The sequence below is a fragment of the Sphaerodactylus townsendi genome, linkage group LG10 (assembly GCF_021028975.2).
Source record: "Sphaerodactylus townsendi isolate TG3544 linkage group LG10, MPM_Stown_v2.3, whole genome shotgun sequence".
In the NCBI taxonomy this organism is placed as follows: Eukaryota; Metazoa; Chordata; class Lepidosauria; order Squamata; family Sphaerodactylidae; genus Sphaerodactylus; species Sphaerodactylus townsendi.
In genome coordinates, this window is record NC_059434.1 from 83,744,134 (window position 1) to 83,880,185 (window position 136,052).

The 136,052-nt window shown below is 47.8% G+C and overlaps 1 protein-coding gene across 2 annotated transcripts; it reads left to right on the top strand.

The window, feature by feature from the left end:
- Nucleotides 1-26,713: 26,713 nt before the first annotated feature.
- ADRA1D (adrenoceptor alpha 1D) lies at nt 26,714-110,683 on the top strand. 2 transcript variants are annotated; one of them, XM_048509821.1, is made up of 3 exons: nt 26,714-27,622; nt 28,023-28,950; nt 109,100-110,683. In XM_048509821.1, exons 1-3 carry the CDS (start codon nt 27,614-27,616, stop codon nt 109,672-109,674), a joined length of 1,512 nt encoding a protein of 503 aa, XP_048365778.1. In that variant the 5' UTR covers nt 26,714-27,613; the 3' UTR covers nt 109,675-110,683. The 2 variants fall into 2 exon arrangements, with proteins under 2 accessions (XP_048365778.1, XP_048365776.1); XM_048509819.1 differs by having other exon boundaries at nt 26,714-28,950.
- The last annotated feature ends 25,369 nt before the right edge of the window (nt 110,684-136,052 follow it).

A 136,052-nucleotide genomic window follows, 5' to 3' on the forward strand; every position in this document is an offset into this window, starting at 1 on the left:
TCTCTGTGCAGTTCTCTATGCCTCATATACTCAACGCTTCAAAGTTTACCCCCCCAAAAAAAAACCAAAAACAAACAGAAATTGTGGAAGTAAACAGGCAAGAGGGAGTGAGCTCAGAAAATGGCGCCAACGAGGAGGTTCAGGGACGGTACAGAGACATGGGAAATACCACAAACAGACCGCACAGCAAGGAAAGCCATTTTGAAAATGTTCCAACCCACAAAATCATTTTAAAAGGGGATTCACCGAGAACGTTTTGAGGCTGGGAATAAAACATTTCCAGAGCCAAGGGTGGTGGTGGGGAGAAAACAATGCAGAATTGCATGAAGGAAATGTTTTATTTCCTGCCTCAAAACATTTTAAAAGGTTTGTGGGGAAAGGGCCTGTGGCATCACATCTATGCCAAGCCCTTTCCCCTCCCCAAATCCTATCCTCCACAGACCAGGTGCTCAGGAGCAGCAGCTGCAGAAGGCCATTGCTTTCACCTCCTGCACGTGAGCTCCCAAAGGCACCTGGTGGGCCACTGCGGGTAGCAGAGTGCTGGACTAGATGGACTCTGGTCTGATCCAGCAGGCTAGTTCTTATGTTCTTATGTTCTTATGACTCTGCCCCTTAGAGTCAGTCTGGTGTAGAGAGCAGGTAGATTCTAACCTGGAGAACCAGGTTTGATTCCCCACTCCTCCACCTGAGTGGCGGAGGCTTATCTGGTGAACCAGATGTGTTTCTGCACTCCTACATTCCTGCTCGGTGACCTTGAGCTAAATTCTTTGGAACTCTCCCAGCCCCACCTACCTCACAAGGTGTCTTTTGTGGAGAGAGGAAAGGAAAGGAGCTTGTCAGCCACCTTGAGTCTCCTTACAGGAGAGTAAAGGTGGGATATAAATCCAAACTCTACTTCTTCAAATCTCCAGGAATGTCCCAGCTTGACGTTGCCAGCCCTGGCCCCTTGTTTCTCTGCAGCAATTTGTATCCGATGCATGTTAAGTCACTCCAGTAATCAAAGGATTATTTGCTGGGGATGGTTCCTTTCCAGAGGCTATGCAAGACCGAAACATTCAAATGTCACTTAGCAGCGACACGGCAAGAAACATCTGCGGTGGGAAAAGAACGCAAGGCCCCAAATCCACGGTCTTTGCTGAGGGCTCGTGAGATGGTTGGCTTTTCCATTTATGTAGCAACAACGGAAAGATTATCCTTCTCGGCAGCGATAAATAGCTCAGTCCGTGGAACAGCTCTAAAAGGTTTATTCCGATGGCGAGCCACAAGAACGAAGTAGTGTCATTTTATCCATTTGAGGGGCGCCACTCACCATACGGCTAGCAGTACAGTTGCCGGAGATTTGGGGATGGAGGTGGAGAGAGGGTAGACGCCCCAACAGGGCCTGTATTTAGAATCACCACTTGCAAACTATCATAAGAACATAAGAACATAAGAACTGGCCTGTTGGATCAGACCAGAGTCCATCTAGTCCAGCTCTCTGCTACTCGCAGTGGCCCACCAGGTGCCTTTGGGAGCTCACGTGCAGGATGTGAAAGCAATGGCCTTCTGCGGCTGTTGCTCCTGAGCACCTGGTCTGCTAAGGCATTTGCAATCTGAGATCGAGGAGGAACAAGATTGGTAGCCATAGATCGACTTCTCCTCCATCAATCTGTCCAAGCCCCTTTTAAAGCTATCCAGGTTAGTGGCCATCACCACCTCCTGTGGCAGCATATTCCAAACACCAATCACACGTTGCGTGAAGAAGTGTTTCCTTTTATTAGTCCTAATTCTTCCCCCCAGCATTTTCAATGGATGCCCCCTGGTTCTAGTATTGTGAGAAAGAGAGAAAAATGTCTCTCTGTCAACATTTTCTACCCCATGCATAATTTTATAGACTTCAGTCATATCCCCCCTCAGACGTCTCCTCTCCAAACTAAAGAGTCCCAAACGCTGCAGCCTCTCCTCATAAGGAAGGTGCTCCAGTGCCGCAATCATCCTCCTTGCCCTTCTCTGCACTTTTTCTATCTCTTCGATATCCTTTTTGAGATGTGGCGACCAGTGTCACGGTGAAATGGCTAAATCACTCCTTTTGTAACCTGCCTCAAAGGGTAAAATCTCCTCCCCCAGTTTGTCACTCTGTAGAGAGCCAGCCTGGTGTAGTGGTTATGAGCAGGTGTACTCTAATCTGGAGAACCGGGTTTGATTCCCCACTCTGGCACTTGAGCTGTGGAGGCTTATCTGGGGAACCAGATTAGCTTGTGCACTCCAACACATGACAGCTCGGTGACCTTGGACTAGTCACAGTTCTTTGGAGCTCTCTCAGCCCCACTCACCTCATAGGGTGTTTGTTGTGGGGGATGGGAGGGAAAGGAGATTGTAAACCCCTTTAAGTCTCCTTACAGGAGGGAAAGGGCGGATATAAATCCAACTCTTCTTCTTCTTCTAGGTACAAAAATGACATTTTTAAAAAGCAGAGGAACAGGGCCACGGCAGTCATCGGACTGATGACAAACACACACGTCAGCAGACTCCCTCGTGCGAAAGCTTGCGGCCGGGATTCACTGTGGCAGGGCCTGTCTGGGTTGTTTACTATTTGTCACCTGAGCTGACATGTTAAGTCATTAACAAGATCCACAAAAACCATTATTGGAATCAATCTTTCTAATCTCTGCCGATACAGATCCTGAAATCTAATGAGTCAATCCCATGCCGTCTTACTCTACAAATGAGTCACAGGAACGGGTACCCAGAAGGTGATTAACTACACAAAGTGCTGGCAAGAAAGAAAGAAATGGGGCGGGGGGGGGGGGGGGAGAGAAGGACAGAGGGGAGAAGGAGGAGAAGAAGAGGAAGAAGAAGAAGAGTTTGGATTTATACCTCACTTTTCTTGATCATAAGGAGTCTCAAAGCAGCATACAAACTCCTTCCCGTCCTCTCCCCACAACAGGCACCTTGTGAAACAGGTGAGAGAGAGTTCTGAGAGAACTGTGACCAGCCCAAGGTCGCCCAGCAGGAATGCAGAAGTGGGGAAACAAATCCGGTTCACCAGATAAGAGTCTGGCCCTCATGTGGAGGAGAAGGGAATCAAACCCAGTTCTCTCCATTAGAGTTCACTTCTGTTAACCACTACACCATGCTGGCTCTCCTTTGTCCTACAGCAGTGGTGGCGAACCTTTGGCACTCCAGATGTTATGGACTACAATTCCCATCAGCCCCTTCCAGCATGGCCAATTGGAATTGTAGTCCATAACATCTGGAGTGCCAAAGGTTCGCCACCACGGTCCTACAGTATATTGTCCATCCAGTTGAACATCTTTCTTGGAGCATCATTGCTAAAAGCATCTACTCCTCAGACATGGCAAGAGTACACTGTCAATGTTCTGGTGGGTTTTCCGGGCTGTGTGGCTGTGGGCTGGTGGATCTTTAGCTGGCCTCTTCAGACATCCCGGGAAACCCACCAGAACCAGTTGAATCCGGCCGTGAAAGCCTTCGACAATACTGTCAATGTTGTTTACCTGGATTTCAGCAAAACGTTTGAATGTAAAAAAGCAGGGTTACAACTGCAAAGCACATGATGCAGCGCAACTCTGGGAGGGTTTTATTGATAGTTTTAATGCTGGATGCCAAGTGGTTTATGTGGAATGCTGTAATTTTATGTTTTAATGATGTTCTGGCTCAATGAGCCTATATTATCTATTTATTGCTATTGTTGTTTATGTAGCACTATTTTGTTGTTCATCGCCCAGAGCCCTCAGGGGATGGGGCGGTATATAATTATGATAATTAGTAGATGGATAGATGGATAGATGGATATAGATGAATGAATGGATGATAGATGGATGGATGAGATGGAGAAATGAATGAATGAATGAATAGATGAATGAATGGGCAAGATATAGATAGATAGATAGACTAGATAGATAGATAGATAGATGAATGAATGGGTAGATGGTAGATAGATAGATAGGATAGATAGATGAATATAAGATAAGATGGATATGAATGAATAGATAGATAGATAGATAGATAGATAGATAGATAGATGGATGGATAAGATGAATGGATGGATATGGATAGATAAGATGAATGGATGAATGGATGAATGGATGGATAAGATGGATGAATGGATAGATGAATGGATGAATGGAATGGATGAGATGGACAGATGAATGAATGGATGGGTGGTAAGATAGATAGATAGATAGAATGAATAGATAGATAAGATAGATAGATAAGAATGAATAGATAGATAGAATAGATAGGCAAGATAGATAAGACTGACAAACTAAGATAGATAGTCGAACGTTTCGGGCAAGATAGATAGATGATAGATAGATAGATAAACAAACTCTGAGCTCATTGCACATGAGAGATAGCATCTAGGAATTGTATGCCCAGCAGCTATTGCCGGCTGGTGGCCTACAATTTTATGTGGTGCCTGAAGATTTCTGCCCAACGACTGAGCAAATTTCAGGGACCCCTGCTTAATTGAAAACCTCCTGTTATACATTGAGGGCAGACCAAACCATTTTTATTTTTGTTTCCAAAACCGTAGTTAATGTTCATGCCTAGCTAACTTTATTCACTTCTTGTTATTTGTTTGGATTTTGTTTTCTTTGGATTTAATGGGAGGCATATTTCTACTCAAGCTGCGACTTTTTCATGTTCCATTGATTTAGGATGGTAATGTACAGGGAACAGACCGTTGGATTCCACTTGGCAAGGTTCACTGAAGAAGAATGGGCCATCAAGGCATAACTGATTCATGGCTGGAGATCACCCAGGAAGATTGCCTCCCTTATCATAGCCAGAGGTTCAATTTTTCCTATAAATAGACCCCCAAAATCAATGGCAACTCATACTTCAGTGTCCACCTTGTGCCTGCGAGCAGGGCTAGAGCCATCTCTCACTCCCTCAAACCTTTTCTGGATCTGTAAATATCACCCTCCTTCAACAACCTCTTCTATTCCCTCTGTCGATCACCTCTCTATATACCTTAAGCTCTTCGAAACTCTCTCTCCCTCTCTGCGTTTGTAACTTGAGTGTGTATTTTTATTATTTCAAATCTTTAATAAAATTGTAAACCTTGGGAGCCAGCGTGGTGTAGCAGTCAAGAGGAGATGCACTCTAATCCGGAGAACTGGATTGGATTCCCCGCTCTGCCACTTGAGCTGTGGGGGCTTATCTGGTGAACCGTTAGCTTGTGCACTCCAACACATGCCAGCTGGCTGACCTTGGGCTGGTCACGGTTCTTCAGAGCTCTCTCGGCCCCACCTACTCCCAGGGTGTTTGTTGGGGGGGGGGAGATTGTAAGCCACTTTGAGTGTACTTACAGGAAAGAAAGGGGGGATATAAATCCAAACTCTTCTTCTCCTCAATTCTGGTTTTTGTGCAGATTTCTAAGGGGGCAACCTCTATAAATAGGGGCAGATATTCCCCCGTTACCAGTGGTGGGATTTAAAAATTTTAGTAACAGGTTCCAATGGTGGTGGGATTCAAACAGTGACGTAGCGCCAATGGGGCTGGGCGGGGCATTCCGGGGGCGTGGCCGGGCATTCTGGGGGTGGGGTATTCCTGGGCGGGGCTGTGGCAAGGATGCAGGGAGCATGCGCCCCAGGTGCAGTTCCCCTTTGCCCCGCCTCTAGATTCAAATAATGACTGTTTAAAGTATTTTAAAAGCAATATACCGTATGGTGGTGTATTATTTCTTTTTTATATAATCATATTGATTGATTTTAAATAATAACATAAGTAAGGAGAGAAACCAAAAACTGTTTACAATTGTTAACATATTTCAAACATATCTAATTGTGTATCTCTCTCAACCCCCACCCCAACTAAAACATCCTATATTGCCTCCCTCCTTCCAATATTTCCCTCCCTCCCTACTTTCTACTTCCCCTTCAGATTCCTATAACTACTTTATCTATTCCACTTGAAAGAAAACTAACAGAGGGAGAGATCCAAAATGCTTAATCTAAAAGAGTAGTTTAAACTCCTCTCTTTCCAATATAAATTTCAAGGGAAAAAAAGAAAATGAAAAATCTGTACCTATAATACTTTCCCAACCTTTATACCAATGAACAAAAAAAAATAGAATTACTATATATTGTATTATTTCATACAGTTCATACACACATGGGGGGGTGCCATGGGGGCCACAGGGGGGCTGCAGGAGGCCCTGGGGGGGCGATTTTCATCCCCCACTTGAGATTACCCCCTTGTCCCTAGTGGAGTTAATCATTAATAACTGGTTCTCCGAACTGAGAAAATTAATAACTGGTTCTCTGAACTGAGAAAATTTTAGTAACTGGTTCTACCGAATAGGTGCGAATAGGCTGCATCCCAAACAGGCCGCTGCGTTCTGCGGTGGCAGAGCTACTGGAGATCCCTGGCCCTGCGATGGTGCGGCTGGCCTCGACCCTGGCCAGGGCCTTTACGGCCCTGGCCCCTGCCTGGTGGAATGCTCTACCTCCAGCTGTCCGGGCCCTGCTTGAGGACCTTTGGTGAGGATTCCCAAGCAGGGCCTGCAAGACTGAGCTATTCCACCGGGCCTTTGGCGGGGCTGGCCGCGGTTTTATCACCCCCCACTGAAGCTGCCGTTTTCCATCTGGCCGGGCCCTGGTTTCCATCTTGGGCCAACCTATCCCCTCCCTCCGTTGGCCTGTAGATCGGGCGCTTGATATCTTAACCGGTATGTAATTGAAACTGCTATTAAGTTTTATAGTTTTAAGTTTTAATGAATTAAGCTGCACTCCTGTATTTGATATGTTTTGTTGATTGTTGTTGAATGTGCAGCTATTCTGTGAGCCGCCTCGAGCCCTTCGGGGGTGAGGCGGCTTATAAATCCCATAATAAATAAATAAAATAAATAAATCCCACCTCTGCCCGTTACCCCCTCTCTTATCACAGATCTGTTCTCAGCTTATTCCCCACCCAAGAAGAGAACAGACCAGACTCATGTGGGGAACAGTGTTGAGTCATCTGTTGAATAAAGATCCAAATGCGCTTCGCCAGAGTTCCTGTCGCTTCATGTGGAGCACGGCCAAAGCCCCCATGAGCTATGCAGGGCCATTTGCTGAGACCCATAATCCACTGAGGAATCGGAGCCAAAGCAGAATTAAGGAGGCCTGGTTGCGCTTGCCAGCCCACCAGGTACCCCGACTCAAATGACTGCAAGCCGTAGATGTTTCTGCAGTCATGGAAACCCAGCGTTGGAAAGGGCCACACAGGCCATCTAGTCCAACCCTTTATTCAGGATCAGCCTCCAGCATGGTGCAGTTTGGCATCAAATCACATGACCTGGATGCCTCTGGAATTCCTGGAAAGAAAATCTAATTTCCCTTGCCCCTGGCTTAAAACGAGAGACGACAGAGTTGGTGCCTCCCTCACCATCCTGATAAAAATCTGGGTTTTCTGCGGACCCCATTCCAAACCAGAGAGCCTCAGGTTGCTTTCTGCACCTGCTCGGCATCGATTAAAATTGTGGCAACGCACTGAAACCCCCAAGAACGCCTACACGAGCTCCTATGTCTGCCTAACACTGAATTTGTTTAGAATGTTTACCTTGTTTAGAATGTTTGTTTAGAATGTTTAGAATGTTTGTTTAGAATGTTTGTTACCTTGTTTAGAATGTTTACCTTGCTTCCTTACAAGGTGGTTTGGGGTATAAATAAAATGCACAAAATGGAGTACTTAAAAATACGTAACATCAGCAGTTAAAATCACAACTGAGGACCACTTTAACCAGAAGCGGTCTTCAGTTACCTCCTACAGATGGAAAGTGAGGGAACTCGCTGGACCTCCCTGGGGGAATCGTTCCTGAATGGTGGGGCCACCCAAAAGGCCCTGTCTGGCACCCACCAAATTAGTTTCTTTGATTGATGGGACAATCAGGAGTGTCGCTACCTGTGATCTTAATTCCTAGGCAAGAATAATAGGGAAAAGACAGTCCATCAGATACTTTGGTTCCAAGCCATGCAGGCCTTTATTTTTGAAAAATGAATTGACCTCGGCAGTGGATTGGTAGTCACTGTAATTGCTGTAGTACCAGGGTCACCACTCACGATAGCTGGCCCTAACTAGTGGTCTAGATCAGGGGTCTGCAACCTGCGGCTCCAGAGCCACATGTGGCTCTTTTGTCCTTGTACTGTGGCTCTGCGTGGCTTGGGTCCTCTCAGCCTCCTTCAGAGAGTCGCCCTAAGGGTTAATGGGAAAGAGTCTCCATTCCTAGAGAGGCACAGCCGGATATGGCTTCCCTGTCCCAGCTGCCTGGTTGGTTGATGACAGCGCGGGGCAGGGGCAGAGCACCGCTGGTGGATCCTCTTGAACAGGTGAGTGGCGAAGGGAGGGAAATGGGAGGGAGTTGCAGGAGCGCAGATTTTCAGCGCTATCCTAACATCAGTCCACCCCCCCCCTTGAATTGGGAGTCACGGGTTGACCCTGCTTTGGGTGGCATCATTTCCCCCTCCCCCAGGTCCTTGGAGGTCTGTTATTATTTTTTAAGAGTTCAAAATGTTCAAAATGTGTTCTTTACATAAATAAAATATAATTTTCTCTGTAGCACTTCATGGATTTCATAAGCAACACACTATAATTGTTTATACAAAGCGTAAAGGTAAAAAAACAGTATATACAGTGTTATCTTCATTTTAAATGTCAAAAAGTATTTGCAGCTCCCAGTGTTTTCTTTTCCGTGGAAAACGGGTCCAAATGGCTCTTTCGGTGTTAAAGGTTCCCTACCCCTGGTCTAGATGCAGCTTCTCAGCACTCTTAAGGGTAGCTCCAAGTGAAGAAGAAGGAAAAAAAGAGTTTGGATTTATATTCCCCCCTTTCTCTCCTGTAAGGAGACTTAAAAGGGCTAGCCCAAAGTCACCCAGCTGACATGTGTTGGAGTGTACAAGCTAATCTGATTCACCAGATAAGCCTCCACAGCTCAAGTGGCAGGGTGGGGAATCAAACCCGGTTCTCCAGATTAACGTGCACCTGCTCTTAACCACTATAGCATGCTGGTGTAAACGTGAAGTGCATTTTATTAGTCCAGACTATATGTCACTAAGGCATGAACCACACAGCCCAGAAGTCCTACAACAGCCAGCTGATACCAGCTGTGAAACCCATCAACAACAAAATGTGAGGGGGTTTCATTTGTCAGCATGCCAACCGGGCTTCGGAGCACTCCTTCCCAAGTGGGCATGCCCTTGAGATTTAACAAAGCTCCTTCCCTGGCTAAATGCAGCCACTGCTGTTATAGCCACAAAAGAGGGCAGCCTCACTATGCTTTGAAATGGACAAAGTCGCCTGCAGCTGCGGGAAAGATTGTGTTCCCACTGATGTATCAGACTGCTGGGCCAAGAAGGAGGGGGTGGGGTGTGGGGGGAGAGAAGTATTTTGCTTCGCGATCCAGCCATTTACCATCAGTTCTCCCCAGGAATTCCCTTCAGGCGGCTAATCGTTCTCATCAGCGGCACAGATTTCCCCCCGTTCTGTTCCGTCAATACGGCACTTCTGGAAGTAATCAGAGAAGTCATCAAAGATGGCCCGGGAGTCGTGGGACACGTTCACTCTGTGTAGTTTCCCTTCCTCGCGGTCTTGCTGAATTATCTAAGGCACCACTTTGTTAGCAGAGGTCAACTTTATTCTGCCGGCAGAATCGAGGACTGTAGTTTTCACCAAACTTTATGGGATCGTGCGCTTGAGAGTGTGTGTGTGTGCTATTTATTTGTTTCATTGGTTGAGTATGCCACCCTTCCCCCTCTGGTGGCTGTTAGGTCTCTGACCTTGGATCAATAAACGGCCTCTGTGTTGTTGATTAGCCTCTGTGTTGTATCTCCTTTATCCAGCCCCCCTCCCCTGTTCCCAAAGAATGTGAGAAAGAGTTATTTTGGAGCTTAGGCATCCCAAGGTCAGTGACAGATAGAGATAGTCACCTGGCCTCCTGCCCCAACAGAGCAACAGGAACATCCCATTTCCCATGGGACCAGACAGTGTCAGGGGTAAGCCTAGTTATTTACTCAGCCTGTGAAGCCATAAAATAAAGATCAAGGCAACAATGTCCCAGAACAGCAGTGGTAACATATCGCAAGCTGGTTACATATATCTTGCAGTGATTACATTGAAGCAGGAATGCATCTCAATTAACTAGATACACAGTCACTGCACATATATTTTGTAACAACTACATTGAGTTAGGAGTGCATCTCAATCAACTAGGTGCAAACCCCGGCAGGGGCTTCCAATGCTTTAGATAAAACAGCAAAATCAAATTTAAAACCACCATTTGCACCACATTTAAAATGTACTTCTAGCCCACAGGTGTCAAACTTGCACCCCTACAGATGTTATGGACTACAGTTCCCATCATCCCCTGCCAGCAGGGGATGATGGGAACTGCCGTCCATAACATCTGGAGGGGTGCGAGTTTGACACCTATGTTCTAGCCTGATGGCGGTCACTGTTCAAAACGTGGAACTAAATCACTGAGTAGACAAGAGTGGAAGAAGACGGAAGAAGCAAGAGGGGGAGACTGAGGCGGAAAAACCGTCACTGCCTCAACGGCCCACCTGGCGGAAAAGCTGTGCCTTCCAGGCCCTGCAGAACTGCATCAAGTCTTGTGCGCTTGGGTCTCACTAGACAGAATGTCCCCCCAGGTTAGGGCCAAGGCTGAAAATGTTCTGGTCGTGGTTGAGACTAGCTGAGACTATCTTTTGGGCCAGGGACCACCAGCAGATTCTCATTCACTGAGTGCAATGATCTTCGAAGGGCATACTGGGTGTGCTGCCGGAAGGCAGGGTTAGGGTGGTCAGGTCCAGTCTTACAGGGCCAAAAAGGCGGCAAGCAACAGCATAGTCAGAGGACAGTCCAATAAGACAGGGTAGGCAGCAGGGAGAAGGAGAAGGAGAAGGAGAAGGAGAAGGAGAAGGAGAAGGAGAAGGAGAAGGAGAAGGAGAAGGAGAAGGAGAAGAGGAGGAGGAGGAGGAAGAAGAAGAAGAAGAAGAAGAAGAAGAAGAAGAAGAAGAAGAAGAAGAAGAAGAAGAAGAAGAAGAAGAAGAAGAAGAAGAAGAAGAAGAAGAAGAAGAAGAAGAAGAAGAAGAAGAAGAAGAAGAAGAAGAAGAGGGAGAGGAGCAGCAGGAGGAGGAGGAGGAGGAGGAGGAGTTTAGATTTATACCCCAACTTTCTGTCCTGTAAGGAGACTCAAGGTGGCTTACAAGCCTCTTTCCCTTCCTCTTCCCTCCACAGAAACCTTGTGAGGTAGGTGGGGCTGAGAGAGTTCCAAAGAATTTAGCCCAAGGTCACCTAGCAGGAATGTAGGAGTACGGAAACACATCTGGTTCCCCAGATAAGCCTCCGCCACACAGGTGGAGGAGTGGGGAATCAAACCCGGTTCTCCAGATTAGAATCCACCTGCTCTTAACCACTACCCCACGCTAACTTTGGAATCAGCAAGGAATTCTGACTGGCCATGGAGGAGTGGGGGGGGGCAAGGGAAGGAAGAACCAAAGTTGGAGCAGGTGTGTCCAGACCCCGTTCCCACCCATTCCTACCTTGCTTGCTGCTATGGCAGACATGTATTAGCCCCTCTCTGGAACCAGCTCTGACCAGTTTTCCCTTATCAACTAGTTTTAGAGAGGGAGACAGTCTTTGTTTTGCTTGACTCAGGGCCCCATTCAAACGTTGGCATCCGCACCTGCCAGCCGAGCTTGGCGATGAATGCCCAACAAACAGCCTATCTCAGTGATGGCGAACCTATGGCACGGGTGCCAGAGGTGGCACTCAGAGCCCTCTCTGTGGGCACACACAGAGTTCATCATGTGTGGGGGGGAAATCCCCCCCACACACACACACACACACATCTAGGCTGGCCTGGGCCACTTGGCTCGATTATTAGCATTAAACCTAAGACCTAGTTTTGGGGAGCAGTGTAGGTAACCCTGTTAAGCGCTGTTAAACCCCACTGATTTTCACACAACTAAAGCACCATCCTTTACCTGGGAGTAAGCTCGGTTGCTTGCTTCTGAGTAAATCCTCCTAGGGTCGTGATTCATCTGTTCGAAGAGTTGCACAGTTGCTTCAAAGCAAAGCCAACAACTACCACCAAGCTTACTCCCGAGTAACGCACGCCTCAGAGCCAACCATTTTTTTCTAAACAAAAACCTCAGTATTCAGGTTAAATAGCCCTGTTGGCACTTTGCAATAAATAAGTGGGTTTTGGGTTGCAGTTTGGGCACTCGGTCTCAAAAAGGTTCGCCATCACTGGCCTATCTGCTTGTGTTCATTACCTCTCATATGAAGCGGTTTGTTCCCCCGCTGGAAACAAACTGCGGTTTGCTCAGCTGACAGATTGGCCCATACCAAACAGCTGTGACCAAACTCACTACAAACAGCAAAACTCAGTGCCGACGCAGCTGATTCCTCAGTCAGGGTTTCAAGATGACAGCCCACAACTCGGATCAATTGGAAGATGCTGCAACCGAAGCCCCTTTGTTTTCACTTGCGGCGTTTGTTTTCAAGGTTTGGGTGCCAGTATTCTTTCCTTCTCTCGCTGACATCATGTTTGATGGCATTTAATGGCCATGTCTGTCTGGTATGAAATCATAATTCGTGTCGGCATCGTGCAATTTCATTACAAGAACATATGGCATTTTCAGATGGCAGAGATTTAATTGGAGGCATATTAGATGCAAACACATGGAATCCTATGGGCCAGGAAAGGGGCCGCAGATTGAGTTGAAATTCACCACCAGTCTCAATACGCTTAGCAAACAATCCTACCGTGTTTCCCCGAAAATAAGACAGTGTCTTATATTAATGTTTGCTCCCAAAGATGCGCTATGTCTGCGCTATGTCAGGGGATGTCTTATTTTTCCTGTGTTCTGTTCGTCGGGCATGCTTCCAAACAAAAACTTTGCTACGTCTTACTTTCGGGGGATGTCTTATATTTCGCACTTCAGCAAAATCTCTACTACGTCTTATTTTCAGGGGATGTCTTATATTCGGGGAAACATGGTAAGCAGGTCTGCTCAGGGGTAAGTCCCATTTTATTCAATGGGACTTACTCCCAGGAAAGACGTTAGGATCGAGAGCCAGCGTGGTGTAGTGGTTAAAAGCAGGCGGATTCTAATCTGGAGAACCGGGTTTGATGCCCCACTCCTCCACCTGAGTGGCGGAGGCTTACCTGGTGAACCAGATGTGTTTCCACTCCTTCATTCCTGCTGGGTGACCTTGAGCTAGTCCCTGTTCTCTCAGAACTCTCCCAGCCCCACCAACCCCACAAGTTGTCCTGTTGTGGGGAGAGGAAGGGAAAGGGGTTTGTAATCCACTTTAAGTCTCCTTACAGGACAGAAAGGCAAAGTATAAATCCAAACTCTCCTTCCTCTTATTATAGCTTATAATGACCCTGCAGGGTTTTCAAGGAAAGAGACGTTCAGAGATCGTTTGCCATTGCCTGCCTCTGTGTTGGGACCCTGGACTTCCTTGCTGGTCTCCCGTCAAAATATTAGCCAGGACCAACCCTGCTTCGCTTCTGAGTCCTGACAAGGTTGGGCTAGCCTGGGCCAATAGCTGTTTATAAATTGTGTCTGGGGGTCGCACAAGGGCTTGCCTTTGGCCATGATCCGGAAATTAAAACTCATTCAGAATGCAGCAGCCAGGCTGCTTACTGGCAGTTCAAGCAGGGATCGAATCACACCGATCCTTTACCATCTGCCCTGGTTGCCGATTGAGTTCCGGATTATGTTTAAAGTGTTGGTTTTGACCTTTGAAGCCGTTCGCGGTCTCGGACCGGCATACCTGAGGGACTGCCTCTCCCCATATTGCCCCGGTAGGCCCCTCCGCTCCTCGGAGGAGGACCTACTCATGATCCCTGGCCCAAAAATGATCAGGCTGGCCTTGACGAGGGGCAGGGCCTTTTCAGCCCTGGCCCCTACCTGGTGGAACAGGCTCCCTCGGGAGATCAGGGCCCTGCGGGACTTGCAGAGTTTCCACAGGGCCTGCAAGACGGACCTGTTCCGCCAGGCGTTTGGCCAGCCTGGTTAAAAATACATCTACCGTGTCATCTGGCCTCCCGTGGGCACAAGGGGGGGAGGGGGGTAGCCAGATGCCATCCACATTTTTAAATGGGTTCTGTTTTTATGTAATTGGTATTTAAATTATGTTTTCATGTATGTTTTAACCTGCTGTGTACCGCCCTGAGCCCTCAGGGGGAGGGCGGTATATAAAACTAATAATAAATACAATAAAATAAATAAAGGAACACTCTTTCTCCAGCTGTTCGGGCCCTGCGGGATCTTGGTGAGTTCCGCAGGGCCTGCAAGACGGAGTTGTTCCACCGGGCCTTTGGAGTGTCTAGCCGCTGATATAAGTGCCCCCGCCTCCTCCTACATTTTGGGCCCATTACCATCTATGGGCCCACTCTTTTTCTCCCCTTCTGGGAGAGTTTAACAGGGATTGTTGCGGGCATTGCTGTTATTAGTCGTTCTTAATTGCTGCATTTTAACTTAAATTATTTACAGTCTATTATGTAACGGTTATTTTATGTTGTTCACCGCCCAGAGCCCTTCGGGGGTTGGGCGGTCTATAAGACTGAGAAATAAATAAAAATAAATAAATAAATAAAGAGGATTAAGTTTTTCAGAAAATGAAGGAAGGAGAGACTGTATTGAGAAGCAATTTTCAAGCAGTGTTCTTTGCCACCCCCAGAGTATTGGAGCAGAAAACTCATAGCAGGGAATCATCTATCCAAAAGATAGCTTATGTGTCATTGTTGATCATACACTGGAATGCGGGGGGGGGGAGAGTTTCAATTAGAGGTCACCCCGGGCTCCTGTGACGTGACAACTAACCACAGCTCACCCCGCGGATGCCATGACTCAGTCACCACTACTACGTGGCTTACAACCTCCTTTCCCTTCCTGTCCTCACAACAGAGGCCTTGTGAAGTAGATAGGGTGAGAGAGTTTGGAGAGAACTGTGACAGGCCCAAGATCACCCAGCAGGCCTCATGTGGAGGAGCAGGGATATAAGCCTGGTTCATCAGATAAAAGTCTGCCTGCTCTAACCACTACACAAAGCTCCCTGGACTTCCCAAACTCTTCTGATTGTATTAGCTGCTCCAACTTCTCAGCAGAGAAGTGGGGGAAGGGGTAGTTGTGGTTGTGGGGATAAAAGTGTAGGTAACCCAAAGGCAACAGAGCTAAGACTGAGGTGGCAGCAATGGAAGAATCGGCCTCGACTTTCCCCTCTAAAAATCCTGTACGCAAGTTAACCACCTCACTTTGCTTTGCCTCATTATAGAGCACCGTCTGGTCCACCAAGTTCAGTTCTGACCTTTGCTCTTTCTAGGAGCTCTCCTTGGTCCTGAAGAAGAAGGAGGAGGAGCAGGAGCAGGAGCAGGAGCAGGAGGAGAAGGAGGAGCAGGAGGAGGAGAAGGAGCAGGAGCAGGAGCAGGAGGAGCAGGAGCAGGAGGAGCAGGAGCAGGAGGAGCAGGAGCAGGAGCAGGAGCAGGAACAGGAGCAGGAGCAGGAGCAGGAGGAGCAGGAGGAGCAGGAGGAGCAGGAGGAGGAGGAGCAGGGGGAGCAGGAGGAGAGGCATGTGGATTTATACCCCACTCACAAACTCCTTTCCCTCCCTTTCCCCACAACAGACACCTTGTAAGCTAGGTGGGGTTGAGAGAGTTCAAAGAGAACTGTGATTGGCCCCAGGTCACCTAGAAGAAATGTAGGAGTGGGGAAACAAATCTAATTCACCAGATAAGGGTCTGCCTCTCATGTGGAGGAGTGGAGAATCAAACCCGCTTCTCCAGATTAGAGTCTACCTGCTCTTAGCAACTGTGCCACGCTGGCTCTCGTAGAGCTGGGACTTTCCTATTGCATGCACTCCTGTTTCAGTGATTGGATAGCCACCAATTGCAACTGGCTACCGTTTTTCCGTTATCTGCTTGCAATCACCCCCATGCCAGGTTTGTTCTTCCTCAGAGCTCATTTGGCACTCCATGGGCACATTTGTCTGGAGTGGGACTAATGTGCATTGTTAAAAAAATAATGCATAATACTACACTGTGTTATGAATAGATGGTCATGCCCAGAACTATCCCTGGGTGAACAAAACAGGGTTTGCTCCAAATATTCATTGGGAAAGTATCACTGCACCATATCATGCCTTTAGCGACACAAATTAAAAGGTTCAATAAAATCAGACAGACAGATAGAAAACCTTTATTGGCATATAAAACATACCAGGCAAGCCATAAGCAAAACCAAGAACAGGCCATAACCATGAATTACAGAAAGAAAAAGTAAACAATTTATTTCCCGGTCTTATCTTAACGCAGCCTTATAGCATCTTGCAAAAATGTTGCTACTTTCTCATTTATTCCAAGATTGCAATTGTTCAAGGGAAGGAACAGCTTAGCAGAATCAGAAAGTCCTGTTTGCTAAAATAGGGCTTACATGCTTTGTTCAAATTTCCAAATAGAAAGGACAATACATTAGAGCGTGCTGGATAGTTTCAGTACAGCCCGCCTTACGGGGACAGTGCCTGTCTAAATATACTACTTTTTGGCTGATTCCGCAAGGGCCAAAAACAGCAGTGTGAAAACGGTGTGAAAACAGTGGGGTGCTGTGTGGTTTCTGGGCTGTATGGTCGTGTTCTAGCAGCATTCTCTCCTGACGTTTCGCCTGCATCTGTGGCTGGCATCTTCAGAGGATCTGATAGTAGGAATGGAAAGCAAGTGGAGTATATATACTGTGAGGTCAAAAAGTGAGGCCATCTGAATAGAGTAACCTGGCATGTGAATCACAGAGAAGTCTGTAGCATGGGAGTAACAATGAAGATAGCAAGGTCAATAGGTGGATGGATCTGAATAGAAGTATCCAGGTCTTTGTTCCCTTTGATTGCTATAGTCTATAGTTGTCCTGTGTTTGTGTGGAGCTGGTCAGTCACTGTCTTGATTCTAGAGTTTTCACTGGCAGCCAAATTCTGTTCATTTTCATGGTTTCTTCCTTCCTGTTGAAATTATCCATGTGCTTGTGAATTTTAGTATAAACCGTATAAACAGGTGTGAAAACAGTATAAACCCTTTGACACCATTTTCACACCGTTTTCACACTGTTGTTTTTGGCCCATGCGGAATCGATTTCTTCCATAGAGAATTGCAGATGGCATAACACTGAATCTGGCCAAAGAGACAGCTCTACGTTGGTTTGAATTTTGGAGATGTTAAAAACATGCTGCAGCACGGCCTGTATTAAGTGTATCTCCAAACTCAGAGGCAGCAAGCCTTTCATACAGGGGTGAGGAAAACTGGATTGTCTGAAATCCCCTTCTATACGCCTCTTCCGTCTCTGTGTATAACCATGTTATTTTCATAGACAGCAATTGATAATTTTGCTTGTCTTGTCTGATTAAAGAAACACATAAAACACTTTCTGGGATCATAGGTCCCGGTTCACACTTTTTTGAGCCATTTACATTATGAAGTGTCCTTTGGTACCCCATATGTCCCAGTTCGGCCTCTACGTTCAGCAGAGGCCAATCTACTGGAGGTCCCCGGCCCCTCAATGATACGGCTGGCCTCCCACACTCGGGCTCAGAGGCCTTCTACCCACGCTCCTGGCCCCGGCCTGGTGGAACACTCTTCCTCCAGCTGTCTGGGCCCTGCGGATCTCAGCAATTTCCGCAGGGCCTGTAAGACTGAGTTGTTCCACCGGGCCTTTGGAGAGACCAGCCGCTGAGTGTGCCCCCTTAACATCACTGGGATCCACCATTTCCCCCCCCCCTTCTCTGGGGGGGTTTAGGTTTTAAGTAAGGGTTTCGTGGGATGCCTGTATTAAGAAATAACTGCTGTTTTAAATGGGATTTTATTGTGATGGAGCGTAGATGTTAATTGTAATTTTGATTCGCTCCTCTAGCTAATATACTATGATGTTTTATGTATGATGTTTTTATGTTGTACACCGCCCAGAGCCCCTTTGGGATGGGGCGGTATATTAAGTTAAATAAATAAATAAATAAATAAATAAATAAATAAATTATTGGCTACGCTGTTTACATTTTGCAATAAAACCATATGTTGGCCTATGTCAACTAGCTGCTCCCAATAGCCCCTGAAACTCTGAGATTTAGAATTCAGTGAAATCTGCTACCCCCCCCCCCCACTTTTTGGGGCAAAACTCTGGGTAAAAAGCTTAGGAATTTAATCTCCTTAAAACTGAAAAGATGCCCCAAAATCTTTTGCAATGTGCAGCTTTTTCTCTATGCGAGAATAGGGGTCTGCCCATGCAGAGAAGTGGTTCACACAGTGGGGACTTGAATGTTACAAAAATCAGCAATTTTCAATTGTTTATCTGTTGGGGGAGTATTTTCCTCAGTGTCTCTCTGGTGCTTCCTTTGCCCTATATGCAGTACTTAACAGCAACACTCGAAATTTAAGGAATTGAATTGTTTAAAAAACCTTTTAAATATATATATTTTTTAAAAAATTATCTGGCTTCCTAGAATCTGCCCAGCAAAATCCACTTGCAAACAGTTGTGAAAGTGGTTTGAAAACGCATTATTTTGCGTGTGCGGAAGGGGCCTGAGAGTCAGAGAACTGCCTTCTCCCCATTTGCGGGGTGGGAAAATCCAGGATGCTCAGTCGTCCGCCCTGTTCTCATGCACTTTAGACCTCCCAATAGCCACATCCTCATTAGCATGGTTATGTAAGGTTCGTTGCAAACCCACGAGACCTCTGCTCACAAGGGGCATTGCTGGGAAACAAAACAGCTTCTCTTTGACCTAACCTGTCAGCGGGATTTTTTATGTCTGTGTGTGACTACGGGAGACTGCAGTTGTTCTGGCTTTCAACGAACAGTATTAGCGAAGGGCCGTATCAGCAGCGCCTTGGCCATTAGGATGAGAATTAAAGAGCTGTTTCCTCCAGTAAAGTCATGCCTGCCTTTGACTGTGCCAATAAATTATGAGGCATTATGAAATGCTGCTTTCTGTTTTTGGCACGGCGGGCTTTGTCTCAGAGGAACGATGATCCCGCCAGTTGGACAGAGAAACATTTTGTAGGAATCTGGGGTGGCCAACGGAGCGGGGGGGTGGGGAATTGAGAGACAGTGTTGTGTAATGGCTAATCCTGGGCTTGGACAACGGAAAATGAGGTTCACATCCCCACTCAGCTATGGGTACACTTTGGTTAGGTACACCAGTGTGGTGTTGAGGTTTTGAGCATCAGACTAATATCTGGGAGACGCTGGCTCGAAATCCCACTGGGATTTCACTGGGTGACCCTGGGCCAGTCTTTGGGAGCAGCAGTGACCTTGACTTTGGTGACCTTGGGAGCAGCAGTGGCGTAGGAGGTTAAGAGCTGTGTATCTAATCTGGAGGAACCGGGTTTGATTCCCAGCTCTGTCGCCTGAGCTGTGGAGGCTTATCTGGGGAATTCAGATTAGCCTGTGCACTCCCACACAAGCCAGCTGGGTGACCTTGGGCTAGTCACAGCTTCTCGGAGCTCTCTCAGCCCCACCTACCTCACAGGGTGTTTGTTGTGAGGGGGGAAGGGCAAGGAGATTGTCAGCCCCTTTGAGTCTCCTGCAGGAGAAAAAGGGGGGATATAAATCCAAACTCCTCCTCCTCCTCCTCCTCCTCCTCCTCCTCCTCCTCCTCTTCTTCTTCTTCTTCTTCTTCTTCTTCTTCTTCTTCTTCTTCTTCTTCTTCTTCTTCTTCTTCTTCTTCTTCTTCTTCTTCTTCTTCTTCTTCTTCATGCTCTCAGCCTAGCCTACCTTTCAGGGTTATTGTGTGGATAAAATAGAGGAAATGAGAACGATGTAATACCCTTTGGGAAGAAAAGCAGGGAATAAATGGATCAGGTAAATAATAGCCCCATTCAAAGGGGCAGAGGCCGAATCTGCCTGTGGGAACGGTTCGCGGCCACCCTGCTGAGATTCTCCTTGGCAGCAGGGAGGGTTTTTTTTGCTTTGAAAGCCTCCCCATGCCACTGGGAAGCCCCGTGGTTTGTTCGTGTAAGCCTCACACCCAAGTCGTGTGTGCACGGCAACTGGCTGGAAATAAGTCCTGCGTGGTGATTGGCTGGAAGTGAGTCGTCACCACCGTTACTAGCCTTTCATATAATAGGATATCCATGCGAATTCATGGTGCTAAACCAGTGGTGGCGAACCTTTGGCACTCCAGATGTTATGGACTACAATTCCCATCAGCCCCTGCCAGCATGGCCAATTGGCCATGCCGGCAGGGGCTGATGGGAATTGTAGTCCATAACATCTGGAGTGCCAAAGGTTCGCCACCACAGCCCCATACCTTATCCCCCATACACACACTTGTCAGGTGGACAAAACATACACCCCATCACTCCACTTTGTCTCATAGAGAGAAACATATCTTACCATGGCATGCCTTGGAAGATATTAAACTTAGGCCCTTTCCACACTGGCCAATAAATGTGGGTGAAGGGCAGGATAAAACCTGGGTTGGGAAGGAACTTTGCACTGTCCCCGCCCCTAATACGGGTCTAACCCACCCCTCGCCCATGCTATTGGCCACAGGGTGGGTTTTTTGAGAATTGTGTTTTCAGCTATTCTTTTATTTTAACATGCCTCACAGCCACAGCCGAGCAAATGGCCATGGCTATGAGGCGCGTTGGGGGGCTGCCATCAACTGGATAATCACAGCCCGCAGCTCCCACCTGTGCAGCCATGCAGGAGGAATGGGCCATAACTTGGCCCTGGGGGAGGCAGGGACCCAAAATAGCACACGCCCCCGTGCAATGGTGCGCACCCCATGGGACAGCCAGCCATGCGAACGGCCCGGGGTGAAGACAGGTTCGTGTAACCCACCTCTCATCCGGGTTTATTGGCCTGTGCAGAAAGGGCCATAGATGCAGGTGTAACCCCCATGCTCAGAATGGGTTGACCCAGAAAGGGGTGGAGACTCAAAGCAGCAGAAGGCTGCAGAGCTCGTGTAGTTTGGAGGAGACAAGGCTACCAGACTCGGACCTTGGTTTATATAAGCCCTTAACACCTTGTTAAGGTAACTGCAATGTTGTTGGGAACTATTGGGAAGGTAGTTGTTTATTTTTGCTATGTTGTAAATGTTGGAGTTTATTGTTTCAGGGTGTTTTTTTTAATGGGTGAGAGTTCTCCTGGAAACCTTCACCATGTTGAATCCTGTTCATCAAGCCCTTGGGGTCTTCAGGAGCCAACCCACTTGCAAAGAAGAATTGGACTTGGCAGTATCAGTAGACTGTAAATATAAGGACTTGAAAATGCAACCTGAACAGGACCTTGAAGTGTGATGTTGAATGTTGATGTTTGATGTTATATGTTCAGAAAGTAAACCATTTTGGTTTTTAAAATTTGTTGTTGCAAACTCATTCCAAGTTCTGCCCCACAGAACCCACAATTAGAGGTTACACAGGCAAAATGTTAGGAGCAAAAACTACCCGATCACGGCCACGCAGCCTGGAAAACCTACAACACCTAGTTGATTCCAGCTGTGAAAGGTTTGACAATTCATCACAAAGCATTGTTCTTCAGGTCTGCAGAAACATTCTAAGCATCGCTCTGAGCTTTCCATACAAACCCGTGAAGTTGTCTTTGAGCGACACTAGTCCGAAGTTATTGACCCTGCTGAGCCGTCCATAAGAACATAAGAACATAAGAAGTAGCCTACTGGATCAGACCAGAGTCCATCTAGTCCTGCACTCTGCTACTCGCAGTGGCCCACCAGGTGCCTTTGGGAGCTCACAGGCAGGATGGGAAAGCAATGGCCTTCTGCTGCTGCTGCTCCTGAGCACCTGGTCTGCTAAGGCATTTGCAATCTGAGATCAAGGAGGATCAAGATTGGTAGCCATAGATCGACTTCTCCTCCATAAATCTGTCCAAGCCCTTTTTAAAGCTATCCAGGTTAGTGGCCACCACCGCCTCCTGTGGCAGCATATTCCAAACACCAATCACACGTTGTGTGAAGAAGTGTTTCCTTTTATTAGTCCTAATTCTTCCCCCCAGCATTTTCAATGGATGCCCCCTGGTTCTAGTATTGTGAGAAAGAGAGAAAAAGTTCTCTCTGTCAACATTTTCTACCCTGTGCATAATTTTATAGACTTCAATCATATCCCCCCTCAGACGTCTCCTCTCCAAACTGAAGAGTCCCAAACGCTGCAGCCTCTCCTCATAAGGAAGGTGCTCCAGTCCCTCAATCATCCTCGTTGCCCTTCTCTGCACTTTTTCTATCTCTTCGATATCCTTTTTGAGATGCGGCCTTTCTAGCCCCACGAGCAGAGAACTTTTCAGTGGAAGATCCCAGGAACTTACCCCATGCCTGTTGGCAAAGCACTGTGCCATCTGAGTCACGCCCTTGTCGTGAGGCCAAAACCACACCAAAGCCAATGCCCAATAGGGGAAAACGAGCCCCATCGCAAAACAGTATCAAATGTGCTTTTAATATCGGGAAGGCATGTTGACAAAAGAATGTCGACATTTTGAGTCACTGGGTTTCTTTGCCGGGGCTTAAAGTGACTGGAACGGGCTCAAGAATTTTACAGCATTTGTCCTTCTTTTGGAGAAAAGATACACAGATCATTAATCTACTTTGAAAGGGTTTACAAGCCATGCAGCAAATTCAGACTGGGCAAATCTGGCCGGTTTTTCCCAAGAAAGGCTGGATTCTCCCTGTTCTAAAAACTGCTTTTTTAAAAAAATTGGGACTCAGCACAGGGGAGCACCTGGCAGGCACTGAAGAAACCTGAGATCCAGCATAGTGTAGTGGTTAGAATGCCAGACTAGGATCTGGGAGGCACAGGTTTGAATCCCTGTTCTGCCATATCTGGGCCAAACTATGCTCAACCTAGCCCACCTCATAGGTTTGTTGTGAGGATATGATGGAGGAGAAGGGGAATTATGTAAGCCACCCTGGGGCCCTGTTGAGAAGAAAGGCAGGGTATAAATTAAGTGAACAAATTGAAAGGCTGAGGAACTGGGGAATGTTCAGTCAGGAAAAGAGGACACTGAGGAGGGAGACGATTCCTCCAGCATGGCATAGCGTTAAAAGCAGTGGACTCTAATCTGGAGAACTGCGTATGATTCCCCACTCCTCCACATGACTCTGCTTTGGAGAACTGGATTTGATTCCCTGCTCCTTTGCATGAGGCCTGCTGGGTGACCTTGGGCCAATCACAGTTCTCTCTGAGCTCTCCCAGCCCCACCGACCCCACAAGGTGTCTGGTGTGGGGAGAGAAAGGGAAGATGTTTGAAAGCCATTTTGAGACTCCTTGTGGTTGAGAAAAGGGGTATAAATCCAAACTCTGGCCGTTTCCGCACGGCCACGCTGAGCGGGGTGTCAGCGTATACAACACCGAAGCACACACCCCTGGGACCGTTCGCACAAACGTTTCCGGTAGGGGCAGGGAAGACGGCGCAGTGCTGCGCCGTTGCTCGAACAACGTACCTTCCCTGCGATCTTCCAGCGCGTCGCCCAGGCCAGGGGACATGCCCCCCTGCCCTGCGTGACCGCTCTGGAGTTGCAGGGCAGGGGGGCGTGTCCCCAGGCCTGGGTGACGCGCCGGAAGGTCGCAGGGAAGGTATGTCGTTCGGGAAAGGGGGGTGGCGCCTTCCAGCCGCTGCTGTTCGCACGGCAGCAGCTGGAAGCCGCTGTTTCCAGAAAACCTCGCTCAGGGAGCGAGGTTGGGAAACAGCGGCTTCGCACTGCTGGGGGGGCAAGGGCAGCGCTGCTGCGATGCAGCTGCACCCCCCCCCATGCGAACAGCTCCCTAGGGACAGCGTTTTTGCCATCCCTAGGGCGCTGTAATTGGCCCGTGCGGAAAGGGCCTCTGGTTCTTTATTTTTGTTCACTTTTACTTTACTTTGGGCTTCTATCCCACCTACCCCAGCCAACGGCTAGGCTCAGAGGAGCTCACATACAGGCAATAGACAGTACAATAAAACCCAAATCTTAATGTAGAATTTTAAAAAAACTTTGGCACCAATAATTTTCCAACCGGGAGATAACAAAGAGGACTTTAGTAAGGAACCTACCAAGCTAAAAAACTAAGCCTTCCAGCCCCCCAAACCTGATCTGTTCAGTAAGAGGGAGGGCGGAGGGGAAAAAAGGGGAGGGAGGGGAAGGGAAGGCCAGTCAAGATGATATTTGAAGTATTTGAAGGGGTGTCTCTTAGAGTATGGTGAGGAGCTGTTCTTGTTGGGAGCAGATGATAGGACTCACAAGGTGTTTAAATTATGAGTGAAAAGGTACCAGCCAAACATTAAGAATTTATATTTTATCCCACACTGGCAGTCTTTAAGCAACAGCTGGACAAACACTTCCCTGGGATGCTGTTGGCTGATCTTGCATGGAGCAGGGGGTTGGACTATATGGTCTCTAGGAACCCTTCCAACTCTATGATTCTGTGAAATAAACAAATGTTCTGCCATCTCTGCTGAATTTGCCTAGATTCAGATCTTCACAGCTATGAAACTGACCTTGGGCTGACATTTTCTTGCAGTATACCTCAAAGTGCTGTTGTAAGGATAAAATGTGGGTGGGGGGGAATAATGTTGCGTGGTCCATGGGGCGATGTTTTAAGATGACTGTTGTTTTAAACTATATGTATGTTTTTAGTTGATGTTTTATTGTACACCGCCCTGAGCCCTCCGGAAATAGGGCGGTATATTAAATTCAATTAACAACAACAACAACAACAACAACAACAACAACAACAACAACAACAACAACAACAACAACAACAACAACAATAATAATAATAATAATAATAATAATAATAATAATAATAATAATAATAATAATAATAATAATAATAATGGTGCCCTGAATCTCCTCTGAGGAAGGGCAGGAGAAATTTAAAATGTGCTATTTATGAAGGTGCACAATTACTTTATTTATAAACCACTGTGAATTGCAAAATAGTCGGTTTAAACGCGGTCACTCAGCGTGAGGCATCCAATAAACAATGTAAGAGGCAGAAATTGCCCAGCTGGAAAACAGTGCAGAAAACTGATCTGTCTAAAGGACAATATACAATAACAAAAAATTGTAGTGGCTGGAGCTGTGGAGGCTTATCTGGGGAACCAGATTAGCTTGTGCACTCCAACACATGCCAGCTGGGTGACCTTGGGCTAGTCACAGTTCTTTGGAGCTCTCTCAGCCCCACCTACCCCACAGGGTGTTTGTTGTGGGGGGGGGCGGGGAAGGAGCTTGTAAGCCCTTAATTAATACAAACCACTTTCTGGTGACCTCTACATGGCCCCTGCAACATGCTTCAATTGCAACCACAAGCGGAAACCAACAGAAAGAGCAAAACTGTCCATCCTGCTCCAACCTGGGCCGTCTTGACGCCCAAACTCTTCCGGAATAACAGGGCACGTTCACATTTTGCTCAGCCCTCCCAAGGTGCAAACTTGTCCAAAGGAAAAACTTGCACGTTACAAGTCTTGGGATCTATCCAGTCTGAACTGCAAAATGGACTCTGGCTTGCACCCCAGGGAGTGACCCCATTCAAAAAGTCCAGAGAGGTCTCTGTCCTGGGATAATTGTTCTGGTAATATGCAAGACAAGGAGCCCCGTTGCCCACAGCTGTCAGCTGCAGGACTGAGTTCGATCCTGACAGAAGTCAGTTCCAGGTAGCTGGCTCAGCCCGCCCCAGTCATCTTTCTGAAGTTGGAAAAACAATCATCCAGCTTACTGGGAGTAAGGTGTAGGTGACTGGGGAAGGCAGTGGTAAACCACCCCATAAACATAGTCTGCCTAGTAAACAGGGTAAATGTTGTGATGTGACATCATCCCATGGGTCACTACACAGCAAGGTGTAGTGGTTAAGAGCAGGTGGATTCTAATCTGGAGACCTGGGTTTGATTCCCAGCTCCTCCACCTGAGTGGCAGAGGCTTATCTGGTGAACCACGTGTGTTCCCGCACTCCTACATTCTTGCTGGGAGACCTTGGGCTAGTCACGGTTCTCTCAGAACTCTCTCAGTCCCACCTGCCTCACAAGGTGTCTGTTCTGGGGAGAGGAAGCAAAAGGAGCTTGTAAGCCACCTTGAGTCTCCTTATAAGAGAGTAAAGTGGGGTATAAATCCAAACTCCTCCTCCTCCTCCTCTTCTTCTTCTTCTTTGATTCTCCTGCAGGAGAGAAAGGGGGGATATAAATCCAAACTCCTCTTCCTCCTCCTCCTCCTCCTCCTCCTCCTCCTCCTCTTCTTCTTCTTCTTCTTCTTCTTCTTCTTCTTCTTCTTCTTCTTCTTCTTCTTCTTCCCACTGAATCCCCAACTTGCTGGAGTCAAAGTCCAGATGCCCAGGGACGGCAGGCAATGGCAAACCATCCCAGAATGATAGTCTGCTAGTAAATATAGTAACGTGACGTCTCCCTGTGGGTCAGCAATGACCGGGCGCTTGCATAGGGGATCAACTTTACCTTCAATATATACAAGAGATTGAAATGAATCCGAAAACGGCAAGAGGAACTCTGCCGCAGCGACCCTTCGGGAAGCATCCCGGCCATCTGCCGCCCTCTAGCGTCGCTCCCCGGCATCGCCCCGCCGTTCGGAAATCCTTCAATGAAATCTATTTTCGGTCATTTTCCCGTTTTAAAAAAGATCCTGCCTCCCCAACGACCCGGAGCGTATCTGCTGTGCTCTGGCCGGCTCCGGATTGTTGCCCCCCCCCCCATCCCTCCCCCCGCCCTCCTCTCCAAAGCCAGAGGATCTCCTTTTGGCTAAACCTCCTCCTGCCAACCTCTCCTGCGCGCCAGACTGCAGCGCTGTGGTCCCCCCCCCCCTTCTGCCAAATTTGCCTTGACCCCTCCCTCCCTCCCTCCCTCCCCTCCGGCGAGAGGATGCCACAGACCCCCCCAGGAGGGATTGGGGAAGGGCGCAGCTAGAGCCGTCCGGAAAGGAAACCGCGAAGCAAGCCAGCCTCGCCGCCCGCGCTGCGCAGCATCCCCCGCGTGCAAAGTTTTGCACACCTGAACGCTTCTTTTCTTTGCCTGCCTGCCTTTCTCTATCTTTCTTTCTTTCTCTCTTTCTTTTTTTTGGACTTGGATGGAGCCGCCGAGGCGGAGGGATCGCGGGCGCTGACCCCCAAGCCCGCTCCAAGAAACTCTTCCAAGGCGTCCCCGGACTGGCCAAGGGGACCAGGATGGCTTTGAAACTGACCAGCCCGCTGTGGACACTGACCAAGCGCCTTCCTCGCGCGCCGCAGTGGCTGACCGCCTGAAGCAAGGTGGAGGAAGGACCCGGGATTATTTACTGCCGCCCTCCTCTTCCTCCCGTCTGCCGTGGACTTTTTGAATGGTTTTGGGGGGAGGGCAGGGGGTTTCCTTCCAGCTGGGTGACCTTGGGCTAGTCACAGCTTCTCGGAGCTCTCTCAGCCCCATCCGCCTCCCAGGGTGTTTGTTGTGAGGGGGGAAGGGCGAGGAGATTGTCAGCCCCTTGGAGTCTCCTGCAGGAGAGAAAGGGGGGAGATAAATCCAAACTCTTCTTCTTCTTCCTTCCCCCCCCCACCCCCCCACCCCGATTAAGCGATTGAGAGGGGGTGCAGGAAAGAAGGGGGGATTTGCTTTCAAAGTGCTTTTTTTTTTTTTAATTAGGGGTGTGTGGTTGAAGAGGGGCCTCCTGGACAGGTGACCGGATGGGCCAGGTGAGCAGATAAGAGGGCATCTTCCGCGGAGCTTTTTTGTGGGATGGGTTGAGGGGGAAAGGGGGGGACCGTCCAAAGGGGTTCTGCCCTGGCTCTGAGCACCCTGGATGGTATAAGGGGAGGTGTGGGGAGAAAGCCCCACTTTCCCCAGACATCTGTGGAGTAGATCTGTTGTGGAGGGAAGGGGAGAAGGCAGGTGAGTCCCCAACTCTTCTCATGAAGGGAAACCAGAGAAGCAAAGGATGAGATTCCTGCTAAGAGCCTAGGGCGCCAGGGCGGTTGGGTGGGGGGGCGGGGGGGAAGCATGCCCGCTGCTCCCTCCCCAGGCATCCGTTTCACGCCTAACCCACCCCCCATGGAGACTGGGCCCTTTTGAAAAAGAATGACTTTCCCTGGGCAGGTCAATGCCAGCTTGAATGGGAACGACACGGGAGAGGCCGAGGGCGCCAACGGGTCGTGGGCAGGAGGGGACGCGGGCGCCAACGACACCTCCTTGGCGCTTGGCCTGGACCTGCAGACAGTGGGCGTCGGGGTCTTCCTGGCCCTCTTCATCCTCTCGGCCATCGTGGGCAACATCTTGGTGATCCTCTCGGTGGCTTGCAACCGCCACCTGCAGACGGTGACCAACTACTTCATCATCAACTTGGCCATCGCCGACCTGCTCCTCAGCACCACCGTGCTGCCCTTCTCGGCCACCTTGGACATCTTGGGTTTCTGGGCCTTTGGCCGCATCTTCTGCGACATCTGGGCAGCTGTGGATGTCCTCTGTTGCACCGCGTCCATCATGAGCCTCTGCATCATCTCAGTGGATCGGTACATCGGGGTCAAGCATTCTCTCAAGTACCCGACAATCATGACCGAGAAGAAGGCCGGGATCATCCTGGTGGTGGTCTGGCTCTTGTCCATGGTCATCTCCATCGGACCCCTCTTGGGCTGGAAGGAGCCGAGATCCCAAGAAGCCAACGTCTGCACCATCACCGAAGAGCCCGGCTACGCCATCTTCTCCTCCCTCTTCTCCTTCTACCTGCCCCTCACGGTCATCCTGGTGATGTACTTCAACATCTACGTGGTGGCCAGGAGGACCACCAAGAGCTTGGAGGCTGGCGTCAAGAAGGAGAGGAGCAAGTCCATGGAGGTGGTCCTCCGGATCCACTGCCGCAGCGTGCTGGAGGATTCCCTCGCCAAGGGCAAAGGGCACACGTTCCGCAGCTCCCTTTCCGTGCGCCTCCTGAAGTTCTCCAGGGAGAAGAAAGCTGCTAAGACTCTTGCCATTGTCGTCGGAGTTTTCGTTCTCTGCTGGCTGCCTTTCTTTTTCGTACTACCTTTCGGTAAGAGGGAATCGGGGCCTCGCTGCATGGTCTCCCTGGTTGGCAGGGGCGTACCACCTAGGGCAGGGGTAGGGAACCTGTGGCTCGAGAGCCGCATGCAGCTCTTCTGCCCTTGCACTGCGGCTCCACGAGCCGAGCCGCTGGCCCCATCCTTGCCCGCCCTGCAGGCAGCAGGGCGGGTGCACCAACTGCCCGCAGCCGGCTGGGCCGTGCCGTGGGCTTCCCCTCTCGCCTGCCCCGTTTGAGCGGGGCGGGCGCTTTCCCGGCGGCCGGTGAGGCTGAGCCGCTGGCCCCATCCTTGCCCAATATATACAGTGTTATCTTTATTTTAAATGTCAAAAATTATTTGCGGCTCCAAGTGTTTTCTTTTCCCATGGAAAACGGGTCCAAATGGCTCTTTGAGTGTTAAAAGTTCCCTACCCCTGACCTAGGGGGACATATGGGGTCAAATGTCACCGGGGTGCAGCCAATTAGCCACATGGGGGAAGGAAAATTGCCTCCCACTCCCTTCCTCCTTCCCTTAGAGTCCATACTCTGACCAAGATCCGGTGCAAAAAAAGTTGCTTGGTCGTGGTGGGGGCTGCCCATAGCGGGGGTGGGGGATCTCCGATTTTGCTCCAAGCTCCATTTCCCCAAATACGCCTCTGACAGTTGGGGAGGAGGGATTTTTTTTTCTCTGACAATTTTTTTAAAAAAAAAACCACTTGCATGCTTGTTGTCAGTTTTTGGTTTCCACTTGGCACAGTTAGTTTGATAGATCTGTTTATTATTATTGTCTGTGCCTCCCATATGGATTTTCCTGTGCAATTTCTTCTGCATTTGGACACCCGGAGTGCTTCATGGATACCAGCCGCATGAATCTAAAGTCCGTGAATCTGACGGATGGTTTATGCATGTATAATGTTGGGGCGGGGGGGGAGGCATATGTTTTATGGGGGAAATCTCACGCAAGGGAAACAGAAAGTTGCACATGGAGGATCACATGTTCAGTTCACACAGGTGGAGTTGAGCTGATGATCTGGGGGTCACAGATGCCTTTAAAATATTTTTTATTTGATCGGGGGGTTGAAACGGCCAGGCAAGAAATTCAAAATCATCCCTGGTGCACATTGTGATTCATAAACTCCAGCTTTTCATCAAGGTGATTACCGAGGATAAGGCTTTGACTACTTTTTCTTGGGGTTGTTAGAAGTCAAATTTGCACAGATTTCAACTTGTTGTTTGTGGAATCGTTTTTAGCCAAGATGTGTGTTTTTTCGTGGACCCAAAAGATCTGTCTTTGAATCTAGCCAAACAGGTCGGTCTTTGAATCTGAATTAGACCGTGACTTGACCGTATCGCTTCCCGCCGGCTGGCCTGCCTCGCCTGTCACGTGGGAATGGCTGTGACCTACCTTAAAGGGCTGTTGTGGCTGCACATTGCAACATGGTTCTGAGGTTGAGTGAGATTAAAAAAAAGATCTTGCAAACGGAGCTGAGAAAAGGATCGAGCAGGATCCAGCTCACTTTCCGTTCTCCCTGGAAAGGCACCGAATGTATGGTGGGATCATAGAGTAGAAAGGAGAGAGAGGCTCAGCAGCCGCAGTTCTAAGAGGCAATTGCTGCTTATCTTGTATTGGTCACAACTCAAACGATCACGTTCCATTGGGGAAAGTATGTCTCCATCTTCCGGCAGATGCAAACATGCCTATCAAATGTCCTAGGGCCGTGGTGGCGAACCTTTGGCACTCCAGATGTTATGGACTGCAATTCCCATCAGCCCCTGCCAGCATGGCCAATGCTGGCAGGGGCTGATGGGAATTGTAGTCCATAACATCTGGAGTGCCACCACTGTCCTAGGGCTGCAGGGAAGATTGGAACAGCTGCAGGATTTTGCCGGATGCCCTCTGGGGCTCAGAGGCGGAGCGTCTGCTTGAATTGCAGAAGGTTCCAGGTTTGGTCCCCAAGAAGGACATGTAGAAGGTGCCATAAAAGACACTCAACTGAAACCCTGCCAGTCTGAATAGACAATACTGGCTTTGATGGACCTGTGTGTATGTAGAGTGCTCTCGAGTCACTGGGAGACCCCAGCAAGGGGCTGTCAAGGCAAGTGAGAAGCAAGGTTTGCCATGGCCGTCCTCTGCAGAGCCTTCCTTGGTGGTCTCCCATTCAAGTAGTGACCCTGCTGAGCTTCCAACATCTGGCAACCCCAGCAAGGGGCTTTCAAGGTGAGGGAGAAGCAGAGGTGGTTTGCCATTGCTTTCCTTTGCAGAGCCTTCCTTGGTGGTCTCTCTTCCAGGTGCTGACCCTGCTAAGCTTCTGGGATTTTATTTCTTCATTCATTCATTCATTCATTCATTCATTCATTCATTCATTCATTCATTCATTTGCTTATTTATTTATCTATTTATGGTCATTTTAGTGTGCTGTTTGTGCAAGCACTCAAGGAAGATTACACACAGTGAGACAACATCATCACAAAAATGGGACAGTCAATAACTCACGCATGAGGATTGCACAAGTCTGGAACTACCAGAAAGAACTGGAACATAGCAAAAGTATTCAGATGACTATTAAGTGGTACAGAAATCACATAGGATTATAGAGTTGGAAGAGACCTCAAGGGCCATCCAGTCCAACCCCCTGCAATGCAGGAACAATCAAAGCACTCCTGTCAGATATCCATCCAGCCTCTCTTTCAAAAACCCCATAGAACCGGGAGACTCCACCACACTCTGAGGCAGTGAATTCCACTGTCCAACAGCCCTTATTGTCAGGAAGTTTTCCCCTAATGTTTAGGTGGAATCTCTTTTCCTTCACCTTGAACCCATCACTCCTGGTCCTAGTCTCTGGAGCAGCAGAAAACAAGCTTGCTCCCTCACCCACATGACATCCCTTCAAAGATCTCAACATGGCTATCATGTCACCTCTTAGCCTTCTCTTCACCAAACTAAACATCCCCAGCTCCCTGAGTCTCTCCTCGTAGGGCATGGATTCCAGACCTTTGACCATTTTGGTTGCCCTCCTCTGGTCCCATTCCAGCTTGTCAATATCATTCTTGAATTTCAGTGCCCAGAACTGTACACAATATTCCAGATGAGGTCTAACCAATGCAGAATAGAGAGGTACAATTACATCCCTCGATCTAGACACTAGACTCCTATTGATAATAGGATCCTACTTAGAAGACCAGCAGTGGTGTAGGAGGTTAAGAGCTCGTGTATCTAATCTGGAGGAACCGGGTTTGATTCCCCGCCCTGCCGCCTGAGCTGTGGAGGCTTATCTGGGGAATTCAGATTAGACTGTACGCTCCCACACATGCCAGCTGGGTGACCTGGGGCTAGTCACAGCTTCTCGGAGCTCTCTTAGCCCCACCTACCTCACAGGGTGTTTGTTGTGAGGGGGGAAGGGCAAGGAGATTGTCAGCCCCTTTGAGTCTCCTACAGGAGAGAAAGGGGGGATATAAATCCAAACTCTTCTTCTTCTTCTTCTTCTTCTTCTTCTTCTTCTTCTTCTTCTTCTTCTTCTTCTTCTTCTTCTTCTTCTTCTTCTTCTAGAACAGGCCGTATACAGCAATATAGGCCATGTCCTTAGACATTTATCTGAGTAAGTTTGTGAGCCAAGATCAGGCTATATTGTGCCATCTTCTTCCCTCCCTGCAGCCAGAGTTGTGTAGTGGTTAAGGGCAGAGGACACCGATATAAAGAACCGGGTTTGATTCCCCACTTTTCCACATGAGAGGCAGAATCTACTTTGGCAAGCCAGGTTTGTGTCCCTGCTCCTCCACATGAAGCTTACTGGGTCACCTTGGGCTAGTCACAGTCCTCTCCGAACGCTCTCAGCCCCACCAACCTCACAAAGTGTCTGTTGTGGGTCAGGAACAGGAAGGAGTGTGTAAGCTGCTTTGAGACTCCTTATGGTCGAGAAAAGCAGGGTGTAAATCCAAACTTGTTTTCTTCCTCCACATGAAGTCTGCTGGGTGACCTTGGGCTAGTCACAGTTCTCTCTGCACTCTCTCAGCCCCACCCAGCTCACAAAGTGTCTGTTGTGGGGAAGGGAAGGGAAAGTGATTGTAAGATGCTTTGACATTCCTTATGTTTGAGGAAAGCAGGGTATAAAAACCAACTCTTCAATAAGTTTAAGACAGGGGTGTGTGGGGGTGTGTGGGGGTGTGTGTGTGTGTGTGTGTGTGTGTGTGTGTGTGTGTGTGTGTGTGTGTGTGTGTGTGTGTGTGAGTGAGTGAGTGAGTGAGAGAGAGAGAGGGGGGGAGAGAGAGAGGGGGGGGATGGTATCTGCCTTCTCCTGATAGCAAATGAGGAAGTGGAAGATAGTATTAAGAATGGCATCTGGGGCAAGGAATATTACTTCTGCTGGGGATAATACTTTATTTTTATCCTTTAATATATTTGAATCTATGATATATTAATAGACTTCCTTTCTGATAATAAATGAGTGTAGAAGCCAACTCTCACGGAACTGACTTCCTGACTTTAAATACCTATTACCTACTCAATAAAGACTACTAATCCTACATCTAGAATCCACTTATTAATTATTAATCCAGAACCTTACAGTGCGTAAGAAGCTGCAGGTCAACAGCGTTCTCAAGATCCCTTTGCCATAGAATCATAGAGCTGGAAGAGACCCCAAGGGCCATCCAGTCCAACCCCCTGCAATGCAGGAACACACAATTGAAGCACTCCTGACAGATGGTCATCCAGCCTCTCTTTAAAAACCTCGAAAGAAGGAGACTCCACCACACTCCGAGGCAGCGCATTCCACTGTCCAACAGCCCTGACAGTCAGGAAGTTTTCCCTGATGTTTAGGTGGAATCTCTTTTCCTGCACCTTGAACCCATCACTCCTGGTCCTAGTCTCTGGAGCAGCAGAAAACAAGCTTGCTCCCTCACCAACACGACATCCCTGCAGATATCTAAACAGGGCTATCAAATCACCTCTTAACCTTCTCTTCACCAAACTAAACATCCCCAGCTCCCTAACGCTCTCTTCATAGGGCGTGGATTCCAGACCATTGATCATTTTGGTTGCCCTCCTCTGGACCCGTTCCAGCTGGTCCATATCCTTCTTGAATTGCGGTGCCCAGAACTGTAGAGAATATTCCAGGTGAGATGGCTCAAGGCATTCCGGGATATGAGATTTCCTGCTCATCCAGCTCTCCACCCACCCCACCCCCACCCCCAGCATCTCCTGCAGCCTTGCTTGGGGCCCTGAGGTCACTCTCGTTGGAAGCCGTCTCCAGGCAACCCAAAATAACTTCCTTCCCACTGCCCAAAGAATCTGCAGGCCGCTCGCACAGGTGAGATCAGGCCCATGTGGGAGGCAACGAAACAGGTGTTCTCTCATTCTCCCTCTCTTTGTGTTTAGAAAGCTGACAGACTTTTCACACTGATGAAAATGTTATATTTTTTTTGTAGTTAACGGGTGGAGAGGCGACCGCCACCTCATTGATCAAGTCCGCGCCGATCCACCCTGCAGATTTGAACCCATGTTAAATGCTAGATTCCCGTCCAGTAGCGCCACAGAGACCCACAAGATTTTCGGGTTTCAAGTTGAGAGTCGACGCTCCCTCCGTTGGGTATGCTGGGTATTTGACAACGGGAGTTTGGAATTTCGGAAGCTCATACCCCGAAAATCTTATTGGTTTCTAAGGCGCGACTGGATTCGAATCTCGATTACCTATTACAGACCAACCTTCCGGAACAATTTGAAATGGATGTCCACTGTCGTGCCAGGGAGGGGGCGATTCCTTGAAAAGGGGGCTGATGTGAACCAAGCCCTGCTGCCAAAAACACCCCTGTCACACCACCCCTTAGAGTCCCCCTACCCAAAGTTGTTCTTGTCTGTCACAGTAGTTAGCTGTTGAGATTGATTGCCTGTCGTTTCAGTTTTTCCATGTGGCTGCTAGACCAAAAGCCCCGGGAGATGTCTTTTTATTAAGCTACAAGTCTGCAAAGCAAGGTTTTGGCTGGGGGTGTGTGGGGTGTGTGTGTGTGTGTGTGTGTGTGTGTGAGAGAGAGAGAGAGAGAGAGAGAGGGGGGGGGGTGGGGAAGTACATTTTCCATCAGAATAAGTTGGTGTGATTTTATCTGATTCGGACGGCTCCGCAGCTGTTAAGAAACACTGAGTGGCACCGGGCATGCAGAGACATCATTGAGGAAAACAGAAATGCCACCGGGTCGCGATTGATTCATGGTAGCGCCAGGACTGTGGGATTTTTCAAGGCAAGAGGGATTCGGGAGGGTTTGCCATTGCCTGCCTCAGTAGATCAGCCCTGCTCTTCCTTGGGAATCTGCCCTCCAAGTCCTAACGAGGCCACCCTTGTTAGCGTCCCAGATCTGGCCAGATTGAACTAGCTGGGTCAGGGCATAACAATTGTGTGTGTCAGTGAGTCACAGCTCACTTATTGCACACCCAGTAGAAGGAAGCAGAGATGGTTTACTGTTGCCCTCTACTGCATAGCTATCCTGGTCTTCCTTCGGGATCTCATCTAAGTACTAACCGGGGCCAACCATGCTTAGTTTCCAATCTCTGATAAGCCTGAGCTGAGATGGGTTATTCAGGCTGCGAGACACCACCACATCAGTAAGGAAATCTCTTTTATTTCCTTCCTTCCTTAAGAACATAAGAACATAAGAATTAGCCTGCTGGATCAGACCAGACTCCATCTAGTCCAGCTCTCTGCTACTCGCAGTGGCCCACCAGGTGCCTTTGGGAGCTCATGTGCAGGATGTGAAAGCAATGGCCTTCTGCTGCTGCTGCTGCTCCTGAGCACCTGGTCTGCTAAGGCATTTGCAATCTGAGATCAAGGAGGATCAAGATGGGTAGCAAGAGATTGACTTCTCCTCCACAAATCTGTCCAAGCCCTTTTAAAGCTATCCAGGTGAGTGGCCATCATCACCTCCTGTGGCAGCATATTCCAAACACCAACCACATGTTGCGTGAAGAAGTGTTTCCTTTTATTAGTCCTAATTCTTCCCCCCAGCATTTTCCTTCTTTCTTTCTTTCTTTCTTTCTTTCTTTCTTTCTTTCTTTCTTTCTTTCTTTCTTTCTTTCTTTCTTTCTTTCTTTCTTTCTTTCTTTCTTTCTTTCTTTCTTTCTTTCTTTCTTTCTTCCTTCCTTCCTTCCTTCCTTCCTTCCTTCTCTCTAGATCAGTGGCTCTCAACTTGGGGGTCGGGAACCCTTTGGGGGTCGAACGACCCTTTCTCAGGGGTCGCCTAAGACTCTCTGCATCAGTGTTCTCCATCTGTAAAATGGATAAATGTTAGGGTTGGGGGTCACCACAACATGAGGAACTGTATTAAAGGGACGCGGCATTAGGACAGTTGAGAACCGTGCTCAGGTGCTCAGGAGCAGCAGCAGCAGAAGGCCGTCGCTTTCACATCCTGCACGTGAGCTCCCAAAGGCACCTGGTGGGCCACTGCGAGTAGCAGAGTGCTGGACTAGATGGACTCTGGTCTGATCCAGCAGGCTAGTTCTTATGTTCTTATGTTCTTAACCACTGCTCTAGATCTCCCTTCCTTTCTTACTAGATTGCTTTCCTGCTGTTTCTCTCACTCATGTTCTTTCTTTCTTTCTTTCTTTCTTTCTTTCTTTCTTTCTTTCCCTCCCTCCCTCCCTCCCTCCCTCCCTCCCTCCCTCCCCCCTCCATGATGGTCAAAGCTCCGTTAAGATGCTGTATATTGTGTTCTGCATTCTAGCTCCTGTGCCCCATTTCTAGGGAAGGAATTGCAATAGCAGCATCCTGATATTCAAAACAGTTGAAGTGGTGGTTGTGATAGCTTCCAGCCATGGTGGTATAAGGGTCAAATGAGAGACCCACACTCAGATCCTTACTCAGAGCCTTGAAGGTGGTCTCTGGGCAATTGCTCAGATGTCCCCTTCACAGGGTTGTTGTTAGGATAAAGTAGGAAGGGAAACCGTGCATGCAGTCCTGAGTTCATTGTTATGACCAAATCGCCAATTCTCGCCCCCCACCCCACCCCCCAAGTTTTTCTGAGAGAATTGCAAATAAGGTTGCTAACTTTGACTTAAGTTCTGGTCGCCGCATCTCAAAAAGGATATTGAGGAGATAGAAAAAGTGCAGAGAAGGGCAACGAGGATGATTGAGGGACTGGAGCACCTTCCCTATGAGGAGAGGCTGCAGCGTTTGGGACTCTTTAGCTTGGAGAGGAGGCGGCTGAGGGGGGATAGGATTGAAGTCTATAAAATTAGGCATGGGGTAGAAAATGTGGACAGAGAGAAATTTCTCTCTCTTTCTCACAATACTAGACCCAGGGGGCATTCATTGAAAATGCTGGGGGGAAGAATTAGGACTAATAAAAGGAAACACTTCTTCACGCAACGTGTGATGGGTGTTTGGAATATGCTGCCACAGGAGGTGGTGATGGCCACTCACCTGGATAGCTTTAAAAGGGGCTTGGACAGATTGATGGAGGAGAAGTCGATCTATGGCTACCAATCTTGATCCTCCTTGATCTCAGATTGCAAATGCCTTAGCAGACCAGGTGCTCGGGAGCAGCAGCAGCAGCAGAAGGCCATTGCTTTCACCTCCTGCCTGTGAGCTCCCAAAGGCACCTGGTGGGCCACTGCGAGTAGCAGAGAGCTGGACTAGATGGACTCTGGTCTGATCCAGCTGGCTTGTTCTTATGTTCTTATGACTTGGATTATTCCTGGAAATTTGGGAGAGAGGATGCCTGTGGGCAGGGCCGGGGCAAGGGGGGACTGTGCCCGGGGCCCACGTGCGTCTACCATTGCCACTGCGAGCTCACGCCTGGCACAGTTGTTTAGTGTAATCCGGACACTTGCGACCTTGAATACAGGTCCCAAATCTCAGGGATCGGCAATTGGCTGTGAGGCTTTTGCGAGCTTTTTCGCAGGTAAAATCTCGCCTCTTTGCCGCAACCTCTTCCTGCCACATTTAATACAGTCAATGAACTAGAGGCCCTTTGCCCCCCTTCTGGTCCTTGTTTAGACCAATTCGGACTGCTTGACCACACTGATGTCGACAGGATTCTGGCTGATACTCGATCTAGGTGTCAAACTCTGTGCATGCATCTGTGCATGTATTTTTATCTGTAATTTCTGGAATTGCTGCTATAATGTATTTTAATGAATTTTAATGTTTTATCGTTATACTGTATTTATGAGACCTTATATTATATTTGTTTTATGTCTCATTGTACACCGCCCAGAGCCCTTTGGGGGTTGGGCAGTCTATTAAGTCGAATGAATGAATGAATGAATGAATGAATGAATGAATGAATGAATGAATGAATGAATGAATGAATGAATGAATGACAACAACAACAACAACAACAACAACAACAACAACAAATCACGCCCCTCCAGATGTTATGGACTACAGTTCCCATCATCCCCTGCCAGCATCATGATACCAGCATCAAGGTACGCTGCTGGTATTATTAGATCTTAGATCTTACCACAGCATTTGACATAAGTAGACCATGAACTTCTGGTCCACCGCCTCACTGACGCTGGAGTCAGAGGAACAGCTTTACACTGGATGACCTCTTTCCTCCAGGGCCAGGGGGTAGGGCAAGGTATAGCAGTGGCGGAGCACCAAGGGGAAAGGGGGTGCGTCGTGCACCGGGCACACGCCTGGGGGTGGAAAATCGCCCCCGGGCCCTCCTCCTTTTCCCTGCACCCCCTGCAGCTCCCCCGTGGCACCCCCCCCCCCCGCGGCACACACACACACTGCCCCCCTTCCCACACTTACCTATGTTCCTTTTCTTTTTTTAATACTTTTCGAGGCTGAAAAAAGCGGCCTATTTACAGTTCAGGCTAAAAACTGCCTGAGGAACTACAGTTCCCAGGAGAACTTGGGGCTTACAAGGTCTCCTGGGAAGTATAGTTCGTCAGGCAGTTTTTTCCCTGAACTGTGAAGAGGCCGCTTTTTTCAGCCTCAAAAAGTACTAGAAATAGAAAAGGAGTGTAGGTAAGTGTGGGAAGGGGGCGGGGGAGTGCCGCGGGGGGGGTGCTGCGAGGGGCCATGGGGTGGGGCGGAAAAAACACACTGCGTACCGGGCACAGTTTGGCCCAGCTACGCCTCTGGGGGGACAGACAGACAGACAGACAGACAGACAGACAGACAGACAGACAGACAGACAGACAGACAGACAGACAGACTTTCAGAAACAATATAATGTTACGAAGGGAATGGAATGAAACCTTCTCGTAAATTTCCAAACAATCCTTTTCAAAAAAGGCTACAAAAAAAATCTTAAGGTTCTTTTATGCACCGCTGTATATAAACCGCTCTGCTATAAACCAAAAATACATCAAGATTTTGTCACTAGAGGAGTTTGCTATTGTGACAACAGTCCTAAAAGAAAAAGATAAAGACAAGAGGAATTATCAGGGTAGAGATTCTGACCTGATGTTCTGCTCTGGTCTCCATATTTTCTATGAGAGATAACAGGTATGACCGGACCATTAGCCATACAGGTGCGTGCTTGGATTGCTAACCTTTGAGCAACCTACCCCGCTTTCATGATGGCTGATTCCCATCTGCAGGTTGGCGTCCCTACTTGAAACAGACCCTCAGGGGGCAATTCCAACCTACGGAGCATCCCGTTTTCAATTAAGGGACGAGGTGCTCCCCAGCCGGGCTCTTTATAGCTCTCCATATCCCCCAGTTCATGAGCACCGTGACTCAGTCATTGAGAATTATCACGGCAATTAATCAGGACATGTTTGCATGGCTAATGAGGCAATTTGCAAAAAGCTGTTTGTTCAACAAGGGAGGAAATTCTGATGTGTGAAAGCACCTTTTTCTGCCTTCTCTCTGTCTCCACACCCCGCAAGGAACTCCCCAGAGCAATAAGGAAGGTGCTCAGAGCAACTGTGCAAAGAGAAATATTAGAAACTTTCTTTGGGCTCTCTGACCCATATCTTGTAAACTGGATTTCTGCTCTCCTACACATGAGACCATGGGCCAGCCTGTCAAGAGATTGCATCTAAGTTGTTGAAGGTTTTCACAGCCGGAATCACTGGGGTGTTGTGTGGTTTCCAGGCTATATGGCCATGTTCTAGCAGCATTTTCTCCTGATGTTTCGCCTGCATCTGTGGCTGGCATCGTCAGAGAGATCCTTTGAAGATGCCAGCCACAGATGCAGGTGAAACCTCAGGAGAAAAATGTATCTAAGTTGATGAAGATGCATTCCTAGCTCAATGTAATTGCTGCAAGATAGATAGATGCACAGAGGTGTGTCGCTGTGTGTGTAGCACACTTCCCTCTGTGATACACCTCTGAAGATGCCAGCCACAGATGCAGGCGAAACGTTAGGAACAAGATCTACCAGACCACGGCCACGCAGCCCAGAAAGCCCACCACAACCAGTTGAGTCCAGCCGTGAAAGCCTTCGACAATACAGTATGGAAGGACATGTAGCAATGTCACATGAATATCTGGACACTTTTGAAATTAGGCCATGCCTGATATTAAAACAAATTTATTGATCTTTAGACTTCATTATCCTTGGGAATCACTTAACAGTGATTCCAGAGTATAAATACCTCATCAAAGTTTGCTAGCACACCAGTTTGCAGAGTTGCCAACTCAACACTGGAAAATATCTGAGAATTTTGGGAATGGAGTTTGAAAAGGGGAAGGTTTGTAGAAAAGAGAGCCCAGGTTTTAATGCCATAGAATTCACTCTCCATAGCAACCATTTTCTCTAGGGGAACTGTTCTCCATAGTCTGGAGATCAATAGTAATTCCTGGAAGTTGGCAACCATGTTTACACAGCAGTTACATGCCTACAGATAATGAATGAACCGCTGGCTAAACCGGTCTAGTCTGAAGAGAAACAGTTCCATTTTCCCCCCCTCTCCTGCTGCAAGCACCGAGTTTCATTAAACTCTTGCAAATCTCCAAGGAAGCAGAGAGATCTGTGCTCCTTCCTCCAAACCGTGCCCAGAATATCTTATGCAGGCATTACGGGAGCAAACACGGGAGGCCGAACATCTGGTGACTTCAAGCTACGTAAGCCTTAATTCAAAAAACCGGGAGGGGAAGGACGCGCCGAATCTGATTGCTTCATTTAGAGTGCCGTGGGATTTATGCAGTGCAGACCATTTATCTGATGATGGGAAGATAGATGTGACTCGGCTATTTTTGTACCGACCGACTCAGAGCGCATGAGTCAGCGTTTACCTATCTCAGATGAAGACTGAGGGACCCGGGTTGAAAAAAGGGGGCTTCTACAAGTAAGCTAAAGAAGAAAGTCAAACAGAGAACAGGAAGAGCTTGATTCTTAGAGACCAATAAGATGTGTTTGGGGTATGTGCTTTGTCAAACACCAGAAGATCCCATCACTAGAAGACTCAAGTGGTGGGATCCAACAATTTTAGTAACAGGTTCCCCTGGTGGTGGGATTCAAACTGTGGCGTAGTGCCAATGGGGCTGGGCGGGGCACGACAGGGGCGTGGCCGGGCATTCCGGGGGTGGGGCATTCCTGGGCGGGGCTGTGGCAAGGACGCAGCCACTGCACTGGTCCTTGGGCAGGAAACGAATGCACGCAGGCGCAGGCTGCCACGCACGCCGGTGCACCTCCTGCTAGACTGCTTCAAGTTCTGCACGCTACTGCTGAGAGGAGGGGCCTAACTTAGGCAAAAATCACATGGCAAAATCACCAATTAGTAACCCCCTCTCGGCACACACAAATAATTAGTAACCTACTCTCGGGAACCTGTGAAAACCTGCTGGATCTCACCTCTGGAAGACTCCATTAGATAATGGAAGTGTTGACTGTTTAGCTTAATATATTTAGCAGAGCAGCATAAAAGAGACCAATACGCAGTTGCTGGTTTTATATAAATGAGTTTATATATAACTATTAGGGAGGGTTACATGGAAGAAAACAATGAACAACTTTCTATTCTAGCACTAACTTGGTTACTAACTTTCTATTCTAGCACTAACTTGGTTACAGAGCCCTTCGGGGGTTGGGCGGTCTATTAAGTCTAATAAAATAATAAAATAATAATAATAATAAATAATAATACATAGTTCTGCACCCTGTGGTCCCACATAGTGCCTATCTAGCAAAGCAATGGTTTCTATCTCGCGTTCTGTGCATAACTTTCTTTCTATGTGACTAGTCCCATATACGCAATGCTGGGGCTAGCAGACCAATAGCCTAATCAATGGACTGGCCATAAAACTCTGACCTCAGTAGCTAATTAGCATGCACACAGTTAACCCCTTCATGTCTGAATTGTGACAGACACTTGCAAATACCAACAGGAAGATTCCATTAGTACCTTCACAGCTACAGGGCCCTGTAAGGCTGGAGTTGATGGGAAACACCTGGAGATTTTGAGGGTGGAACCTGAGTAAGGTGGGTTTTGAGAGAGGAAGGACTTCAGTGGGGTATAATGTAAGGTGACCAGATTGTCCCCTTTTTAAACCGGGACCAGGGTGGGCGGCCGCGCGTGCATGACTACAGGAGCACACTGCCTTTTGGGGCGCTCCCCAGTTTCCCGCCCTGTGACAGGGCAGGAAACGTGAGCACCCCAGAAGGCAGTGCGGCAGTGCAGGAGGCTGCCGCACTGCCTTCTGGGGCGCTCCCCTGTTTCCCGCCCTGTGACAGGGTGGGGAAAGGGGAGTACCCCAGAAGGCAGTGTTGCAGCCTTCCAAAAATCGGGACAGTAAAAAAAAACCCGCGGGACGTGGGACAAATTGGTTTAAGGCAGGACTGTCCCGCCCAAAGCGGGACATCTGGTCACCTTGGTATAATGCCATAGAGTCCACCTTCCAAAGCAGCCATTTTCTCCCGGAAAATTGATCTCTGTTATCTGGAGATCAGTTGTAACCCAACGACATCTCCAGCTACTACTTACCCTAGTAGGGCATCCAGGGACAGCTTGGTGTAGTAGTGAAGAGCAGCAGACTCTAATCTGGAGAACCGTGTTTGATTCCCCACTCCTCCACATGAGGTACATACTCTTATCTGAAAGAGTTTGGATTTATACCTCACCTTTCTTTCCTGAAATGAGGTTTAAAGCAGCTTACAAATTCCTTCCCTTCCCCTCTCCACAACAGAAAGGTGGGGCTGAGAGAGTTCCAAGAGAACTGTGACTAGCCGAAGGTCACCCAGTCGGTGTCATGTGCAGGAGTGGGGAAACAAATCTAGTTCATGGAGTAAGAGTCCATTGCTCACATAGAAAAGTGGGGAATCAAACCAGATTAAAGTCTGCCTGCTCTTAACCACTACGCCACCCTGGTACTTTAGATAAGAATAAAAATACCCTTTTAAAATGCAATAGTGTAGGCAAAAGGCGTTCTGCTAGTATGGTACATTTATTGTGTTTATTTCTGTATAAAAGAACACTCACACTCTGCTTCTCCCCTGTTATCTGTGTGATGTAGTTTGATCCTACTGGGTGGAGCATTTGGTTTCAGTTTCTAGTTCTTGTGGCTAATGCTGCTGGTTGTAGGAGGTGCCTTTCTTCAAATAAACACTGTTGTTACGGGCCGGCTTGTCTGTGCTGAACATACCTGAGAACTGAATGAATACTCCAGCCCAATCTCTTGTGAAAACAGAGAAACCTGGGAAAATCCCACCGGCTGGGACAGTCATATCCTTGGGAACCTCATCTCCCCATACTGCCTACTGATGGGGATGGATGGATTTCTAGGCTGCTTCAGGGTCTGTCATCGACATCTGACCAGAGGCGTAGCTCCAAGGGGACTGGGGGTGTGCAACATACCGGGCGTGTGCCCCTGTGGGGGTGTGGCGGGGGCATGGCGGGGGCATTCTAGGATGGGGCAGGGGTGTTCTGGGGTGGGGGCATTCCGGGGCAGGGCGAGGCAGGGGCATTCTAGGATGGGGCAGGGGTGTTCTGGGGTGGGGGCGTCCCAGGACAGGCCGGGGGCAAAGGATGCACCAGCACTTTTCCTTCTTGCTATGCCTCTTCATCTGACTGGTCACCATAGAAATGAAGCTGAGCATTGCTGTTATTTAAATTGATTTTAAATTATATGGTTTTATGCAGAGGTGGGATCCAGCGGGTTCTCACCAGTTCCCGAGAGTGGGTTACTAATTATTTGTGCGTGCCGAGAGGGGGTTACTAATTGGGTCTGCTTTTCCGTTAGAAATTCCATTAGGTCAAAAAATCACAAAGTCCTGTTGTTTCCTATGTGGCTGGTTAGCGAAGGTAGAAAACGGGATAATTCTCCCTGTTGGACTGTTTTAAAAACATGTTTTAGAAATATGGTAAAGTTCCTTGTTTAAGGAAAGTATCCTTCTTTTGATTTCTAGAAACAAAATTAAGTATTTGAAAGTATTAGGTATTTGACAGGCAGTCAATTAGAGGAGAAGTAGTTGTTTCTGTTGGCAGTAGATGATAGGACTTGCTATAATGAGTTTAAATTATGGACAGAAAGATACCAGCTGGAAATTAGGAATTTTTTTTTACAGTAAGAGTTTTTTACAGTAACAGAGAAATTATTAATGCCCCACCCACGGAATGCCTGGCCACGCCCCCGTCGTGCCCCACCCAGTCCCATTGGCGCTACGCCACTGTTTGAATCCCACTGCCATGGGAACCTGTTGCTAAAATTTTTGGATCCCACCACTGCGTATAGTATTATTTAATATCAACATACCTCACAGGGTGCTTGTTGTGAGGGGGGAAGAGCAAGGAGATTGTAAGCCCCTTTGAGTCTCCTGCAGGAGAGAAAGGGGGGATATAAATCCAAACTCTTCTTCTTCTTCTTCTTCTTCTTCTTCTTCTTCTTCTTCTTCTTCTTCTTCTTCTTCTTCTTCTTCTTCATCTTTTAATGCCATAAATATACAAAATGTCTTTGTTAAAGTTGAAATAAAAGGAAAAGAAAAAAATTCAGACTTATTCTCTGGTACAAAGGGAGGGCCGAAAAACGTTAGGCGGATTTCCAGGTCGTTGGGGGCACCGCACACCTGACCCCAGCAATGTAGAAAGTATAACTGTAGAATTTCTAAAACGCTGCTATACTCCCTCCCCTTCCTGCCTGCAAAGAATAAAGCTTCCAAGATCACAAAAGAATGGGGCCTATAGAGTTTTAATTGTGTTGCCATTCTCCACTGTGAACATTTTCTCCCTCCTACGCCAGCGTTGTTACCAAAATAGATGGACTCGAGGTGGCAAAGGAGCCTGAATTTATAACCTGCCAGCCAAGCAGGGTTTTACTGGCAAGGTATATTGTGTTCCGCAGAATAGGGCCTGTCGTCAGAAGACATTTACCGGCCTGAAACAGACTGTCCCCCTTTAAAATGGTCTAGCGTGGAGCCATCCACTCTCAGAGAGAGCGAGTCCATTAAATGGTAGGACATTGCGTGACACGTTAATAATAAATTCAAATAATGGTGACATCAAGTGGCAACCAACTCATGGCCACTCCAGGTCCATGGGGTTCTCGGGGCAAGAGGTGAACATAGAAATATGGAGCTGGAAGGGGCGTCAAGGGTCATCTAGTCCAGCCTTTGAACAACGCAAGGAATTCACAACTAGAAGAAGAAGAAGAGGAGGAGGAGTTTGGATTTATATCCCCCCTTTCTTTCCTGCAGGAGACTCAAAGGGGCTTACAATCTCCTTGCCCTTCCTCCCTCACAACAAACACCCTGTGAGGTAGGTGGGGCTGAGAGAGCTCTGAAGAACTGTGACTAGCCCAAGGTCACCCAGCTGGCGTGTGTGGGAGTGTACAGGCTAATCTGAATTCCCCAGATAAGCCTTCGCAGCTCAGGCGGCAGAGCGGGGAATCAAACCCGGTTCCTCCAGATTAGATGCACGAGCTCTTAACCTCCTACGCCACTACACTCCCCCCATTCTGCCAGTGTCCCTCGCTCTGTGCCCAGAGGAAAGGCAAAAAGATTCCAGGATCCCTGCCCAATCTGGCTTGGAGGAAAATTCTTTCCTGACCCCAAAGTGGTGATCGGTGTTACCCACGCATGTGAGAAAGGGCCACGGGAACTGAGAACTGACTCATCCCTTCCTGCCCTCTCTCTCTCTCATGGTCATGAGCAGAGGTAGTTTGTTCCAAGTCTTTGTTACTAGTAGCACACAAACCAGATGGTAGTCTGCTGTGTGTATTTATGTATTTACTAGCAGTAAAGCCCATTGTATGAGCAAATGCTCTAGAAAATTGTTGGTGTATTAACTGTGCCCCCCACCCCAAGGGGGCCAACCTCTCATGCCTTTCCCTCCCCTTAGCCCCATGTCACCAGCTCCTTCCTCATCCTCATCCTCTTCTGGATGCTTATTTCTGCACACAAAGGTTAATGGCTGCCACCGAGGGGGGCAATATCCCCTGCCTTTCCTCTCCCCCTTGACCCTGTGACACCAGCTCCTTCCTCCTTCTCCTCCTCCTCTTCCCGGATGCCTGTAACACCATACAACAGTTAGCAGAGCAGTTGTAGCTGCCAGCAGTTGCAACCCACCCACGGGGAGCAGCCAATGAATGCACCTTCTCCTCAGGCAGCTGTAGACGGTACAGTGAGAGTAGTTAGTAAGCAATGGGGAAGAAGGGCGAGCGCACGAAAGAGTGAGTAACCACCATACTCTGCTGTTTTGTTTGCGTTATTTTTACCCAATGCGTTTAAGCCCCGCCCCCAAGCCGCATGTGCTCGGTAGTTGGCTGGAAGTGAATCGTGTGTGGCAATCGACTGGAAATGAACTGTCATTACCATGGCTAGCCTTTTATATAATAGGATTAATTTTGTATGCCACCCTTCCCTGACGATTCAGAGCGGTTTCCAGCCGTCTAATAGATACATAAAATGACAACCGTGCACGATAAATACATTTAAAACCCCATTTAAAGCTGACGGCAACAGCATAACTACAATAAATAAGTTATAACAAGAGGGAAAGAAAGCGGGGGGGGGGGGCAGACTGATAGAAAAACCGGAGCTGCCTCCAACGTACGTCTGGTGGAACTTTCATAGGGTCTTACAGGCCCCATGAAACTGCAACAGGACTCACAAGGCCCAGATATATGTGCCCCTGAGCACTTTAATCCAGAGGTGGGATCCAGCAGGTTCTCACAGGTTCCCGAGAGTAGGTTACTAATTATTTGTGTGTGCCGAGAGGGGGTTACTAATTGGTGATTTTGCCACATGATTTTTGCCCTAGTTACGCCCCTCCTCTCAGCAGTAGTGCACAGAAGTTGAAGCAGTCTAGCAGGAGGTGCACCGGCGTGCGTGGCAGCCTGCGCCTGCGTGCATTCGTTTCCTGCCCAAGGACCGGCGCAGCGGGTGCGTTCTTGACACAGCCCCGCCCAGGAATGCTCCGCCCCGGAATGCCCGGCCACGCCCCCGTCGTGCCCCGCCCAGCCCCATTGGTGCTACGCCACAGTTTGAATCCCACCACCATGGGAACCTGTTACTAAAATTTTTGGATCCCACCACTGCTTTAATCTAATAATCTCAGCGACATCTCCCACTATTACACTGATCTCCAGGCAACAGAGATCAGTCCATCTGGACAAAATGGCCGCTTAAGAAGGTGGACCCAATGGCATTACATCCTGTTGATGCCCCTCCCTTCCCCAAACCATACTCTACCCAGTCTCCACCCACCCTCCAAAATCTCCAGGTATTTCTCAACCCGGAGCTGGCAACCCTAGATAATAGTGACAATGACCCTGCAAGGTTGGCCCAGACTATTATTTCTACATTTCAATGGGGAGGGAGGGAGGAAGCAAGCTCGGCTTTAGTAGCTTCCATAAGGGAGCACAAGTTGCACGGTGTACCCAAGAAACTCGAAGAGCAGATGTGATGTAGTGATTGATAGAACTGAAACTACCCAGTTCTTTTGCAGAGAAATGTGCCGTGAAATTTGTTGGATGATCTCAGGTTTGTCACTCTCTTTCAGCTTGTCGTAACTCACAGGGTTGTTGTAAAGTAGAGGAGAGGAGACCCGCATGCACCAATTCAACCTCCTTAGAGGGAAGGCTTAAAATCTACTGCAGAATACGTTCGAAAATCAGCTTCATCTTGCTCGCAACGTCCATTTCCTCTCCCGTCAATCCCCCCAACACTTGTGCGGATGATTCATTTGTAAAAGAAAATGGGCATCGTTTGCATATATCTGCATTTAACATCCTATGGGCAGACGACCAGTCATATTCTTGGCAAACGCTTGGATTTTACTGGATTTGCAGGGCTGAAGGCAGCTGTAGATTTATCAGGATTGTCATTAAGTTTGGGAGGCCGTATTAATGACGTTACCAGGCAGCCTTGAAAACAGAGCCATAGCGAGAGGGAACCGCACCTGAGGCACACCCTCCCCTGCTCCCCACACCCCGGAACGCCCCCGTCATGCCCCCCCACACTGGGGCACACCTAGTGCGTCACGCCTTCCCCCCGTCCCCTTGGCGCTACGCCACTGCCTGGAAATGTCATGTGGAGGAATACTTTGAAGAGTGTTCGATAAGAGAGTTAAGGCCCAGCCAAAGCTGAAGCACTGTATACTCCTCCCCAAGGGGTCAGGTTGCCTACCTCCAGGTGGGGCCTGGAGATCTCCCAGAATACAACTTACCTCCAAACAAAGGCTCATTCCGCACATGCAGAATAATGCACTTTCAAACTGCTTTCAATGCTCTTTGAAGTTGTGCGGAATGGCAAAATCCACTTGCAGACAGTTGCGAAAGTGGTTTGAAAACGCATTATTTTGCATGCGCGGAAGGGGCCTTAGTTTCTCAAGCTGCCTCTTTGACATTTGTTTGGCCAGACATAAGTTCATTTCATTTCAGTCCAGGACAGGTCTGCAAGGTGGTGTCTTTTTTTGATAAGCTACTTGGTGAACGTGAACTCTGCAGGGTTCACAGGATAAAACTTTGATATTTAAGGAAAAAAACATTGAATGTTTGACCTATATTTAACACGCTGGACCGTCAATAAGACTTTGTGTGTTAGTCCTATGTGTGTGCAAGTTGTTTACTAACCTCTGAAGAAGATTCAGCAGGACCAAAACGTGTGAGATCTTTTGTAGTATTTTTGGGACATTTTGTGTATGGTCTAGCAATTGAAGCCTTGTGGTTATTGGTGGTATATTTTTGTGATCCTTTAAGTGTGCTTTTAAATATGAATGTATATTTTCTGTTGAGATATTTATATACAGGGGTTTTTTATGGATAAGGGTTTAGCACCGTGGTGGCGAACCTTTGGCACTCCAGATGTTATGGACTACAATTCCCATCAGCCCCTGCCAGCATGGCCAATTGATGGGGCTGATGGGAATTGTAGTCCATAACATCTGGAGTGCCAAAGATTCGCCATCACTGGTTTAGCACCATGAATTCGCATGGATATCCTATTATATGAAAGGCTAGTAACGGTGGTGACGACTCACTTCCAGCCAATCACCACGCAGGACTTATTTCCAGCCAGTTGCCGTGCACACACGACTTGGGTGTGAGGCTTACACGAACAAACCACGGGGCTTCCCAGTGGCATGGGGAGGCTTTCAAAGCAAAAAAAACCCTCCCTGCTGCCAAGGAGAATCTCAGCAGGGTGGCCGCGAACCGTTCCCACAGGCAGATTCGGCCTCTGCCCCTTTGAATGGGGCTATTATTTACCTGATCCATTTATTCCCTGCTTTTCTTCCCAAAGGGTATTACATCGTTCTCATTTCCTCTATTTTATCCACACAATAACCCTGAAAGGTAGGCTAGGCTGAGAGCATGAAGAAGAAGAAGAAGAAGAAGAAGAAGAAGAAGAAGAAGAAGAAGAAGAAGAAGAAGAAGAAGAAGAAGAAGAAGAAGAAGAAGAAGAAGAAGAAGAAGAAGAAGAAGAAGAAGAAGAAGAAGAAGAAGAAGAGGAGGAGGAGGAGGAGGAGGAGGAGGAGGAGGAGGAGGAGGAGGAGGAGTTTGGATTTATATCCCCCCTTTTTCTCCTGCAGGAGACTCAAAGGGGCTGACAATCTCCTTGCCCTTCCCCCCTCACAACAAACACCCTGTGAGGTAGGTGGGGCTGAGAGAGCTCCGAGAAGCTGTGACTAGCCCAAGGTCACCCAGCTGGCTTGTGTGGGAGTGCACAGGCTAATCTGAATTCCCCAGATAAGCCTCCACAGCTCAGGCGACAGAGCTGGGAATCAAACCCGGTTCCTCCAGATTAGATACACAAGCTCTTAACCTCCTACGCCACTGCTGCTCCCAAGGTCACCAAAGTCAAGGTCACTGCTGCTCCCAAAGACTGGCCCAGGGTCACCCAGTGAAATCCCAGTGGGATTTCGAGCCAGCGTCTCCCAGATATTAGTCTGATGCTCAAAACCTCAACACCACACTGGTGTACCTAACCAAAGTGTACCCATAGCTGAGTGGGGATGTGAACCTCATTTTCCGTTGTCCAAGCCCAGGATTAGCCATTACACAACACTGTCTCTCAATTCCCCACCCCCCCGCTCCGTTGGCCACCCCAGATTCCTACAAAATGTTTCTCTGTCCAACTGGCGGGATCATCGTTCCTCTGAGACAAAGCCCGCCGTGCCAAAAACAGAAAGCAGCATTTCATAATGCCTCATAATTTATTGGCACAGTCAAAGGCAGGCATGACTTTACTGGAGGAAACAGCTCTTTAATTCTCATCCTAATGGCCAAGGCGCTGCTGATACGGCCCTTCGCTAATACTGTTCGTTGAAAGCCAGAACAACTGCAGTCTCCCGTAGTCACACACAGACATAAAAAATCCCGCTGACAGGTTAGGTCAAAGAGAAGCTGTTTTGTTTCCCAGCAATGCCCCTTGTGAGCAGAGGTCTCGTGGGTTTGCAACGAACCTTACATAACCATGCTAATGAGGATGTGGCTATTGGGAGGTCTAAAGTGCATGAGAACAGGGCGGACGACTGAGCATCCTGGATTTTCCCACCCCGCAAATGGGGAGAAGGCAGTTCTCTGACTCTCAGGCCCCTTCCGCACACGCAAAATAATGCGTTTTCAAACCACTTTCACAACTGTTTGCAAGTGGATTTTGCCATTCCGCACAGCTTCAAAGAGCATTGAAAGCAGTTTGAAAGTGCATTATTCTGCATGTGCGGAATGAGCCTCAGTTTTCTTCCTCTGTAAAATGGCCTGAATGACATGCGTTTTCTCAGCAAGGCAGTTAAAATTAAGACTGAGATATTTTCATCTGGGGATCACGGCTGCATCTGCACCATCCTCGAATATTGTGTACAGTTCTGGGCACCCCAATTCAGGAAGGATATCGACAAGTTGGAACAGGTCCAGAGGAGGGCAACCAAAATGGTGAAAGGTCTGGAATCCATGCCCTGCAAGGAGAGACTTAGGGAGCTAGGGATGTTTAGTTTGGTGAAGAGAAGATTAATGGAGGACATGATCACCATGTTTAGATATTTGAAGGGATGTCGTGTTGGTGAGGGAGCAAGCTTGTTTTCTGCTGCTCCAGAGACTAGGACCAGGAGTAACGGGTTCAAGGTGAAGGCTTGGACAGATTTATGGAGGAGAAGTCGATCTATGGCTACCAATCTTGATCCTCCTTGATCTGAGATTGCAAATGCCTTAGCAGACCAGGTGCTCAGGAGCAGCAGCAGCAGCAGCAGTAGGCCATTGCTTTCACATCCTGCATGTGAGCTCCCAAAGGCACCTGGGGGGCCACTGCGAGTAGCAGAGTGCTGGACTAGATGGACTCTGGTCTGATCCAGCAGGCTAGTTCTTATGTTCTTATGAAGGAAAAGAGATTCCACCTAAACATTAGGAAAAACTTCCTGACCGTCAGAGCTGTTCAACAGTGGGATTCACTTCCTTGGAGAGTGATGGAGTCTCTTTCTTTGGAGGTTTAGAAAGAGAGGCTGGATGGCCATCTATCAGGAGTACTTTTGTGTTCCTGCATTGCATGGGGTTGGTCTTGATGACCCTTGGGGTCTCTTCCAACTCTGTGATTCTATGATCCCACAACTGACAGCATTCACAGAGGTGGGCATAGATATGACAGTGTGCTGTAATGTTAGGGGTAGATCTTTGGGCTTAGGATAAGGTGACCAGATGGTCACCTTGTGAACCCGGGACGGGGGTAGGCAGCTGCGCGCGGGGGGGAGTCTGCCGCACTGCCTTTCACCCCAGAAGGCAGTGCGGCAGCCTCCCAAAAATCGGGACAATGGAAATAACCCGCGGGACGCGGGACAAATTGTGTGAAGGCAGGACTGTCCCGCCCAAAGCGGGACGGCTGGTCAGCCTAGCTTAGGAGACCTGAGTTCGTATCTTTATTCTTCCACCAAGCATCCTGTTTGATTGTGGTCAAGACATAATTAACCAACCTGCCTCACAAGGGTATTGAGAGATTAAAACGATTTCTAGAATAAAATGAGATAACCCCATTTATACTACTCTGGCAGGAAAGAGAGAGCTCCCAAAGGTTTAACTAGCTGAACAGTAATAAGAAACCAAATGGCAACATGCATTAATGGATTAATGGCACCGGGGCGTCAGGGGACTCTGGGCAGTTAATAGAATTGCTTACATAGGACTGAGAAAAATCAGTTTAGCAAGAACGCATCAGACATTTGCAAGAATGGACCCTGGAAACCACTCTTGAAAAGAATGTGGCTGCTATTTCTAAAAATACTGTGGAGCAATTTATAGAATTAGCTTACAATGTAGATCAGTTTGAAATGTTTATGCTTGTGAGCCTTGCGTACAATTAAAGAGTTCAGACGTGGATCAAGTAGATTCATATCCTAGCCCTAATCCTGTTGATTTTTAAATTCTAGATTTAGAAGAAGATTTATACCCCCCCCCCTTCTCTTCTGTAAGGAGACTCAAAGGGGCTTACAATCTCCTTTCCCTTCCCCCACAACAAACACCTTGTGAGGTGGGTGGGGCTGAGAGAGCTCCAAAGAAACTATAACTAACCCAAGGTCACCCAGCTGGCATGGGTTGGGGTGCAAAGCTAATCTGGTTTACCAGATAAGCCTCCACAGCTCAAGTGGCAGAGCGGGGAATCAAACCCAGTTCCCCAGATTAGAGTGCACCTGCTCTGAACCACTACGCCGCTGCTGCTCCTTAGCCGGTCACTCTCTTATTTAAATGTTTTATGTCTGTACCAACTTCATGCCAACATTGGCTCATTGACGTTTTTCATGCCATTTTCCTATGCCTTCACTTTTATCCCTCTCTGCACTTTAATACTATTTTTTTATGTCTCAGTTGAGCTTTAATATGATCAGGTTTTATTGCATTTTATTTATTTTTTTATTGGAAATTGCCTTGGGCACTTATGGGGACTTTGGCTTATAAAGGTGTATGCGGGGTCATCGCCAGCAGAGTTCAACCCTTCTACACACATTAACTTCAACAGATTTATAAGGGTAAATTTTTGCTTGAAACTGTAATGTGCACAGCCAAAAATAAAGCAAGCTGTGGAGGGCAACTGCTTTTGGAAGGAAGGAAGGAAGGAAGGAAGGAAGGAAGGAAGGAAGGAAGGAAGGAAGGAAGGAAGGAAGGAAGGAAGGAAGGAAGGAAGGAAGGAAGGAAGGAAGGAAGGAAGGAAGGAAGGAAGGAAGGAAGGAAGGAAGGAAGGAAGGAAGGAATCTCCAAGCTGCTAAAGCCATTTGTTCAGGATTTGTTTGCAAACTAGGTGACCATTGGGAAAGGCTATCCCCTGCATTCCTCCACCTTTAGTAATCGATGACAGGGCCTCGTTGGTGGTGGCATCGAGCTTACAGAATTCCCTCTGCTCTAGGAGCTCCACCTGCTTCTGTCTCACTCAGTGCTTCAGAGACTGGTTAAGGCAGTCCTCTTAAGGCGAGATTGTGGTCAGACTTAAGTGACCGTCTCCTGTTTTGCTATCTCCACAGAACTGAGCTATTACTCTATAATTCTGATAATAATTTTAATAATTGCTTATTTATTAGCTTTGTGCTGTCTTTTTTTATCCCGCTAGTTTTAATTTTACGGGGCAGATTGTGTTTCTGAACAAGGAAGGATTTGAAACTGGACTTGATTATTGTAAGAGGCTTGGAGGATCTTTAGGAATATAGGTTTTTTTTTAAATAAATGCAAAGAATTAATAAAATGATGGTCGACTTGATTAATGGTAGCCCTGACATGGATGGACCAGGCTAGTCCAATCTCTTCAGATCTTGGATGCTAAGTAGGGTCATCCCTGGTTAGTACTTGGATAGGAGGCACCAAAGAAATCCAAAGTTGCTACGCGAAGGCCCTTTCTGCCTCTCTCTTGCCTTGAAAACCCTGCAGGGTTCCCGTAAATTGCACAGACAGACTCAATTAGCATGTAGCTGCGAGTGTCCACGTAGATCGGAGAGGGGAAAGATACCTCTTGTTTCTGTTTTGTTATTCATCTATTTTCTGAATTAATGACAGCATGTTGATTTGTAATTAATTTAGCTATCAGTCTGGAGTCCGAATTCATTTCAAACAGGCTAATAGTGTTGTAATGACAGCATAAATTACTTGCGGAGCGGCCCAAGGCTTTCCTATGCTAGCCACATCACTCCTTGGTGCATTCCAGCAACCATGCTGGTTATAGAGACTGATTTCTGCCAACTGGAAGCCAGCTGTAATTCCAGGAGATCTCCAGGCGCCACCTGAAGACAAACACCAGCACGGGGGTGTCCAACTCTGGCGCTTCAGATGGTCAGGGACTACGATTCCCATCAGCCCCTTCTGGGCCATGCCAGCAGGGGCTGATGGGAATTGTAGTACCTGAACATCTGAAGCGCCAGAGTTGGACAACCCTGCACTAGCAAAAGAAGAAAAAGAAGAGTTTGGATTTATAGCCCCCCTTTCTCTCCTGCAGGAGACTCAAAGGGGCTTACAATCTCCTTGCCCTTCCCCCTTCACAACAAACACCCTGTGAGGTGGGTGGGGCTGAGAGAGCTCCGAGAAGCTGTGACTAGCCCAAGGTCACCCAGCTGGCGTGTGTGGGAGTGTACAGGCTAATCTGAATTCCCCAGATAAGCCTCCACAGCTCAGGCGGCAGAGCTGGGAATCAAACCCGGTTCCTCCAGATTAGATGCACGAGCTCTTAACCTCCTACGCCACTGCTGTGAGTTGCTAGTTATAATGAACTGTTGTCAGGTGAGAGCTGGCATTGGGGAAGCATAGCTGCCGTCTGGTACGGGGGGGGGGGGATGGAGTATTCGGGGAGTATTGTACTTTCACTTTGCCTAGGGAGCCAAGCAGGGGCGCCCAGGACCAGGTGGCCTTATCTCTTCCTTGGCCTTGAGTCTTTCACACATTCCTTTCTTTCTCTGTGGTTTTGTAGTTTGGGTAGAACGCGGGACAAGGGAAGGGGGAAGTAATGGGGGGGGGGTTGATATAGAGTGCTCAGGAAAGCCATATCCAGAATTGGCTTTCGACCTCTTGCTAACCGTTGTCTGCCAATAAAGATTTTAGAACTGAATGTCGCAGAGTCTGGTTTGAGTACAGATCCAGGGCTTGACATCTGAATGTTCATCTTGATGTATGTGTTTTCCTTCTTGATAATTTTCATATAACTAAATCCCAGGATGTACGCAAAACCTCTAATCAATACCCCCACAGGCATACAGATATATCTTAAAATAAGGTGTGCAGATATATCTTAAGATAAGGTTGGCTTTCAATTCCTTGAGTCATCTTGGTGTAGCCCTCCCGGATCCTTTTTAGATGCAAGCCGGCTGCTTTGGCATTTCGCCCAAAGATTTATTCAAGGGACCATCTGACAGATAGACTTAATATTCTGCCTTGATGTCTTGTATTTCAGGATGTTAAAAACTTTATCAATTGGTTCCAATAAAGAAAGAGATACTCTTCTTGTGGATATAATTTCTCTCTCATCTGGGAACGAACAAGTTTGAGACACAATTCTTCAATTGCCAAAATTCTTCCTCCTTTTCTTTATAAGGTTTGCTTTCAATTTCTTGAGTCATCTTGATGTAGCGCTCCTGGGTCCCTTTTATCTTAAGATACATCTGTATGCCTGTAGAGTATTGATTAGAGATGTTGTGTACGTACTAGGATTTAGTTATATGAAATTATCAAGAAGCAAAACTCACAGGCATGAAGGGGATTTAGGAAAGGTGGTTTCCACAGCCGCTTCGAGGCTGGCAATCCAGGGGGCATTCATTGAAAATGCTGGGGGAAGAATTAGGACTAATAAAAGGAAATACTTCTTCACACAACGTGTGATTGGTGTTTGGAATATGCTGCCACAGGAGGTGGTGATGGCCACTAACCTGGTTAGCTTTAAAGGGGCTTGGACAGATTTATGGAGGAGAAGTCGATTTATGGCTACCAATCTTGATCCTCCTTGTTCTCAGATTGCAAATGCCTTAATAGTCCAGGTGCTCGGGAGCAACAGCCGCAGAAGGCCGTTGCTTTCACCTCCTGCATGTGAGCTCCCAAAGGCACCTGGTGGGCCACTGCGAGTAGCAGAGAGCTGGACTAGATGGACTCTGGTCTGATCCAGCTGGCTTGTTCTTATGTTCTTATGTAATCCAACCTGTGCTGCAGAATCATTGTGAGCAGGGGAGGCATAATTTCACATCAGGTACGCTTCGAGCAGGCTATGCTTTGAGCCCTCCTGCAGTCCACAGCATTCATCATGCTTGGAGTGTGCTCAGTGCTAAGAAGAACTACAAATCCCAGGAGGCAGTGTGAAAATGCACCAAGTACCTCTGATCCAATTTACAACACTCAATTAACCTGAAGGCTTAGTGAGTTAGACAGGCAAAATGAGAAGGACTGGAGGAACAGAAGTACTTTTGCCTTTGGAAGGCTTTGGGAAGGTAGGAAAACTCCTTTTTGTAGGTCAGTGTTGGCGAACCTATGGCACGGGTGCCAGAGGTGGCACTCAGAGCCCTCTCTGTGGGCACTCGTGCACAGAGTTCATCATGTGGGAGGGGGTGGAATATCCCCCCCACACACACATACATCTAGGCTGGCCTGGACATGATCCTTTACCTGGGAGTAAACTCGGTTGCTGGTATGGGGCTTGCTTCTGAGTAAACCCTCCTAGGATCGTGATTCACCCATTTGAAGCGTTGCACAGTTGCTTCACCAAGCTTACTCCTGAGTAACGCGTGCCTTGGAGCCAACCGTTTTTTCTAAACTAAAACCTCAGTATTCAGGTTAAATTGCCGTGTTTGCACTTTGTGATAAATAAGTGGGTTGTGGGTTGCAATTTGGGCACTCGGTCTCAAAAAGGTTTGGCATCAGTGTTGTAGGTGAACATTATTTCGCTTTCAAGCAGGTTGAGCAGACAAGGGAAGCTGCAGAATACAGCTTCATTTTTTATCCAGAAGATGTATTAGCTGTTTCTCTTCTTTGAGAGCCAGTGCAGTGTAGTGGTTAAGAGCAGGTGCACTCTAATCTGGAGAACCGGGTTTGATTCCCCGCTCTGCCACTTGAGCTGTGGTGGCTTACTTGGTGAACCAGATTAGCTTGTGCACTCCAGCATATGCCAGCTAGGTGACCTTGGGCTAGGCACAGTTCCTCAGAGCTCTCTCAGCCCCACCCAACCCACAGGGTGTTTGTTGTGGGGGGGGAAGGGAGATTGTAAGCCCTTTGAATCTCTTTACAGGAGAGAAAGGGGGGCTATAAATCCCAACTACTACTACTACTACTACTCCTCTTCTTCTTCTTCTTCTTCTTCTTCTTCTTCTTCAAGGAGCTCAGGGTGGCTCACAACACAAATAAAATATTTAAAACAAATTATATTAAAAATAAATCACAGCAAAATTGTATACTCAAAATTTTGGACTGCTATAATCAAATACAGTCCTACATAAAGCTGTCTTCATCTGCCCCCTGATGAATGAAAGTGAGGAGGCTAGATGAACAGTCATGGGAAGGTTGCTTTGTAACTGGGGGGCCGCCACTGAAAAGTCTCTGTCTTGTGTACCCATCAAACAAGCTTCTTTGATTGATGGGACAGTCTGGAGGGCCACTCCCTGTGATCTTAATTCCTGGGCATGAACAGTAAAGGAGTAATGGATTCAAAATGCAGAAAAAGAGAGGGCGATTCCACACACGAGTAAAATAGGTTCGACCCAGTTCCCTGAGAAGGGTACTGACCTAGGTCTAAGCCATTGTTGTTCCCCACTGCAACCAGCTTGATCCCAGCTCGGAGGGCGGAATCATCCTGTGCCTCTTCGCCGCTCCGTTCCGATTGGCTACTGTTGTACGACCATGTTCCGTCTATCCCCACACACGTTATAAAAAACTGCCACAGGAATGGAGGGACAAAGGTGGCGTTTTTTGATTGGCCAGCTGTACGCATGCCCAAAACACTCAGCTGTGATTGGCTGAATGGGGGACTCCTGGCACCAGAGATTCCGCACTTTACTGGAATCCAGCTGAGTTCGAGCGTGGTTCCCTGAAAAAGTAGTAGTTCCCAACTGGAGTCGGAAATTTGACCGTTACACAGGGCGAAGCTGGTACAAAACCACGTCGATCCCAGTGGTTGTGCGGAGCACTTAGGTCGAACGCAGCTCGAACTTAGGTTGATAACGCAAGTGCGGAATCGACCAGATTCCACCTAAACATTCGGAAGAACTTCCTGACGGTCAGGGCCGTTCAACAGTGGAATATGCTGCTTCGGCGAGTGGTGGAGTCTCCTTCTTTGGGGTGTTTTCAACAGAAACTGAATGGCCACCTGTCAGAAGTGCTTTGGTTGGGGCTTCCTGCAGGGCTGGGGGTTGGACTGGATGGCTGCTGCGGTCTCTTCCAAATCTGTGATTCTATGATTCTAAGAAAGGGCAAGAAGCGAATGCTGCAATAATTAGCACTTCACTTTGGAGAGGGTGCGGAAAAGAAAACTTTTTTTTTAATGTTTTGAGCACTTGAGCGTTCTCCTTGCAACCCTGCATGAAGGTTCAGCTAAAGCACAGGAGCCTTCACACATCACCGGTGACAGATGCTTCCACGGAGCCGTGCCAGCGGGGAAGCCAACCGCCAGGGTGGGAATTAATAACTGGATTCGAAGTCTAATGATCCATGTCTTCAGCCAGCCTTCTGTTGTTAGCAAATGAGAAAGAGAACTGAACAGATCAAGGAAAGTGTTGGGTTTTGTCCCCCCAGGGTTTTCCCAGCATACTCAAAAAGAATCTTTGTTCACAATCTATAAATAATGATTCCCTTGGTGTCCTTCTCCTCTTATCTGGATGGCCCAGGCTGGCCTGATCTCATCAGATCTTGGAAGGTGAGCAGGCTTGACCCAGGTTTGCCAACCTCCAGGTAGGGTCTGGTGATGTCCTTGGATTACAGGTGTACTCCAGGGGACAGAGATCAGAGCCAGAGGTAGGATCCAGCAGGTTCTCACAGGTTCCCGAGAGTAGGTTACGAATTATTTGTGTGTGCCGAGAGGGGGTTACTAATGGGTGATTTTGCCACGTGATTTTTGCCTTAGTTACGCCCCTCGTCCGCTTCTCAGCAGTAGCGCGCAGAACTTGAAGCAGTCTAGCAGGAGGTGCACCGGCGTGCGTGGCAACCTGCGCCTGCGTCCATTTGTTTCCCGCCCAAGGACTGGCACAGTGGCTGCGTCCTTGCCACAGCCCCGCTCAGGAATGCCCTGCCCCCGGAATGCCCGGCCACGCCCCCGTCATGCCCCGCCCAGCCCCATTGGCGCTACGCCACAGTTTGAATCCCACCACCATGGGAACCTGTTACTAAAATTTTTGGATCCCACCACTGATCAGAGCCTGTAAGGAGACTCAAGATGGCTTACAAGCGCCTTTCCCTTCCTCTCCCCACAACAGACACCTTGTGAGGTAGGTGGGGCTGAGAAAGTTCCAAAAAACTGTGACTAGCCCAAGGACACCCACCAGGAACGCAAGAGTGCTGAAACACATGTGGTTCACCAGATAAGCCTCTGCCACTCAGGTAGAGGAGTGGGGAATCAAACCCAGTTCTCCAGGTTAGAATCCACCTGCTCTTAACCACTACAACATGCTGCCTATATGGCATTATGCCCTGGCAAATTCCCTCCCCTCCCTAAACTCAGCCCTACCCGGATTCCACACCCAAACCTCCTGGGATTTCCAAACCCAGAGCTAGGAACCTTAGGCTCATTCCGCACATGCAGAATAATGCACTTTCAAACTGCTTTCAGTTCTCTTTGAAGCTGTGCGGAATAGCAAAATCCACTTGCAAATAGTTGTGAAAGTGGTTTGAAAACGCATTATTTTGCATGTGCGGAAGGGGCCTTAGTCAACCCTGGTTAGTAGTTGGAGGAGGGGCTACCAAGGAAGTCCTGGGTTGTCCTGCAGAGGCAAGCAATGGCAAACCACCTCCGTTCACCTCTTGCGTTGACAACTTTATGGGGTTGGCAAGCTGGCGACGGCTTGAGGGCATTTCCCACCATCGATGGCTTTCTCTACTTGGCGCATGCTATTGGCTGCCTTAAAAGACACACACACAGCCGCAGTCGCTGACTGCAGACGAAGCAGGCTCCAAAAACAGGACAGCGATATTCAATATTTGATAATCCTGTGAAAAGCAAATCGGGACAGATGCTGACATTTGAAGATTACACGCGCGCAAAACGGTTTTGGAACTTGCCCTAATCCTCATCTGGGCGCAGCTGTTTCCCCGCTCCGATGTGTTTGTTTCCCAGCATTCCGTTGTCGCGAGCAAAGATCAAGGACGAGACCCCAGCTTGGGATGTAGAAACTGCTCCGGAGTCTCTTTCACACTTGGCAGTTTTTCAGGATCCAAAGGGAAGAAAGGTTTTGCGGAAAGGGGCTGCTACCTCCAGATAACTGATTGGCACCAAGTGGACGCAGTTGTAGCGTGGAGCTCTGTGCCAGCTCAGCAGCAGCAGCAGCAGCTGCAGGAGGAGGAAGAGGAGGAGGAGGAGGAGGAGTTTGGATTTATATCCCCCCTTTCTCTCCTGCAGGAGACTCAAAGGGGCTTACAATCTCCTTGCCCTTCCCCCCTCACAACAAACACCCTGTGAGGTGGGTGGGGCTGAGAGAGCTCCGAGAAGCTGTGACTCGCCCAAGGTCACCCAGCTGCCGTGTGTGGGAGTGCACAGGCTAATCTGAATTCCCCAGAGAAGCCTCCACAATTCAAGTGGCAGAGCTGGGAATCAAACCCGGTTCCTCCAGATCAGAGTGCACCTGCTCTTAGCCACTGCGCCACTGCTGCTCCTGCTGAGAGAATTTCATTCACGCCACCACACAGTCTACTGTGGCCAAGCTCAAGGTGGCCAACTTCAAGGTACGGCCTAGAGATGCCCCTAAATTAAATGTACTTCCCAGATGACGGATATTAGCTCCCCTGTAGGAAATGTCTGATTTGGAGGATGGACTTTATGGCATTATTCCCCACGGAAGTCCCTTTCTCCCCAAACTTTGCCCTTCACAGACTCTACGTTCAAAACTCCACGAATTTCCCAACCTGGAGATGGGAACTCTAGCCATACTGGATATAGAATCATAGAGTTGGAAGAGACCCCAAAGGCCATCAAGTCCAACCCCCTGCAATGCAGGAACACACAATCAAAGCACTCCTGACAGGTGGCCATCCAGCCTCTCTTTAAAGATCTCAAAAGAAGGAAGCTCCACCACACTCCTAAATTGTGCCTGGTAACTGATGGGCTGTCAATAGAACATAAGAACATAAGAACAAGCCAGCTGGATCAGACCAGAGTCCATCTAGTCCAGCACTCTGCTACTCGCAGTGGCCCACCAGGTGCCTTTGGGAGCTCACGTGCAGAGTAACACATCTGTTTTTATAGAGTAACACATCTGTTTTTATTCTGAGTTTCTTTAACCTGGTGTTTTTCCCCACATTTTGTGTGTGCGTGTGTGTGTGTGTGAGAGAGAGAGAGAGAGAGAGAGAGAGAGAATTGTACTTGATTTTGGATTTGTGCGTGTGCCCTGCCTTTAAATGTTTTATCGTGTTTTATTCCTCTGTTCTGATTCCCTTCTCTCCTCAATTGGTTTTCAGACTCTTTTGTTGCTATTAATTTATTTCTCGCATTGTGAGCCCATTAACTTTTATTAGGATTTACGGGGATTTGATTGGATAGGGTTGCATTTTTATTGCTTTAATTTTTCATTGTTCGAAGCCTCCTCTGGAGGCAGAAGCGGGGGGGAAATGTTTTTCATAAATAAGTAAGTTGCAGCAGAGGAGAGACGTGGCAAAACCCCCAAGTTGCAAGGACACACATACAGTGTTCACTTTGTTGTTCTTTACACGTACATTGAATAATTCTCATGGTATGTTCAACACATGTATAGCTGAATGTGTGATTTAAACCACATATTTATCTATATACTGGATGCTGGTTTCATTTGTTAGGTGAACATACAACAGCTCTTTCATACAGGTGTATGGGCATGCATGCAAGAATGTTCACTATTATGTTTTAACAGGACTTTAGAGTCCTCAACACACACCTGAATTGTGCTTATTCAGACTGAAAGGCCCCTTCCGCACACGCAAAATAATGCATTTTCAAACTACTTTCAAAACTGTTTGCAAGTGGATTTTGCCATTCCGCACAGCTTCAAAGAGCACTGAAAACAGTTTGAAAGTGCATCATTCTGCATGTGCGGAATGAGCCTGAAATACACAGTTCTGTGACTACCATGTTTTGTGGTGGAAATGGGCCATTAAGTTGCAGCCAACTTACAGCAACACAGTAGGGTTTTCAAGGCAAAGATAGGTGGTTTGTCATTCCCTGACTTTATTTGGCAACCGTGGACTTCCTAGCTACTCACCTATCCAAGAGCTAACCAGGTCCAATCCTGCTTCATTTCTGAGATCTAATAAGATTGGGCTATCCTGGGCCATCCAGGTCAGGGCAACAAATGTTCAGAGGTGGTTTGCCATTCCTACCTCTGCCAGCCTCCAGATGGTACAGTATGCACTCCCACACACGCCAGCTGGGTGACCTTGGGCTAGTCACAGCTTCTCGGAGCTCTCTCAGCCCCACCTACCTCACAGGGTGTTTGTTGTGAGGGGGGAAGGGCAAGGAGATTGTCAGCCCCTTTGAGTCTCCTGCAGGAGAGAAAGGGGGGATATAAATCCAAACTCTTCTTCTTCTTCTTCTTTAAGAAGAAGAAACTCCTTTCCCTCCCCACCCCAACAACAAACACCCTGTGGGGTGGGTGGGGCTGAGAGAACTCCAAAGAACTGTGACTAACCCAAGGTCATCCAGCTGGCATGTGTTGAGTCCACAAACTAATCTGGTTCACCAGATAAGTAGGGGTGGGTAGCGTGGTGGCCAAGTTTGCAGATGATACCAAATTATGTAGGATGGTGAGAACCGCAAAGGATTGCGAAGAGCTCCAAGCGGACCTTGATAAATTAGGTGAGTGGGCTAAGTAATGGCAAATGCAGTTCAATGTAGCAAAATGCAAAGTGATGCACATAGGGGCAAAAAATCCAAACTTCACATACCCGCTACAAGGGTCAGTGCTATCAGTCACAGACCAGGAAAGGGATTTGGGCGTCTTAGTTGATAGTTCCATGGGAATGTCAACTCAATGCATGGCAGCTGTGAAAAAGGCAAACTCTATGCTGGGGATCGTTAGGAAAGGAATTGATAAGTGGGTTTTGGGTTGCAATTTGGGCACTCGGTCTCGAAAAGGTTCTCCATCACTGTCCTAGTCTCTGGAGCAGCAGAAAACAAGCTTGCTCCCTCACCTGCATGGCACCCCTTCAAATATCTAAACAGGGCTATCATTATTGCTAGCCAAGATGGCAAGATGGAAATTCCACATTCAGAGGCAGCAACTGTCTGAAAACCAGTTGTGGTAGGCAACAGTGTGCCGAGAGGACAAATTTTATTGGCTCATCCCATTTGCCTTCTCCTTGAAACAGCTCGGTGAACTATTGGTCAAACCCAGAATGGCTGCTTGTGGTGTAAAGGTGAGGAGTGGTGGACTCTAAGAGTACCAGGTTTGATTACCTGCTCCTCCTCATCAGTGGTGGACTCTAATCTGGAGGAGCAGGTTTCTTTCCCCGCTTGTCCGCATGAAACCTACTGGGTGACCTTGGGCTAGTCACAGTTCTCTCAGAACTCTCTCAGCCCCACTTGCCTCACAAGGTGTCTGTTGTGGGGAGAGGAAGGGAAAGGAGCTTGTAGGCTGCATTGAGACTCCTCACCAGAGAGAAAAGTGAGGTATGCATCTAAACTCCTACTCCTCCTCTTCTTCACACAGTAGTGGTGTAGTGGTTAAGAGCAGGTGTACTCTAATCTGGGGAATCGGGCTTGATTCCCCGCTCTGCCACTTGAGCTGTGGTGACTTATCTGGGGAACTAGAAGAAGAAGAGGAGGAGGAGGAGGAGGAGTTTGGATTTATATCCCCCCTTTCTCTCCTGCAGGAGACTCAAAGGGGCTAACAATCTCCTTGCCGTTCCCCCCTCACAACAAACACCCTGGGTGGGTGGGGCTGGGTGGGACTGAGAGAGCTCCGAGGTGGGTGGGGCTGAGAGAGCTCCGAGAAGCTGTGACTAGCCCAAGGTCACCCAGCTGGCGTGTGTGGGAGTGTACAGGCTAATCTGAATTCCCCAGAGAAGCCTCCACAGCTCAGGCGGCAGAGCTGGGAATCAAACCTGGTTCCTCCAGATTAGATACACGAGCTCTTAACCTCCTACACCACTGCTGCCCCCTAGATTAGCCTGTGCACTCCAACACATGACAGCTGGGTGACTTTGGACTTTGGTTCTTTGGAGCTCTCTCAGTCTCACCTACCTCACAGGGTGTTTGTTGGGGGGGGGGGGGAAATAGGAAATTGTATGCCCCTTTGAGTCTCCTTACAGGAGAGAAAAGAGGGGTATAAATCCAAACTCTTCTTCTTCTTCTTCTTCTTCTTCTTCTTCTTCTTCTTCTTCTTCTTCTTCTTCTTCTTCTTCTTCTTCTTCTTCTTCTTCTTCTTCTTGCTTTGAGATCTTTCCAAACAGACAGCTTTCTTGGAGCACGTCATCTACACCGCCGGGTGACTCTAGCTGCAAAGTCAGGAGATATGCAGCATGCTTGAGAACCTGTGGTTTGTGGGTCAGTTGTACAGCATCTGTGCAAAAACATTTTTCACATCCGGACAGATCACCCAGACTTTGCCGTTTCAGAAAACTGAGTCAGTCCGTTTGAAGAGAAGCTTCTATAAATCACCTAGGTGCAACCTTTCATACAGCAGATAGGTATGAGAAACTCAGACGCATTCCGCACTTTTGAACAATTGAGCATCTGGCGACTGTCTGAACGTGAACAAATGGTTTTTCGAAAGTTCGGTCGTGTGGATAAATTTTTAGCTGACTGGACATTCTTGATCTTGTTCTAATATCTTCAAAACCTGGATTTAGACAGGCAGTGGTGAGCGACAGCTATTGATGCATGCACTACTTACGCTGGGGTTGTTTGGTTAGTAGTGGGTTTTCCCCCATGTCTTTTCTGTTTGTGCAGGGATTTTCCTTCAGCAAAGTGTTTCTAACCAAGCCAACCTACCATTTTGGCCACTCCCTCTTCCTTGTTTCCGTGCAACCTGGGGTGGGGGGGGGTATTCCTGCTGCCTTTCCCCCCCTACCATGTTTGGTCTAGCTTTACTTCACTAGACCATGCCAATTACTTGTCGATTTCATGAGGATTTCACAGGGTCCATCACTCCAGTGAGCAGCAGTGGCGTAGGAGGTTAAGAGCTCGTGTATCTAATCTGGAGGAACCGGGTTTGATTCCCAGCTCTGCCGCCTGAGCTGTGGAGGCTTCTCTGGGGAATTCAGATTAGCCTGTGCACTGCCACACACGCCAGCTGGGTGACCTTGGGCTAGTCACAGCTTCTCGGAGCTCTCTCAGCCTCCCCTACCTCACAGGGTGTTTGTTGTGAGGGGGGAAGGACAAGGAGATTGTAAGCCCCTTTGAGTCTCCTACAGGAGAGAAAGGGGGGATATAAATCCAAACTCTTCTTCTTCTTCCAGCAATAGCCCTTTAGCATTTTTTTTAAAAGTCCTTCTGACCGTTCTGAAATGGCATCCCTGAGAAAATGTTGTTGTGCGAGCGGAGAAAGGCAGGGAGGAGCAAGAAAATGCAAAGAAAGCTTCACACAGAGTGATCTCCTTTGCTTTCCATGAGAAGGGTGAGAAAAAGGCACACTTTTGAAAAATGCAGGGATTCTCTGATCTGAGAACGTGGTAAGTTCCGGAGAGGGGGAAAATCGAGAATCAGACCTGAAGGGAATATGCACTCAATGCAAAGGAGACCACAAGTGTGTAAATGGCCACATGTTGAGGGAAATATGGCTATATGGTCAGAACCCACTAGAAGTGTGTGCCCATTTTAACACCTTGTGAACATGCAAATGGAAGAAATGCCTATATTGTCTGGTTGGGTCATAGGTAAAAATCTCAGACAAGGGGCAATCAGAGAAGGAAGTGACTGGCACACAAATACACACACACATACAGCTCAGAAATTCAGCCCTTGACTATAAATGGAGATCAAGTGGAGCGGGTGGCTAGTTTTAAATTTCTGGGCGTTATGATTAAAGAGGATTTGACCTGGGGAGTACAGACTGCCGCGGTGGTTAAGAAAGCCCAGCAAAGACTGTACTTTCTGAGACTTTTAAGGAAGCAACAACTAGATGGAAAACTTCTGGTGTCCTTTTACCGCTGTGCTATAGAGAGTGTCCTAACCTACTGCATCTGTGTATGGTTCTCCAGTTGCACAGTGGCGAATAGGAAGGCGCTCCAAAGGGTGATCACCACTGCACAAAGGATTATCGGCTGCCCTCTCCCCTCCTTGGAAGAAATCTATAATGCCCGAAGCCTAAATAAAGCCCAAAATATTCTAAGGGATCCGTCTCATCCAGCACACTCTCTTTTTAAACTGCTACCATCTGGCAGACGATACAGGGCCCTCAGAACTAGGACAAAGAGGCTTAGAGACAGCTTCTACTCTAGAGCTGTGGCTATGCTAAACTCCGCTGCTTCATATTGATGTATTTGGGGCTGTGTAGGGATGGGTGGAGGATGATGATGTATGAGTCTGAAATGGTGTGCATCGAGGAATGCTGCTGTAAATTTCGTTGTGCGTGCACAATGACAATAAAATGCTTATGCTTATGCTTATGCTTATGCTTATACATTGTGAGGGATGACAACTTCCAGTTGAGGGCTGGAGTGCTCCCAGAATTCAACTGATCTCCAGATGATAGAGATCAGTTCCTCAGGGGAAAAATGGTTGCTTTGAAGGGTGGACTTTACAGCATTATACCCGGTTGAGGTGCCACCCTTCCTAAACCCCATTCTCCTCAGCCTTCACCCTCTGACACTCCAACCCCTTTAAGTATTTCCCACTTTGGCGTGCATATTATTGCACTTTTCAAAGGTCCAGCTGTAACTTTACATCAGCGGTTCATTCTTTTCATTGAGAGCCAGTGAGGTGTAGTGGTTAAGAGCGGGTGCACTCTAATTTGGAGAACCGGGTTTGATTCCCCACTCTGCCACTTGAGCTGTGGAGGCTTATCGGGTGAACTAGGTTAGCTTGTGCACTCCAACACATACCAGCTGGGTGATCTTGGGCTAGTCACAGTTCTTCTGAGCTCTCTCAGCCCCACCCACCTCACGGGGAAAGGAGTTTGTAAACCCCTTTGAGTCTCCTTACAGGAGAGAAAGGGGGGGATATAAATCCAACTCTTCTTCTCCTCAATAGGCCCTAACCCTTCTCAGGCCAGTGATCTCTTCTGAAGCCAACCCTGCTAAAATAGCCCTTCCAATCACCCACAGAAAAATGTGGAGAATCCAACCAGAGAAACCTTTTAAAGCTTCATTCCTCCCTATCACAGTTCTCTCAACTCCTGCATGGTAGGGGCAGGACCTTTTAAGATGTTTTTCCCCCTCCATTTTGGCAAAGTGGCATCAAGAAGCCATTAGCAGTGAGTCAGCCCCTCCTCTGCGTCCCGGTGGACGCTATTGCCATGGCGATGGGGTCAAACAGCTCAAAACCACGGCATGCGATGATGGTACGAGGCAGTGACGTGCTTGTGCAACTCAGACGTGATTGTGATTTGCAGGCTGAGGGCCTGCAGGGCTGGCAACCTCTTCCCAACCCCAGACAGTCCCGGCTTCTGCACTCACATTTAACTGTACAGAACGTTAATGTTGAAACAAATCCCAAAGGGGTGGTGAAAAGAACAACTGGGATCTATAGGCCCCTGGCAAATCCTTTCAGCACTTAAGCAAGGATGATTGAGGGACTGGAGCACCTTCCCTATGAGGAGAGGCTGCAGCGTTTGGGACTCTTTCGTTTGGAGAGGAGATGACTGAGGGGGGATATGATTGAAGTCTATAAAATTATGCATGGGGAAGAAAATGTTGACAGAGAGAAATGTTTCTCTCTTTCTCACAATACTAGAACCAGGGGGCATTCATTGAAAATGCTGGGGGGAAGAATGAGGACTAATAAAAGGAAACACTTCTTCACGCAACGTGGGATTGGCGTTTGGAATATGCTGCCACAGGAGGAGGTGCTGGCCACTAACCTGGATAGCTTTAAAAGGGGCTTGGACGGATTTATGGAGGAGAAGTCGATTTATGGCTACCAATCTTGATCCTCTTTGATCTGAGATTGCAAATGCCTTAGCAAACCAGGTACTCAGGAACAACAGCCGCAGAAGGCCATTGCTTTGGCATCCTGCAGGTGAGCTCCCAAAGGCACCTGGTGGGCCACTGCGAGTAGCAGAGAGCTGGACTAGATGGACTCTGGTCTGATCCAGCTGGCTTGTTCTTATGTTCTTAATTTATTTTATTCCATTTTCAGGCTCCAGTTCTTCTTCTTGCCTGGCATCAGCTGGCCGGAGCGAAGGTCATATCTGGGGTTGCTGTTAGCTGTCTATGTTAATGGGCTTCTTCTATTCTAATCACTGCGCTTTGTAACATAGTGAATCAGGCTTCGTAGCTCCAGGCCCCATCCAGGCCCTGGAAGAAGAAGATAAAGAGTTTGGATTTATATCCCCCCTTTCTCTCCTGTAAGGCGACTCAAAGGGGCTGACAATCTCCTTGCCCTTCCCTCCTCACAACAAACACCCTGTGAGGTAGGTGGGGATAGGAGAGCTCAGAAGAACTGTCACTAGCCCAAGGTCACCCGGCTGGCGTGTGTGGGAGTGCACAGGCTAATCTGAATTCCCCAGATAAAGCCTCCACAGCTCAAGCGGCAGAGCGGGGAATCAAACCCGGTTCCTCCAGATTAGAATGCACCTGCGCTTAACCACTACACCACTGCTGCTCCCTGTTGAAGTCTATCCCATGTCCTGGAGATACCCGAGCCCCATAACAAAGCTGTCCTCACCTCGTTGTACTGTTAAACTGGTCAGCTATGGGAAGGTGGGCGGGGGGCAGGACGAGCAGGAAAAATGTCAGATATAATTTATAAATGTGGCTGCAGGAGCCAGACTCTTTAGATCTGTCTTCCTGCCACAAAATGGTAACTTGAACAGTTCAATAAAGGCTACTGAATTCTTCTAGAGTCTCAATTATTGACTGCTGTACCGGAAACTTAGCCGGGTCCAGTCATCTAAGGTCGAATCCCCACTTGAAATTTGCACACAGGTCCAAACCTGTTCATTGTGAAACGGTGTCCTCTTCATCAGAGTCTCTCCCTCCCCACCTTGGTGAGCACACAGCAGACACACCTGGTTGCAGAACTCTTAGCAATCCCCACTACCTAGCTTGCTTCGCCCGTGTCCCCTGATTGGCTGGCGTGCCTTGATGGGGCGGGACCTTTTCCCACTGCGGAAACATACATTGTAGGGGCGTGATAAAAAAACAGCGTGTAAAAGTTTAACGTTTAACTGTTCAACTGTGCAAACAGTTAATCGTTACCTGTGTAAACCATGAATGATTCAAAGTTACACGTTTGACTGTTACGTTTGCGTCCCCTTCTGCTGGCTGATCGCAAAAGCGGAACCAAAAACAAGGAAAGGCTGCGCGCGCATCGCAGCGCTGATTGGTTGCCCGAATTCTGTGTCACACTCCAGGGCGGGAAACGAGTCGGGGCTTCAACCCTCATCCCTCCCCTCGGATCAGCTCTGAACCGTGTTAATGGGGTCTGTGCCACTTGCAACCAGGTCCTGCCGGAACGCAGATTAACGGGGAGAACGAGCGCCAGAAACGGAATCTGCCACGCAAGCAATGGGGAGGTCGTCCCTCAAACCTGGTTAGCTTGTGTTCTGAAACCTGGCTAAGACGGTAGTGGGGATTCGACCTCAGAGTTCACTGGTTCCGTGGTTCCCTTGACACCATCGAAAAACCAAATCTCTACAGGAGCATTAATTCTGCAGCAGGAATACCCCCCTATCTTCTGATCTAGACCAGTGATGGCGAACCTATGGCACTGGTGCCCGAGGTGGCACTCAGAGCCCTCTCTGTGGGCACGCAGAGAGTTCATCATGGGGGGGGGAATTGCCCCCCCTACACACACATCTGAGCCCTTCGGGGGAGGGCAGTATAAAAATATAACCAATAAATAAATAAATAAATAATAGGCTGGCCTGGGCCGCTGGGCTCAATTATTAGCATTAAACCTAAGACCTAGTTTTGGGGAAGCTGTATAGGTAGCCCTGTTAAGCGCTGTTAAACCCCACTGATTTTCATGCAAAGAACTAAAGCACGATCCTTTACCTGGGAGTAAGCTCAGTTGCTGGCAATGGGGCCTGCTTCTGAGTAAACCCTCCTAGGGTCGTGAGTCACCCGTTCGAAGAGTTGCACGGTTGCTTCAAAGCAAAGCCACCCTGTACCACCAAGCTTACTCCCAAGTAACGCACGCCTCAGAACCAACCATTTTTCCTAAACTAAAACCTCAGAATTCAGGTTAAATTGCCGTGTTGGCACTTTGTGATAAATACGTTGGTTTTGGGTTGCAGTTTGGGCACTCGGTCTCAAAAAGGTTCACCATCACTGATCTAGTCCTTTCCCAGCTTTCCAGCAGTCTGTTCTTCTTCCTCTGCCTGTGACCCACTGCCAGCCTGCTCCTGCCTGACTAGACCCAGCAACCCTCTCTTTCCTTCTCTAAGGAACGCCAGCCCTGCAGAGCCTTCTAGGAGACGCCGGCAGATGAACGGCTGCCACCGTCTCCCTCGCCCTCTTAACTTTCTGAGGCAGGCTAAACACGCTCTGACTGAGTGGGTCAGCTGTCCGGCTTTTGTTGAGTGACTGAGCTGTTTCGGATGGTAGCGAGAGGTGATTTATAGCTCTGTTGCTCAGCCCTGTAACTCCTCAGAAGGTGAAAGAAACCTTCTATTGAACTTGTGGCAAATCCTGTTATCAGGGCATCAAAGAATAATAATTTATTTAACAGAGGAGATGGGACGGGAGAAAACTTAAATGGATGGAAAGTAGGCAGGAGTGGAAATGGGTGGAAAGTAGGCTATATATGAAGAGAGACTTAGGGAGCTGGAAATGTTAAGTTTGGTGAAGAGAAGGTTAAGAGGCGACATGATAGCCATGCTTAGATATTTGAAGAGATGTCATGTTGGTGAGGGAATAAGCTTGTTTCCGGCTGCTCCACAGACTTGGACCAGGAGTCATGGGTTCGAGGTGCAGGAAAAGAGATGCCACCTAAGCATCAGGAAAACCTTCCTGACAGTAAGGGCTGTTCGACAGTGGAACGCACTACCTCGGAGGGTGGTGAAGTCGAGGTTTTTAAACAGAGGCTGGATGGCCATCTGACAGGAGTTCTTTGATTGTGTGTTCCTGCATTGCAGGGTGCTGGACTTGATGGCCCTTGGGGGTCTCTTCCAACTCTATGATTCTATGAACTCAGTTTATGTTTCAGTTTTCAGGCATTGGCCCAGATCTTAACTAGGCTTTCTAAGTTTCAATTGCTTAGATGTCATAGAGCAGGGGTCTCCAGCTTACACTTCTCCAGATGTTCAGGGACTATCTTTCCTATCAGATCTGCCAATTGGCCATGCTGACAGGGGCTGATTGGAATCGTAGTCCATGAACATCTGTAGGGCAATAGGTTGGAGACCACTGTTATAGAGGCTACTTCAGATGGTACAGTTTGATGTTACTGATATTTCTGGCTAATGGATTATGACAGATGAGTGCTGTGTGGTTTCCGGGCTGTATGGCCGTGTTCTAGCAGCATTCTCTCCTGACGTTTCGCCTGCATCTGTGGCTGGCGTCTTCAGAGGATCTGATGTTGGGAAAGCAAGTGGAGTATATATACCTGTTGGAGTGTCCAGGGTGGGTGAAGAAACATTGTCTGTGAGTAACAAAGAAGACAACCAGGTCAATAGTTGAGGGCATTGGAAGTATGAGTAACAATGAAGTCTATAGCATGGGAGTAACAATGGAGATAGCAAGGTCACTGGTGGGAGCATCTGAATAGAAGTATCCTGGCCTTTGTTTCCTTTGTCTATAGTCATCCTATGTTTGTGTGGAGCTGGTTAGGCACTGTCTTTGTGTGGAGCCTTCGACAATACATTGATTATGACAGACTTTGGGTCCTAACCGGCTGGTACCCTTTCACAGTACACACAGACAGTACACACAGACAGTACACACACCACCTTGACTTCGATGGCGACTCAAATCAAACATAACTCTCATACCTGAGGTAAAATTTAAAGCAAAATTCAAATATACTAGACAGGATCCACCGAATGTTGATAATCCCACACTAACTGGTTCAGGAATTCTTCTCTCTCAGAAGATCTATTCCTGTCCCTGTTTATATTTACGGTTGCTTGTGCAAAGTCACTGCTGTGCCATTGCTGTACCAGTCTTGACCCTTAAATAAAACAACCAGTTCTCCTCGTCTGGGTATTATTATGATAACGATGTTTAAATATTTTGAAGGGATATTTGAAAGGATGTCACGATGAAGAGTCTCCTTACAGGACAGAAAGGTGGGATACAGATCCAAACTCTTCTTCATCATCTTCTTTATAGACTCAGTCCATCTCATATTGGGGCTTCCTCTTTGCTTGCTGCCTTCAACTTTTCCAAGCATTATGGTCTTTTCCAGCGATTCTGGCATAAGGAACCCTACTCGTTTAAGAAAAAATCCCTGTGGGATCTGTAGACCTGCACGTCTACTTATTGAATTCGGCAGTTAATTTTACGGCATCCCTGGATATTTGGTGTGTGCAAAAGGAACATCAAGTCAGCTTCCACTGTGGGACCCAAGTAACTGTTTCCCAGAAATTATCTTGACAGCCCATCCCACTTAGATGCGCAGATCTCTCGACTTGGTTGTCCTCTGATGTTCTTGAAGATTCCGGGAGCGTTCTTTATGTTAACCTGAAAATACCTGGCCTGGCACCTTTTCGTTGTATTTCTCCTGCTTCTTAAAGATGTCACAAAATACCGCTCTCGTTCTAACCCCTCGGCTGCCGCATCTGTTCACATTAAGGTTACTCATTTCATCTGTGGACGTTCCGCCTCCCACCAAAAAAAGAGATAACAGCGGGCCTGGTTTTGCGGAGAAAGAATATGTTACATCAAGGAGGTGACCTTGGAGGCCATGCAGCAGAGCCGAGAAGCAGCAGAGCCTCAGGGATTAGTCAGTGTTTGCAATATTGCGCTCCGTCTTAATTACAGATGCCGCAGCGGAGACATAATTAGAGATTTGAGGCTTAATCAAGCTGGGCACACCAGGTCAGATAAGAGAGTGAGTTTCCGATTTGCTCTGCTTGCAAGGATTTGACAGCAAGGTGGAGAACCGCTCCTGTTGCCAAGGCTATGAGATTGCCAACTCTCGTTTGGGAGGGGAGCCCAAAAAGGATTTTTTCCGGGGGACAGAGCTCAGCTACAGAGCCCTTCCTCCAAAGCCGCCATTTTCTCCCAGAGAGCTGATCTCCGTCATCTGGAAATCGGTCATAATTCTGGAAGGTCTCTCAGAAACAGCATGGTGTAGTGGTCAAGAGAGGTGGACTCTAATCAGGAAAACCGGGTTTGATTCCTAACTCCTGCACATGAAGCCTGCTGGGGGACCTTGTTTCAGGGATTTTACCATAACGGGAAATAGGGTTGCCAGCAATGGTGGGATCCAAAAAAATTTAGTAACAGGTTCCCTCACCAGCCCCCCCCCCTCAGCAAAGGGGGCAGAGGCGTACCTAGGCAAACCTGAGCCCTGGGCAAAACCTGAGTTGGATCCCGGGAAACGCTTCAGCACAATGTATTGCATCACTGATAAGGTGGGAGACGTTCTGGTATTTGGGCAAGAACTCTACGGCAAACGCTGTTTTTACTATAGAGTTTCACCCAAATACCAGAGAGTCTGGCATGTCAGTGGTGATACGGTGGCATCCCTTCCAGAAGTGACATGTCAAGAAGGGACATCAACACACCGAAAGCAATTAGGAGGTGGCCTCATTTTGTAGCTGGTAAGAATGGCACCCAGGAAAGGGGCCCAAATCAATGGATCCCTTGCCCCCATTAAGGGTGTGGCAATTCTAATGGGAGCCAGCATGGTGTGCACTCTAATCTGGAGAACCAGGTTTGATTCCTCGCTTTGCCACTTGAGCTGCGGAGGCTTATCTGGTGAACCAGATTAGCTTGTGCACTCCAACACATGCCAGCTAGGTGACCTTGGGCTAGTCACAGTTCTTCGGAGCTCTCTCAGCCCCACCCATCTCACAGGGTGTTTGTTATGGGGTGGGGGAAGGGAAAGGAGATTGTAAGCCCTTTTGAGTCTCCTTCTGAAGAGAAAGGGGAATATCTTCTCGAATCAAATACCTTTAATGGCATATAAATAATTCAACATCAACATGAACATCAACACCACAAGGTAACAACAGCCTTTACAACTTCGTGCAAGTTAAAATAATGGCATTAAAAAATTTAGCCACAGCTTCCAACAACTCATAGCTGTGGCTATTTAAAAGATATATAACCTTCTGGTCATCTGTAATACCTTCGTTCCCTTGCAAGAAAGGAATTATGTGCTTCTTCCTCTCTATCTAATGGAAGGGACAATTCAACAGCATATGAGATACTGTTTCCACAGACCCCTCAATTCCAAGGTGGCGTCCAAGAGTAAGGGAAGAAGGCAGGGCATTACATTACACTTTTTAAACCGGGACTGGGGGGTGCGTGCATGCACGCACACGCGCGGCCGCAGGAGCGCACTGCCTTTTGTGACAGGGCAGGAAAAGGGGAGCACCCCAGAAGGCAAAATCAGGACAGTTAAAAAAAACCCGCGGGACGCGGGACAGATTGGTTTAAGGCGGGACTGTCCCTCCAAAAGCGGGACGTCTGATCACCTTATCCAAGGGGATGCCCAGCTCATTGAGTTTGGCTTCGATTTTAACCCACCACCGAGTTGTGTGGAGAATGGTGAGTCCCGGGATGTATAGTCCAGTTCATCCCGATTAAAACAAATCCTGGCCCAAAACTTGAACGTACGGCACCAGGCCAGAGTTTCCAGCCAGTGCTGGCCTGTTTCTAAGCACAGGGCCACATAGGGGATAGAATGGGGCGCGCCGAGGGTTTTATACAGAAAGTGCGACTGGACCCTTTCCACCTCTCTGCTCCATGCCCCTATCCAGATGGGTATCCCATAAAGGATTTGTTGACTCACTTTGGCATTAAATGCTCTCAACGCCGCGGGAATGTATCCTCGGCCTTTCCCATAGAGGAAGCATATAATGGCTGAGGTACTTAATTTGGCGGTGGAGGTGGCCCGGTTCCTATGCAGTGTCCGGGAGGCCCTATGATGGTAGGTAAGCCCTGGGTACTTGTATGACTGCACCTGCTCGAAGCTACAGTGGGCTATCCACCAATCAGTGGCTTTCCATTTGTGGGTAAAGACCACAATTTTTGATTTGTCTAGGTCCATGGTGGCGAACCTTTGGCACTCCAGATGTTTATAGACTACAATTCCCATCAGCCCCTGCCAGCATGGCCAATTGTAAGGGCTGATGGGAATTGTAGTCCATAACATCTGGAGTGCCAAAGGTTCGCCACCACTGGTCTAGGTTAAGCTGCAAATCATTGAGCAAACAATATTCCATACAACACTCTAAAGCTCTCCTTAGTCTGACTCTTGAGCACGAAAGTACAACTGCGTCATCGGCAAACAGAAGCAGGGGTATAGAAGTTGAGCCCAGAGTTGGTCTATGTACTTGGGCCTCACTTAATGTGGAAGCTAGATCGTTAATCAAGAGCTTGAAGAGAGTAGGAGCCAATACGCAACCTTGTTTCACCCCTTTAGCGAGCAGCAGGGGCGTAGGAGGTTAAGAGCTCGTGTATCTAATCTGGAGGAACCGGGTTTGATTCCCAGCTCTGCTGCCTGAGCTGTGGAGGCTTCTCTGGGGAATTCAGATTAGCCTGTGCACTCCCACACACGCCAGCTGGGTGACCTTGGGCTAGTCACAGCTTCTCCGAGCTCTCTCAGCCCCACCTACCTCACAGGGTGTTTGTTGTGAGGTGGGAAGGGCAAGGAGATTGTCAGCCCCTTTGAGTCTCCTGCAGGAGAGAAAGGGGGGATATAAATCCAAACTCCTCCTCCTCCTCCTCCTCCTCCTCCTCCTCCTCTTCTTCTTCTTCTTCTTCTTCTTCTTCTTCTTCTTCTTCTTCTTCTTCTTCTTCTTCTTCCTCTTCTAGTAACTTGGATTTTTGGGGTTAACACTCCCTCTATGTTACATCTCACGTGGCAATAGGTGTTTGTGTGCAAGATCTTAATCCATTCAAGCAACCTTGGCTCTACACCCTGTCTACTGAGTTTCTTCCATAGGATCTCTCTATTAACAGAATCAAATGCGCCATGGAGATCGATAAAGGCGGCATACAAAGAGCTCTTTTTCCTCTTATATTTGGTTAACGAACAACTTAATACCAGACAGTGGCCGAGGGTTGACTTTCCCAAAAGGGGAATATAAATCCAAATGAAATGGAAAATATTTTATAGCCTTTCCTTCTTACTATGTTGTGGAAGCTCTCGGCTGTTAAATTATAAAGATGTGATCCCACCAAAGTAAGTACTATTAAGTCTCACTGATTTTAAGGGGAGAAGAGGAACATAATCCTCTCCCCATGGAAACAATTAAATTTAAAGGTAGTTCATTTTGCCGGGAATGTGATACAACCATTCAGGAGGGACCGGTATATGGCCTTCTGAAGTGTTCTTAACTGTAATCAGATAATTGATCTTTTTGAAAAAGGTTTGATTGGTTTTATTTGCTCATTCACTTGGTTGGAAGCTTTATGTCCCACCTGACTTCCACTAAAATGGTTTACCATGGAAATTAAAAGAAATGAGGACTAATTATCATGAGCTGAACCAAAGCGAACCCTCTAAAATAGCAACCAAGAGCTGATTCAAACAACCGAATAGCCAGACAACAAAAACAACAAAGCAATTAAAAAAGCGGCAGGAAATGAAATGTTTCTTCCATGGAATTCCGCAACGTTTTTAGCCCAAAACGTTTTATTCCCAGGCTCGCAACGTTTTATTTGCATCTTGCTCCCAAGCGATTCTTTTTCTGAAAACATTTTGAAAACGTTTTCACTAGCTGCGCCTTGGTCTTTAAGACGTTTCCAATGCCTGCCAAACTTCCTCATTGGTGCCATTTTCTTCAAGGTTTTTTAAAATGTATTTGCTGGGGGGGGGGGGGGGTTGTGTCTGTAGCTTTGAAAACATGACCCCTAGAGAATCACCCCATGAGGCTTTCAAGTTTCATAGCATTGGACCCACAGATCTTTAAGAACATAAAAACATAAGAACAAGCCAGCTGGATCAGACCAGAGTCCATCTAGTCCAGCTCTCTGCTACTCACAGTGGCCCACCAGGTACCTTTGGGAGCTCACATGCAGGAGGTGAAAGCAATGGCCTTCTGCTGCGGCTGTTGCTCCCAATCACCTGGTCTGTTAAGGCATTTGCAATCTCAGATCAAAGAGGATCAAGATTGGTAGCCATAAATCGACTTCTCCTCCATAAATCTGTCCAAGCCCCTTTTAAAGCTATCCAGGTTAGTGGCCATCACCACCTCCTGTGGCAGCATATTCCATACACCAATCACACGTTGCGTGAAGAAGTGTTTCCTTTTATTAGTTCTAATTCTTTCCCCCAGCATTTTCAATGAATGCCCCCTGGTTCTAGTATTGTGAGAAAGAGAGAAAAAATTCTCTCTGTCAACATTTTCTACCCCGTGCATAATTTTATAGACTTCAATCATATCCCCCCTCAGACGTCTCCTCTCCAAACTAAAGAGTCCCAAAGGCTGCAGCCTTCGTCATAGGGAAGGTGCTCCAGTCCCTCAATCATCCTCGTTGCCCTTTAAAAAAAAACAACCACAAAAGGGCAGCTAAGAATTGTTTCGAGGGGGTGAATGCAGGCAAATGGGAGAGGGGATTGAAAACATTTCACAAATGTTCGCAAAACATTTGCCATGATTTCTGCAGAATAGGCCATGAGGAGGAATGGAGATCTCCGATACTTTTTTATTGCAGTCAGAAGGGCGGATGAGTGTTGCAAAGAATGCTTGTGAAGGATGCAAAGGAGCAATAAAAAGTGTAGCCAGCTTGGTTAGAGCAGAGGAGAAATGCTTGGAAACAGAAAATTAGCGTCTCTAGGGAGATAAGAATCCTATGTTTCTATTCAACCCCGGGCAGGGGGGGAGTGTCTTCTGTTCTAAACTTGTTAGTTAATTCAACTTTCTGCTCACGTCTTCCAATATCTGACAAAGCGTATACCTTGAAACTCTAGTTGGTCTCTAAGAGGTTACTGGATTTGAATCTAACCCCATAAGACAATTTCAGACATAAGAGGAACTTTTGCCAGTTAGCATTTGCTTCGTGGAACGACCCAGAGATGTAGACATTTGGAGAATGCATGTCAAGGGTCAGCAGAACTTTTCCTGTTTTCTCTGGAATGCAATGGAAATGCCACAGAGATAAACTCATTTATATGCAGTTATGTCCTGCCCTTTAACCTGTAAAATAGCCTCTGTTTCCCTGCTTCTCCGCATTCAGTCTTCTGGGTGACCTCAGGCCCCTCACGGTTCTCTCCTCGCTCTCTCAGCCCCACCTGCCTCACAAGGTACCTGTTGTGGAGAGGGGAAGGGAAAAGGAGTTTGTAAGCCCCTTTGAGACGTTTGTAAGCCACTTTGAGATGCAGTGGTGCAGCGGTTAAGAGCAGGTGTACTCTAATCTGGAGAAGCCGGTTTGATTCCCTGCTCTGCCGCCTGAGCTGTGGAGGCTTATCTGAGAAATTCAGATTAGCCTGTGCACTGCAACACACACCAGCTGGGTGACCTTGGGCAAGTCCAGGGGTCTTCAATCTGTGGCTCTCCAGATGTTCATGGACTACAATTCCATGGCCATGCTGGCAGGGGCTGATGGGAATTGTAGTCCATGAACATCTGGAGAGCCACAGGTTGCAGACCCCTGGGCTAGTCACAGTTCTTCTGAGCTCTCTCAGCCCCACCCACCTCACAGGGTGTTTGTTGTGAGGGAGGCAAGGAATGGAGTTTGTAAGCAGCACTGGCGTAGGAGGTGGCAGCAGTGGCGTAGGAGGTTAAGAGCTCGTGTATGTAATCTGGAGGAACCGGGTTTGATTTCCAGCTCTGCCGCCTGAGCAGTGGAGGCTTATCTGGGGAATTCAGATTAGCCTGTACACTCCCACACACGCCAGCTGGGTGACCTTGGGCTAGTCACAGCTTCTCAGAGCTCTCTCAGCCCCACCCACCTCACAGGGTGTTTGGTGTGGGGGGGGGGGGAAGGGCAAGGAGATTGTCAGCTCCTTTGAGTCTCCTGCAGGAGAGAAAGGGGGGATATAAATCCAAACTCTTCTTCTTCTTCTTCTTTAAGTCTCCTTGCAGGAGAGAAAGAAGGGATATAAATCCAACTCTTTTTCTTCAGGTAGAGAAAACTGGGGTATAAAAGCCAACTCTTCCTCTTCTTATTCAGAATGGCTGGTGGAAAACAAATGGATCTGTTTTGAAAAGCAAGGTGCATTTGTAATTCGCCCGTCCATATCATCAGCAACCCTATGAATATTTTGTGTTGCGTTGAATGGAATCTGGGATGTTCTGCATGCAACACAGAGACTTTTCCACTGAGAGCCAGTCCCTTTCAATAATATTGATCAGGCTGTGCATGTCATGGAAACTGAGAGTAGGGACAGATCAATGCATCCCAGTCCAGAGGCACCCAAAGAATTAAAGATACAACTCCAAAAAAGTCAAGATCTGCTATGTAGGCCCCTTCCACACATGCAGAATAATGCAGGAATCCCTCTCAGGAATCCCGATCCAAAAGCATCTTAAAACTCTTTCTGTCACAGAGATAACCTCATCCCTTCCTCCTCAAGTGCCATAACCTCAATCGAAATCATCACCATACCATGGGAACTTTTTTTAAAAAGCAGGGAACCGATCATGGTCCTCCTATGAAATATGTACCTTGGATACTCATGTATGAGTCGACCTGCATATAAGTCGAGGCACCTAATTTTACCACAAGAAACTGGGAAAACTTATTGATTCGCGTATAAGTCGAGGGTGGGAAATGCAGCAGCTACTGGTAAATTTCAAAAGTACAAATAGATACCAATAAAATTACATTAATTGAGGCATCAGTAGGTTAAATGTTTTTGAATATTTATTTCAAAGAAAAACAGTGAGCTAGCTCTGTAAGTGGAAAAGAGGGTCAACAAAAACAATATGGTCTCAACAATAACTTTAAAAGTACACAAACACCTTAGCTCAACCAGCAACCCAAGCTAAAACGCAAAGAGTTAAAATCCTTCAAAACTAGGATTTTTTTTTGGTGAGGGGAGGAATGCTTATGTTAGCAGTACCAACATTTCAGAGTATCTTTAGGAGACCCTCCTGATGATACCACCCAGGTTTAGTGAAATTTGGTTCACGGAGTCCAAAGTTATGGACCCTCAAAAGGGTAGCCCCATCTACTATTGGCTTCCATTGGAAACAATGGGGGATGGGAGCACCCATTTTGAGGATCCATAACTTTGGACCCCCTGAACCAAACATCACCAAACCTGGCTGGTATCAGCAAGAGATTATCCTGATGATACCAGCCAGGTTTAGTGAAGTTTGGTTCAAGGAGTCCAAAGTTATGGACCCTCAAAATGTAGCCCCATCTACTATTAGCTCCCATTGGAAACAATGGGGATGGGGCACCCCATAACATTGGACTCCCTATACCAAACTTTACCAAACTTGGTTGGTATCATAAGGAGAGCCTCTTGAAACATCCCTGAAATTTTGGTGCCGCTATCCTAAAAACTGCACCCCCTGGTGGCTGAGAAAGTAAAAACCCTAAAATATTTTTTAGAATACACCTCACTCGCGTATAAGTTGAGGGGGGCTTTTTCAGCACAAAAAATGTGCTGAAAAAGTCGACTTATATGCAAGTATATACGGTACATGAAAAGGCCCTCTTTCCTGTGCCCACCAGATGAGATTATTTGATTGGTGAGGAAGGCTGGAGGGCTTTTCCCTCTTATCTTATATGATCTTAATTCCTGGGCAGGAGCATGTGGCAGGAGATGGCCCTTGGTCCAAAGTCATGTAGGGTGTTGAAGCTCAAAACCAACACCTGGAATTGGGTTTGAGGTTGTATGCAGTGGGGGGATTCAGCAGGTTCGCACCACTTCAGCAGAACTGGTTGTTAAAATGGTGCTTATAAACAACCAGTTGTTAAATTATTTGAATCCCACCACTGGGCATATGGGCAAACACACACATTTCCAAACGTGTACACCAGCACAATATTAAGAACCTTTCTGTTTCCAGCTGAATGGTGGATTTTTTTGTTTTCATGGTTTACAAATTCAAGTCCTTATCGATTTGCAGTTGACCTCTGGCGTAGCTCACTTGGCTGGCTGGTCAGGGAGCTCAGGTCTTCCAGAAAGTCTGTTTTTATTCAATAGGTCAGGTCCCAATGCATTACTTTTAGTTGGATCCTCAAAGTGCAGAGACCTGACTCCTTTGAGATGCAGTCACTTCGATTTCTCGAGGCTCCCGTGCACAAGCTCGGGGAGGCACCAAGGTCGTGCAAGATTGTTTTTTCTTTGACCCAGCAAGCTCCACCCTCTCCAAGTTTGCCTGAATGGTTAATTCCTCTGTCCCATCAAGCTTGGTTTCAGAAAGTTGATTCATCCAGGGGGACATATGGGCAGAGATGGGATCCAGCAGGTTCTCACCAGTTCCCACAAGTGGGTTATTAATTATTTGTGTGTGCCGAGAGGGGGTTACTAATTGGGTCTGATTTTCCTTTAGAAATTCCATTAGGTCCAAAAATCATAAAGTCCTGTTGTTTCCTATGTGGCTGGTTAGCGAAGGTAGAAAATGGGATAATTCTCCCTGTTGGGCTGTTTTAAAAACATGTTTTAGAACTATGGTAAAGTTCCTTGTTTAAGGAAAGTATCCTTCTTTTGATTTCTAGAAACAAAATTAAGTATTTGAAAGTATTAAGTATTTGACAGGCAGTCAATTAGAGGAGAAGTAGTTGTTTCTGTTGGCAGTAGACGATAGGACTTGCTATAATGAGTTTAAATTATGGACAGAAAGATACCAGCTGGAACTTTTTTTTACAGTAAGAGTTTTTTACAGTAACAGAGAAATTATTAATGCCCCGCCCCCAGAATGCCCGGCCACACCCCCGTCATGCCCCGCCCAGCCCCATTGGCGCTACGCCACTGTTTGAATCCCACCACCATGGGAACCTGTTACTAAAATTTTTGGATCCCACCACTGCATATGGGGTCAAATGTCCCCAGGCTGCAGCCGTTTTGTCATGGGGGGGTCCAGAAAATCGCCCCCACCCCCGTCCTCCTTTTCCCTGGGTCCATACACTGACTTCAAGACCTGGTGCCAAAAAAGTTGTTTGGACGTGGTGGGGGAGGGCTGTAGCCCATACCGGGGGGCGGGGGGGGCAAAAACTCAGATTTTGCACCAGGTTACATTTTCCCTAGATACGCCTCTGTGTCTCAAAATGACTGTCTCTAGCATGGCAGGGCTGGCCAGACGGTTAAGATTGCTGTCCCAATGAAGAATGACCCTTTGCAATTGCCAGCGACCTGTCTTGAGACAGATCTCCCCATTTGGGCATGGCCACAGCCCAAACCTGTGTCTTTTGGGCCTTTTCCCACTGTTATGCCGGAGAGCCAGCTGAGAACGGGCTGGTGGTGGCAGAATCAGCTCGAGGGGTATCTCGAGACAGATATGGAGCTTTCTTTGGCCAGGGCTGGGAACAGAGTGTTTCCCGCTGGAACTCGGCCCACAGTCCTTGGATCTGAGCAAGCACAGCTCCCTTGGTGACAAGCTCTTGGAAAAACATCCATTAAAAGCCCCCAAGACCTTCCGTCTTTTTCTTCCACGGAGCTGCTAATCGCTGGGCGTGCAAAGGTGCCTTTTAGCACATATTCAGTTGCCCCGATTTTCGCTGGTTCTCTCTGTTGCTTACCGCTTCTCAGTCATGGTTAACAGCAGGTGCACTCTAATCTGGAGTACCGGGTTTGATTCCCCGCTCTGCCACTTGAGCTGTGGAGGCTTATCTGGTGAACCAGATTAGCTTGTGCACTCCCAACACATGCCAGCTAGGTGACATTGGGCTGGTCACAGTTCTTCTGAGCTCTCTCAGCCCCACCCACCTCACAGGGTGTTTGTTGTAGGGGGGAAGGGAAAGGAGTTTGTAAGCCCCTTCGAGCCTCCTTACAGGAGAGAAAGGGGGGATAAAAATCCAACTCTTCTTCTTCTTGCATAGCTACACCCTAGCAGGACTTAAACAGGTTTTAATGCCATAGAGGCCACCCTAGAAAGCAGCCATTTTCTTCCAGGGAGGAGGAGGAGGAGGAGGAGGAGTTTGGATTTATATCCCCTCTTTCTCTCCTGCAGGAGACTCAAAGGGGCTTACAAGCTCCTTGCCCTTCCCCCCTCACAACAAACACCCTGTGAGGTGGGTGGGGCTGAGAGAGCTCCGAGAAGCTGTGACTAGCCCAAGGTCACCCAGCTGGCGTGTGTGCGAGTGCACAGGCTAATCTGAATTCCCCAGATAAGCCTCCACAGCTCAGGAACTGATCTCTGCCTCCTGGAAAACATTCAGGTGGCTAGCTGTCTGAAGCAGTAGATTTTTGTTTTGTCCATTGGCCCCTTTAACAAAACAAAGTTTTAGTCTTGGTTTAAGCTTGAGCAGCTCAGCAGATCCGCTTATCTGGTTAAGCTTATCTTGTTTCCCTGTTCCTCCTTAAGAAGCCTGCTAGGTGACCTTGGGCCAGTCACTGTTCTCTCAGAACTCTCTCAGACACACCTACCTCACAAGGTGTCTGCTGTGGAGGAAGGAAGGGAAAGGAGTTTGTAAGCTGCTTTGACCCCTTCCGCACATGCAGAATAATGCACTTTCAATCCACTTTCAATCCACTTTGAAGCTGGATTTTGCTGTACGGAATAGCCAAATCCACTTTCAAACAATTGTGAAAGTGGACTGAATGTGCATTACTCTGCATTTGCGGAAGGGGCCTTTGAGTCTCCTTACAGGAAACAAAGTGGGGGGGGGGTATAACTCCAAACTCTTCTTCTTCGACTGCAAGAGAAACATCTTCGGTGACTCTGCAGAGACCTGGAAGGACGGGGTATTGAACTTGAGGCCTTTGGAATGCAAGGCACACACTCTCCCCTCTTCTGATTGGCCATCTTGCCAGCTGGGGTTGGACTTAAGATGCGTTGGGATTATGAGCACACAAAGACCAGCACACGAACGGCCCAAAATAGCGAAGCATCGACTGGCAAGAAACAAAGGGATGCCAGTGGGGATAAAGGCGAGCGCGTCCCAGCGGAAGTCCCTCATTGTGTGCCGAAGCACAGCTCCGCACATCAAGGTCGGCGGAAACAGAGGCCACCCTGTCTCCCTTTTGGCAGGAGGTAGAAAGCAGGCCCATTCACAGTGTCCCGGTTTCACCCACCCCTTCTCGCCCTCCCAAATGGCTTTCCCCCCCTTTTCCCCAAAACTAAACATCCTTTCGGAAGCTGTCCCTTTTCCAGCTTTTGCCAGAAGCTAAGAAGGCACAGCCTGAGTGTGAAAACGTTCAAGAAATCTGGTGATTTAAGGTTCCCCGGATCGAAAGGGAGACAAAAGAAGGGCTGGGGTGGGAGGGAAAGGAGGGGAGGGGAGGTTCCCCCAGGGCTGTCAAAAATTATGGGAAATTATGTGCATTTTTTCACACGGAACTGCTCGGGCCCAGGCTGGGACTTGGCAGATCAGCCGTGTTCCTTTTGGCAAAGGGCCGGGACAGAGCTTGAAAAGGAACCGTTTGGGGAGGTCTGAAAACCCGTTTCAGAGAGCACTTCATCGGCAGCTCCTGGAAATGTAGGGGAATGTGCATGGCTCTCTCTTGAGGAACCTTCCAGAGCTTACTAGGATTACCACCTTCCAGGAAGGGCCTGGATATTTCCTGGTATTGTTACCGCGCTGCTCAGGGTAACACTTTCCTTGCTCTAGAGTATCCCGCTCTCGGCAGCGCCCAGGAACCCAAGCAAGACCCGACAAGGCTCGGATATATATAAAAGAGATTTATTGAGATGCTGACCTAAGTGTCAGCACCTCCCTTCCGCACAACAACTGCGCTGCCTAGCAGCCTTACAATCCCTTAAGTACACTTTCTCCCGTCGGGAGCCCGGGAGAACCAAAGACAGCCCACCACCATTCAAAACAACCAATCGTTCATTTGCAACATGCAGGAACCAATCGTCAGGTGTCAGATATGCATCCCCTCTCTTCTCAGAAGTTTACAGCGCCAGAGCAGAGGCAGAGGCGATGGCGTGATCCGTCACTGGCGGGGGGGGACACACAAGGTTTGAGTTTTCTCCAGGTGTCGGGGCAGGAAGCAAAGAGCGATGACGTGAGTCCCCTTATCTGCCTGCTGGACGAGGGTTAAGGCAGGAACGCAAGCGCGCTTCGGCTGAGGTTTTCCCGCTTTGTCCATTAAGTGTGCATCAGGGGACTTTACACGTGAATGGGATAAGTCCGGTTGGGGCAGAGATGGCTCTCTGCCCTGGGCCAAGGAGGTTCCATACAAGCACAAATACAGGGAAACTTACAAATCCTATTTCTACCTAATACAAATCAGTTCCTACCTAAACAAATACAAGACAGAAATAAATTTTACAATCGTTTTTAGTTCAGACATAGTCCAGGAGCGGGATTCTCTCCTGGCTCCGCTATCAGTATTACCACTGCTTTTCAAACAACAGAGATCAGTTTCCCTGGAGAAATAGATTCAGAGGGCACCTGTGGTGGCCTGCAGTAGAATCATCGAGTTGGAAGAGAGCCCCAAGGGCCATCAAGTCCAGCCCCCTGTATTGCAGGAACGCACAATCAAAGCACTCCTGACAGATGGCCATCCAGCCTCTCTTTAAAAACCTCCAAAGAAGGAGACTCACCACACTCCAAGGTTGTGCATTTGACAATCGAACTGCCTTTACGGTCAGGAAGTTTTTCCTGATGTTTAGGTTGGATCTCTCTTCCTTTACCTTATACCCAGGACCAGTGGTGGGATCCAAAAATTTTAGTAACAGGTTCCCATGGTGGTGGGATTCAAACTGTGGCGTAGCGCCAATGGGGATGGGCAGGGCATGATGGGGGTGTGGCTGGTTGGAGCATTTCCAGGGGGCAGGGGCATTCCTGGGGCGTGGGCGTGCTTGGCTTGAGGGCTTGGCAGCCCGGCTCGCGCCAGAATCGCTTGGGCTGAGGACACGAGATACGCATGCGAGCTGAGCTGCGCACGCGCGCGCCAGTGCACCGCCTCCTGCTAGACTGCTTCCAACTTCACAGTGTGCACTACTGCTGGCAGAGGAGGAGTGACACTAAAGCCACCAAAAAATCCACGTGGCAAAATCACCAATGAGTAACCCCCTCTCGGCACACACAAATAATTAGTAACCTACTCTCGGGAACCTGTGAGAACCTGATGGATCCCACCTCTGCCCATGACTCCTGATCCTAGTCTCTGGAGCAGCAGAAAACAAAATTGCTCCCTTACCAATATGGCATCCCTTCAAATATCTAAACAGGGCTATCATGTCACCTCTTAACCTTCTCTTCACCAAACTAAGCATCCCCAGCTCCCTAGCTGTGGGGGATGGGGGATCCGGTTGTTGGATCCAGGTTGGGAAACTTTTGGGGATTTGAGGATGGAGCTTGAGAGGATCAGGACCTCAGTGAGGAACCATGCCAAAGAATCCACCCTCCAAAGCAGCCAGTTTCTCAAGGGGAATTGATCTCTACAGTCTGGCAGTGAGCTGTAATTCCAGAGGATCCCCAGGTTCTATTTGGAAGCTAGAATCCCTAATGATCTGGCTGCCCGATTCCTTCGTGCGTAAACACAATTTGCAAGTAACGCTTCAGGCATCTGATGAAGTTTGGCTCACAAAAACGTATACCACTAATATGCAGGAAATATCGTAGTCTTTAAATACATGTTATTGGTCCAAGAATTGCTAGCCAAGATTGAATTGAACAGAATTAAACGACAAGGAGATCAGTGTATTGTCGAAGGTTTTCACGGCCGGATTCAACTGAAGAAGGGTTTGGATTTATATCCCCCCTTTCTCTCCTGTAGGAGACTCAAAGGGGCTTACAATCTCCTTGCCCTTCCCCCCCCCCCAACAAACACCCTGTGAGGTGGGTGGGGCTGAGAGAACTCCAAAAAGCTGTGACTAGCCCAAGGTCACCCAGCTGGCGTGTGTGGAAGTGCACAGGCTAATCTGAATTCCCCAGATAAGCCTCCACAGCTCAGGCGGCAGAGCTGGGTATCAAACCCGGTTCCTCCAGATCAGAGTGCACCTGCTCTTAGCCACGACGCCACTGCTGCTCCTGGTTGTGCTAGCCACGGATGCAGGCGAAACGTTAGGAGCAAGATCCATCAGACCACGGCCACACAGCCCGGAAAACCCACCACAACCAACAAGGAGATTGTCTCTCAAATGGGAAAAGATAGCATTTGGCCCTATAACCAGGGTCTCGTTGAACTTCACACAAGCCGCTCTCCAGATCCGGGCTCCTTCCCCCCCCCCCATTGCAAATAACATAAATGGGGCCTTTGAGATGCTACAAGGTGGCATCAATAATCAATGGCTTTCTCCGCACATTCAAACCACCACTGGAATATACTGTCAACAGATGATGGATGTGTTTATGCAAACGTGCCGTTGGAGCCAAGACGAAACGTTACTGAAATGTAAATGTGACGAACTTGGCAAATGTGAAATAAAACCCAGACTTATGCTATACAGAAGACTGTTGTCCAGATCTTGGGATTTGCTGTTCGTATTTTCAGTCCAGCAGAGGCGGGGGGGGGGATGGCGCCCGGGGCAAAACCTCTGCCTCAACACAGCGATCAAGATATATAGGGACAGAGGGTGGGATCCAGCAGGTTCTCACAGGTTCCCGAGAGTAGGTTTACTAATTATTTGTATGTGTGCCCAGAGGGTTACTAATAGTGGTGATTTTGCCGCGTGATTATTGATTTTGCCTTGAATTACGCCCCTCCTCTCAGCTTATTAGCACTTGGGGCGCTTGAACCGAGAGTCTAGCCAGGGGAGGTGCACCGGCGTGCGTGGCAGCCATGCGCCTGTGTGTGCATTAAGATCCTTGCCACAGCTCCGCCCCACGAGATACCCCACCCGGGTCACCCATGCGCCCGTCGTGCTGAGTACCCAGCCCAACCCCATTGGCACTATGCCACAGTTTGAATCCCACCACCATGGGAACCTGTTACTAAAATTTTTGGATCCCACCACTGTATAGGGAGCTAAGTCGAGTACCACAGAAAACAAAAAGAAAGATTCAGGCTTACTTATTTAAAAGATAGTTGGTAACAAACAGTTCTCAAACCCATGAACAAAGTTCCCGAAGCCAAACTTTACAGGCAAGGCAGGGTTAGAGAGACAATGTTTCAAGCAGAGTGAAAAGTCAAAGTTACCATTAGTCTAAGGTTGCTCGTTTCCACACAGCAAAATTATACCTGTGCACCAGCTGCAAGCATCTGTGAGTGTGCCCTGTGTCCCACGTTCTGATTGGCTGTTGTCTTTGAATGGCAGCTGGAATGAACATCAGACGGGGAGATCAGCCAGCTAGGCAGGAAAAATAAACTGGTTCTGCTCCCGATTAGTTTTGCCGCGGTATGCCTTAAAGCACAAGCAGGGGAGTCGCACGCCAGGGTTTTAAAAGAACGCCTCAAACTGGCGATTTTCACGAGAGGTAAGGGAAATATCCACCACCGGCAACATCAGACCAGGCCATGCTAGCACACATGGAACCGTGCGCGAATTCTACCGGCTACCACGGGGATATTTTTCTTGCTCAACCCAGGATATTTTGACAGTGCAGAAACGGCCTCACTGAACTAATGTATGGCCTGAAGAAATTATTCTTCTAATTTGGAACTAGCCAATACAATTACAGAAACCAAAGAAGAGTTGAGAAAATTATTGGAGTCTGCCGCCCACCCCCACTCTTGGATAACTCCATAATTGGCACTTGGACTAGGCAATAGAAGCGGGTTCTACGATAATGAGTTGCAGTTGGGGTAAAGGTTGAGGGGTCAGAACAATGTGGAAAGGGATGGCTCCAACACGCCAATTAAACCACCTGTGAAATTTCAGCAAAACAGCTATTCATGAGAAGAGTTACAGAAAGACAGGCTTTTCTTCTAAGAGAGCTCTGAACAACAAGATGGAATCTGTTCTGTTACAGGAAGCGTCTTAGCAATAGTTCAGTTTCTCTAGAACAGTGGTGGCGAACCTATGGCGCGAAGGTGCGGAGAGGTGTTAGCCTCGAAACCCTCTCTGTGGTAGCCGTGCACAGAGTTCATCATGTGATAATAGTGTAATTATTTCAGGGAGATTATTAGCATTCAACCTAAGACCTAGGTCGTTTCCATACCATGACATTGTGGCTGGCCTGGAGACAATAAAAGCGCCGTCTGCGGGCCGCCATTATAGCACAGTTGCGCGGCTTCGCCAGCGATGCATAACCCGTGCGCCCTGCCGCCCGTGATGCGTGAGGGCGGCGTTTCCCAGAGTGCTTGGAAGCGCACTCTTTTGGAAGCGCCCGCCCACCGAACGCTATAGCCAATGACGGCAGCTGACCGCAACTCCCACCCGGCACTTACCTTGTCCCGAGATTTCCAGCTGGCGTCGCCCGGGAGGAGCCGCAGGGTTGCGGCTACCCTGTGCCACTGGAGCAGGCGCTGAGCCGAGCGTCCCCAAACCTTCGGCGGTAACATAAACAAGGACATGCAGTGGCAAGTGACGCAAGCTCTCTGCGGCGCCGGCTGCCGGCTATTTCAAGGACGTCCGATGCGGGCCGGTCCCCAGTGTCGTCGGTCGGCGTCATAAGCGCTTGCGACAACCGGCCACTTCACGCCTTTAGTCGCGGAAAGCGAGCCCCTGAATTTTGAGGAGAAGCGAGTGTAGAGTAGCACCTTCTTAAAGCTGCTAAACCCTACCCTGATTTTCCGCAGGGAAGAACTAAAGCGTGATCGCTTTACCTGAAGGAATGCTTCTGGTTGCTGGCAATGGGGCTTGAACTTCTGGTGGCTTCTCTAAGGGTTGTGATTCACCCATTCGGCGTTACTGCAATTTTGCTTCAAAGCAAAGCCACCCGACTACCGTAACCTCCCCAATCGCGCGCATACCGGGGAGCCAACTGTTTTTTTTATATACTAAAACCTTACTCATTATTCAGGTTAAATTGTCATGTGTTGGCACTTTGCGATAAATAAGTGGGTTTTGGGTTGCAGTTTGGGCACTCGGTCTTGAAAAAGTTCGCCATCACTGCTCTAGAATATCGTGCCTCCCAAAAGCAACCAAATATTGGGGCAGAGGCCCAGCTGCCCTAACAGAAACACAGATAGTCATTGAGCCTGAGAGTCGGAAGAGCCAATCTCTTGGTCGGTCTCTTTCTCAGTGCGTGATATCCAAAACTGGAACATCTCCAACAAATGCCTATCCTTCCTTGAAGGCCTCCAGACTTTTGGCGGACTGGAGTGTTGTGGGATTTCCGGGCTGCATGGCTGTATTCCAGTAGCATTTTTCTCCTGACATTTTGCCTGCGTCTGTGGCTGGCATCTTCAGAGGATCTGTTGGTAGTACAGCAAGTGGAGTATACATACTTGTGGAATGTCCAGAGTGGGAGAAAGGACCATCTGCATGGGTCAGTGCTATCAGTCACAGACCAGGAAAGGGATTTGGGCGTCTTAGTTGATAGTTCCATGGGAATGTCAACTCAATGCATGGCAACTTGTGGCGTGAAAAGAGCCAAACTCTATGCTGGGGAAAGGTATTAGGAAAGAGGTTGATAATAAAATTGGGGATTGTCATGCCCGCTTATATAGAAACTTGCGTGGAGTGCGTGGCCGCGCGGAGTACTAGCGTTCAGTTCTGGTAAGCCACATCTCCAAAAGGATGTCGAAGAGATAGAAAAAAAGTGCAGAAGACGAAGGGCAACAAGAATGGTTGAGGATTGGGGGCACCTTCCTTATGAGGAAGAGGCTGCAGCGTTTGGCTTATGAGGAGAGGCTGCAGCGTTTGGGACTCTTTAGTTTGAAGGCGTCTGAGGGGGGATATGATTGAAGTCTATAAAAAAATTATGCATGGGGTAGAAAATGTTGACAGAGAGACATTTTCTCTCTTTCCCCTAATACTTCAGAACCAGGGGCATCCATTGCTTGAAATGCTGGGGAAAAGAATTAGGACTAATAAAGAGGAAACACTTCTTCCACTTGCAATGTGTGATTGGTGTTTGGAGAGATGCTGCACCACAGGAGGTGGTGATGTAGCCCACTAACCTGGATAGCTTTAGAAAGAACCCAGACAGATTTATGGAGGGAGAAGTTGATCTATGGCTACCAATCTTGATCCTCCTTGATCTCCAGACTTTTTGCATGGAGGAAGACTCAGGTGCTTTCGGGGGAGCAGCAGCAGCAGCAGAAGGCCATTGCTTTCACCTCCTGCATGGGAGCTCCCAAAGGCACCTGGTGGGCCACTGCGAGTAGCAGAGTGCTGGACTAGATGGACTCTGGTCTGATCCAGCTGGCCTGTTCTTATGTTCTTATGTTCTTATGTTCTTATGGGTTAACAAGTGTAAAGGGTGCAATTAGCAAGCTTGCTTTACATGTGTTGAGTGGAATCCACCCATTTTAGCATATGTAAGTAACAATGAAGTCGCATAATCCATTAGTGGCTTTTGCTCACTACTGAGTTTGGTGCAATGGATAAACAGCTGTCTCTATTAAGACATTTCTCCTACCGTTCATCTGAAACCGACCTCTTCTGGAACTCGAGCTGGCTCACAAGACTTTAGTTCCAAGCCAAATGGCCTTTCCAGAAGGTCCATGGCTTAGTCCTGCCTGCATGTGCATGAGAATTTCGACAGAACCACAGTTTCATCTCCAGGGATTCCACGTTCTTTGGACCACCTGAGGGGACAGCAGGGCACTTCAAAGACTGGAAAACAAACACAAATAAGCGGTCTTTGGAGACACTCTCGCACTTGAGCCAGTACGTTTCTCCAAGTCTCTCTCCCTACAAAGAGTGGTAGCATCTTGTCCCCTTGGCTTGTGGTTTGTTTGTACGGACCCAGCCATTGCCCCCCTTCCAATCCCTCACTTGCATCATTTCCCAGGTCACATTTTCCTCCTTCTCAGGAAAGAGAAAGAGAAAGAGAAAGAGAAAGAGAAGAAGAAGAAGAAGAAGAGAGAAAGAAGAGAAAGAAGAAAGAAGAAGAAGAAGAAGAAGAAGAAAGAAGAAGAGAGAAGAAAGAGAAGAAAGAAGAAAGAAGAAAGAAGAAGAAGAAGAAGAAGAAAAGAAGAAGAAAGAAGAAAAGGAGGAGGAGGGAGGGAGGAGGGAGGAGGGAGGAGTTTGGATTTTTTATCCCCCCTTTCTCTCACTGCACAGGAGACTCAAAGGGGCTGACAATCTCCTTGCCCTTCCCCTCTGCTCAAACACCCCTGTGAGGTGGGTGGGGCTGAGAGAGGCTCAAAGAGAACTGTGAGCTAGCCCAAGGTCACTCCAGCTGGCGTGTGTGCAGGAGTGCACAGGCTAATCTGAATTCGCAGATAAGCCTCCCACAGTTCAGAGGCGGCAAGAGCTGAGGAATCAAACCCAGTTCCTCCAAGATTAGATACCGAGGCTCTCTTAACCTCCCCCCTCTCGCCACACTCCTGCTGCTGGAAAGAGGGTTTAGCAGGAGATTCTCTGGAAGGGGTTTACGCTTGGGGAGTTCTCTGTTTCAAAGGGAGATGCTTTCGTAAAGTGAAGTTTTCATTTGCAGAGCTTTAAGTTTGGACAAGGAATTGGGGAGAAAGGAGGAGAAGGCAATTAACACATTGAGATCAAAGCGGCGTTCAAAATATTTTTGATATTATGTGGTTCTCAACTTCCTCAAGCAGGAAAACAACTAGTCCCAGGAGACAAAGCGACAGGGTTTGGTTTCCTTTTGAAGAAGGGCTTCTGAAGGTTTTTTTTTCCTTACCCTCATATTTATTCCTTTACATGTTGGATGTAGAAGAACTGATATAGTGCATCAGTTTGTCCAAGGGAAGAACTAGGGCTGGACTAAAATAAGGAATGCCTCCTACGAATCCTTTTGTCTCTGCATGAATGTTTTTGGAAATACCACCATCAAGGGAGGACAGTATTGGCTTTTATGCAAGAATGGAGAATCCAGCATGGTATGCCGTGTTTCCCGAATATAAGATAGTGTAATCTTATATTAATTTTTGCTCCCCAAAGATGTGCTATGTATCTTATTTTCAGGGATATCTTATTTTTCTACCTGTGTTGTTCTGCTCGGTAAGTCCAGGCATGCTTCCAAACAAAAACTTTGCTATGTCTTACTTTCGGGGGATGCCTTATATTTCGCACATCAGCAAAACCTCTACTATGTCTTATTTTTAGGAGATGTCTTATATTCGGGGAAACAGGGTAGTAGTTAAGAGCAGGTGGACTATAATCAGGAGAACCGGGTTTGATTCTCCACTTCCCCACATGAGAGGCGGAGTCTTAAAAGCAGGTGCACTCTAATCTGGAAAACCGGGTTTGATTCCCTCCTCGCCCTTTGAGCTGTGGAGTCTTATCTGGTGAACCAGATTAGCTTGTGCACTCCAACACATGCTGGGTGGGTGATTTGGGGCGAGTCAAAGTTCTTTGGCACTATCTCAGCCTCACCCACCTCACAGGGTGTTTGTTGTGGAGAGCGGGAAAAAATTGTAGGCCACTTTGGGTCTCTTTGCAAGAGAGAAAGGGGGGGATATAAATCTTATTTATTGTATTTTATATTTCTATTTCTAGACCCCCCTTCCCCGAAGGGCTCAGGGCGGTGTACAATATTAAAACTATACAATATACATATAAAATCAAATCCAATATACATATAAAATCAAATTAGATTAAAAACATTTAAAACGATAATAAATACTAAAAAAAAATCCAAACTTCTTCTTCTTCCTGGTCTTTTTAACTGGAGATGTCAGGGTTTGAACCTGGGACCTTCCGCATCCAAAGCCAAGTCTGCACCATTGAGCCACAGCCCATCCCCCAGAATTTAGCCAGCTCTCCCTTACTCTACCTCCTGCCTGCTTTGTCTTCCCATCAGAACTGTCAGACATATGGATCACTTCACACAACAGCAGAGTGCAAAGATCAACTCTGGACATGCTTTCTGCAAGAGTATAACAGCTGGCGTTCCCCAGGCCTTTGACAATGGCCATTTGGTTTGCTGGCCCAGAATTTCCCATCTTCCATAGCTGGAAACGGGCCAGAGGAAGGGGGGGGGAGAGAGAGACAGAGAGTCAAACATATACATAAACTTAAGACCAGAAGGAGGATCTTCATCTTTTAATTGCGTTTTGGATTTTTATACCACCAATCCACATATTCAAAGCAAGGCCTAAAATGCAGAATACCATCATTTTAAAAAAAAACAGTCATAAAAATGTCACTTTAAAAAAAAAAAACACAACCAGAACACAATCAAAAGGAGATGCGTCCATTACTGACTACCAAAAGCCAGGCTTAACCAAACAAAGAATTTCATCCTGTCCACTATAAAGGGGCTCCTCGGGGCAAGTAGTTAATAACTTATGAGACCTCACCAAAAATGCTTCTACCTATAGCGCACCAGTGATGTGGTTCTGCCAAGGAATTTGGAATCAGAAAATGTTCTGATTTAAACAACGAGGATGATTGAGGGACTGGAGCACCTTCCCTATGAGGAGAGGCTGCAGCGTTTGGGACTCTTTAGTTTGGAGAGGAGACGGCTGAGGGGGGATATGATTGAAGTCTATAAAATTATGCATGGGGTAGAAAATGTTGACAGAGAGAAATTTTTCTCTCTTTCTCACAATACTAGAACCAGGGGGGCATTCATTGAAAATGCTGGGGGGAAGAATTAGGACTAATAAAAGGAAACACTTCTTCATGCAACGTGTGATTGGTGTTTGGAATATGCTGCCACAGGAGGTGGTGATGGCCACTAACCTGGATAGCTTTAAAAGGGGCTTGGACAGATTTATGGAGGAGAAGTCGATTAATGGCTACCAATCTTGATCCTCCTTGATCTGAGATTGCAAATGCCTTAACAGTCCAGGTGCTCGGGAGCAACAGCAGCAGCAGAAGGCCATTGCTTTCACATCCTGCATGTGAGCTCCCAATGGTACCTGGTGGGTCACTGCGAGTAGCAGAGAGCTGGACTAGATGGACTCTGGTCTGATCCAGCTGGCTTGTTCTTATGTTCTTATGTCCTTAACAATCTATATGATGTTAGGAAAACTTAAAATCACGGTCCCAAATACACCAGAGAACCGGGCTTTGATTCCCCACTCCTCCACGTAAGTGGCAGAAGCTTATCTGGTGGAACCAAATGTGTTTCCGCACTCCTACATTCCTGCCGGGTGACCTTGGGCTAGTCACAGTTCTCTCAGAACTCTCTGAGCCCCACCTGCCTCACAAGGTGTCTGTTGTGGGGAGAGGAAGGGAAAGGAGCCTGTAAGCCACCTTGAGTCTCCTCACAGGAGAGAAACGTGGGGTATAAATCCAAACTCTTCTTCTTCCTCCTCCTTTTCCTTTGGTGTCCCATTTTCTGGAAGAAAAGCATCCTCTGGTATCCTTGAAATTCCTGGCGATAGAGACACTTGCCAACCCAGGGCGTCTGACATCAACGAAACAGTTACAAAGACAAGCCTTCTACACCATTAAGTTGGACTGTGTCACACCAAGAGGATTAAATCAGGCTTTGGACTTTTCGTCTTATGTTTAATTTAATTTCATTCACAGCTGTCGGTCATTAAGGACAGCCAGGGGCATTTAAGTGTAAGTGGCTGCTATGTCAGTTTTCTCTTTTTAAAAACACAGGCTGGACATGAGAGTCCAGCGGTCCTATGCTGTTACGCTTGGTATGGTTTTATATGCCAGTACCATGTAAAACATGAGACGTACCGGTGTTTCCCCGAAAATAAGACAGTGTCTTATATTAATTTTTGCTCCCAAAGATGCGCTATGTCTTATTTTCAGGGGATGTCTTATTTTTCTGTGTTCTGTTCGTCGGGCATGCTTCCAAACAAAAACTTTGCTACGTCTTACTTTCGGGGGATGCCTTATATTTCACACTTTAGCAAAACCTCTACTACGTCTTATTTTCAGGAGATGTCTTATATTCAGGGAAACAGGGTATATTACAGTGTTATTCATTTGCTGGGTCATCATTTATTTTTCTAGGAGGGATGACCAAGAATAATTGGGAAGCATCTTAAGGATTGTCTATGAAGTTCAGTGAGTGCAAGGATTTTTATTTACTTTAAGGAAGGAAAAACAACCATTTATTTTTATTTTATTTTATTTTCTTATTTGTACCCCGCCCTCCCCTGTAGGGCTCAGGGCGGCGAACAACAGCAGCGTAAAAACAACATAAAAACATGAAAATTATGTGCGTTGTACTACTTGTATAATTTGTATTTTACACAGGCACTTTGGCTAGGCTGACCAGACGTCCCGCTTTTGGCGGGACAGTCCCGCGCACGCGGCTGCAGGAGCACGGCCTTCTGGGGTGCTCCCGTTTCCCGCCCTGTCACAGGGCAGGAAACGGGAGCTCCCCCCAGAAAACGATGTACTTGCGACATCAACGTATTTCGTCCCGGTTTACAAAGGTGACCATCTGGTCACCTTAACTTTGGCCCAATTGAAGTGTGAATCACGGGGTCAAACCCAACCTGGGGGTTGACTAGCTGAGTACCTTATGGTGGAATACAAGATTACATGTGTTTGAGTCTGGTGTGACCATTTTCTACACTGAAGTCACGTTCAGTCAATTATTGTATTTATAACTGTGTGTTTATGATTAAGCACACGAGTAGAGGTTGCGTTTAAACATATGAGTTGGAAACAAGAAAATATAGACGTGAGTTTATGTTATATTGAGTTCATTGACCTTTATTGAAAGAATTTGCGGAATACAAGCTGCTATTCAGTCCGTTAAGCCACTAGGTACAGATTTTTGATGATTACTGACTTCAGCTGCACCTATCCCAATTGAATTAATAAGATGCTGGGCTCACCTGGAGAATGGCATCTTGTAAGGGGAAAGGACCCTTCAGAGATGTTTGCTCCCATTCCACTCTTTAAACAGATTCTTTTATTCTGACACAGTTATACACGGCCACGCTGAGTCAGCGTGGTGTCACGGTTGAGTACAGGTGGATTCTAATCTGGAGAACCAAGTTTGATCCCCCACTCTTCCACCTGAGTGGCGGAGGCTTATCTGGTGTAACTAGATGTGTTTCCACACTCCTACATTCCTTCTGGGTGACCTTGGGCTAGTTACAGTTCTCTCAGAACTCTCTCAGCCCCACCTACCTCACAAGGTGTCTGTTGTGGGGAGAGGAAGAGAAAGGAGCTTGTCAGCCACCTTGAGTCACCTTACAGAAGAGAAAGGTGGGGTATAAATCCAAACTCTTCTTCTTCTGTTTTCCAAACAGCTTACAGCAGCTGATAACAAGTCAATTTTTACAAGAAATCTTGCACAAGGCTTCCAAATCGCAGGACAGGCAACCCACAGCCCAGGTATCGCATACTTACAACCTCCGAAATTGTTGGAAATCGAAACTGAATTTTGAAACCTTTGACCTTTGAAACCTTTGAAATTGAAATTGTTGCAGCCAAGTCTAAAAGCCGGCAGCGATGGGATCCGGTGGATTTAATTTGTGTTGGAGCAACGAAGGAACCATTAACCCAATTTTGGCGAGGAGAGTGCAGCTGGTTTGTAAGCTCTTATGAAAGGAGATGGTCCTTCAGACATCTGGCTCCTATTTGTTGCTTTATTGATTTTTTTAAAAAGCCTTCTGTTCTGGCAAAGAGCTTGTGCGGGGCGGGGGGGGGTACATGATCTCCCCCCTCTGTATCCTCGCAGCCCTAGAGTGAGAGACGCTGATACGAAGTCAACCAAGGTGACTCACCTTCAGCTCTCCTGCTCTAGCCACTACACCTGACTCTTTGGCTCTGAGGAACACTGCTCCCAGTCTGCCTGATCTTTCCCTGGCAAGCAGAAAGTTTTTCAACGCCCACCTTGCAGTGCAGTCCCAAACCAGATCTAGGCACATATTTGTGATATGTGCCATCAAGGCACTATGGACTCATGGTGAGCTTATTAATTAGAAGAAGAGTTTGGATTTATACCTCACCTCTGTAAGGACACAAGGTGGCTTTCAGGCTACTTTTCTTTCCTCTCCCCACAACAGACGCCTTGTGAGGTAGGTGGGGCTGAAAGAGTTCCGAGAGAACTGTGACTGGCCCAAGGTCACCCAGCAGAGATATAGGAGTGCAGAAAAACACATCTGGTTCACCAGATAAGCCTCCACCACTCAGGTGGAGGAGTGGGGAATCAAACCCAGTTCTCCGGATTAGAATCCCCCTGCTCTTAACCACTACACCACACTGCCACAGTTAGTGTAATGGGAAGGGTGTATTTTTCTCCTGCCGCTGCTCTGAACAGCAGCAGGTAACAGGTAGGAGGGACACAGGGCATTCCCCCACCCTGACTGGGAGCATGAGAAGCCTAGTCCTTTGCGATGGAGACCGTGCCGCCATGGGCAGGCAGATTCACCCCATGGGCCCGAGGGAGTTTCTTCATCTGCCGCACTTCATTGCCAAAAGAGGACCTCTTCGCTCCGGCCGTTAAGCTCGGCTGACTTAGCAGATGACAAATAGCGCCGGGGCCCTTTCGCTGCTCCAAGTTTCAATTTGCGGAAGAGCTTAATGGCTCTCTCAGGCCTACGCGGGCCGAGGGCCCAAGTTCTCCCCTGGTGCAAATCCATTTGCAGCAAAGGAGCTGCTTTCAGGACAAACATGGACCAAAGGAAAGAAGAGGGCGCCAAGCCGCTGGCAAAGTTCGATCGTTGCCTTTTGAAATCCGCCAGCCCTTGATCAGCTGGTTTGATTCACACAGCAACACGCACCAGCTCTCTCGCTGCCTTTCCTCCGCAGAGCTGGGAGGGCCCGTCAGAATAAATCTCACTTTGGTTGCGTAACAGGGCATTTAGAGGCCCGGTCAGGAGTAGCCTCGTACATTTTCTGTGGCTGAACGTAAAGCCAGAAGGGAAGGGCCCCCTGTCTTGAATGCGGCGGCTTCTCGCACAATACTTTTGGGCTCTCCACTTGGCACAAGTGAGCAGAATGCAGATGCGCCAGGCGAATGCTTGCGATCAATCCATTTGTACCGATTTGATGTCTCTCCGAGGACAGTGCTGGTGGTAGTGTAACCTCTATCTGTGGGTTCTGTGGGGCAGAACTTGGAATGAGTTTGCAACAACAAATTTTAAAAACAAAATGGTTTACTTTCTTAACATGTAACATCAACATTTAACATCACACTTCAAGGTCCTGTTCAGGTTGCATTTACAAGTCCTTCTAGTTACAGTCTACTGATACTGCCAAGTCCAATTCTTCTTTGCAAGTGGGTTGGCTCCTGAAGACTCCAAGGGCTTGGTGGACAGGATTCAACATGGTGAAGGTTTCCAGGAGAACTCTCACCCATCACAAACATAAAAAGCAACCCTGAAACAATAAACTCCAACATTTACAACATAGCAAAAACAAACAACTACCTTCCCAGTAGTTCCCAACAATATTGCAGTTACCTTAACAAGGTGTTCAGGGCTTATACAACCAAGGTCCGAGTCTGGTAGCCTCGTCTCCTCCAACTACATGAGGTCTGCTGCAGCCTCTTGCTGCTTTGAGTCTCCACCCCTTTCTGGGTCAACCCATTCTGAGCATGGGGGTTACAGTAGCACGGGCACGCCATCCATGACCGCAGCTTGGGGTTGCCAACATTCAGGTGGGGTCTGGAGATCTCTGGGAATTGCAACTCATCTCCGGGCAAAACAGCTTCTTCCCCTAGAGTAAAATGGTTGCTTTGGAAGGTGGAGCCTATGACATCATCATCTGCAGAGGTCCCGCCCTAACCCAAACCCCTTTCCGTCCCCAGGTTTCCACCCCCAAGTCACAAACAACAAAGGAGGGGAGTAAACCGAACCCCACAAACTAGAAATACCTAAAAGGTCAAGAAGTGGTTGAAGGGGCCGCTAAATATAGAACTGATACATTTCAAAAACACATAGGTCAGTGATGGCGAACCTTTCTGAGACCGAGTGCCCAAACTGCAACCCAAAACCCACTTCTTTATCGCAAAGTGCCAACGCGGCAATTTAACCTGAATGCTGAGGTTTTCGTTTAGAAAAAACGGTTGGCTCTGAGGCGTGCGTTACTCAGGAGTAAGCTTGGTGGTAGTCGGTGGCTTTGCTTTGAAGCAACCATGCAACTCTTCCAATGGGTGAATCATGACCCTAGGAGGGCTTACTTAGAAGCAAGCCTCGTTGCCAGCAGCCAAGCTTACTACCAGGTAAAGAATCACACTTTAGTTCTGCGCATGAAAATCAGTGGGGTTGAACAGCGCTTAACAGGGTTACCTACACTGCTTCCCCAAAACTAGGTCTGAAGTTTAATGCTAATAATCGAGCCCAGTGGCCCAGGCCAGCCTAGATGTGTGGGGGGGGGGCACTCTGTTTGCGTGTGCCCACAGAGAGGGCTCTGAGTGCCACCTCTGGCATCCATGCCATAGGTTCGCCACCACTGACATAGGTAATTATTACAAATGAAAATCATCTACATTTATAAAAGGCCCACAATAGCCTCTCACCTTTAATCACTTGTGCAATGTTCACGCTATCGAAATAATGAAACATCCAATGCAGGGCAACACCCGCTCCACCTACACATCAGGAAAAGCCTCCTGACCGTCAGGGCTGTTCGACAGTGGAATGCACAACCTCAGAGTGTGGTGGAGTCTGGAGGTTTTTGAAGAGAGGCTGGATGGCCATCTGTCAGCAGTGCTTTGATGGTGTGTTCCTGCATTGCAGGGGGCTGGACTGGATGGCCCTTGTGGCCTCTTCCAACTCTGTGATTCTATCTTTCTAAAACTCAAAAGACATATCCTGCCCGAACAGGGAAGGCAATCAGGACACGGCAGAAACCATGGCAAGAACCGGCACTCATTAGCATCGCAAGAGCCTAGCAGCACTCGGGAAGGCGTGCTAAAATCTCTGGGGCCCCCTGTGTGAGTTTGTTGTTGTTTTTTTTTGCAGAAAAAGTGGATTTTGCAAAGAAGTCTCATGGAACGTGGTCAAGAGACCAATTATGCTGGCAGAGAGCTCCTCCTGGCCAATCTGGAATTCAGGGCAGACGATCCCGAGTGCCCTTGCAGAAGGATTGGCTTCGTGCCAATTGCGGCAGCCAGCGGAGGACGCTCAAAGATTCTGACTGCGTCCCTCCGTCAGATTGCAAGATTAAAGCCCAATGATTTTGTACGAGGGCGTCTCTCTTTCATCATTATTAGGGATGTGATCCCGCCCAGTCCCTCCAGGCATTCCAAAGTTCCTAAACTTCTAAAAGCTGACTCATTTTTTTTCCTGAATTAAATGCAGAGGCATAGTTCAGTTGCATACCTGAAAAGGATTAATTGAAAGACATACAAAAAGGCCTTATTTTAGTGAAGCCCATGCCTAAATGAGTGGCTGCAGTAGTTAGGACCATGAATGGGATAGAGGCAGAGGTGGGATCCAGCAGGTTCTCACAGGTTCCCGAGAGTAGGTTACTAATTGTGTGTGCCGAGAGGGGGTTACTAATGGGTGATTTTGCCACATGATTTTTGCCTTAGTTACGCCCCTCCTCTCAGCAGTAGCGCACAGAACTTGAAGCAGTTCTACAGCATGAGAGGTGCACCGGTGTCGCAAGTGGCAGCCCATGCTCATGCGTGCATTACGATTTCCTCACTGTAAGGACCGGTATGCAGGCTGCGTCCTTGCCACAGCCCCGCCCAGCAATGCCCCGCCCCCGAAATTACCGGCCACGCCCACATTGTGCCCCACCCAGCCCTATTAGCGCTACGCCACTGTTTGAATCCCACCACCATGGGAACCTGTTACTAAAATTTTTGGATCCCACCACTGGATAGAGGCCATTCCAGTGACTCATACATAGATGCAATAGCCAGCCTCTCTGAGGCAGGTAATTCTGCCATCGCAGAACACTGACTCATCCAGAGATGGAACGGCCATCATCACTGACAGTAAAATAAATCCACTGTCCCATAAATCTGAACAGCACTTTTTCACTTCACAGTTTGGCATCTTCTCCATTTTGCACCCTTCTGGAACTGGATTTGAGGAAGCTGTCATGAGCAATGAAAGGGAGATCAACAAAATCATAGTCATGATCTTGCATATTTTCAATGGGGTTTCTGCAAGAGAACTTCCCAACAGAGCCTGCTTTGGGAGAAGAGTTCATTACTTTAATCAGTAAATCAACCAAATTAGTCAGTGGGGAAAATCAATCTTAATCAGAATGCACACATATCATCCTACTTCAAAGAGATACAATAGTCCGCCATTGTGAGTAGGTAATTCTGCCATCCAAGAACAGTGACTCATACAGAGATGCAATGGGCATCCTCTTTCAGAGTAAGTTAAGTGATCAGACCCTGGAGCCAACAGGAGTTGGGCAGATCTCTAGAAGAGCTGCCTTTGGAATACTGTGTATGGTTCTGGTTTTCCCTTCTCAAAATGGATATCGGAGAAAGGGGCAACCCAAAACAATCAAAGTTTAGAACCTCTCCTTTAGGAGGAATGGCTAAAAGTTTTGGCAGTGCTTTTGGCAGTGCGGCACCACGCAGGGCATTGCACACACACACCCTCTCCCCGCCTTGTTGGCGCTACGTCACTGTGTTGGGCACTCGGAGAATCTGCCCACAACCTCTTGGGCAACCTGTACAGAATGGCAGGTGGGCGGATTCTCCCTGACAGTGAACGGCACAGAACCTAAAATGAATGGGTGGGAGGGGAATAAAGTGTCTCCTAGCTGTTGTGTTTGTGCGGGAATGCCTCCAACCCGGGATTGTGCAAAAAAGATTGCTGGGTTTTTTTATTTTTGAAAATCCTGGCATGGGGGGAATAAAACGAGCCAAACTCATTTTGGGAATGGGATTGTGCAGTCCTCCTTGCACCCACCCAAAATAGTTTGTATAATAGTTTGTATTTATATGATGTTGATGTACACCGCCCTGAGCCCTCTGGGGGAGGGCGGATTAAAAATGGAAATGAATGAATGAATGAATGAATGAATGAATGAATGAATGAATGAATGAATGAATGAATGAATGAATGAATGAATGAATGAATGAATGAATGATGTCCTACACCCATTATATTTGACCTGGGCAGAATCCATCATTCAGACAAGCTGATAGCCTTTCATTATAAGAACATAAGAACATAAGGACTAGCCTGCTGGATCAGACCAGAGTCCATCTAGTCCAGCTGTCTGCTACTCGCAGTGGCCCACCAGGTGCCTTTGGGAGCTCACGTGCAGGAGGTGAAAGCAATGGCCTTCTGCGGCTGTTGCTCCCGATCACCTGGTCTGCTAAGGCATTTGCAATCTCAGATCAAGGAGGATCAAGATTGGTAGCCATAGATTGACTTCTCCTCCATAAATCTGTCCAAGCCCCTTTTAAAGCTATCCAGGTTAGCGGCCATCACCACCTCCTGTGGCAGCATATTCCAAACACCAATCACACGTTGCGTGAAGAAGTGTTTCCTTTTATTAGTCCTAATTCTTCCCCCCAGCATTTTCAATGGATGCCCCCTGGTTCTAGTATTGTGAGAAGGAGAGAAAAATGTCTCTCTGTCAACATTTTCTACCCCATGCATAATTTTATAGACTTCAATCCTATCCCCCCTCAGACATCTCCTCTCCAAACTAAAGAGTCTTATCAGATCTTAGAAGCTAAGCAGGGTCGGTCCTGGTTAGTACTAGGATGGGAGACCGACAGAGACGTCCTGGCTCATTACACAGAGGCAGGCAACAGCAAACCACCTCTCAACATTTCTTGCCACTTGGTTCCCGTAAGTCTACTGTGACTTGACAGCCCTTTCTAGCCCCAGTCTCTTTTTGTGCTTGGGCGAATCTGTAACGGTCTCAAGTCATGAACGCCAAGGAGCAAATAGCGATCTTGTATTTGAGCTGACAAGGTTGGAACGGGGAGGCTGATGCTCTTCTTGGACACCAACCAGGAAAGAGAAGAAAAAACGCTCCCTTTAGACACCAGCCAGAGAGTGGGAGAGGAGAAGGGACCCGGCGAAAGCACGGTGCGCCACAGAGACAGCTCCAACATTTTGAGGGGTCGTGGGCAAACCATCCTCTTTATCTAAAGGATTCCTTTAGGTTTGCCAGCATCCAAATAAAGCCTGGAGACCACTCCCACTGGCAGGAAGCGTTTCTCTGGGGGGTATCCCCAGAGGGGATTCTCTGGGCGGTTTATCTGGGGGGTAAGAGCAGGTGCACTCTGATCTGGAGGAACCGGGTTTGATTCCCAGCTCTACCGCTTGAGTTGTGGAGGCTTATCTGGGGAATTCAGATTAGCCTGTACACTCCCACACATGCCAGCTGGGTGACCTTGGGCTAGTCACAGCTCTATGGAGCTCTCTCAGCCCCACCCACCTCACAGGGTGTTTGTTGTGGGGGGGGGGAAGAGCAAGGAGATTGTAAGCCCCTTTGAGTCTCCTGCAGGAGAGAAAGGGGGGATATAAATCCAAACTCCTCCTCTTCCTCTTCTTCTTCTTCTTCTTCTTTGGAGCTCTCTCAGCCCCACCCACCTCACAGGGTGTTTGTTGTGTGGGGGAGAGCAAGGAGATTGTAAGCCCCTTTGAGTCTCCTGCAGGAGAGAAAAGGGGGATATAAATCCAAACTCTTCTTCTTCTTCTTCTTCTTCTTGTTCTTGTTCTTGTTCTTGTTCTTGTTCTTGTTCTTCTTCTTGTTCTTCTTCTTCTTCTTCTTCTTCTTCTTCTTCTTCTTCTTCTTCTTCTTCTTCTTCTTCTTCTTCTTCTTCTTCTTCTTTCCAGTGGTGGGATTCAGCAGGTTCACACCACTTCGACAGAACCGGTTGTTAAAATGGTGTTTGTAAACAACCAGAGGTTAAATTACTTGAATCCCACCATCGGAACTGGTTGTTCTGATGGCATCTCTAGCTTGAAAGTTCTCCTATGTGAAAAATTATTGGCTGCCTGCAATTAGAAAATGTGTCGTCGAAGGCTTTCACAGCCAGAATCACTAGGGTGTTGTGGGTTTCCCGGTTGTATGGCCATGTTCCAGTAGTATTTTCTCCTGATGTTTGGTCTGCATCTGTATTTATGCCCCCCTTTCCCTCCTTTAAGGAAACTCAAGGCAGCTTACAAATTCCTTCCCTTCTTCTCCCAACAGGTGCCTTGTGAGGTAGGTGGGGCTGAGAGAGTTCGGAGAGAACTGTGACCCAAGGTCACCCAGCAGGCTTCATATGGAGGAGTGGGGAAACAAACCCAGTCCTCCAGATTAGAGTCCGCTGCTCTCATTGTGATGTAGAGGTTAAAATTTGGGCTCATTGCCAGGGAGGGCAAAGTTTGGGGAGAGGGAGGGTGCTCAAAGGGGATGTAATATGGCAAGCTTCATGTGGAGGAGTGGGGAATCAAACACAGTTCTCCAGATCAGAGTTCACCTGCTGTTAATCATGTCACCTCGCTGGCTTTCTACGATACCTAGAAGCTGGGAACCCTATCTGTTCCCCAGGAGATCAGCATACAGAAGTACCACAGGAGGCTCACAACGGACCCTAGCCCTGAACAGTTGGAAGGAGAGCCCGTGGCTCCGTGGCAGAGTATCAACTCTCCATCCTGACACTCGCAGGTTTGATTCCCCGGCAGTGGCATACTGCTAATGGGGACATGGGGTAACCCATGTCCCCAGGCGCATGCCATGAGGGGGCGACAGCTGCTGGCCGGGTCCCCGCTCCCCTCATGCCGGGGTGAGATGTTTGCCATGGCCGCAGGCTGGCTCCACCTACCCCGACCTCCCGGGAGGCCAGCTCACTGCCAAGCCCCTCCCCCCAGCCTCCCTGCAGGCCAGCTCTTGCGGCTTCCAAAGGTAAGTGGGGGCGCAGGGGCAGGGGGTGTGAGGGCCAGTGGCGTATCTACCCAAAGGGACAAAGGGGTACACACCTCTGAAGTCCCCGGGAGCTTCTCCCTCTACAATGGTCAAGGCGTGGGGGGAGGCAAGGTGGTCCCCCACGCATTTTGACCAGGAAGTCCCTGCTGCCTCAGTCGTTTTTCGTGTGCCTCCAACCCTATTTTGTGTCATTCGAGGAACATCGCTAGGGAACGATGAGGCAGCAGGACTTCCTGCTGCCTCCATGCACCCTCAACCCCCCCTGGACTCCCTCCTCCCTCCTCCCTCCCCTCCCCAGTCAGAAGAGACTGAAGAGCCCAGCTGGCAGAGGGAGGGGAGGTGGGCACCCTAGACCTTGCCCATGTCCATGGTGACATGGGCCGGGGTCAATGGGTGGAGCCTGGGGGCATCAGGGGCGGAGCCGGGGTGGCAGTGGGGCAGAGCCTGGGGGGCATCCTGGAGACAATTTGTCTCCGGGCGCCATTTACCCATGGTGCGCCTCTGGTGGGGGCAGGGGTCACCCAGAGCAGATGTTGCCCCAGGTTCCATTTTCCCATAGTATGCTTCTGATCCCTGGCATCTCCAGTCAAAAGGGCTGTGGATGTGAAAATTATCGACCTGAGACCCCCGGGGAGCTACTGCTAGTCAGAAATAGAGAATGCTGACCCTGATCAACCAAGTAGCTGACTCGGTATAAGGTAGAACGATGACTTAAGCACAGGATTATGAGCTCCCATCGTTTGGAATCCCACAATTAATGACGTTCTTAGCAGGCTCTGGACACTTGCTGTCATACCGAGCGATTCTTTTCTTCCTTACTCTCCTTTTCCGGCGTGATTCTGGTTTCTGTGCTTCGCGACAGCAAAACGCTTCCCTCTGAGTTGTTTTGACACCAAGAGTTTAGCGCCAGCACCTTGGAAGCTAATGTTATTTACCCATAATACAGATTAACACCACAGTCACGCAGCGTCATGATTCATCTAAAATTAAAAGACATTCAGATTGAGTCAGAAAGTTATTCTTAGATTTCCCTGGGCAGTAGCCATCGAGCGTGTAAAGGAACACACCGGGGCCACCTGCTGGTCACAGTAGGGGGTTGTGACGTACTGGACCTTATTATCAAATGACAGCTCCTATCTATGAAGAAACCCATTACCATGTGTCCATAAATATTACGCCACAGCCAAAAGATAAACTCTGTGTTCTGCTCACATTTTTCATTTTTTTCAATATTTTTTTTAACCAAGGAGATGACTCTGGAAGGATTACAGTGTTAGAGTTCAGTTTACAGAAGGATTTCAGCAGAGAAATCTCCCTGCAAATTTTCTTTTAAGGAGGGCAGGTCACACAGACTCTCGCACATACGGTTTGGTTCCAGAAATAATCTGCTCCGAGCGACTTAATTTTCTAGGTGCCAAATCATGTCCGGGTCACATGGGGCTCCAAACACTTATTGGGAAAATGCCAAAATGGGGTGTTGTGGGTTTTCTGGGTTGTATGGCTGTGTTCCAGTAGCATTTTCTCCTGATGTTTCACCTGCATCTGTGGCTGGCATCTCCAGAGGATCCCATAAGTACTGTGGTGGGAACTGGCGGGAACTAAAGCAACCTTATATAGAAGTACTGGCACCATTTTTGTGTACCAAAAAAAAGCTCTGAATAGATATACCCTTGGTCCATCAAGGTCAATATTGTCTAAGACTGGCAGCATCTCAGGCAGAAGTCTTCTGCATCAGCTTCCAACTAAATGTTTTAGCTGGCATCTTCAGAAATCGAACCCAGGGTTTCCTGCATTCCAAGCAGATGTTCTACCAAGTGCGGTCGCACCACTGCTTTTTATAAGGGCATGACTGCAAAGATTGTCATGCCCTTATCTAAAGCCGTGGTGCGACTACACTTGGAGTACTGTGTTCAGTTCTGGTCGCCACATCTCAAAAAGGATATCGAAGAGATAGAAAAAGTGCAGAGAAGGGCAACGAGGATGATTGAGGGACTAGAGCACCTTCCTTATGAGGAGAGGCTGCAGCGTTTGGGACTCTTTGGAGAGGAGACGTCTGAAGGGGGATATGATTGAAGTCTATAAAATTATGCATGGGGTAGAAAATGTTGATAGAGAGACATTTTTCTCTCTTTCTCACAATACTAGAACCAGGGGGCATCCATTGAAAATGCTGGGGGGAAGAATTAGGACTAATAAAAGGAAACATTTTTTCACACAACGTGTGATTGGTGTTTGGAATATGCTGCCACAGGAGGTGGTGATGGCCGCTAACCTGGATAGCTTTAAAAGGGGCTTGGACAGATTTATGGAGGAGAAGTCGATTTATGGCTACCAATCTTGATCCTCTTTGATCTGAGATTGCAAATGCCTTAACAGTCCAGGTGCTCGGGAGCAACAGCTGCAGAAGGCCATTGCTTTCACCTCCTGCCTGTGAGCTCCCAAAGGCACCTGGTGGGCCACTGCGAGTAGCAGAGAGCTGGACTAGATGGACTCTGGTCTGATCCAGCTGGCTTGTTCTTATGTTCTTATGTACCACTGAGCCACAGACTCTTACCTTTTAACCTCTGTGGTAAAGACCATAGTGAAACCCTAGAACATCGCTATAGAGCCAATTTGTTCATATTGAATGTGAGTCTAGATAGCTCAGGATCGGATGCAGCGAAGCCATTCTAATGTGCTTTGTGTCTGTCTGCGTCTTCCTTTCAGGTGCCTATTTTCCTTCTCTGAAGCCCTCCGAGATCGTTTTCAAGATCATCTTCTGGCTGGGCTACTTCAACAGCTGCGTGAACCCCATCATCTACCCGTGCTCGAGCAAAGAGTTCAAGAGAGCTTTCATCCGGCTTCTGAAATGCCAGTGTCGGCGGAGGAGGCGGCCCATCTGGAGGGTCTACGGCAATCACTGGCGGGGAGTCTCCATCAACGGCGGCGGGCAAGACTCGGACGGGGAATCGAGGTCCAGGATTTCTACCCTCAACGGCTCCTTCATCTTAAACTCCGGCAGCCTGGAACGACCCAGCAAGAGGAGAACTCTGAGCTTCAAGAGGTGGAGAATGTTCTCCCCTTTCCAAAAACCGACAACGCAACTGAAAGAAAAAATGAACAGCCTCTCAAACAAGATACGGGGAGGCTCCGCCAAAGGGGGCGTGACGGCCTCGTACAGAACCGAGGTGGAATCTGTCTCCATAGGGATTCCCAGTGAATTCATGGAGTCCATCGACTACCCAATGTACGATGAATTGACGGACTCAGAGTCCCGTGGTCTCAGTGAAACAGATATTTAATGCCTACAGGGATAAACGCTGGGGGTTCCATTCTGCTTGGTCTCTATCTTGCATGCGGTCACCTGATGTAGTCGGATCCCGAGTGGAAGACTCCAGAAGGTGACGGAACTGTACAATCACAGCATCATGAACATGGATGAACACTGCGTGGAGAGGAAATGCAACTAGCCACATGGACAATCAATCCATACAGACTTCGGGACAGGGCACAGGGTTTGGAATGGCGGCAGTGGGAATACCTGTTTCTCCTAGTAGGTAGGGGTGGTACCTTCACTAGAAAGGCAACGTTCTCCATACTCTGCCCCAAACCCTTCACACGTGTTACCATGAAATCCCTGATGATATGCCCAGGTTCAGGAATAAATTATGCAAAGGAATAGGGATTTTGCTTAAACTTGTCCGACTGGTAAGTTTTATTCTGTTCATGGCGGAATGCTGGGTTTGGAGGCCACCCACGAACAGAAGGGAAAAGAGCAAATGTGTGGTCGGAGAGGAACGAGATGGAAGAGATAGAACAGGTAGCCAATCAGAGCACAGAACACCCCTGATCGAACAGGTATTATGTGCGTTTGGCTTGACGAGAAAAAGAGATTGTCCTAAAAGAATCTCTCTTGCCGCATTTGCCAGGAAAGAGGCAGTATCTCTCTCTCTCTCTCTCTCTTTTTTTTAACTGGTTCCCACTTTCAAACGTAAATTGCAGAAACAATGAGGTCTAGAAACTTGCTTTTAAAATGCAAGGCCCCTGAGTCTTAAGAATTCAGAATTCTGCAGCCGAGAGCAGTTTTCCAAAATCCTGACACAGCCGAAGACAGGAAAGCAGGGTCCACAGCACAGGCATCTAGTGGATGCTCTGAAGCAAACGTCACCCCTGGGGGAGACAGGGAACTATAGCACATGGTGACATGTAGGGTGGTTCACCTAAGGATGCCAACCTCCAGGTGGAGCCTGGGGATTGTCCAGAATTCCAGATCATCTCCAGACGACAGAGGGGCTTTCCCCACTCACCTTCTGCTGCGCGCCGCTCTCGTGCCCCCTCGGCGCGCGTCATTCCTGGCACGCTCTCGGGGTTCCCCACGACCCCGCGCTCCGCTCCGCGCGGGGTCATCAAAAGGTGCCATTTCTTCAGCGCCAGGAATGACGTGCGCTGAGGTGGTGCAAGAGCGGCAGTGTCGGGGCGGCTGTGTGGCTGCCGCCCTTGCAAGTGGGGAGCGCCACTGGACCCCGCGCTACTTTCCCGGAGTAGCTACTTTCCCGGAGTAGCGCGCAGCAGAAGGTAAGTCGGGAAAGCCCCAGAGATTAATTCCCTGGAGAAAATGGATGCTCTGGAGGGTGGATTCTGTGGAAGTGTGTCCTTCTGGGGCTCCTGTCCTCTCCAAACCCCGCCCTCTCCAAGCTGCGCCCCCCCCAAGCTGACACCCCTACCTCCCCTCCCCCCAACACTTGGCTTCCCGTGAGCTCCACCACTCGACATTTTCTTAATGTATAATTTCTAAGCTTCTTTCTCTTTCCAGTTGGTTACGAGAATGTGGTGACAATCACTTTGCTTTAGTGACTATTGATTATTCATACCTGATTGTGCATTACATTTGTGTGGGCTTCCCTTCACCCATCTGGAAATCCTATGCTGTCTCCTCTTCTGGCTGGTTATCGTTCTTCGCTGAAAGGATTCTGCCCATGTTCAGAGGGAGGTTCCCTTTTTAATAGGCAGATCCGGGACCCAGGTGTAGAAAAACAAACTTCAGAGCTATTCTCTGGCTAAAGATTAAACTCTGGATTCGAGATACGTTTTGAAGTCCGCATTTTATGTTTCGAAACATTCCCGTTTGGGTATCAGGGTTCAGATTCCTAAACCTGTATTTGACAGTTTTGAAGGTTCAACAGACATGATGTTTCAGTCCCGGGAGTCAAAATTGATTTGCCCCAAACATGTCGATGGCTGAAAACCCACCTGCTTGCCTTGTGCAGAGACAGTAGAATAAAGTCAAGAATCTGCGATTTTTAATGCTTTGTTCAACCCTCCAATTTCAGGTCAGAAATATGAGTAGTTCCTTGATTCCATCTCTGCCCTGTCGCCAAGCTCTTTGCTTCAGATAAAGCTGCTACAGATGCTACCAAGGATTATCTGGGAGGGGGCTGAATAGTTCAGTGATCTGATACGTTGCATTGGTGGGTACCATTATAAAGTTTCCAACCTCCAGGTGGGCCCTTGAGATTTCCATAGGGTTGCCCAGTTCCCCTTGGTAACCAGCAAGAAATGGGGGTCGGGTGGGGACTTGCCAACTGCAGAGGGAGACCAACAGTGACACGAGAACACAACTTTCGATGTGACGTCATCACTTGCGTAAGCAATGTCACGGAAGACGTTCTGGTATTGGGGCAAAAACTCTGTGGTGGAAGCCATTTTTATCATAGAGTTTTTGCCCCAATACTGGAGCGTCTCCCACAATGCCGGCCACATGGTGACTTCACTGCTGGAAGTGACATTGTTGTCTCCATAGCAACCAATCAGAGATGTAAATTTATCTCTCGTAAGTCTCTCACTAACCAATTGAAAGTGCCAGGAGGAGGGGCCAAAATGGGGGGTCCCTCACCCCCTGTAACAGGGGTCAGCAACCTTTACCACCCAAAGAGCCATTTGGACCCGTTTTCCACGGCTCCAATGATCTACCAAGCCGGAGAGGCGGCTCCACATGGAGCTGCCTCCGGTTTGGCCCCTCCACTCGCCTTACCTTCCAGCGCTGCTCAGGGGGGCTGGGGGAACACGCCCACACTACCCTCCGACCTCCAGACCATGCGGAGCCGCAGTATAAGGCTGAAAGAGCCACAGGATGCAGACCCCGGCCCTTTAAGCACCTGCCAATCTAGGTTTCAAATGACAGAGATCAGCCCCCCTGAAGAAAGAGGTTGCTTTGGAGAGTACAAGCAGCAATGGTGGCGAACCTTTGGCACTCCAGATGTTATGGACTACAATTCCCATCAGCCCCTACAATTGGCCATGCTGGCAGGGGCTGATGGGAATTGTAGTCCATAACATTTGGACTGCCAAAGGTTCGCCACCACGGAGCTGTGGCATCGTATGCTGCTGCGGTTTCCTATAAATCCTGCCCCCAAATTCCACTCCCAAATCTCCACAAACGTTCAAGCCTCAAGCTGGCAATGCTAGGCCATGGTGCCTACGGACGTGTTTCCCAGTGCATATTCTATTTCTTCCCCACAGCGCAGACCCTGTCTCAGGGGCGTAACGAGGCAGCCCTGGGCAAACCCTGAGTTGGATGCCTGCCCCCCCCGCCCCCCCCATGGGCGGCCACTCCACCACGACCAAATTTATTTTGCACCAGGACATTGGTGCCTGCAGGGGGTGCATTTTTAGACATATCAGCACCGAAATTTTGGCATATCATCGGGAGACTGTCCTTATGCTACTCCCCAAGTTTGGTGAGGTTTGGTTCAGGGAGTCCAAAGTTATGGACTCCCAAAGGGGGTGCCCCATCCCCCACTGTTTCCAATGGGAGCTAATAGGAGATGGGGGCTACAGTTTTGAGGGTCCATAACTTTGGCCCCCCTGAACCAAACTGCACCAAACCTGGGGGGTATCATTAGGGCAATCTCCTGATGAGACTATGAAAGTTTTGAGACTGTGCTTTCAGAAATGCCCCCCCCAGCCTGCAACCCCCATGGAAAACCACTAAAAATACCCAAAAACGAACCCTGCATTTTGATGCCCCCCACAAGGTGATGCCCTGGGCAGCTGCCCACCTTGCCCAATGGGCATTACGCCCCTGCCCTGTCTTGATTTCTGTTCTTCGTTGGAGCAGGAGGTATTTCAGGAGAACCCACGAGCTTCTGCTTTGTAACGGCACGAGATGTCCGTTCACTGGTCGCTCCCTCAAAGCAGGCGGCTCAGTTTGAGAACCTGCCAACGTTCTGTGGACGCCCTCCATGGCAGCCATTTTGTGACGACCTTTTCTCAAACTTCCAAGAGCGCTCACAGGTTGGAAAGCGCCGGGAGACAAGAGCAGTTCTGGGAATCGGCGGGACTTCCTGTAAATAGATAAAAGCATCGTTTTCTTCTCTTTAATTTCTCTCCTGGGACATTGCCCCGGGTCCAAAGCATCCTGCCAGTTTCCTGGCACTCCCTGGCAGCCCTACGAGCACAACAAGAATCCCACTTGGCCCCTTTGCTGCTGAAGAGATGAGCCACTTTTCCAGTTCTTCTGCCTTGGTCAACAGAAACGACGAAAATGTCCTAGTTTCCCTTGTTCCACCTCAGGGCGAGCTTGAAAAGCGGGAACGTGGCAGGACTGGAAGCCAAAAGGATGGGAAGCGCGCCTCCTCACAAAACATCAAAAATGAGCGCCAAGAAAAGCCAAATTGGGGTTGCTAACCTCCTGGCATGGCCTGGAGATTTCCTGAATTACTACTGATCTCCAGATACTGCTAGAGAGCTGCTTTGGAGGGCGGGCCTGTAAGATGTTATACCAGTGGTGGCGAACCTATGGCACGGGTGCCAGAGGTGGCACTCAGAGCCCTCTCTGTGGGCACGTGCAAACAGAGTGCCCCACACACACATCTAGGCTGGCCTGGGCCGCTGGGCTCGATTATTAGCATTAAACCTAAGACCTAGTTTTGGGGAAGCAGTGTAGGTAACCCTGTTAAGTGCTGTTAAACCCCACTGATTTTCATGCAAAGAACTAAAGCGTGATCCTTTAACTGGGAGTAAGCTTGGTTGCTGGCAATGGGGCTTGCCCCTGAGTAAACCCTCCTAGGGTCGTGAGTCACCTGTTGGAAGAGTTGCACGGTTGCTTCAAAGCAAAGACACCTACTACCACCAAGCTTACTCCTGAGTAATGCACACCTCAGAGCCAACTGTTTTAAATGGAGGCTGGATGGCCATCTACCAGGAGTGCTTTGATCGTGTGTTATTGCATTGCAGGGGGTGGGATTCAATGGCCCTTGAGGTCTTTTCCAACTCTATGATTCTATCCGAAATAATCTATTTGCAATGTCTGTCAGGGTGCACGTATTTTGACACTTTTCCCTCCTAGTTCTTGTGACCCTGCCAAACGAAAAAGTTTGGGAAGAAGAAAGATCTTTCTGTTCCCATTATCTCTCTCTGCCACAACAGATGATTAATAACAGAGGAAACCATTCTGGAGTTTGTCAAAACACACTTCCCCCCTGCCCCTCAGGCAGCTAATAGCATTAGGCCAAAGTAGCCCTGCTTGAAATGACATAGCCCCAGATGGGTCGCCCATTTTGCGTGCGTTCAGTAGATAACAGATTTGCTAAATCACGCTTAGAAATAACCAACGGGTGAACAACCCTTCCAGACCCCCAACTTGTTCGTCAGTGTCAGAACTCCCAACGGGACCTCTTGGTGGAAAATGTATTTTCCCCCCTCGTTCTATTTATTCGGACTTGAATGGGAGCCAAGGCCTGCGGCAACTGCAAATCAACAGAGGAGCTAGAAATAGCCTGGTAGTGGGTCTCTGTGTGTGTTTTTTCATAGGCAAATTTTAACCAGCCCTCTCGATATCTCGCTGGCGCCCGGTCAAAAATTCCAGTCAGTTGGAAAGTTCCGGAGGAGAAAATTATTTTTGTAAACATTGTGGTTCATTTGGAGGGTTCGCTGCATTTAGTCTCTCAAATTCAACTACAAGTTGAGTTGCCAGTTCTGGATTGAGAAATTCCAGGGATTGGGGGGGGTGCAGTCTGGGGAGGGTCGGTTTTTGGGAGGAGAGAGAGCAGCAGTGGCGTAGGAGGTTAAGAGCTCATGTATCTAATCTGGAGGAACCGGGTTTGATTCCCGGCTCTGCCGCCTGAGCTGTGGAGGCTTATCTGGGGAATTCAGATTAGCCTGTACACTCCCACACACGCCATATGGGTGACCTTGGGCTAGTCACAGCTTCTCGGAGCTCTCTCAGCCCCACCTACCTCACGGGGTGTTTGTTGTGAAGGGGGAAAGGCAAGGAGATTGTAAGCCCCTTTGAGTCTCCTGCAGGAGAGAAAGGGGGGATATAAATCCAAACTCTTCTTCTCTTCTCAATAAGCTATAGTGCCCTGGAATCCACCCATCAAAGCCCTTCGGGGAAGAGGCGGCCTATAAATCTAAAATATAAATAAAATAAATAAATAAATAAAAGCAGCCATTTTCACTAGGAAAATGATCTTTAGCGTCTGGAGATCAGTTGTAATTCTAGGAGATCTCCAAGCCTCGCCTAGAAGTTGGTAACCTTGGTTGCCATAGAACCTATCCAATGTTCAATGGAGAGGAGACGTCTGAGGGGGGATATGATTGAAGTCTATAAAATGATGCCTGGGGTAGAAAATGTGGACAGAGAGACATTTTTCTCTCTTTCTCACCATACTAGAACCAGGGGGCATCCATTGAAAATGCTGGGGGGAAGAATTAGGACTAATAAAAGGAAACGCTTCTTCACGCAACGTGTGATTGGTGTTTGGAATATGCTGCCACAGGAGGTGGTGATGTTAAGTTTGGAGTCCGAAGCAGCAAGGCAAAGTTGTAAATCTGCTTTACAGCAGCTGGAGCCTCTTGGGAAAATCTACGAGCAGAGTCTACCTTTTCTGGCAGCATGTGGGGCTGCCAACTTCCAAGTAGGGCCTGGAGATCTTCCAGGTGTGCAACTGACCTCTAGGTGACTGAGGCTCATTCCGCACATGCAGAATAATGCACTTTCAAACTGCTTTCAGTGCTCTTTGAAGCTGTGCAAAATAGCAAAATCCACTTGCAAACAGTTTTGAAAGTGGTTTGAAAATGCATTATTTTGCATGTGCGGAAGGGGCCTGAGATCAGTTCCAATGGAGAAAATGGTTGTTTTTGGGGAGGAGGACTCTATGGAATTATACTCCACTGAGGCCTTCCCTCCCCAAACCCCAGTATCTACCTACAAGTCTCCAGAAATCTCCCAGCTGGCCCCCAGAGGAATCTGATTTCTCAACGATGAGTATCTACCATTTGGCCACTCAGGTGGCAAAAACAGGGAGCTGTACTGTAGAAACACAAGTTGAGCTGGTTCCAAATAAGGATTTGTTTGAAGCCGCCGCTGGTGTGACAGGAACTCCATCGGATCTGTGATTGTAAATGCTAGCCAAAGAAGGATCACGAACAAGCTGGAAGAAACCAGACACAAGCCAAGAGCTTCTGTCTTCTTGACTTTTTTTGCAACAGCCATTGTCACTGCTAAAAAAAAAAAAAGACAAGCTGCTATTTCATTTAACAAAAAGAGCAGGAGTGGCGTCGTGGCTAAGAGCAGGTGCACGCTTATCTGGAGGAACCGGGTTTGATTCCCCGCTCTGCCGCTTGAGCTGTGGAGGCTTATCTGGGGAATTCAGATTAGCCTGTGCATTCCCACACATGCCAGCTGGGTGACCTTGGGCTAGTCACAGCTTCTCGGAGCTCTCTCAGCCCCACCCATCTCACAGGGTGTTTGTTGTGAGGGGGGAAGGGCAAGGAGGTTGTCAGCCCCTTTGAGTCTCCTGCAGGAGAGAAAGGGGGGATATAAATCCAAACTCCTCCTCTTCCTCTTCTTCTTCTTCTTCTTTGGAGCTCTCTCAGCCCCACCCACCTCACAGGGTGTTTGTTGTGGGGGGGGGGGAGAGCAAGGAGATTGTAAGCCCCTTTGAGTCTCCTGCAGGAGAGAAAAGGGGGATATAAATCCAAACTCTTCTTCTTCTTCTTCTTCTTCTTGTTCTTCTTCTTCTTCTTCTTCTTTGTCAGTGGGAACTATTTGAAAAAAACCCCAATATCTACTGGATGTTGTAAGTTGGATCATGCCAGCTTTGCTGCCTAATCTTACCCAATTCCCTTCTTTCTTACAGCCCCCCATTCAGGTCCAGCGTTGCCAACTCCAGGTGAGGCCTGGAGATTTCCAGGGTTACAACTTATCTCCAGACAGCAGAGATCAGCTACTGCTGAAGAAAATGACTACTTTGGAGGGTAGATTCTATGGCATTATGTGCCTGCTGAGCTCCCTCCACTACCCAAACGACACCCTACCCGGGCTCCAATCATAAATCTCCAGGAAATTTCTCAGCCTGGACACCCTACCCAGGCTCCAATCATAAAACCCCAGGAATTTTCTCAGCCTGGACACCCTACCCAGGCTCCAATCATAAATCTCCAGGAATTTTCTCAGCCTGGACACCCTACCCAGGCTCCAATCATAAAACCCCAGGAATTTTCCCAACCCAGAGTTGGCAACTGTATACATGTCCCATGATTTCCCCTCACCCCTTTTGGGAGGTCAAAGGGCCCCACTTTCCTTTTTTTTTCAGTTGAAATGTTGGTTGGAACCAACCCAGTGTGATTAATAGGGAGGGGAGAATCCATCTCTTCTTCTACCCTTCTTTGCTTCGTGAGCTAACTCTGCTGAAAATATGCGACCGCTCCACATCTATCAGCCAGCAAAAGAGGACGGACTTCATCTGCAGTTATGCGGACTGGCATTTTGTAACCTTTCTATTTTTATTGTTTACAGATGTGTACATAAGTGTACATTTCCTTAACAAACCTTTAGACATTACGTCTAGTTTCTCCTTTAAAAAAGAAAGAAAGAAATCTGCAAATGTATTTATTAGCCAGAATGGGGAAATGTCTTTTCTTGTCCCACGATGCAAACTCTGCTGAACTGATTTCTGTATACTTTGCCGAACCAGAATGCACATCGTTTTCGTTTGTTTGTACCAAATACGGGCACAATGCTGCCTAAAGAAGTACATTGTTTAAAATCTGTGACGTTTTGCCTTGATTTGTCAGCATCGAGAAGGTCTCGACGGCTTGAGCCAGGGGTGCCAATTAAATTTTCGCCTGTGGCGAAATCGAAAAGCAAATACAGGGGCTCCTCCTGCGGCAAAATATCCAAGGATGCCAAACGACTTTCAGCAAAAAAACTAAGAAAATTAGTGGTGGGGAGAAATTCCACATCTTGGAACCACAGCCTGAAAAATGCACCTTCGATTCATTTTCCATGTGCTTTGCAACTGGATTTTACTGTGCGAAAACAGCAAGATCCATTTGCAAACCCAGGGAATCTGGGGATGGGCAGGAAATAAATTTACAGAAATAGATAATAAATTTTAAAACATGGGGTTCGCCAACACGATCTGCAGCAGGCACTTGCATCCACCACACCCAGGGCTCTGGCAGCCATCTTATGATAGCCCACCTGTTTTGTATTGGCCAAGGGCCTCCTCTTGCTTCACACTTGTGGGGGCCAACGATTCTAGTCGCCCATTCTGGGCAGGGAAAAGGCAGGGAAAGTGGAGCAGAAAACCACAAGTAAAGCATACAGATCTCCTTGCTTTCCCTGCAAAGGGTGGGGGGAGTCACATTTCCAGAGCGTTTGGAAAACGCAGGGATTCTCAGATCTGAAAGAGGAGTGAGTGCCAAAAAAGGGAAAACGTGCACAGAAACTAAAATCGAACTGTAAGAGAATGTACACTGAAAGTGAAGGAGACAAAGGCCCCTTCCGCACTTGCAGAATAATGCACTTTCAATCCACTTTCAATGCATTTCGCAGCTGGATTTTACTGTGCGGAATAGCAAAATCCACTTGCAAACAGTGGTGAAAGTGGATTGAAAGTGCGTTATTCTGCAAGTGCGGAAGGGGCCCAGATGTGCGTCAAAGGCCATAGAATCTTATAGTTGGAGGAGGCCATACTGGCAATCTAGTTCAACCACCTCCCCAATGCAGGATCAGCGTAATGCATTCCTGACAAGTGTTCATCCAGCTACCAGTGTGGTGCAGTGGTTAAGAGCAAGTGCACTCTAATCTGGGGAACCGGGTTTGATTCCTCGCTCTGCCACTTGAGCTGTGGAGGCTTATCTGGTGAACTAGATTAGCCTGTGCACTCCAATACATGCCAGCTGGGTGACCTTGGGCAAGTCACAGTTCTTTGGAGCTCTCTCAGTCCCACCCACCTTACAGGGTGTTTGTTGTGGGGGAGGGAGGGAAAGGAGATTGTAAGCCCCTTTGAGTCTCCTTGCAGGAGAGAAAGGGGGAATATAAACCCAAACTCTCCTCCTCCTCCTCCTCCTCCTCCTCCTCTTGAAGACTGCTAGAGGGAGGGAGCTCATCTCCTCCCTAGGAGGCCAACTCCACAGCTGAACGACTCTCCTTGCAAAAACCAAATTCCTAACATCCAGCCACATAGACATTTGAGAACGAACGGTATAACGTCTTAGAGCCCGTCCTCCAAAGAAGCCTTTCTCTCGAGAGGAATTGATTTCTCAAGTGTGAAGATTGGAGGTTGTAATTACAGTTGTAATTGCAGATCTCCAGGCCCCACCTGGAGGCTGGCAACCCAAGCTGAACTTGAAGGCCTGCAGTCAACAGAGAGCCGATCTCTGATCCCAAGACAGCACTCGGCTACTATGGCCCGCCAGTCTCATTTCCCCACGTTGCTGCCAAAGCATGAGGACAGGCCCAGACCTACAGCTGCCACGGCCAACGTAAATAATGAGCTAAAGATCGTTAGTGCAAAATGAGCTGGACCTAACCAAATCATTTGGGCAGGGATAAATTAACTGAGATCTGCCCTCGGGCAGAAGGCTAAACTTTCCAGTTCTCCTTTGCTGTCAATTACATTTGCAACCCCAGGACAGAGGGAGAGAGACTCATCTATGGCCCCCGTTCTTTGTCAATGACATTGTCCTTAATGGGGCAAAAGCATTTTGAAAAATGTTTGAGTCCCATGTTATATAAGCGATGGATTCTAATGGATGGTAACTTAGAGTGGGCATTCTCACTATCAGGGCTCCACCTTGTCCCCAAAGAAGAAGAAGAAGAAGAAGAAGAAGAAGAAGAAGAAGAAGAAGAAGAAGAAGAAGAAGAAGAAGAAGAAGAAGAAGAAGAAGAAGAAGAAGAAGAAGAAGAAGAAGAGGAGGAGGAGGAGGAGGAGGAGGAGGAGGAGGAAGAGGAGGAGGAGGAGGAGGAGTTTGGATTTATATTCCCCCTTTCTCTCCTGTAAGGAGACTCCCACAACAAACACTCTGTGAGGTAGTTGGGGCTGAGAGAGCTCCAAAGAACTGTGACTAGCCCAAGGTCACCCAGCTGGCATGTGTTGGAGTGCACAAGCTAATTTAGTTCACCAGATAAGCCTCCACAGCTCAAGTGGCCGAGTGGGGAATCAAACCCAGTTCTCCACATTAGAGTGCACCTGCTCTTAACCATTACACCACGCTGGCAGACTGTAACAGTTTCATCCCATTTGTGCTCCCTAGGCATTTAGATCCAGGTGCTGGAGGGAGCAGGTATCCATCATGACAATAGCCCTCAGTAGTCCTGTCCTCCACAAATCTTTCTCCATTTAAAGCCTTCCAGATTGGCAGCCATCATGACATCCTGTGGCAATATGTTCCACAGTTTGACTGCGCACTGTGTGAAAAAATCCTTCCTTTTATCTGTCCTGAATCTCCTATCCTTCAGCTTCAGTGGATGACCTTGAGTTATAGTGTCATGGGAGAGGAAGAAACGTTTTTCCATGTCCACTATCTCCACACCATGGACAATTTTATAAGCCAACTGTTATGGGTTTTCCAGGCTGTGTAGTCATGGTCTGGTAGTTTTTGCTCCAAACGCTTTGCCCACATCTATGGCTGGCATCTGGTAGGTTTGGAGATGGTTTGTAGGTTATGTTTTTTGATCAGTTTCCCTATTTCCCTTGATGTACAGTAAAAATATTTTTCCTGAGGTAGGCTGTTTCTCCTCAGTCCTCTGGGTTTCTCTGGGTCTTAAAGCTCTTCTGATTTCTGTTGTGGAGCAGCCATTACCGGTGTCTACCTAAAAACTCCAACCGCCATCCACAACAGAAAAGGGGTACAATCAAAACTCTGACAGATCGTGCAAAACGAATTTGTGACCCTCACCTCCTCCCTGATGAGATCAATCATCTAGACTGGGCTCTGCAGGCTTCTACCACAGGAAAAATATTTCTACCGTACATCAAGGGAATCAGTGATCAAATAGGAAAACTGATGAAGAAACATAACCTACAAACCATCTTCAAACCTACCAGGAAAATACAGCAGATGCTACGCTCAGCAAAGGACAAGAAACACCCCCTCACTTCTGCAGGAGTCTATCGCATACCCTGCAGCTGTGGAAAGGTCTACATAGGAATCACAAAACGCAGCATTCAGACTCGTACTAAGGAGCACGAAAGACACTGTCGACTTAACCATCCTGAAAAATCTGCAGTTGCAGAAACATGTCTTACCAACAAAAACTGGACACTTGGAAATTCTGGACAATTCCAGAAAAATTACTTTGTCAGACTGCTGCATGGACGGCCATTGAAATTCACAAAACACCAAGACAACGCCAACAGGGGAAAGAAAGAGAGACTCTACGAGAATTAACAAAAGCTTGGCTACTCAGTACTTAAAAATACCCAAAAGCAAACCCCAAGGGGCATGCTACCAAATCATGAACAATGGACTCCACCCAAACACAGTGGATTTGCATTCACACTCATTACTGCTGCTGCTAAGCTGCAGTGGCATGAAAAATGTGAATCACTCCTTGGACTGGGATAAGCTCCCACCCTCAAGCAATACAATACTATCAACCACATCTTTGCATAACAATGTTCCATCCAAACACTTACTGATTGGTATTGTTTGAAGGTTATTTCACGGTCGGAATCATTGGGGTGCTGTATGGTTTTCCGGGCTGTATAGGAATTGTCCAGCAGTATTCTCTCCTGATTGTTTAAGCCTGCATCTGTGGCTGGCATCTTTCAGAGGATCTGAAGCTGGGTCCTCCAGAGGATCCTCCTTGAAAGATGCCAGCCACAGATGGCAGTTAAAACGTCAGGAGAGAATGCTGCTAGAACACCGCCATACAGCCCGGAAACCACACAGCACCCCACTTACTGATTGGTTCCCCACCCTGGGACATGGATAATATATACCCCAAACATTTCCTTCTCTCTGGACACAGTGTGCAACAGACTTCCCTCTGTGATTTACCTCTGAAAATGCCAGCCACAGATGCAGGCAAAACTTTAGGAACAAGATCCACCAGACCACGGCCACACAGCCCAGAAAACCCACCACAACCAGTTGAATCCGGCCATGAAAGCCTTTGACAATACACAGAGGGTTGGGATTGGTAATGAAATGATGCAGGGGAAGGGAACTACAGGGGAAGGGAACCCATAAGACAACTTGAAAAAGCACATGTTGAAAATAACATAATGACACAGACAGAAAAAACAAAGACTTTATACACACATATTAAATTTTTGTACTACCTTTTCTCCAAAAACTGAATTCCTTAGAGCCTGATTAAACTCTCTAACCACTACACAACACTGTTTCCCTTCAGGAATATGAGCTTTCTGATCACATTTATTTTAAAACTTGGTTTCTTTTTTTTAAAAATTAGCTTTTTTTACATTCAGTATAACATGTTTAAAAATTGCTAGAAAACTGCATAAAACAGCTAATAGAATATGTCTCTTCTTATTCTCTGTCCAGCCTTGGGATACGGAGGTAACAGCAATTGCAAATTCTATACACGATCAAGCTTTCAGCTGCCCCGCCAGCTCTGTTTTCAAATTCATTCATCTGTTTCCCCACAAGATGTCAGCATTTACCTATTTTTAATTTAACCTCACTAAGAAAAAAGCACAGCGATCTCTCTTTGCTAAGAGATTTGCACAATACTACACATTTGTATCACAACTTAAACACTTCGTTTCCCCGAGGATGTTTCATTCCAGTTCTCAAAATTTAGCGGAAGTCCTTCAGGGGGGGAAATAGTCCAATTGTCCAACCCGATTGCCTGGTGGAATTCTCTGCCTGAGTAAATCAGGTCCCTGCAGGATCTAGCCCAGTTCCGCCGTGTCTGCAGAATAATGCACCTTCAGTCCACTTTCAATGCGCTTTGGAGCTGGATTTGACTGTGCGGAATAGCAAAATCCACTTGCAAACAATTGTGGAAGTGGATTGAAAGTGCATTATTCTGCGTGAGCAGAAAGGGGCCAGAGATGTGGGAGCTCCGTTACATCTACCACCCGCCGGGTGGAGCCCCTCGCTCTTCTCTTTCCCCTGCCCCCACAGCCCACTCCCTTCACCTCTTACCTTGCTGATTGATCTCAGGAGTCAACTCAGCTGGGAGTCCACAGTGCCATTTTTATTATCATTTCTCATATTATAGAGTTCAACCTGTTTTCACTGTTCTTGGTGTTAAATGTAGATGAGTTGTTGTTACCAGCCCTGAGCCCAGCTGTAGTTGGGGGTGGTATTAATCCAAGTGTAAATAAATAAGCATGGAAGAAGAAGAAGAAGAAGAAGAAGAAGAAGAAGAAGAAGAAGAAGAAGAAGAAGAAGAAGAAGAAGAAGAAGAAGAAGAAGAAGAAGAAGAAGCAGCAGCAGCAGCAGCAGCAGAAGAAGAAGAAGAAGAAGAAGAAGAAGAAGAAGAAGAAGAAGAAGAAGAAGAAGAAGAAGAAGAAGAGGAGGAGGAGGAGGAGGAGGAGGGGGAGGAGGAGGAGTAGTTTGGATTTATATCCCCTCTTTTTCTCCTGCAGGTGACTCAAAGGGGCTGACAATCTCCTCGCCCTTCCCCCCTCACAACAAACACCCTGTGAGGTAGGTGGGGCTGAGAGAGCTCCGAGAAGCCGTGACTAGCCCAAGGTCACCCAGCTGGTGTGTGTGGGAGTGCACAGGCTAATCTGAATTCCCCAGATAAGCCTCCACAGCTCAGGCAGCAGAGCTGGGAATCAAACCTGGTTCCTCCAGATCAGAGTGCACCTGCTCATAGCCACTGCTCTTAGCCACTATGCCACTAACTAACTAAATAAATATCACAGCAACCCAGAGGCGGAGTGCTCACAGGAACTTTTGGGGCCACATGTCCCCAGGCACAAGCCAGCTGGTCACGTGTGGGGGCAGAAAATCACCCCCCACACCCCTCCCATCGGGCTCCATCGGCAGCCTGGCTGGGCCGCTACCAGGCACCCCTCAGCCCGGCCCGAGCAGCCTGGCATAATCGGGCTGAGGAGCAGCCCGCGGCAGGCTCCCACCAGCTAAGGTAAGTGGGGCGGGGGGCAGTGGACCGGGGGTGGGGGGTGCCTGGAGCAGGTATTGCCCCAGGCGCCATTCCCCCACACAGACACACACGCCTCTGCAGCAACCCTACAGGGTAATCTGGTATCCACCCCTATTGAATATGGGCGCCTCAAGCAAGGGGAATGAGAGAGAGAGAGATTTGCCTGGGATTTAGACTTTGTTTCAGTGGTACCTGTCAAACCCATCCCTGTGTACCTGATAGCTAATTGTTTGCAGGAACTGGCCCTGAAAGGAAAAACCCCGCATGTAATGAGAAAGTATGAAAGTTAGCAGAAGAAAGTTAGTCCCAGTTGGGGGGGGGAAAAACCTCAAACATTTTAGAATGTCTTTCTTTATGCCAAACAAAGGCTAAATGAATGAATGAGAATGTCTTTCTTGGAAGATTTTTGTCCTGCTTCCCCGACCCTTCCAGGGGGTTCTTTCTCGTCTTCAGGTTGGTGGGAACTGCTTGGGAAACTCAAAACACCCTAATTCCCAAACTGCGCAAACCATGACTCCCGCCGTCACCCATTTCTGCAGGCTCTGGCGCCACCTGCTGGATGCTAAATTTCTTCTGAAATAGGGAATTCTCTCGAAAGCCTCGAAGGTAACTTTTCTTTCGGCTAGCAATATATTTGAAGATCATAAATGTCCTAGACTGCTACCAATAATTCCAGATAAAACAGGCGGATGTGGATTTTCCAGGCGGTGTGCCCAGAGTCTGGTCATTTTTGCTCCCAACGTCTTGACTGCATCTAGGGCAGACATCTTCAGAGACATGTCACAGAAAGATTTGTTTCCAAGACTAAGTGTGGAGTTACTGTGTGGTGGGGGGTGCATGTTTTGTCCACTGCACAGCGGAGTGAGGCACATTTGCATGTGTCCAGGTGGAGTTCATGTTATGGTTGCCTATGTGGTGTAGTGTCAAGAGCATGGGGATTCTAATCTGGAGAACCGGGTTTGATTCCCCACTCCTCCACTTGAGTGGCAGAGGCTTATCTGATGAACCAGATATGTTTCCACACTCCTACATTCCTGCTGGGTGACCTCGGGCTAGTCACAGTTCTTCGGACCTCTCTCAACCCCACCAACCTCACAAGGTGTCTGTTGTGGGGAGAGGAAGGGAAAGGAGCTTGTAGGCCACCTTAAGTCTCCTCGTGTGAGAGAAAGGTGGGGTATAAATCCAAACTCTTCTTCTTCTCTTCTACGTTGTTGCATTTGTAATCACATTTGCACCTGCAATTCCTTTAGGGGAATTTTAAATTACGGGACGCCATCTGTATTTTTATCTACATTTTACTGTATTTAATGGAAAGGTTAAAAATCTGAGCGCTGCTTTTAAATTAAGGACCAGTACTATAAGTACAGAATTATTATGGTTTATTGTTTGTATTTCTGTTGTGAACCACCCTGAGCCCTGCGGGGGAGGGCGGTATATAGAATGAATGAATGAATGAATGAATGAATGAATGAATGAATGAATGAATGAATGAATGAATGAATGAATGAATGAATTGCATTTGTATGGGTCTAGATGGACCCTTTGACAGAACTGGAGTCCCATGATCCAGTGTGGCCAGCTGCAATACTTCATTCAAAGTTCTGCTCTTGCCCGTAGTTTGATCCCGATGGAAGTCGGTTTCAAGTAGCCGGCTCAAGGTTGACTCAGCCTTCGTAACATGAGTTCCCAGCTTGCTGGGGGTCGAGTGCAGACAACCGGCAAAGGCAATGGCCAACCACTCCATAAACATCGTCTGCCTGGTAAATGTCGTGATGCGACGTCACAACCATGGGTCAGTAAGGGCCCGCTGCTTGCACAGGGGACTGTCTTTACCTAGCAGAGAAAACAGCATTGATTTCGGACAGAGAGTAGGTTTGATTTTAAGGGATGGTGGTATTCCATACACGAAGAGGTGGTTAAGTTTATGAACGCTGCCAGTGTAAACTGGGCTCTCGAGAGGTTCCTGATTCAAATGTGGACTCAGGCATGAACACACCCAGTGGATTTTATTCTCCCTTGGCTTCAGCCAATTTTAACTAAATTTGCCTACCTCTAGTGGCGTAGGAGGTTAAGAGCTCATGTATCTAATCTGGAGGAACCGGGTCTGATTCCCCGCTCTGCCGCTTGAGCTGTGGAGGCTTATCTGGGGAATTCAGATTAGCCTGTACACTCCCACACACGCCAGCTGGGTGACCTTGGGCTAGTCACAGCTCTACGGAGCTCTCTCAGCCCCACCTACCTCACAGGGTGTTTGTTGTGAGGGGAGAAGGGCAAGGAGATTGTCAGCCCCTTTGAGTCTCCTGCAGGAGAGAAAGGGGGGATATAAATCCAAACTCCTCCTCCTCCTCCTCCTCTTCTTCTTCTTCTTCTTCTTCTTCTTCTTCTTCTATCGTCGATAGAGGATGAGATTACTGGCCTACCTTACAAGCTTGTTGTAAAGACCTCTGAGCCTTTTTTTAAAAAAAATGACACAGTTTCAACAAGCTGAACTTCTGTGGAAAATATGACCATAATTCCTCCTATTAATGAAGTAGAAGAGCAGAGGTCACCTTCTGAGGTCTCTCATTTAGTTAAGTGCTTTCCCCACCTCCTCCTCCTTCTGGGTGGCAAACATCTCTCAATTTACAGCCTGCCAGTAAACAATTGCTAAATTTAGTGCCCTGGGCGAAACACGAACCCAAAGGGTCAGAGTAAATTTGCCTCAGGAAACAGAGTATAAGGGGAGGGGATGTAAACACGTTGGAATACTTGACTCTGGAGAGGCTAGTATGGTCATCAAGCAAAAAATTAAGGTAACCCCCTCCCCCTCACACACACACCCTGCCTCAGTTTTCCTCGCCTATCTGCTGCTCTAATTTCTAACTGTTTCTCCAGGTCTTCAGGCAGCGAAACACAGTTTTAAACGCACAACGATCTGGCGAGGTAGGCTAGGCTGAGAACGCCACAGCCATCTTCCATTACTGTAGAACGATTTGTTTCTGGGGCTGTGAGCACAACTAGGCCTCTGGGTTGATTAAAGAATAAACTCCAAAGGCGGCCTCTACTACATGCTGGATTCTAGCATTTGCCTACATTAAGCTAAGCAAATATTCAGGTTGTTGATTATTCTCAATCGGTACATCTTATTTTGCTAGCCAGGGCCAAAGGTCAAAACACCCGACAGGGAAAACGAAGCCAAGCGGACCAGAAATTGTTACCCAATCAGTCCACCTCTCGGGTGGGAGGTTTTGCTGAGAAAGTCCCCCCACCCCCACCACGTTTTCAACCTATTGTTGCAAGCGCGTCATGATAAGAACATAAGAACAAGCCAGCTGGATCAGACCAGAGTCCATCTAGTCCAGCTCTCTGCTACTCGCAGTGGCCCACCAGGTGCCATTGGGAGCTCACATGCAGGATGTGAAAGCAAGGGCCTTCTGCTGCTGCTGCTCCCGAGCACCTGGTCTTCTAAGGCATTTGCAATCTCAGATCAAAGAGGATCAAGATTGGTAGCCATAGATTGACTTCTCCTCCATAAATCTGTCCAAGCCCTTTTTAAAGCTATCCAAGTTAGTGGCCATCACCACCTCCTGTGGCAGCATATTCCAAACACCAATCACCCGTTGCATGAAGAAGTGTTTCCTTTTATTAGTCCTAAATCTTCCCCCCAGCACTTTCAATGTATGCCCCCTAGTGGAACACTCCTGTACCACCCCACACAACCTGACGATTTAATGAATGCCACCACCCAACCAGATACTTTTAAGCCCCTTCCGCACATGCAGAATAATGCACATTCGATCCACTTTCACAATTGTTTTGAAAGCGGATTTTGCTATTCCGCACAACAGTAAAATCCAGCTTCAAAGTGTATTGAAAGTGGATTGAAAGTGCATTATTCTGCATGTGCGGAAGGGGCCTTAAGAGTCGGTGCTTAATTATCTTTTCTCAACGATAATCAGGTTTGCCAGCCTCCAGGTGGACCAAACAAGGAGTCCCATATAATAAAGGCTACTGATAGCTGGCTTGTGGAAGCACTGTAGAAATGAGAGGCTTTCTTTGCTAAGTTTTGTTCATCAAGGGCCCCTTCCGCACACGCAAAATAATGTGTTTTCAAACCACTTTCACAACTGTTTGCAAGTGGATTTTGCCATTCCGCACAGCTTCAAAGAGCACTGTAAGCAGTTTGAAAGTGCATTATTCTGCATGTGCGGAATGAGCCAAGGTCCATAAAAACGCTCATAGTGCAGTTATTCCATTCAAGCTGTTCACCCAAAGCAATTTGAAACAATTCACAAACAGGCTGCCGTTTCTGTCCTGTTTCGATAGCCTTCGTCAGTGCACATAGCATTCGGCAAGACAAATAAGGTAATGGACACCTTATTTGGCAATACGGCCATGGACACCTTATTTGACACCTTATCTGGCAAGACGAAGAAGGTCACTGAAGGAAAAGTGATTCCAACTAAACATCAGGAAAAACTTTCTGACAGTGAGGGCTGCTCGACAGTGTAATGCGCTACCTGGGAATGTGGTGGAGTCTCCTTCTTTGGAGGTTTTTTAAATAGAGGCTGGATGGCCATCTGTCAGGAGTGCTTTGATTGTGTGTTCCTGCATTGCAGGGGGTTGGACTGGATGGCCCTTGTGGCCTCTTCCAACTCTATGATTCTATGACACTCTTTATAATTACACTAAGAAACTTGGACATGCCCGACTTCCTCCATATATTTACTCGCCACATGGGTGGGTCTGTAATTATAACTGATCTGCCATTAGAACTGAGATCTGCAATTTCTCCTGGAAGAAGAAGAAGAAGAAGAAGAAGGAGGAGGAGGAGGAGGAGGAGGAGGAGGAGGAGAAGAAGAAGAAGAAGAAGAAGAAGAAGAAGAAGAAGAAGAAGAAGAAGAAGAAGAAGAAGAAGAAGAAGAAGAAGAAGAAGAAGAAGAGGAGGAGGAGGAGGAGGAGGAGGAGGAGGAGGAGGAGGAGGAGGGAGGCTGCTGCAGGAGACTCAAAGGGGCTGACGATCTCCTTGCCCTTCCCCCCTCACAACAAACACCCTGTGAGGTAGGTGGGGCTGAGAGAGCTCCGAGAAGCTGTGACTAGCCCAAGGTCACCCAGCTGGCGTGTGTGGGAGTGCACAGGCTAATCTGAATTCCCCAGATAAGCCTCTACAGCTCAGGTGGCAGAGCTGGGAATCAAACCTGGTTCCTCCAGATTAGATACACGAGCTCTTAACCTCCTACGCTACTCAGTAGGGCGGAGTCTATGACATTATACCCCCTGAGATCCCTCCCCTCCCTAAAGCCCAGTCACCCCAAACCTCACCCACAAATCTCCAGGAATTTCCAACGTGAAATTAGCCACCCGTACTTCAAATGCAAAGGTTTGGCCTGCTTTGGGGGTCCCGTGGCTGACGTTGTTGAGTCAGCACCATGGACCCCCCGCCCCAAATCCAACCTTGACAGTACCCCTGAAACTCCATGAGATACAATTCTCTGTACCTCTCTTTTCTGACCCTGTCTGCTTCCGCTTCCTTAGACTTCACAAGGATTATCTTGATTTTCGGCCCATCGTTCTGCATGCAGTGACTTAACACATCATAGATTTCGTTGGAACTGCGCGACCTGTGCTGTTGAATGAGAACATATGTCTTGACAAACATTCGTTTATATGAAGAAAGGAAATGGGGGAAGTGTTGAAAACATTATTCAGACTGTTGTATATATTGGTGCCCAGATTAAAATCTTTTTTTCAAAAAATAAGGCAACAAGTTCTCTTTTGTTTTGAAAACAAGCTAATAAGTCTGATCAACAAACCGTGTGTCACAGACAGGGCAAGCCGGTTATATTTAACATCCCACTGAGATGGTAAAAGACCTCTCCATACATTCTCTTACTTGAGTTTGGATTTATATTCCCCCTTTCTCTCCTGTAAGGAGACTCAAGGCGGCTTACCAGCTCCTTTCCCTTCCTCTCCCCACAACAGACGCCTTGTGAGGCAAGTGGGGCTGAGAGAGTTCTGAGAGAACTGTGACTGGCCCAAGGTCACCCAGCAGGAATATAGGAGTGCAGAAACACATCTGGTTCACCAGATCAGCCTCTGCCTCTCAGGTGGAGGAGTGGGGAATCAAACCCGGTTCTCCAGATTAGAATCCACCTGCTCTTAACCACTACACCACGCCTCCTCTACATGCAACACAGCAAATTTATTTGGGGAGGTGTAAGTAGAGATGCCACATATTAGTTCTTTCGATAACAAATCATCCATGCAGCTGTGTAGCCACCTTCAGGGGTGAATAAGAGTCTCTGTGTCTTCTTGGTCACTTTTTCTTTCCCCCCTAGATTTCAGTGTGTTCAGGAGAACCTGCGCAGCTCTCAATAATGAAGGTTCTCGATAACGACACGTCTCGGTTTAGGCAGTTTAGTCATAAATTGCCAATGTACAATAATCCAGGCTGACAATTCTCATCCAATTATGTCAAACGCAGGCTGATAAAACTTTGTGAACTGCTACACAGTTAAAAAGACACGGTGTTTATCTCCCCGCCACCATCTTTTATATCTTGAAAGCTGTGTTTTACCTGCACTGAGCATTGTTTAATTTGATCATTGTTGTCTGGTGTTTAGTCTGTTTGCAGAACTTCAGCTGGGTGGTCAAAGATCACTGCCGAGCAGAATCCAAAACGGTGTTATTGTGCTTCCTTCGTCAGCTTTGAGGGCGGCATCCAAGCTAGTCAAAACAAGACCGGCTCACAAAACAAACAAAAACCCCACGTTCTCCAGCACTGCCGGAGACAGCCCTTTACTCAGGCCCACTCGAGTCCAAAAGATCTTGAAGCAAAATCTTGAACTAACACACACACTCGCGCACACAAAGTAGACAGGGGGCCCTCAAGTGAACGGATGCCAGAAAGTTGGTCATGCTTCCTCTGATTCCAGGATGGGGAAGAGTCCCAAAAGGCATCGAACAGGACCAGTTCAGACCTCTCATTTCCTGGCCTTTTCATGTCAGGACTTCCAAAACATCACGGAAAAGCTAACACACCTCTCTAAAATTTCCCCAAGTTTCTGCCAAGTTTGCAGATGATACCAAATTATGTAGGGTGGTGAGAACCGCAAAGGATTGCGAAGAGCTCCAAGCGGACTTTGATAAATTAGGTGAGTGGGCTAAGAAATGGCAAATGCAGTTCAATGTAGCAAAATGTAAAGTGATGCACATAGGGGCAAAAAATCCAAACTTCACATACACGCTACAGGGGTCAGTGCTATCAGTCACAGACCAGGAAAGGGATTTGGGCATCTTAGTTGATAGTTCCATGGGAGTGTCAACTCAATGCATGGCAGCTGTGAAAAAAGCAAACTCTATGCTGGGGATAATTAGGAAAGGAGTTGATAATAAAACTGCAAGGATTGTCGTACCCTTATATAAAGCCGTGGTGCGACCGCACTTGGAGTACTGTGTCCAGTTCTGGTCGCCACATCTCAAAAAGGATATCGAAGAGATAGAAAAAGTGCAGAGAAGGGCAACGAGGGAATTGAAGGATTGGAGCACCTTCCTTATGAGGAGAGGCTGCAGCATTTGGGACTCTTTAGTTTGGAGAGGAGACGTCTGAGGGGGGATATGATCGAAGTCTATAAAATTATGCACGGGGTAGAAAATGTCGACAGAGAGAAATTTTTTCTCTCTTTCTCACAATACTAGAACCAGGGGGCATCCATTGGAAATGCTGGGGGGAAGAATTAGGACTAATAAAAGGAAACACTTCTTCACACAACGTGTGATTGGTGTTTGGAATATCCTGCCACAGGAGGTGGTGATGGCCACTAACCTGGATAGCTTTAAAAAGGGCTTGGACAGATTTATGGAGAAGTCGATCTATGGCTACCAATCTTGATCCTCCTTGATCTGAGATTGCGAATGCCTTAGCAGACCAGGTGCTCGGGAGCAGCAGCAGCAGGCCATTGCTTTCACCTCCTGCATGTGAGCTCCCAAAGGCACCTGGTGGGCCACTGCGAGTAGCAGAGAGCTGGACTAGATGGACTCTGGCCTGATCCAGCAGGCTAGTTCTTATGTTCTTATGTTCTTAAAGAACATGAAAGGCACTGCAGACTAATTCAGCCGGAAAAAGCAGCAACAGCAGAACACGTGATAAACCAAGCTGGGCCCAGAATGACATTTGAAAAGACAGGAATTGTGGACCACTCTGACAGCCAGTACAACAGGCTACACAGAGAAGCCGTTGAAATCCACAAGCACATGGACAATTTCAACAGAATTGACACTTCATGGAAGAAACCACGAAAATGAACAAAATTTGGCTACCAGCACTGAAAAACATTAGAATCAAGACAGTGACTAATGAACACCACCCAGACAAATGATGTCTCCAGGCACGATCAAAAGGATCAAAAGGCCAGGCTACAGCTATGCAGATGCCCTCACTAAATGATTATGCTCTCTTCATGGTGACTCACATGCTAAAATGGGTGGATCCCACCCAACGCATGCAAATCAAGCTTGCTAATTGCACCCTTTACACTTGTTAGCAGGCAAATGGTTCTTTCTCCCATCCTGGACATCCCACAGGTATATATACTCCACTTGCTTTACTACCGTGTTTCCTCAAATATAAGACAGTGTCTTATATTAATTTTTGCTCCCAAAGATGCACTATGTATTATTTTCAGGGGATGTCTTATTTTTCTGTGTTCTATTCGTCGGGCCTGCTTCCAAACAAAAACTTTGCTATGTCTTACTTTCGGGGGATGCCTTATATTTCGCACTTCAGCAAAACCTCTATTATGTCTTATTTTTAGGGGATGTCTTATATTCGGGGAAACAGGGTACCATCAGATCCTCTGAAGGTGCCAGCCACAGATGCAGGCGAAACATCAGGAGAAAAATGCTACTAGAACACGGCCTTACAGCCCTGAAACCACACAACACCCCAAAGTTCCTTTCGTCCGATAGGCTTGTTGGTTTCTAAGGGGTAGTGGATTCGAATCCATCTCAGTTGCCTGTCACATCTACTACACAAGATGACATATTGTTCTGATAAAGTTTGTTGTGAAACACTATTACAAGATAAGGAGAATATTACTAAATGGGTAGCAAAATTCTGTCTATTCATTATGAAAAAGAAAAATTATCTGAATATGGCATCCCCCTTAGATACTTTTGTTTTGTCTAGTATTTTTATGCTGTTTGGTGTGTTTACAATGTATAATGATAGATAGATAGATAGTGCTGGAATACAGGAGAGAGATCTGCATTCTTGTTTTGTTGTAGATATTTTTACTAAATTGGAGATTTGTAATATATTTGGTCATTGACTGTAAATAAAGTCTTCTTCAGTTGCTCAGGGAGATGCACAAAGTAAAAGTCAGTTTTACAAGTGCACAAATAACTTGGTCTGATAAGCTAGCTCTCACCTTTTGGAGTTGTGGTTCACTTCTTCTCGTGAAGCAGACACAATTAGCAAAAAGTACAGCAGGTGGTCTGATAGCATTGGAGGAATTTATTTGCTGGCTGAGCTATCCTAAAGAAATCAACATTTATTGGGCTGGCAGTATTTCTTTTCATTCCCAACTGTAGCAAAACAGTTATGATTATTACTGGATCCACCCATTCGGATCCACTCAGGATATAATTGCGGGGGGGTTCTTTCTTTGTTGTGAAAATATGTTAATGTTGTTTCTTTTGTTTGGTAAGTTCTCATGTTGTGTACTGATGTGTTGCTTGAAAACTATGATGATGCGGGGGGAAATAAGATGCATTGGGCTACAGCATGGTGTAGTGGTTAAGAGCAGGTGTATTCTAATCTGGAGAACCAAGTTTGATTCCCTGCTCCTCCACATGAAGCCTGCAGGGTGACCTTGGACTAGTCACAGTTCATTGGAACTCTCTCAGCCCCACCTGCCTCACAAGGTGTCTGCTGTGGAGAGAGGAAGGGAAAGGAATTTATAAGCCCCTTTGAGTCTCCTTACCGGAGAGAAAGGGAGGATATAAATCCAACTTCTTCAGGGATCCTGTCACCCCTTTGTTGATTAGATATGTACTGGCTGCCCTTGTGCTTCCAAACAAAATTCAAAGTTTTGGTTCCTACCTTGGAATTTCTAAATGGCTTAGGACCGGGTTGGTTGATGGGCCACCTACCTCCTTCCATATTGCCCAGCCCTTCAGTTAAGGTCTGCCTCACTAGTCCTGTCCTCTGTGCTCCAAGTCCCAGAAAGGAAGCCAATGGTGACCAGAAACAGGGATTTTTTGGTGATGGTGTCTTGAACATAAGAACAAGCCAGCTGGATCAGACCAGAGTTCATCTAGTCCAGCTCTCTGCTACTCGCAGTGGCCCACCAGTTGCCTTTGGGAGCTCATGTGCAGGATGTGAAAGCAATGGCCTTCTGCTGCTGCTGCTCCCGAGCACCTGGTCTGCTAAGGCGTTTGCAATCTCAGATCAAAGAGGATCAAGATTGGTAGCCATAGGGTCTTGCCTCTGGAATACCCTTCCCAAAGAGGCTTACCTAGTGCTGAGAGCCAGTGTGGTGTAATGGTTAAGAGCAGGTGAACTCAAATCTGGAGGACTGGGTTTGATTCCCCAATCTCCTTTCCCTCCCCCCTCCCCCACAACAAACACCCTGTCAGGTGGGTGGGGCTGAGAGAGCTCCAAAGAACTGTGACTAGCCCAAGGTCACTCAGCTGGCATGTGTTGGAGCGCACAAGCTAATCTGATTCACCAGATAAGCCTCCACAGTGGCAGAGCGGTGAATCAAACCCGGTTCTCCAGATTAGAGTTCACCTGCTCTTAACCACTACACCACATGGGCTCTCTTTATTTTATTTCATTTATCTATCTTTATTTTGTAAGTCACCTTTGGCGAGTTCCCTGCACAGTTGGTGTAGAAATGTTATTAACAGACAGACAAATAAATAAAATACATGCCTTCCGGGAGCACCACACAGTATTCCACCACTTCGCATTCCAGGGCAACAGAATACCGTATATACTCGTGTATAAGTTGACCCGCATATAAGTCGAGGCACCTAATTTTATCACAAAAAACTGGGGAAACTTATTGACTCGCGTATAAGTCGAGGGTGGGAAATGCAGCAGCTGCTGGTACATTTCAAAAATAAAAATAGATGCCAATAAAATTACATCAATTGAGGCATCAGTAGGTTAAATGCTTTTGAATATTTATTTCAAAGAAAAACAGTAAACTAGCTCTGTAAGTGGAAAAAGGGTCAACAAGAACAATATGGTATCAACAATAACTTTAAAAGTACAAAAACCTTAGCTCAACCAGCAACCAAGCTAAAACACAAGAGTTA

Coding starts and splice junctions, on each gene's coding strand:
- ADRA1D (XM_048509819.1), top strand. CDS start 28,005: ATGACTTTCCCTGGGCAGGTCAATGCCAGCTTGAATGGGAACGACACG. Junction 28,951..109,099: donor CTTTTTCGTACTACCTTTCG/GTAAGAGGGAAT, acceptor TCTTCCTTTCAG/GTGCCTATTTTCCTTCTCTG.